Raw genomic sequence first — 144,179 nt, 5'->3', positions numbered from 1 at the left:
TTATTTACTTTTTTAAAGATTTATTTATTCATGCACACAAGAACCGGGGTACAGGCTAGATGTGCGGGAGGGTGAGAGTATTCACCAGAGACAGAGTGGGGAACAGAACAGGCAGACAGACGAAACACTCTGCCCAGGGGAGCAGCAGGCGCTGCAGGAGAGGTCTCCCGAGCCATGTGGGTAGCTCCCTGGCCAGCCAGGATCAAACCCATACTGCAGAGGCTGTGGACAGCTTCACCGTGCTGCGCTCAACCACCTGCACCACCAGGGAGGCCCACATACAGCTTTTAGAGAAAAATATTCATTCAAGAAAATCAACAAAATCTCAGAACAACAATGGGTAGCATTACCCCCAGTTCAGCATGATAGAAGCTTGTGCAGTTAAGAACACAAGTCTCCCACTTTCCCCAGACCTCAGTCTGGGACTAAGCATCTCCTCAGGAGGACCAGGCCATCAATTTTTCTCCTACCCAACACCTCCATGTTGCAGAAGCTCTATTGCAGGCTAGAACCGGTGAGCGGTCCACATAGCACACAATACGGTTAAAGGATTTTCTCTATGAAAGTTGCCCCAGTGTTATAGCTCTGCCTTTCGGAGACCTGATACAGGTGATGAGGAAGCTGACTCCATGGGGGATGTACAACCCTGAGGAGCAGGTGCCTCTCCTTCAGCCCCTTTGGTTTGCCCTGTCCAGGAATAAACATAAAGATTGGACTGTTAATCTCAGTTTGACTCATTGTCTTAAATTGACCTCCCTAAACATCTGTTTGCTCAACAGGTAGAAGGTGAATAATGACACTATGTGTCTCAGTTCATTTGGGCTCTTAGAAAAATTATACCATAGACTGAGTGGCTGATGAACAATAGAAATTTACTTCTCACAGTCCTGGAGACTGGGCAGTCCAAGATCAAGGTGCTGGCAGAAGGTGATGAAAGCAGAGCTGCTATAGACCATCTTTTCTGTAACCTCACAGCCGGGAAGGGAACAAGAAAGTTTTCTGTTTCCTCTTATAGGGCACTCATTTCATACATGCGGACTCTGTCTTCATGACCCGAAGACCTCATCACCTAGTAATACCACTCTGAGGCTTGGATTTCAACTTATAAATGGGGTGAAGGGCTCAAATATTCAGTCTATAGCACTAAGCAACATTGCTGGATGATAATGATGACCCTTGGTAGGTAAACTGCATCTGGACTGGGAAATACTATCAATGTGCTCTAAATATCTGATCAGAACACGTAGCTCTGGGCACCTCAGTGCAGTCATTCTCGTAACTGGAATGCCTCTTGGAGACTCTGGAAGCCGACTGTATTGGTAAAACATATATATTAGAGGGCCTCCCTGGTAGTGCAAGGGGTTAAGTCTCAGAACTATGAAGCTATTTGGAACATTGCAGCTGAGTTCGATCTCTGGCCTTGGAGCTAACCCACATGTCTCCCGCTGCTCCCCTCAGCAGTGTATCTAAGTGGATCCACCTGTTCTGCTCCCCACTCTATCTCTGGTGAATCCTCTCTCTCTCTCTCTCTCTCTCTCTCTCTCTCTCTCTCTCACACACACACACACACACACACACACACACACATCCTGCACCTCTGGCCTACGCCCCAGCTCTTGTATGCCTAAATAAATAAAAATAAATCTTTTAAAAAAATTAGCTACTGTCAGGTCTGAGGCTTACAGACAATGGCAGCTCTTGCCCTGCCTGGTATATTTCTCTAGTCCTTGCCCTAGGGCCATCCCTGAAAATCCCACTGAAAAGAACCCCTGGTGCAGGCCTGCAGATGGGCTGTGGCTACTGTCTGACTTGTCCACAGCATCTGGGCCAAATGTGTTCTCTGATAGTCTTGAGTCTCACTGCTGACTGACTCTAACAAGACCCACACTGGACATTGCTGAAACCCAATGAATCATCATGAATCATTCTATAGACTACTTTGTAACCTGTTTTTATCATTTAAAATACCATCTTTTCTGGTATTAAATATTCTTTGCAATAAATAATATCTATGAATGAACATACCATAATTTATTAGCCCTAGTGTTGGACATAAAGGTTGTTCTAGATTTTTGCTATTCCAAGCCATATTTCAAGGAACACCTGTGATACTAAATGGTTTAATATATTGTAGTCACGATTATTCTGGTGCATATACCTACAAAATGAAAAACTTATATTTATTCTGCCTAAATTCAGACTAGTCTTGAAACTTTTACAAAATCCCTCTAAGATTAGTTCTTTGAGATGAGTCCTTTTTTTTTTAGCTCTTCAATTCACTGAGTAAAAACCTTCTTCACACTTAGTCTTTAATTATCTAGTTTTACATTTGTAATAGTAACTAGGTAGTAAATATTGTTTTCCATAGAATAAATCCACATGACCATGGCAAACACATAGCTTAATAGCTTTATAAATCTTATAGTCATGGATTTTGGGTTAGAGCTAAGGAATAAAATGAGTTTATAACCTATATGTTTCTTTTCTCTTGCCAGTGAAATTGGAACAAGAAGTTTCTTTGGTGCCTAAGCATGTTTATAAACCCCTTCTAAAATTGGAAGTAATTTATGACTGAATGTTCTGTACAATACAGCTGTGTATCCATCTGGCCCTAGTGCTTTATTACCTGCTATGTCTTACAGGGCACTTTAAATATTTTTTTTCTTTTCATCCACAGAGCTTATTTAATTTCCCTTTGCGTCTGACCTCAATAATTCCAAAACTCTATTTCATTCTCATGGCAAACCCACAAAATAAATCCCGTAATCCTACATGCTATCTTCCAAGGGTCATTTTATAAGGTCTATAAATCAAGAAGTTTTGAAAGGGATTTCTTATATTCTATTTAGATTTTTTTTCATTTTATGTATGAGCTAAACTTTAACTGATATTGTAGTTGGCTTTTGTCCCAAGTGGGAATATGCCTTTTTAGAATCACAGATTCATGTACAAAGAAGTTGCTAACATCCTGCAAAAAAAAATTCGCAAACAAGAGAGCATTTTTAAGTGGTTACGTACAATATTTCATGAACAGGTTAATTCAGTAAGCATACATCAGGCTTTCTCTGACCTTAGACCTAATAGTAGTAAGGAAAAATGATTGCTTTTTATTCCAACAAGGCCAGTTTGGAGGGCTAGCTCCCGAAGAGACCAGGAATCCTGAGCCAAGCTTGCTGGATGTATGGGGTCCAGCATGGGAACCCCCATATAGGTACCAAGAGATGGTCTTTGAGAGCCCTCACTCCCACACTCCATTGTATCTGAGACTTGAGGGCACAACCATGAGAAAGGCAAGGGGGGGATTATTTTTAATATTTTGTGTAAGTCCAAATGAAGGGAATCCATATCCACTAGGAATACAAAAAGGCACTATACCTGTAAAATGACTGGACCTGAATGTTGAACTCAGGCAAAACCTAAGAAAATAATGCTAATTTCCTTGGAGAGGTGAAAGGTCCAAGGGAGAGGGGGAGGGAAAGTCTGGGTCTACTTGGGCCACTCCAATATCCACACTCCCAACAGTAAACAAACCTCTTCAGCCTTGATGCCTGCAAAGTGGATGATCTCAAAAGCAGGTACATTGCCTGACTTTAAGGAATATGGTGAAGGCAGTATATGAAGGAGTGTTTCTACAGCTCAGAGTTGCCCATTCTAAATAGAACCTTGACCACAAGAATTGGAAGTCTGAATTTTGTTTTTCGTTTTCTTAAGAGATAAGGGTCTAAATTATCTATATTGTTTTCTACAACTCAAAGTATTTAACTGAACAGCTAATAATGCTTAAAGCTTACCCTGTTCTAGGCACAGAGGTAAGCATGTCATAACCAATACTTCTTTTAGTAAATATCAGAATGAAAAGATTATAAGACTTAAGTAGTATATTACAGCTATAAGATTCATCTCTCAATCTCCTTTGAGACAAGAATTGTGTCTTATTTTTCTACACATGAATTCAAGACAGTAATGGGCACAGGGTGGGAACTCTGTAAGTATTAAACTTAACGATCTAAAGTCAGAGCTAATTCAAGTCATGAAAAGTCCTCCAAAGAGAAGAAAGTTTTATAATTTTGTCAGTGATTCACTGTTGTTTTTTAGTTAAATCACATCTTAGGAAAGTTATATCCCCTATATATTATTATATTTGCTATAAATGCAACATTCCATAATACAAAAATAGAAGTTTGAACCTGTTCTAGAAAAGGCATTCAGATTACTACATTGTTAAGAGTGGATTTCGAGAACTTTCCTGCAGAGAGAATAGTCCCCAAAGTATATGGCCAAGAACACTGGTTCTGCAGGTCCCTGACAGGTGGTGTGAATAATCAGCAATGGCCATACATGCACATACACAAACATATATATATATATATATATATATATACACACACACACACACACACATATATACACACACATATATATACATGTGTTTAAATTAAGTAAGTAATGCTGGGTTAAGAAAGTTAAGCTAGTTTCTTTGCTAGAATACATGTTGGAATCTTCACTTTCTGTGTACATTGCAAATCTCCCCGATGAAGATATTGGCTGTGGAGATTCTAAATTCACTTGTGCATGGAACTACCTTTCCATGCTACACCTTAAAGAGCACACCAGAAGCTTCTCCAGAAGCACTGGCCCTGTTAGCTAGGCCTCTCCAGTCATGAGTCCAATGGAATTCCTCAGGCTCCACTTTCCTGATTTGCCATCCTTAGTTAGTAGTTGGGACTCTCCCGTTGGTGATCTAGGACATTAGAGAAGGCAAGAAATCAGAGTCCAGAGTTACAACTTTTTGAGCATCAGGTGTTATCTATGGACTAAGAAACATCTTCAGAGCCACCAGGGACTAAGAGCAAAGATGAAAGGTTGATTGTGGCCAACAGAGAAAAGGAGTACATAGAAGAACACAGGAAAAAAGAAAGGAAAGAGACAAAAAGAAGACAAGATAAAATGGAATACATGCAGAGAAGGCATGTGAAACCACAACTAACACCCACAATCTACACTGTCAATAATCTCAGAGCTGATCTACATTCAAGCCATCAGAGAAGTGGGTCACTTAACCACTGACCTTCTCTCGGTTCCTCCCAGCCTAAGGCTCCTTAGCCAAGGGAAGCTATCCAAATATACAGCAAACAGCCCTTCCTGTGATGGATTCTTACTGTTTCTCCTTATCAGGAATTCTGCCATTTTGAATGTATAATATACCATTTACTAAAACAATTATATGTGGACAAAAGCAAAGGCATTCAAAGGTTGAGTGGCAGGCAGAGACTACGGCGACTTACAGACATTGATTTATAGATGGTCAGAGTTTAAGAGACCTTATAGACATTGTTCTTTTTATCTAAAGATCATTAAAGGTGAATTACCAACTCACAAGTTCACTGTGGCTCCTATCAGAAGGACAGTCTAGGTGACTTCTTAGAGATTATCAATTGTTACTACAATAGAGGTTTTCCCAACTATCCAAAAGTTGATATTATTCACTTCACTTTTACCAATGGCCTACATTAGTACCTGTTTTCAATAACTAAAAGAATGCCAAAGAAGATTTTCACTTTTACAACAAAAAGCAGAAGTAGCATTCAGAGGCCTCCCTGGTGGTGCAGGGGTTAAAGACAGCGCTATCAAGCTATCGCCAGCCACTAAAGCATGAGTTCGATCCTCAGCCAGCCAGGGAGCAACCCACATGGCGCAGCAGACTTCTCCTGCCTCGCCCGCTGCTCCCCTCAGCAGTGTATTTCAGTAGGTCCACCTGTTCTGCTCCCCACCCTGTCTCTCATAATCCTCTCACTGTTCCCACACCTCTGGCCTACACACCAGTTCTTGTATGCATAAATAATTAAATCTTTAAAAATATATAGCATTCAGTGTTTGTTTTGCAGCAGCTGTTCTAGAGGCAGCAAGCTCCAAAGGCAGCAAGAGTAGTACCACCAAGCTCCCTCCTTGGGAACCACTTCATGCAGGCTGTCTTTATCATATCATTCCTGCCATTACGATATGTTATTTTAGGTTTTATATGCTATTTGGTTTGATTTGGCAGGTTATTTTTGGGTCTGGGAACATTACAATGCTTTCCATATAAATTAATGGTAATTGCTTCTTTGCTTTATGCCACTTTGGCTTACAGACTGTTTCATAGGAACACTATACTTTTAGATAGAAGGGGAAACCTGTGTTTGCACTAACAATATCAGATACAAGCTGGGGGTTTGGAATGCCATCTACAATAGTGCCATCTGGTGGCGTCAAAGTCCTACTGCACTTCTTAATCATTATTAAGCAAGAAGCAAGAAATAAAGTCTGGATTTTAAGCAATAAATAGTTGGCAATATAAAAGTATTCCATGAGTTCTGGAAAAGGATTCCAGAAATGTTAAGTTTTAACAATCTCCACTTGAAGCCCATGCTGCTCATAATATTAAAAATTGTGACAAAAGAGTTAGTGTGATACCGCTGGACTGATAAATCTGTAGGGGGAGTGACTAGAGAAATGTTCAATTATTTTTATTGCAAGGGGTGCAGTGATCAGTGCTTTAAGTGAGATTTCCCTCCCAAGGCCTGCTCTGCAGTACCCCTTACACATCCACCTGGTAAATGGGTGAATAGATGGCAGCCAGGTAACCCTGCCCATAACCCTTGTACCCCAGCTCCAAAAATCAAACAGACAATAAGCATTCTCATCTGAGAATCCTGGAACTGGGAAAATAAAAAGTAATGCTATTGATCTGGAGAGATGATGGTGGAACTATCCCAAGATGAGAAAGTGTAGCCAAAACAGTTCTTGAAAGCAATGAAATTTTCAAGAATCGGCATCTGTGAAGATACAGAAAAAGCTGGCCAGGAGAGAAAAGAAGGGAATCAATGTGCAAAGAGAGGCCACAAAGGAAAGACAGGGAAATCAATGAAAAGACAAGTGGACAGAGGTAGCTGCCTTGGTTTCTGCCCTTCGATTTGAGTGACTTCCTAGGCACCAAAGAGTCTTGCATTCTCTTAATTAAAACATATAGTCTTTCTTACAAATATGAATTTTGTTTCCTACACTGTACTTACTCCTAAGTGCTCTTATTGCATATTTTATTTCTTTCTTTCTACTGTTGAACTGCCTTGATAGAGGTGACTTCTTGCCTTGGAGATACTGAGTGCTTTGCTTCCATACAGTTGCACTGAAGATTCAGATAACAGGAAAAATACAAAACCTAATGATTGCTTTGTCTTTTACTCAAAAAGTCCCAAATGAACTGCACAGCCACCTCTGAACAGGAAACAGGCTCTAATCATACAACGAATTTGCCAGCACCTCGATCTTTGATTTCCCAGACATCAGAACTGTGAGAAATAAATTTCTGTTATAGATAACAGAATATCTATGATATTCCAAACAGACTAGGATAGCCACCAACTTGCTTCATGCAGTTTTCTTGTACATTGCTGCTTTCCTTTGGCTTAAAACAGAAATGCTTCTTAGAGGGTTAACATATTAAACCTAATCAGGTCTACCATTACTGTTGATGATCAAAACCTATGGGTATTTTTCATAGATTGATATAGCTATAACTTAAAATTGTTTTGGTCTAAATCAACACTTATTTATCCAATAAATCATTTGACTAAGTAATATGTGTCAGTTACACTGCTGAGCATGAAGATAAGAAATGTAATTCAAATAACTCATATTCTAGAGAGACATACTTTCAAATTAGCTACAATTTTGTGAGATGCATGCTATAATTAACATCTGAGTGGAAGATAACACAGGGAGAGGCAATGAATCCACCTAAGGAATAGAGATGAGAAGAGGATATGAACTTCTGAAACTAAATAGCCGTCACCAAAATGTTAGGAATGCCATTTGTGTGTGCTGTCATGAAATAAGAAGGAAAATACATACTTTTTTGTTAAAAAAAAAGTAAATGATGTGACTGCATGTAAAAGATAAACATTATTTCCCATCTCTTTGCCACCACCCTGTTTTGCTTAAAACAGTAGCAAGATAGGGAAAAGATTTGACTTTTCCAAGAGGAAGATGGTGAGGCCAACAATTCTCAAAATTCTTCCATCTAGAGAATGAGGGAACAGAGTAGGTAGGCCAGGTAATACAAGGGTTCCTAAATGCTCTACTCCTGTGATCTGTTATAGGACACCTTGGAACTAGACCTTGCTTGCCAAACCACTTGTTATGGAGCCCACAGGCTAATTGCACAAAGCCCTAGTCAGCCAATCATCAATGTCAAACAGACCCTGCACCCTGCCGAGCTTCCTGCTTTCAGGCCATGGCTCAAGAAGCAGCGAAAGCCTGATGGCTTTCAGGCCATGGCTCAAGAAGCAGCGAAAGCCTGATGGCCACTCAGATGCAGATGCCAAGAGATCAGAGCTATCAGTGCTGGAGGACTCACTAGCATGCTAAAACACACCCCCTGAGTGGAGGCAAGATGCTAATGGGGCAGGGGACTTATGAAGAAGCATGTAGCCTATCTGCACATGCCCCAGTATCACTCAGCTTAAAACTGGCTTTGCTGCTGCTCCCCAATATCCCACTCTGGTAACCAACCCCATAATACCAGGAATCCTGCTGCTCTCAGGTCAAGAGTACAGCTCAGGGCAGTTGCTGCTCCTCTCCTACTGTGTGGTCCACAAATGTTTCTCACTTGAAACAGACTGTTGGCTTTTTCAAAAATTGTGGGGGGTTTATCAGTAGAAGCCAGACAAAGATTCTTTGGAATCTACACTGTCCTCAGCCTGTCATGATAATGCTAGGAATCTGGGAACTCTGGGGAAAGAGGCGTACAGGGAAATCATGCTAACTGATCAACACAGAACAGAACAAATCAGTTGAGAAATTTTCCATAGATAGTTGCAGGGAACGACTATAATGTTGTGCCATATTTGCTACGTGGGGAAGGTTGGTGCAAAACTGGACACCAAGGCAAAAGGACACAAAGGATACAGCATCTCACACCTCAAGCATTTCCTGAAGGATTCAGTTAAAAGGACTGACACCATGGCTGAGCCACGACAGCAGGAAAATGTGGGTGTGGGTAACTCTGAGTTTTTCTTTACAGAAGCAAAGCATGACTCCCAACTATGAGTCCCTGGACCTTCATGTGCAGAAGTAATTGAATTTCAACTCCTGCTGACTCAGAACCAATAGGACAGGAAGCGGAACCACTGGACAGCATTCTAGAAGCAAGGGAGGTATCCACCAGGAAGATCTGGTCATTTGAAAAGGACCTCTCCCCAGTGGTTCAATTTGTAACTATCCAATGGACTTGAGCCAAGCTTACAGTTCTTTGCCCTCAACCTACCCCCAGGCCAGTGAAATTCAAGTCTTTTATTCTCCAGAGTTCCACATCTCAAAATATTATATAAACATTTTCCCTTTCCTGGGCCTTTTGGGGAGATAGGTCTGAATCTTGGGGCTCCTACCTTCTGCTGACCTGTCTCCACATTAAAATCCTTTGTAGCGGCAGGAATGGACACAGGGCAGACAGGGTAAATGGACCTGAGCAGACAGGGTAAAGGAGGAGAGTCCTGGAGTCCTCAGTTTGGCTTTTCAGGCTTTTATTGGGATATTACTGGGTACACAGCAGGCAGAGGTGCCAGGGGGCCGGGAGGCTGTCAGGCCTCCCAGCCCCCAGAAAGTCTTCACTCTGTCTGGGCTTTCCAGCCTTCTCTCGTGTTCTCTGCTCCTCTGCTCTTCCGTTCATTCTGCTGGCATCCCCATGATGCTGCCCTTATAAGCCCAATCTCTCAGTCCAGGTGAATACCATCTACGCATGCCCACACCCTATTCCAGGTGCCCGCCATCAGGCATGCATTCAGGACTGTAAGGATCCATCATCAATCCTAATGGCGGGAGGGCGGAAAAGCCTGATACTTTTTATTTACCCTACATCCTTTTACTTTCCAAATCTTGGTTGCATATTTTTTAGCATATGTGTGCACGGGGTAGGTGAGCCCTTAAGTTTTTAATATGAGGATAATATACCGGGCTGCATATTCGCTCCCCAGGCTGAAGGCTGTCCCAGCAGGAAGATGGCACGTGTACAGGATTCATTCTCCCTCTCCCCTATGCCAGTCAGCGTAGGGTCTTTTTACTCTTTTAAAGATCATGGCTCCCAGAACATCAGAAAGAGTTAAGCAACATAAATAGAGAACCCAGGAGATGAGAAAGAGGATAGGCATGGGGTTGGGGTCTCCTTTATTTGGGATGCAAAGGTGCACCTGAGGTGTAAATTAGCAAAGGTATTAAGTGACTTTCAACCTCACCTTGGGAGATGTTATTTCCCCACATGGGGGAGCCACCTTCCTCCTCTGGGTGGGAATGTGACAATTAGCATAGTGATATGGAATCTGAATAGAAAATAAATTGTGCTGAATCTCACATATGGTGTCCTAAAAATGTCTAAAATGATGTCATACAAAGAGGGGGGAGGGGAGCTGCAATTAGAAGGATGAGGAAGAGGCAGTTGAGAAAACAGATTAATGATGCCTTTGACACAGTCAGCCTGAGAGGAATACTGGTTTCCATGACAACCTAACCACTTAACCCAAATTAACAAAGCTGTTAGAAAAGAAAAACTTAAAAGACAGGGAGGGGAAAACCCAGTGCATCCTCTTTGGGGAAATTAAGTAGCCTGTCCCATCCGCGCCTGTGAGAGGTGTGTGTGTTAACTACATATCCGCAGCGTGTGTATTCTCTTACCCTCTCTGGTTCCCAGTAATTAGTTTTCAAAAGCAGTCCAAAGATGTTGAGAAACGGCAACTAATTAGCACAGTTTTCTGATAGAACAGCCTTATTATCCTGATGAGGCCTCTGCTAGACAGCAAGGACCAGGCACAGACAAAAGGCTGCTTCTTGCCTATCCCAAATTTTGTGTTCGTGTCCATACTTGCCATTTTCACAACTTCCCAGAACCACCTACTCAGAATTAGGCAGATAAGGCCACATTCTGGAATTTTGCTTATAACAGAGAATCATTCTTTTACAACGACACAACAGGCCTCTACAGGGAGACGATCAAATCAGAAGAACTCAGATCCAATAATAAAACATGTATGCATAATTTAATGCCCCCTATCTAATGAGCATGAGCTGCTTTTAAGGCATTGTAGAGCTATCCCCAAGTTTTCCTGGGTCTGAGGTGAGCTTGTGTGAGTCACAGAAGGTGACAATGGAGATGAATGTGACTCTGTCAGGGCAGGCGATGAAGCTGATCTTTACACACTCATCACACTACCTTCCTGACCAGTATCGCTCCACTTTCATTGAGTCTGAAGTTGGTGGGGGAGAAGAGAGCTGTTGTACCCTTTTTGTTGCTTCTCTTAAAAACATGTCTAAGTATGGATCGTCTACTATCAATATAAAAATGACAAAGAATAAAATCCTAACAATGCTGAAAACGTTAAGTTTTAGCAGTTCTTAAAGGAGATGTTTTTCTATTTGTTTTATGAAAAACAAAATGTGTTAGAGAAGGCAACAAGTCAAACCCTGGTTAGTATAGATTAAATTTTATGAAAAACTAGTAATACATGTACTAATGATACATTATTTCTTTAAAAAATAAAACTCAAACTTTTATCAAGTTAAATCTGAGTAATTATATCTGAAAGTTAGGAACATAAACACTGGGGTTATTTTTTAAATAAATAGCATGATGCACCCCCACAGTGTTCACAGGGTGTAACTTCTGCTCCACAACTTCCCTGTCTGTTTCACTCACATCTTGTTTCAAATGCTAAGGGTGGAAATAATATCATATTACATGTGCTATAGGGGCACTGCTAGTGTGGGAGGAGAAGAAGATGCCTCAAAGTTAGACTTTTCCTTTCACTTTTCACCTGTTATTGTGACTTTATGTTTCCTTCTTTATGAACTGCCTGGTCCATTTTTTTCCCACCCAGTTCTTAGAATTTTCTTATAACTATTACTGAGATTTAAAAATATTAAGACTATTATCTTATTCTCACATATTTATTACAAAATAGCATTTCTTACAATTACCTTTTTGATTTTTCTTTCATTTTTTTAAAGATTTATTTATACAAGAGCTGGGGTAGAGGCCAGAGGTGCGGGAGGGTGAGAGGATTCACCAGAGACAGAGCAGGGAGCAGAACAGGCAGACTGACTGAAATACACTGCTGAGGGGAGCAGTGGGCGAGACAGGAGAGGTCTGCCACACCATGTGGGTGTCTCCCTGGCTGGCCGGGAATCAAACCTGTGCTGCAAAGGCTGCAGACAGCTTCACAGTGCTGCGCTCAACCTGCTGTGCCACTGGGGAGACACTTTTTTTCATTTTTATATAGTGAAATGTGGTGCTTTGCTTGTAGTAGTAAAAATTTCATAATTCTTAGAGTTGTTCATATATATTTAATGTAATTTCATTCATCTAAGATTTATTTCGTTGTATGGCTCTAACTTGGTATTTTCTCCCTAATTTCCTCAATGCTTGTTTATTGTAATATAATTCACATAATGTAAAATTCACCATTTAAAAGTGTCCAATCTATTGGCTTTTAGTATACTCACTAAGTTGTACTGTTAGAGAAATAGTAAGGAATAAACTCTGAGCCAGTGACGGCCATCCTGAACAAACTACCCCCTACCACTACCACATACACACAGACCCCACTCCCATCTCCATGCTAATAAGATCTCAGGAGCAAGAATTACAAATCCCAGCTACCCAAAGGACACAGAAACATTGATTCAAAAGAACATCTGTACCCCTATGTTTATTGCAGCACTATTTATAATAGGTAAAACCTGGAAACAACCGGAATGCCCAAAAATAAATGACTGGATCAAGAAGATGTGGTACATGTACACAATGGAATACTATTCAGCGATCAAAAAGATAAACTCACGCCATTTGCAGCAACATGGATGGAGCTAAGAAGGAATTATGTTCAGTGAAATAAGTCAGAAGGGAAAAGAAAAATATCGGATGGTTTATAGGAGGAACATAGGGGAACCAAATAAGACATCAGGAGAAAAAAATAATAATAATACAAAACACAGAAAAAAATAAAAACAAACAGACAATTATAAACCAGAGACATCCTGCAGGGGAGGAGGCAGGAGAGGGATCAGAGGGAGGGAGGAGCACAGGGGACTGAGGTGATGGTGCACGGGTGCATTGGGGAAGGAAATTCTATGGGAACTACACCTGGGAGGGGGGAATAGCAAATAGTGTTTAAAGACAAACAATAATGTAATAAATAAATAAATAAATAGAATTACAAATCCTAGACCATGAACCTTTCTTCCTGAGCAGAGGACCACTGGGGACTAGAAGCCAGTTAAGCAGCCATGCTTGTCTTGTAACTGAAGATGTGTGCTGACTCCCTCTTGTTTTTCCGGCTTCAACTTGCACCCTGGTATCTCAGCTCGGACTGTGTGGCGGACATGCTGGCCAATTAATCTTCTCTCTATCTCTCTTCTCCCTCTTCTCATTCCCTTTCTAAATAAGCCTATTTTAAATTTTTTCTCTGTGTGTCTGCCGTTTGGGTCTTATCCACATTCTTAACACATGGGTGAGGACTCACAACTTGGGTCATCCATTTGCCTTTGGGGTTGCCCTATAACAGTACAACCATCCCCACTACCTAATTCGAAGACATCTTCATCACCCCCGAAAGAAACTCTGCACCTATTAGAAATCACTCCCTCTAAACCATGGGAACGACTAAACTGCTTTCTGTCTATTCTGGACAATAATGGAATGATACAATATGTGACTTATAGCAGATTTGTTTCATTTAGCATAATGTTTTCATGCTACATGATTAAGTATCATTTCTTCATTCCTTTTTTGACTGAGTACCACTCCGCTTTTTTGGTATACCACCTTTTATCCATTTATCAGTTGGGGAATTTTGGGTTGCTTCTACTTTTTGGCTATTATAATAATGCTACTATAAACATTCATGTACAAATTCTATGTGGACTTATGTTTTTAATTCTCTTATATTGATAATTATACCTTAGAGCGAAACACAAAAGTTTTGTTTAATAATTTCTTTCCCAGCATGGGATCAGTCTGCTCAAGTGTCAGATTTTCTCAAGAGGCTCAGAGTGGGTCCCTTGTCACCTTGGTATGGGAAGTAGATGTCAATCAAGGCTCTGTGTGCCTTGGGAGGTATATTATCATTACTTAAAAAATCTAGATTATTTGGGTTGGGAGAGCGAGGACCCTGAAGGCTAGGAAAAGCTTCTGTCTCTGCCTAAATCCTTCAGCCTTCCCTAATCTAAGAAGAAATCAGCACATCCTAATGCTTCTGTCCTCCTGAAGAAACAATCAATGCTCCCACTTTTATGACCTAGAAGACTGTAGTTTGGGGGTTTCACCATTTTAGGTTTATCAGTAAACATGTTCTGAGAAACTGGTCTTTACTCTCAGAGTAAGGGCAAGGCCACTCCCTTCTTGTCTGTCATGTGAAGTCTTCCCACCTCCTCCTTGATGCCCCAGGTCCCAAAACACAGGATAAATATCCCTGCCTGCTTCACTATTGTTCAGAATTTATAACTATGTGAATTCTCCATCTATATGTTATTAAACTGATCATTGTTTCCTTTGCTAACCAATCTGATGTTGTTTAGACTACCCATCCAGCCTAAGAAGAACCCATGGGGGTCCAGGATGATTTCTTTTGTACCCTGATCCCACTGATTTGTGTACCTTTATCATATATTAAATTCCTATTTATATGAAGAGTGGTTTCAAGATGCTCAATCTTTTCCACTGTTCTGTCACTTTTTTTTTTTACAAATACAAGATATTTTCAATTTAGTAGAGTTATGTTTTATTAGCTCAAAGGATAAACTACTTTTAACTTTTTCTTAATTTCTCAACTATTATTGCCTATTTAGTCTTCACTATGAGTTTAAAAATCATTTTGTCATACCACTGGTATTTTATCTGGGAGTGGGAACACTGAGGTTCATTTCCCTTGCAATATTTCATCTTTCTACCCACAACCAATGGTGCATCTCTTAATTAAATTTTCAAATTCCTTTCACGAAAATTTTTGCCTTTCCTCAAATAAGAATCATACATTTCTCCTTAAGAGTATCACTCAATACTCTAACCTCGGAGGATTTGAGAATAGGACTCAATTGACGAAAGGAAATTAACCAATCAAAGACCTGATCGAAAGGTACTCCATACACAGCAAATGGTGGGTGAAAGTCTGCAAGGTAAATACACATGAAAGGAACAGGGAAAAGAGGAGCATGGCTGGGACATGGTGAGCAGTAAAAGGGAGGGTAAGGCAGACATAGGGAGCACTCAGATCAAACAGGGCTTTGGAAACTGTGTAGGGAACTTGGACTTTTGCCTCATGCAAATAGGAAACTGCAGGAAATTTTATAGCAGGCTTTGACACGACCTGGCATGAAGACAGCTATCATGGCCCAACTCGGAAGTAACCCTCTCAACATGAACACTAGCCCCCTGCACCATGGCTAGAGCCAAGACTTGACAGACAGAGGAGCCTTTAGCAAGCTAGAGCCAGTCCATGAACACGCACCTTCTTTGAGGGGATTTATCACAACCACTAATCACGCACAGGTGACCCACCACCTCTCATACACTGTGCTGAAGGCCAGTCTGAAGCCCTGAGCACCACCAGAAGGAACCACATTCCCAAGGTTACCCATTCCTCAACTGCCTATTCAAACACTTACCAAACAAGACACATGATGAAGGTAGTTCTAGAGAGAGGATAGTCAGCAAATACCCTCCTCCCAATTGCTTGCCCAGCTTCTCCCTTAAAGCCTCTACCAGAAAGAACATTGCAGGACAGGCTTCTCAATACCAAGAGAGTGCCAGATCACTGACCAACCACAATCCCTAAGGACTTGGTTGTAGCCTCTTACTCACCTGCCACAAACTGCCATAATCTCAGTATCATTGCCTCGACCTCCATCCTCACCGCTGTCCCAAGCATCCAGGTTGCTAAGGAATCTGCCCTGGTAAACCACATCAGGAACACGCGTGTTGCCCAGGCACATCCAGGTGAGCTCAGCTCGGGGAAGATGCAGCAGCTGCCAGGCTGAGGGGACTCCCCCCACAGTTGGATATGTTTTGAATTCTAGAATATTTTTACTCAGATCCAGCCTAACCCCTTCAAGAGGGCCTTCCTGAACAGAAGCTTGAATGTTAAAAATTACCTTTCCCAAACCTAGGTTCCCCCTGTTTTCTGACAGTAGAGCATTCCTATGAATACGTTTGTAAGCTGCTAATGGCAAAGTGAAAAAGCAATTACCATTAATTTATAAGGAAATTATAATCCACCAAAGTGGGAGTGCTATAGTAACACCACCTGAAGGAATGGGTAGGTGGTCCTATGCTTCCAAAATACAAACAACAAGGGAAGAAAATCCTACTTCAACAAAAATTTAAAAATGTAAACAAACAGAAAATAACCAAATGACACATAAAACCTAAACACTCACATTAGTAAAAGCAGGATGGCAGGACAAAGCCAACCTGTATAAAGGCGTTCCTGGAGAAGAGCTTGTAGCTTCCAGGCCTGCTCGCTGCTCCAATCCAACACCGCTTCTAGAACAGCTGCCGTAAACCAAACACTGAACACCATTTTCACTTTTCAACTTTGTCGTAAAAGCAAAAATCCTCTTCAGGTATCTTTCCTTAGCAAAATCAGGCACTGATTTAGGTCTTTTGTGAAAGTGAAGTGGTGGAAGTCCATCCTATTTGCTTGCTGCTGTGGATGTGCAGGTGAATTCATTTAGATCCTGTGATAAGAGGTTTGAAGGCAGGAGTGAGGCAACCCTGTCTCCACCCCCCCCCGACACACACACACTCCCCTTGGGCTGCGCCTACTGGCAAGCAAGGTTGTGGAGATGTAGGATTTTTCTGCAACAGTGTTCTGTGTATCTAGAAAGCAGGTAACTTTTTGACACCAGGATTATGCTACCCAGCATGTATTGTTACTCAAGGTTAATGTGGTGGCCTCTTCATTCTCCACCATCCCAATTATGTCCCCTTGCGGGTTACTTCTACCTTAATCTGGAGTCAATGTCAGAGACCCAGTTAGAACTTAGGGGTCTAACCCTTCTGATGATTTTGTAAACCCCCTAGTTTCCTGTATTAAATCCTTTTCTTCAAATATCTAGAGTGATTTCTGTCAAATCCCAGATGATATTCCAATAGCAGCAAAAAATAAGAATAAAAAATACTTACCATGAAATATCTAGCATGGGTTTATATCCTCAGCAATTCCCATAACATGTCCTGCCCTCTATTCACCTTGCTAGTAAAACCATTTTGTCAGGACACTGTTCTAGAGAGGAACCTGCCTTCACTTGCCACCTCCCATTCTCTATACTCAGGCATGTGTCAAAAGCAACTTTTGGGCATCTTTTTCCCAGCTATTTAATATAGTCCTTCTGGAAGGCAACCCAACCTGAGGTCCACTAAGCAGAGGCAAGTCAAAAATAGGTCTCCTGTCACTATTAATCCATTGATTCACCCAAAACATATTGGGTGTCCACATTTCACTAGAGCTGTTTGCAAGAGACTATAAAAGTTCTCAAAGTTTCCACATCTAAAAATTATCAGCATAAAGCAATCATGTAGGGGAATCAGAGGCATCCACCAAACTGTCTTCATAGATCAAATCTCTGTTGACATTGAAAGAGGAAAATTGTACTGCAATGTTTTTTGCCCTAGCCGGAGGTCAGGGCAAAAGTGGACTTAGACACCTACCTGGGCCTGCTGCCCCTTGAAGCTCTAAAATCAAAGGGAGGGGACTCCCCTGGTGGCGCAGCGGTTGAGCGCTGGGCTGCGAAGCTGCCCGCAGCCTCTGCAGTGCGGGTCCCATGTCGTGTGTCCCACATGGCGCGCAGACCTCTCCTGCAGCACTCGCTGCTCCCCTCAGCAGTGTGTTTCGTCAGTCTACCTGTTCTGTTCCCCACTCTGGCTCTGGTGAATTCTCTTACCCTCCCTCGCTTCTGACTGTACCCAGTGCTTGTGTAAATAAATACTTAAAAAATTTTAAAAAATATATAAAATCAAAGGGAGACTTCAGTAGACATCCCCCTCCAGGAAATTATCTTCATGCAGCTTTAAGACAGGGGGGGAAGGGAAAAGTCATAGGGCAGCCCATTCAGTCTTGGGGTGAATGGAACATGTCTGCACAAGGCAGAGATTCTTGTGTGCAGGTGCACACAAACACATGTATACACTGTACATGAGAAGGAAAAAAGTCTCTTGTGGAGCCTTGTAACTCCAAGCAAATGTTGTCTGGCATGTTTTCCCTTTGGCCAATAGACCATCTTCTGAATTTGTTTAAATCTCCAGACTTTGAAGGTTTACTGAAGTGCAGTGAGTCGAATTTTGTTGAATTATGAGTGAGCAGAATTGGTCAGGTACTTGTGCCCTTGTGGCTGGGCCCGTAAGGGCCTACGGTAAGTACCAGGATAGCTCAGCCAGTCACACCCAAAAGGCAAGTTCCAGTCTTCCCCCGGAGCATCATAAAATAACAAACTCATATTCCAGTCCCTGCTGCTATGTGGCCTGCCCCCCTGGCAGGATCATCACGCTGACCAGGTAGAGCTGCCGATGCACAGCTCTGAGATTTGTAGCCTAAGAGCCACTGCCCTGTCCAGATCCCTACAGTGTGGTGCTTGGCCTTGAAAAGTGATACTGTCACTTAGATCCTTCCTTTCCCATTTTCCCCATCAGATCAAAATATGTATGTGATAGAATTTAACTTCTATTGATGAACTGGATTATCTGAATAAGACCTAAAAAAAAGCTTGGACTGAAAGACCCTGAGGGATCCCAGCTTTTTCCTTCCATTCATCAGTCACAATCTGTGACGACAGGAAACACAGCTCATCTTCATAAAGGTGAGAACCAAGAATCTTCCTTAAGATTTCTCAACAAATTAAAGATAGAAATTCTGTAGGATCGTTACCCCACTCTGGATATTAACCCAAAGGATATGAAACCACTAATTCGAAGAGATAGATGCACTCCCATATTCACTTTAGCGCTGTTCACCATGGTGAAGGGTTGGAAACAACCTAAGTGCCCATCAAAAGACGACAGGATAAACATGGTGATGTGTATGCACACAATGGAATGCTACTGAGCAGTTTATAAAAGATGAGATTCTGGGCCTCCCTTGGTGGCACAGGTGGTTGAGCGCTGCACTGTGAAGCTGTCCACAGCCTCTGCAGCCTCTGCAGCGCTGGTTTGATCCCAGCAGGCCAGCGAGGGCCCCACATGGCTCGCAGACCTCTCCTGTCTCGCCCGCTGCTCCCCTCAGCAGTGTATTTCTTCAGTCTGCCTGTTCTGTTGCTCACTCTGTCTCTGGTGAATCCTCTCACCCTCCCACGCATTTGGCCTGTACCCTGGTTCTTATATAAAATAAATAAATAAATCTTTAAAAAAAAAAAGATGATATCCTGCCAGAGAATTATGCTAAGTGAAAGTCAAGTGGAGAAAAACAAACTATGAGTTCACTTGCATATGGTTAAAAAAGGGGGTGGGGGATGAACTAAATAACAAAATTAAACCTTTTAAGCTTATTTAGGATTACTAGAAGGGAAATTGGGAAGGATAAATTTCCTGGTGAAAGATGGAATTAGACTTTTAGTGGTGAAATTACGTCGTATGTATAGATGTTGAGTGATAGAATAGAATATACGCTTGAAACTTATATAATGTTACAAAACAATGTTACTTTAATTTTTAAAATTGACTCTCCTTTAGTTCTATGAAATCTTCTTCTCAGGATTCTTAGTAACTAAATGTGTGAACTACAACCCAGAGCAAAGAAGCACAACCTCAATGACTATTCCAGTAGACAGCTTGGAAGCCTCACCTGAGTGCCATCGCCAACTCAAACCGTGAACTGTGTTGTTCTGCAGCCACATGTCCAACAACAGGAGAGGAAGCAGTGTTCATCTCCAGGTCCTCCCCAAGGAAGGGCTCCTGCCAGAAAAGCTAAAAGTTGCTGGAGAGTCGGGGATTGCTTGTACTCACGGGAAAACCAACAAAAAACAGCGAAGAGAGGACAGTTGGTAGCTGGCTGACTGCTAGCGGCCATCTGGAGAAAGAAATTTGCTGGTCTTGGAACAGAGGACTTTTTCCTTTGGACTGAGCTTTACAGACCTTTCCTTCGAAAGGCAGAAGATTGCTCAAATAAATCAAGAAATCAACCTTCTGATAAAAACAGGTGAGAAAGGAAAAGGGGAAATCAAAGCTGTCTTGTTGTCTAAGATTCTGGAGGACTTTCAGGGATTACTTTATGGGAAATGAAAACTGAGCATCAAATGTTAGTGGAAAAATTACTCTAGGGGATATAGAACCAGAATTCATCTGGAAGGAAAGATGAAACAGTTGTTGAGTTTGTGTTTCCCTGTGGTTTGAATATTTATTAAGTAAGAGCCATGCAAATGAATTCTAAGTGCAGGGATTCTAGTAACCTGACATTAACTGGTTACTTTTTTTTTTTTTAAAGATTTATTTATTTATACAAGCACCGGGTACAGTCAGAAGCACAGGAGGGTGAGAGAGTTCACCAGAGCCAGAGCGGGGAGCAGAGCAGGCAGAAGGACCGAAGTACACTGCTGAGGGGAGCAGCGGGCGGCAGGAGAGGTCTGCGCGCCATGTGGGACCCTCCTCTGGTGGCCGGGGAGCAGCCAGGGATCGAACCGGCGCTGCAGAGGCAGCAGGCATCTTCGCAACCCAGCACTCAACCGCTGCGCCACCAGGGAGGCCCTTAACTGGTTACTTTTTAACCAATGGCAAAAACAGGGTTTTAACAAGCTATTTGGAATGTGCTTGCTCCCCACATTGTACATAATGATAGTACCTAAGAATGCCTAGTCAGTCATGGATTTTGTAAATCAAAATCTTAGACATTTTCTACTTTTAATGTATTTATATAAACTTAGTCTAGGGAGACAGAAATCATCTAAAAAGATGAGGACTTCCTGGAGGTACGGAGAGGTGCACCAATCTGAAATCCATCCCTCCTCGTCTAACTTTCTGCTTAAGCAATAATAATTGAAGATAGCCTTGCTGCGTCCTTCCCACTTCCCTCACTACCGCCACCACCACCACCCCAAAATTGTAGAATTAGGATGTCGAAAGCCAAGAATCACTCACCAACCTACACGGTGGCTGGTCTTCCATACATAGATGGCCAAATAGCTGAAGGACAGCTTCTGGTCCTGAAAATGAACAAAACTATCAATAGATGGCTGAAAGAGCCTGTCACCAGTAATAGTCTTTGTTCTACAAATAAACTGAAACTTCCCAGATATTTCCAAACATAAGGCTCATTTCTAAGACCCACGGGGAGTATCATACAGCTAATTTTCAGAGAAAAATCCATCTTTCTGGTAGTTAATCAGTAAGTCACTTTTTGGTCAAACTTTGCCTGATTAGGACTTAGGAAGCTCACCTGGTTATGAAAGGGTGGAGGAGAAATGTGTACTATTCTTATGCATAAATCTAAATAAAACAAATCCCCCATGGCATTGAAATGTCAGATTATGCATATTTTCTACTAGATTAATGACCACCATACATATTTCCATTGTCTGTTGATGGATTTAACTTGCAGGGAGAAAATGGAGATGTATGGGGAAAAGCTGGACAAATACTAAGAAAGGAAAATTTCCTAACTAATTATGCTGATATCCTTTTAAAATATCTACTTTTCTAGAATAAAGGATTCCATTTCTTTTCAGAGAAGTAATTTTATGGACAAAAGAGGGTTTTACTCCATTCCTACATGGTTCCATTATCACCATTCTTTTCTCCATGTTCATCCACCATTTGCCCAATAGGTATTTTGCCAAATTGAGATTCATTTTTCTCCATAACAGCAGAGAGATGAGGAAATAGTTGGGGTGTCAGGTCTTGAAACCATCACATACTTTTAATCTGAGTTTTAAGAAGCTTTAGTGTTATAAACAACTTCAGACAGAAATTTTGAGAAAATGAAATTGTTTCTTCATGTAAAAAAGAAAAATAGAGTCTCCAAAGTATTATTAAAATGTCTTTGCTTTTAATCTCAAAGTAGAACTGCTTGGTTTGAAACTATTATTAGTTTACTAACATAAACTGTTAAGTGAAGAAAAGGAGAAAAATGAGACCAGAATTTTTAGGACTAGAATGAGCTCTCCTTATTTTCCATTTAATATCTGGGTAGGAACAATTTTTGGAAACGATCACCAACGCAATAAATACTGGCTAATTCTAAATAGATTTGCAGTCATTTCTTTTCATGTTATTTTTGGCATATTGGCTGTAGCAGTGGCATGCCATAATGTTGATATAACTGGTTTCTCAGAAAACAAGATTTGTGACAATTTGCTCATTCTGCTCCAGAGACATTCTGAGGCTTTCAAAGTGGGGCTAAAAATGCACACAAATCTCCCCCCCTCACAGCTGCTTCTTGTTTAACATTGTCAAATTTCCTTAATTAAAATTTCAGATTTCCTGCTTGGCTTTTCTTTTTCCCCTTTAAAGTTCAAATAACACTCTGCCTCTTTTAGATAGATGGGAGTCTGCAAAAGATAAAACCAGTACTTGTTTCATCAGAACTCATTTTTAAATTTGTCCATAATGTTATTCATCCATGTTTTATTTTATTTCAACCTGAACCACAACAAGCTCAATTCAGTTTTATGGACATACAGAAGATACATTTCACCCCAAATTGTAATGACTGATTTTTGTTGACACTCCCTGAGCTATACTCATGACAATTGTAAGGCTTTCAATGTTATATGTACATTAAGGACTCCCAATTCTTTTAAAATGAAGTACCGTAGTTTCACATCTTTGTCGTTTCTGTTAATGTTTTGGCAGTATAGGATTTCTCTCTTCAGGTGTGATCACCTTAGCTCTCCCACCACCAGAGCAGCTATAAGGATTCTCAATTTTTATCTCAACCTCTCTCCCAAATTTCAGTCATTTATGCAACTGCCCTCTTGATACCAAGATGTCTGCTATTTCAAACTCACGTCCAAAACAGATTTCTGAGCACCCTCCTCCCAACCTCTTCCCTCTGTCATCCTCCCCATCTCAGTGGATGCAATTCCACCCTTCCAACTGTACAGGCCCAAACTCAAAATACCCCACTCTGGCTGTGCTACCGTTCCCTCTTGTCTGGCTCACTGGGGTTACTCCAGTTTCTCTGCATCTGTCCTGGTCCACCTCACTCTGTTTCAGCATGGCAGCTATGATAATCTTTCCATAACCAGTTAAGATCACTCCTGGCAGACTATTTTGCAGTGGTCCCTCATTTCAGTCAGCATGAAAGTCTAAGTTCTTAAAATGGCCCCATTACCTTCTATCTTTAGGAGACAATCTTTTCCTAAAAGTGTGGCTAGCAAGCAGCTTGAGAAAATAGAGTATCTCCTTCCAGAGCAGAGGGCTGGTTTATTTGCTGTCCCATAGGACAAAGATAATGCCTCCCTTCAGAGCAGGGGGTCTATTGCCCATTATGAGAGATTCAGGTTCACTAAGTTTGGGGGTCCCCAGTTGTGACATCATCCTACAACATCAACGAGTGTTAAAACAAAGACTGACAACATCAAGTATTGGTGAAGATGGGGAGAATTGGAAATGTTCATACACTGCTGGTGAGAACATAAAATGGTACAGCCCATTTGAAAGACAGGCAGCTTCCTAAAGAGTAATGGCCAAAAATTCTCCCCTGGGAGTCTACCCAAGAGAAATGAAAATTGGGGCCTCCCTGGTGGTGCAAGGGGTTAGGATGCAGCGCTGTGAAGCTATCCGCGGCCACTGCAGCACGAGTTCGATCCCCAGCCAGGGAGCTGACACACGTGACGCAGCAGACCTCTCCTGACTCACCCTCAGCAGTGTATTTCAGTCAGTCTGCCTGTTCTGTTCCCCACTCTGTCTTTGGTGAATCCTCTCACCCCCCATACCTCTGGCCTGTACCCCAGTTCTTGTGTGCATAAGTAAATAAATCTTTTAAAAAGAGAGAGAGAGAAATGAAAATTTATGACCACACAAAGACTTATGCACGAATGTTCATAGTGACATTATTCATGAAAATCAAAACCCAGAAACCATACACTGTTCCTCAACTGGTGAATGGATAACTGATGTGGTATATTCTAATATTGGAATACAACTCATCAATAGGAATGAATTTTGAATATACCCAACAATATGGAGGATTCTCAAAAACATGCTAAGTGAAAGTAACCAGAAAAAAAGAACAGATGTAATTCCATTTATATAAAATTTTTAAGGCAAAATTGTAAAGAATTCATTGTTTGCATGGCTGGAGGACTAGAAATGGGATTGACAGCAAATAGGCAAAAGGTAACTTTTTTTTAATTTTGTATTTTTTTACATCATTTTTCATTTTTGCACAATGTATGCATTTTCATCTTGGTTATAGTGCCTGTACAATTTCCACCCCCTTTGTTTTGATCCTACTCCCTCTTCTCCCCCCCTGTAGTGTGTCTCTGGTTTATAGCTGCTTGTTGATTTTGATTTTTACTTTATTATGTCTTTTTCCTGGTCCCTTACTTAGGTTTTCTAAATTCCTGCTATGAGTGAGACCATCTAGTATTTTTCTTTTTCTTTCTGGCTTATTTCACTGAGCATGATCCCTTCCAGCTCCATCCATGTTGCTGCAAATTGCATGAGTTTATCTTTTTTGAATGCTGAGTAATATTCCATCATGTATATGTACCACATCGTCTTGATCCAGTCATCTATTTTTAGGCATTTGGGTTGTTTCCATAGCTTAGCTATTATAAACAGTGCTGCTATAAACATAGGGGTGCAGGTGCCCCTTTGAATTAATGTTTCTGTGTCCTTTGGGTAAATACCTAGGAGTGGAATCGCTGGATTCTATGGAAGCTCCATCTTTAGTAGGTTGAGGAATCTCCACATAGCTTTCCATGGTGGTTGGACCAGTTTGCACTCTCACTAGCAGTGCAGGAGAGTTTAAAAGGGAACTTTTTGAGGTAATGTAACCATTTTAAAATTGAATTGTTCACAGCTGCACAAAGGATATATATACACATTTACTAACTGTAGATTTATATAGTTTAAAAAAAGTTATGCAATTTAAATTGTACCTCAGTAAAGATATGTAAAATAACAAAAAAGTCAGGTGTAACTTTGCCACAGCAATGGATAGTGGAGGTTCCAGTTATTTCCACAGTGCAGAACAAGGTTCTCTGCTGACCTAAAATGCATATGAAGAATGAGAAAGAAGTAAACTATAGTTATTTTAAGCTGTTGAGACTTGGGTTTTTTTTTTTTTTTTTGTTACGACAACACATCCTATCCCATTCCAGATAATACAGAAATTGATTCCAGAAAGGGTATTAACTCAAATCAATATTTAGTCAGTCAGGTCAAGGCAGGTTGGAGACAGGAATTAGAACAGTGCATGTAAAAGGCTATGGTGAGGTTACTTGGCATATGATCTGTATCAAATAGATAAAAGGCCAACTAAATACTTTTTTTGAGAGAATTGTACTGCCTAGAACCACCTGCACTGAAAGAAATATGACTTTTTGAAACTGAAAATGTTCCTTTAGTCCCAACATGAAGTAGAAAATTGCCAAGAAAGTTGCTCAGTGCCTAATGAGAATCACTTCAGATGGGGCTAAAGAAATTATGGAAAACAATCTCTCAGCAGGTGAGGCCAGAAACCACAGACAACAGTGGACAGGGGCATTACTCCCAGGAATTGGGATCAAGGCTTAATCCAGGATCATTCTCCACTCTCAAGATGGGGGAGCTCTATGTGAGATTTTAGGATTATGATAGACCGCAGTTGCTCTGTATTTCTTATGCTTCACTTTTCATTTTTTAAAATGGAGTGTTTATTGTGGTTATCCTATCTCTGCTCAAGCAGTATGTAAATTATGTGTAGAAGGCAAATAATATTTTAGTTCGTGGCTTCCAGATCAATTGGTGCCATATTTGGATTTGAAATACACTACAGGGCATGTCACAGAGATGCCACTGCAGAGTGGGGCCTTGGCTTTATCTCCCTTTAGGCAGAAGTGAGTGTGTTTTGTGTGCAGTATGGAGAGTGAACCAAGCATCTCAACAATAGTTGTCATTAGTGCTGTTCACAAACTATTTCCGACACTTCTTTCAAACACACTCTAGGGTTGCACTTTCCTGCTCAGTTGAAATTAGGTAAAGTTCTGTGATTTGCTTAGAATATGAAATATGTGTCTCAGCCAGGTGAAAGCTTTAAGAACTTATTCCTAAGTATCATGCTCTCTCCCCCTGATTCTAAAAGGTAAAATTCAGAGCCCCATAAAAGGATAAGGTGGTGTGATCCCTCACTGGCCTGAAATAGTGATGGAGCAAGAAAGAAAAATAAACCTTTGTGCTGTGGACATTATCCCATCATGTAGCCCATGAACCACTAGCAGAGACTCATATGTTGAAAAGGAAGTGGACATGCAGGAGACGGAGGGAAAAAATGGTCTCTAAAGCTCTTTTATTGCAAATCCAATGTTTTATTGCAGATCCTGAGGATCTCCCACTTTCCTGGATTCCACAAAACACCCTTTATCCATTTAATGCATGTGCCTCAAGGTTTTAAAACTAGCTCAAGTGGATTTTACTTTCAACCCAAAGTGTTACAACTCGTGTGTTCCAGAACCCATCAAACTCTTTATACTGAACAATAGACAAATGTGAAAGCAAGCACTGGACTCTCTGGGAGAACCAAGGTGGATCCAGCCCAAATGGGGATGTGGCAGACAAGCTAACGCTCTCCTCCCAGGACCCACGTTTACACTGCATTTCTCTGCCTCTCTTATCACGTTGTGAAGCAAGGTGACAGTTCCAGTCAGTGGTATGTAAACAGGTAATATGCACTTTCTTCCCCTCAGGAGACCTTCTGTGCCTTTTCGCCAAAGAGCAAGCAGGATGACCTTAGCAGCCATGTGCTGCTAAAGAAGGCAAGGTCCTGATGCTGAGAGAACCTGGGGTACTGAGTCACAGGAAAAGCCACCCATTGGCAGGAATACCAGGCTTAGGGCAAGTGTTAACCTAATTCACAGGGGAGGAGTGAAGAAAGTATAGTGTGTTTGCCTAGCCCTGGATGGTTCTGGCATAACTCCACTTCTGGTCCTCCCTAGAGCTAAATGAAGTAGTGGAACTGCCCCTATTTTACACGGGTTCAGCAATGCTCAGAAAAGTGAGATTGCTGGAGAGGGGAACCACATGCCACTCTCTAGCCAAATTCATCTTCAAATACAGCTCTCCTGATCCCAGACACCATTTTTTTTTCCTATTATGCTACACCGAATGCTTAAGATTCCTTCTTAAACTGGACATGGTAGTGCTGATCTAAATTTAGTACTTCTGAACTAATAGTTCAGAAATCTAAATCTTGGAACTATTACACAGATTATAAAAGGATAAAATAGAAGGTAATCCTCCATTCTTCCCTTCAAGTGTGCCCTTCCATTTGTCTCTTCATACCCAGGCTCAGCCAAGACACGACCCAAAGAAGGGACAGCATGCAGGCTTGTCAAGGCTTGCAAATAAGTCTTACCAAAAAATAAAAAGTCAAGCACACATCACACGACAATTAAAGACCAACACAAGACATTTTGTGTACATCTTTCACATATAGACCAACCAGAATAAGACTGTTAACTCCATCAAGTGTAATTTATTTAAGTAACAATTCAATTGCACATTGTAGGTAAGCCGGCGGTAGCAATATGAAAATATATTATTCTGAGAATATCTGGCAAATTAAACATGTGTTTGATAATGCAGGGTATTCTGTGATATGGACGGAAAAGAAAAGAAACCTGTTGACGTTCAAGTTGTGAAGGTTTATTTGCACTTAAAAATACAATTTCTAAGATGACATCAGTTTTCAAAAATGCCTTCATGGTAAAAACAGGATACAAGAACTGCTGTCTTCATGTTGAAAAATAAGGTCTCCTATCAGCATTAATTACAATTAATAGATGATAACTAACACAAAATCAGCCAGTGAATACTCATTGGGAACAGTCTTTGTATTACAAATATCAGAAGTTCACAGTTTTCTTGTCAACATGTATTGATAAAATGCTTTTATAGTTACAATTGATTTCATTTTCTGGTACCAGATCCAACGCTATTTGATCAGCAGATGGATGCTACAAACACATGTACCTTATTTAGAAGATCTTACATTCATCGCACATCTTCAATCTCTAAAAATATTTTGCTCTATAAAACTGTGATGATTGGGAGTGGGAAAGATAGGTTGAGCTCAAATATAACAAGAGGAGAAAAAGAAAATGCTGACAGTTTTTACTAATAAAACATTGAATTATAAAGTACATACAGGAAGTTTTGATGATTCAACAGGAAATCATTCACTGATTTATGAAATGCCATGGCCTCCAATTTTACTTTTGTTTAATTCAAACAAAGGTGGAAAATGCACACTATTGAAGAAATTCAAAATCCCTCTACATGTCAAGGGAATGTTACAGGTTTTTAGGTGACCAGATGACAAGACAGGTTTAATTTGTTTGTGTGTTTTAAGGCAACAGAAAACTTCACAAGTGAAGAACCTACAAAATAAGCTTGCGTTAGAAATAAATTTCAGTAATAAAATATTCTTGTTTATTAAATATATATTTTGCCTTTACATAGGATTTAGCAATTTGTGTCAAAAAATTCAAGAGTTCTATGAACATTTGCAAATAAAGATTTTAAAACACTAGTATATCAATGAGTCAGCTGGTATTCATTCAGGTGTTTGGATATCAACAGTTAGCATTGGGAAAAAATAATAAACTATTTAGTTATAAAATCTTCCCCTGACACATGAGAACATACATATTGTTGAGATGAAGTAATTTTCCTAGCACATACCAGTGAAACACATGTTCTCTTTCTGAAAATTTCAGTTAAACAAAACCCTACGGTACTGTTTTTCTTAAGCCACTAAATCAATAGCCTAAGATTTATAATGTTTACCATAATCTCTCTTTTCATGTCATTATTAAATAAAAAATAGTCACTGTATAGGAAGAAATTACCTACTATGATCAATAAAATCACTTCAGAAAAAAGTGAATTAATGAAAATTGTTTAAACTTATTTACTATACCCAAAATTGCCACCTGGACACTTGACTCCAGTAAAAATAAGAATGCATTTAAATGTATACATGATTTTCAAAGCAGGCGTGTCATCCTTTCAAATGGAAGACTTTCCAGCATTTCAAAATAATGTAACTCCTTTAAAACTGAAATGATAAGCAACTTTAACATGTTTCATTATATCCGATTTCTCTGACTACCAGTTATGTTACACTGAGACTATCTTCTGCCCTCTCCCGGAGGCCCTAAATAGTCTACCAATAATCAAAACTTATTTACTAGAAAATACTTAAGTAGCAATAAAACAAAAGCTCCCAGTGGGATATGCCAGCATCCCTTACATTCATCATTTAAATAATGTGTTTCTAAGAATTACTAGATTCACATACAACGTGTATTCCATATTAATGTGCAATAAGTTTTACTTAATGAAGTTCAGTATTAAAGTACCTTGAATTTTTCTATTGAATAGCCAACCTGTAGACATCTGTAGGCATTCATGATTAGTTAAATACAAGGGAGGGGGCTGCTTTGATTTTTCCATATACAGGTCTTACAGACGGCTATGTTGCCTCACCTGTAAGCTGGACAGATGGGGGTTAGACTTTCTCCAAAGCTAGAACCACATGTCCCTCTGGTATGATTCAGGCTAAGAACCTGGTCAGCTTTCTCAATCTGCTAAATAGTCCTTGCATCCATCCTTTCTGTAGTTGGAGAGTTATAAAGATGCTGGAATGAATTTCAACACTGTCAAGGTCGGACAGCAACTGCTCAACACAGAAGACGTTTTCCCCTCATGATAAATGTTGATGTGTCCTTTCCATTACACTTCAACTTCAATATTCTGAAGTAAGTAAATCTAGGAGCTAAAAGACAAAACTACCACAATGGGAAGCAAGGATTCAGCAGCAAGCAACCTGACACATGAATGAAAAAAATGTAAGTAATTGATCTGAGGATAGAGTTTTTCTGAACTCATTCTGAAAAACAGTCTAAAAGATTGTCTACTTAATATTTGTAAGTTGTTTTCTGATCAAGAAATGTCTAAAGAGGTTAAAGATATGTCAGTGATATGTATGCACACTATGCAGGTATCATACACATTAAAAATGGTACTAGCAGGCAGCAAAAGGCATAAAATATATAACAAATAAACCATATGCCAACTAATAGAGTCTAACTGGGCAATTACTCTCTAAAAACCTTTACATAGCAATATTGGTCTTGCTGAATCAATGATGAAACAGTGATAATATAAAGGAATTAAAAAGAGCGCTCTATTTTTCAAAATAATGTTAACCTTAGAAAATATTACTTTAATCATAAAATGTACTAACATCTCAAAAGTGCGAGTCACTTTCTCGATAACTCTAACAGTTTGTGCTGTTGCTTCTGAAAAAGCGAGGAATGTCTATAAAATCAGAATAAAATAATAATCTTAAAATAACATCTTTCAGTCTGGTGTATCAGCATCTGGGGATAAGAGGAAATAATGCTCACCCATGCCAGTGACTTCTCATCACCTGCAAAATAAACATGCTGAAATGCAGGTTTTTGGACACTTAAACCAAAAAAGCAACCATCATAAATTTGAAACATAATTGGCAACGCAACTATAGTAATCATAGTGGACGAGTGAAAGTCAGAATTTCAGGAAGCACAACAGAAACAGCCATTTACATAAAACAGAGCTTGTGTGTTTAAGTTCCAACAGGCACATCATTCCAACATGTACCACTCGTCATGTTTCAGGGGCTCGACAGCCACATGTGGAGAGTGGCTAAAATGTCAGACAGAGCAGGACTAAAAGAGAAACAACACTATTTAGAGCTTGGGGAGAGCACTATTAATTTCTCAAGACCTTTTCCAAGACAGATGAAAGACAAAATCTAACGGCTTCAAAATGGTCACTGGAGCTTTTATTAGCTAAATGGGTTTGACTTTATGATTAGTAATTATAAGACTATAACTAAGGAAAATAGGGGGGAAAGCAGTGAAGAATTAGAGTAGTTCTAGAAATCTTTCTAGTTGGTCACAAATACCTTTGTTTAATTAGTTTAATAAAAGAGTCTTAGAGTTACCTGAAAGTTTCAAGCTTCCAGGCCAGATAGGAATGCCATAGTTATTCCCTTGCACGCACGCACACACGCGCGCACACACACACACACAAGTTAGATTGGATGTTTCAATGATTAAGTCTTCACTGAGCCTGATTAATCTGGAATTCACCTCCCTACAGCTTCTACCACTTCTTATTTCTGTCTTTTGAAGAGACAGAGAATCAATAAACTTCTTAAATGAGACCTTCTTGTATCCAGGAGAAGCACAGAAAACATTAAAATACATGTACATATAAGATCTGATATAGTTAATCTTCCATTAATGTCAAAGAGAAATCATCCTTCTTGTCACCAGTCCTACAAAGTATAACCTCTATTTGAGTAATGAATTTATATAACCCCAATCAGAATCCTGATTCTCCATTAAAAAAAAAAAGGCAATTATACCAGGAACTACACAAATTGCACAGACTTCCTGGCAGCCAAATCCCATCACATATGCCCCTGGGAACATTAGATAAAAACATTGTCACTTCAGTACTCATTCTTCACAGATCACCCTGAATCACAAAGTAAATTCAAAAATCTAATACTAGTTGATGTCACAAGGAACTGATACCAGCATGGTGTCTTACACAAGGCGCAGGAAACAAATTTTTTTATGTGATATTACACCATGTAAAAATCTGCTGGATAATCTACCAAAATCTACTAGGTTATCCATATTACCAGGTAACTATAAAATGATTAGGAAGCATTAATAAATACAGAGTAAAGAATAACAAAGAAAAAATTTAAATGGGAGATATGAATTTATTTCATATTTTCTTGGTAATGCAGAGTTAAAATAAAAATTTTAAATGACCATTGTTAGTTTAAATTTTCATTTTATACCAGAAAGAAAATTTTCATTCTGATTTGCAGTTTCAACTGATTTCAACTGTTCACTTTCCATTTCACATGGGTGTTTCTGTTTTTTAAAAAAATAATGCCACCAAAACTTTTCTAAGGTATGTATAAACTTTTTTCTAAATAATATACAAGATAATGTTGACCACATTTTCCACAATTTTAATATATTAATTTAATGTCCTCTTTCGTCTGTAGTTATATTGATTTCATTCATATTAACAGCACATACTGAGATCTACCACTTTACTATCTGATGGGGTGAGGGTATTCTGACTTGAGTTGCATTAACTCCATACTTAGTACTGTTCAAGAATTAGCAACTTAAAAAACACAGGATCAAAAACCTGCTAAGCACAGGCTCAAGTGGGCAGGAATAAAGAGCAGAGAACGAATTCACAGAGAACGAATTCACACTCTGAGCTATGGTCAGTACCAAACACATTCATAAAGTTAAAGTATCTGAATTTACATGCTTTTTAATTTTATATCAAAGATCAGAGGCTCAGCCAAAACCTTTGAGTAGATATGATCAGTGCATAAAACCATAATTATTACAATAACTCACATAGCCTTTCAGTTTACAAAAAACTGTCCTATGCATTATCTAATTTAACCCTCACAAGCACCAAGCACTATATTGGTGTCCCCACTGGGAAAACTGAACCTCAAAACATGTGAATGACTTGCTCCATCTCAGGGAACCATTAACTTACAGATATGAGCACCTGACTCCCAATCTGGAGCTGTTTCTGCTAAACTGTAGAAGCTTCCATGACAACTTATTCTTCCTCACAATAGAAATAGAAATAAGACAAAACCCTGATTCATCAGTTCTCAAATTGTTTCTCCTATCTCTGGATACAATCTTGTCCTTAGCCATAACACATACATAAACACATACATATGGAGGAGAGGGGACAGAGATAGTGATGATTGCAAATTAAAGCATACTCTAAATAGGAATGGTTGGGATTGAACATTTTAACATTAATTGCCAAAAATAAATACTTAATGCATTGACTCACAGCTATAAGACTGAAAGAGAGTTTGAACGTCAACTGTTCAATTTCCATTTCAGAGACAAAGAAAACATGGTGAGGCAGTGAGCAGAGAGCTCCCTAAAGGTCACCCTGTTAACTGCTAACCAGCAGCAGAACCAGGACCAGAGTCAGGCTCTCTTTGCTCAATGTCTCTGATAGTGTTTCCCAATTAAGGGACTAAGCACAGTCCAGATTTTACAAGGAACCGTCACAGTGCTAGAGAGATTAGAAAACTGGATCTTACACTCCAACATCATGAGTATAAAACTTATTGATATTTTGTATATTTTGTATATTTTGTATATCAAGAATGCAGCAGGAACTTTCCTATTTTCAGCTCACATTGCTAACTAAGGTTGAGGATAATTTATAAAATATGACTTTTTCTTCCCTTAAGCTACTCAGAGCTTTTTGAATTATTATAACAGACTTAAATACATTCAAAAACAGGATAAGCTCTCAAAATGTCACCATTTTTAACTTACATAAAGAATAAAAAAATACAATATTTCATTATCTTTTCTAGATACAAAACTCTTCAGCCTACTAAGTATATTATCTTGTTCCTGTCCACAACCATTGCCTTCTTTTTCTGGAATTGTCATCAAGTTATTATGAAGCTATTTTGAATGTAGGTGATTTTAATTTCTCCTCTCAAACTTAAATACCAAGCAACAAAGTATCTCCGGAATTTAACAAATCTAAAAACTGCCTAACTTACAAGTCATTTGCTACTTAAACAATATTAATTTCCACATTAAAAAAATAAATAATCTAATTAGACTTTATTGTACCTGTGAGTCCCTTAAAAGACTTCTTTACTCTCCAACATTTTGGAGAAGCAAAATATAAGAATTTTCTAGACAGTATCATTCCATAGGAGGGAAAAACATTTATGTAGACCAACAGTAAACCACAGAGATGACAGAAAATATTGACAATAAAATTAGGGAATTTTCTTTGTCTCTCATTCACAAGATTCACGTTTCCACTTGTAATACAAGGTCTAATCTATAGTAGATGTTGGTGTGTCCTTCACATTCTGGTCAATCTGAGGAAGGTTTTTTCCAGAGGTGCAGAGCTGCTTGAAGTCTGAAGTGTAGTCTGGACTCCATAGAGTAATCTTTGTAGTTGTTTCTAAACACAATAACAATAAAATTGTGATGTCAAAATTCCTTAGTATACCAGATCACCACTTTCCCATTTCTGTCATCCTCTTCAAATCTGTGATTCTTCCAAGAAATTAGGCTTCTATGCTTGCTTTCCATACCATCGAGTAGTTGCAATGGAGACCTTATACCCTAAAACCAAAAATTCTATCTAACCCTTTACAAAAAAGGTCTGCTGACCTCTAATATAGAAGAGAGTAGGTTAAAGAGCTGTCACATGGATGCTCAAGATGATATTATCTATTAAATAGTCACAGAGACAGGCACTGAGGAGGTTGGGGACAGCACAATTACAGTAAAAGCTATGAGTAGAAACTAAGCATAATTTAGCAAAGGTAACATTTTTTTCTAACATTTTTAGTTGTGTTTTAACTTGCAGGTGTATATTGCTGCCCGTTGTTAAAATGGTCTTGACATCCCTGATTCCACAGCATCCAGGAAAAGCTTCCATCGTCACTTACCTTGCAGTCTCCAGGACCTTTGTGGCCTTGTCGATTTCCCCTTGGCTTTTGTACAAACACGCCAACTCAAACAGGGTAAATGGCACTAGGTAGTGGTCATACTTCAGTAGCTTTTCACTAAAAGAGTGAATGAAAAACAATGAAGTCCATAAGGCAGAAGAAACATAACACCCATCAGAAAACAGATGGATGTAGCACTAAGCCCCTTAAGAGAGAAAATGTCATTATGTAGTCAAAGAATCTAATGAGTTATGGTAATAAATAGTATATTTTAATATAGCAATCCTTTATTTATTCCTTAATCTGAATCTAGCACTGAGGATAGTTTGCTGTCCCCTAGGTAAATGAGAGCATGGAAATCTTCCAAGATGAAACCTGGAGAGGATAGGGCCACTCTATGAATATGAATGTGTTCAGGAAATGACTACTTAGAAAAAAAGAAAAAATTTTTTTTAACTGAGGTTCATATCATTAAGTCTTACAATGCTTTAAAAAAAGATCAAGGGGGCCTCCACGGTGGCGCAGCGGTTGAGCACTGGGTTATGAAGCTGCCCGCAGCCTCTGCAGCACCGGTTTGATCCCGGGCCACCAGGCGAAGGTCTCAAATGGTGCGCAGACCTCTCCTGCCGCCCGCTGCTCCCCTCAGCAGTGTACTTTGTCAGGCTGCCTGCTCTGCTCCCCGCTCTGGTGAATCCTCTCACCCTCCCGTGCTTCTGACTATACCCAGTGCTTGTATAAATAAATAAATAAATCTTTAAAAAAAAAAAAGATCAAGGGCCTCCCTGGTGGCGCAAGGGGTTAAGCACTGCACTATGAAGCAATCCACAGCCTCTGCAACACAAGTTCAATCCCCGGTCAGCCAGGGAGCTACCCACATGGCACAGCAGACCTCTCCTGTCTCGCCCACTGCTCCCCTCAGCAGTAAGTTTCAGTCAGTCTACCTGTTCTGCTCCCCGCTCTGTCTCTGACGGATACTCTCACCCTCTCCCCCCACATCTCTGACTTGTACCCCAGCTCTTGTATGCATAAATAAATAAATCTTTTTTAAAAAATCAAGATAAATAGTGACCATTTCTGTTTTTACCAATATTATGAAAACTCTGGCCACAAAGCAACTAGAAGCACTGAAAAAAATACAATATAGATGATATATTTCAAATGCATAGCTCAGTACACAAGAACATAAGAAATAATGTCAAGTCCAAAATCAGAGCTAGAATGGAAACAAACAAAACCCAAAAACAACCTGCTGTGTGCAGGATGATGCCAAAATAGTGATGGGCTCTTCTTCAATCCAAACTGCCCAGAACTCTGTGTCTCAGTGTCAGTGCAGGAGCTAAGGCCTGGGGCCACACAGCCACGCAAACCAGGGACCTGAAACCTCTCTAGAAAGCTAAGCTCTCTAGAAAGCCCCTTGAAGGGCAAATTAGAAAAACCCACTTACAGGCATAGAAGGAAGACAGGGCAGTCAGGAAAAAAAAAACTCTTTTCTTTGGAAACTCATAAGGAATAATTCTGATTTCACAAGAACTTGCAATTCAAATTTACATCACCCAAATGATCTAGGAGCCTCTAAGCAATGAAACTAATGTGAAAGTGGGCATGGATTAGAAAAGCCTTTGGGTCACCAGGCAGAAATAAAAGCAAAATCACTTGAGAGAAAGACTCTTGGGCAATCCGAGCCTCATATGTGTCTCAAGATAAACCCCACTGAAGGTGAAATGATCATCCAAAATAAAGCACAGAAACAAACGATTCACCGTGAAATACAACAAACCCAACAAATAGCACAAATGGGTCATCCTCTGATCCTCATAAGAACACTGATGAAATAGAATTCAATGGGTATTTCTTTAACATGTTTTCTAAAGACGGTAAATTACTATTTGGGAAATAGACATAATCTCTTTCCTCTTCTTATAAGGACAACAGTCCTCCTACATTCTCATCATTTATCAGAAAGAAGGGGATCAGGGGCCATGAGTAGAAAGGCTCATGATATGGAACAGAGAGTGTCAACTGACAGTCTGTGCCTGCACCCTATTCTGCTTCAATGTTTTCAAACTATTTGACCCAATATTTGAAAATCAGGAGATTTTTTTAATATAAAATCAATATTCCAGTTTTTTCATGCAAAATTGTAAGGATTTTTGTAACTAAGTGACATCCTAGAAAGCAATCATCACTTAGAGCTAAGGAGTGGCTGCTCTTTAGAGAGAACATGCTTCTCCCAAACCTACAGTGTCCACCAATCCCTAGTCCTGCCACCACTCAGTAAGGCTACTTGTCTGGATCCCGCAGATATCTGAATTTGCAATGTCAGAAAAGAGGTCAGAAATCAGAATCTTGACTGTTCTGTTTAGCAAAAGAGAGGACAGCATCATTCCTGCTTTGTAAAAACAATCAAGAACACCACTCATTTACGTTCAGAAGAAATGCCCTTTGCCGAGAGGGAAGCAGTTACAGAGTACATGAAGCGCCTTTCATCTGACAAAGGATCACTACTTTGAATCTCTAAGGCCCAGCACAGTCTCTGGCTCAGAGTAGGAGCTCAAATATCTGTGGAATAAATGAATGGGCAAATGTGTCAGTCAAAACAAAGACATCACCATAAGTCTAGATACACAGTGTTTGTTTCAGCAGAACAACTACCGAGTCTAGATACACACTGTTAATTGAACGATGAAATTAGTATCTGAGTCGCCTTTAAACACCAAGTGGAAATACATAAAACCATGTTCCACTTAGATTATAATTTTCTCCTCAAAGAATAAAGAGAACATCCTGGATTCTCTTTTTGGTAACACCAATTAAAAGGTTTGCAGCGGGAGATAAAAGCATTACTTTCTTAGAGTAACTCCCTAAAAACCATAATGTTGAATTCACTGTTGTTTTCACCTTTGGATAACATGATTGAAACACAATTCTGCTTGCAGAGGCCGTTGTAAGTTCTTCAGACAGCATCCTTTCAGCAGCTTCACCAGGCATTCGTCATCTACAGAGTAGTCATTGAGGTCTTAAAATGAAAGAAACAAAGATCACACACCAAAAGAAAAATACTTGTAAAATTCCTAATTAAGAGAAAAAACTAAAAGTGATTAGGTTTCAGAAGAATCATTTAAAATTAAGGAAAATGTTTTTGGGATTTGTTATGCTTCACTAAATAAAATACAATGAAAATATTTTAAATGAAAAGAATACTGACTTTCGTACATTAATACACCATTTTAGTAAGGAGTTCGCTCTATCCACTTATAAAACTTTTCAGGTGTGCCTGCCTATGCTGAGTCTGTGATGTGAGATATAACAGCAGGGAAACCTGAACTCTAAAGGAAGAGCTTTATTAATTCTATAAAAGGGAAAGCCATCAGGAGCAAGAAGGCTGCCCCCTCCTATGGTTCTGGCTTCTCACTGTGTTGGCTTCATGCAGCAGAGGATAACACTTCCATATGGAGAAGCAGATGGCCCTCTACCCATTAAAAATTCAGGAAGTAGAATGCCCTCTCCAGATCATTATGTTTACAACTAATCAATCCTCCCAGGTTACGTTCTTTTAGGGGGAAAATTATCTCATAAAATTAGACAAAATGGTTCTGAAGTATATGCAAGGTACCTAAATCCCCACAAACTTCTACCTGCTTGGGGCTAATGTAAAGAATTTTCTTTCACCACTTTTTCCTTTTTGAAAATGACTTCTTGCCTTCTACTGCCCAAGGCTGTAGAATATTAAACAGAAGGAACCATAGTATGTGTGATAGCTATCCGACAAAGGTAGCTACTCCACATCTCCTGTTTTTGAATTTGGGGGGTTTGCAAGTTATACACAACTCAGAAGACACTGTGAGATAGACTGATAATTTATACATATCAGGCTGTGACAACACAGGTGGGGAAGAGAAGAAAACCAAATTAATGAGGCCCTGGGAGTCCCTCACATTGAAATCCTCCTGCTTTCAGTACAAACCTCAGAAAACACCATTAACACATGCTGTTGTTTTAGTTGGTAAATTGGTTGCCTATGGAAAGTTAACGATGCTACCTAGCTAACTAGAAGGGGGTTCACTTTGCTTCTATGTGCTGAAAACAGCCAACATTCATCTCTCACTTTAAATCTCTGGTAGATTATTCACCAAGAAACTAACAGATATCAATACCACATTACCTTTCCTATTGCTTAAGGACCACTTTTCTACCAAAAAAAAAAAAAAAAATCTATCCATCGGGATTGTTCACTGAAACACACATTCAGGATGCAGAATCTTTTCAGGCTTAGAACAAAAGGTCTTAGGGTCCAGAATGGATGGGAGATTTTAGTATGGTCTTTATGCATTCTATTGCACTGTGGAGCATTTTATAACCATTATGTTACCACACCATTCTGGTGCTCAGTAAATGATTTTGCTGAGGACAGACAAAAGTCCAAGGAAAGTTAAAGTACCAGTAAAGCTACACTTGACTTTTATTTAGATCATGAGTTAAAGATGTGGAAAATGAATTAAAAATAACCACATTCCTCAAAAACCTTAGAAAGCAAAACCATTCTTTCCTCAGCTGACAGAGCACTTATCTGTCAGATGATTATTTTCCTTGAAAATATGAATGCTGTGTCATAATCCTCGACCTCAGCAGTGAGTTCATGGATGAATATTTCAACACAGCTTCCATTTTACATTCCAAGAGCATTACGCAACAGTGCTGCCAAAGTAGATTTTCATCACAAAAGATCCGCTGAAGTTAATAATGTAATGGAGGGTAGGCGGGGTGGAAGAAAGTTTGAAGCCCAAACTATAAAAATATCTACATAGAACTTTTTAGAAGCTAGTTGAAATGCACCAAAGGAAAAATTGGGAAATAGATTTAGAAAGTGAAAGCCTTATGTAAGTGACACTTCCCTTTTATGTAACTCTGATGTTTGCCATATAATTTCACTGAGCAAATAAAATACAACAAATAGTTCTAATAGAACTGCAGTAGTAACTTCTGGCTACATGTGTAATTTAGCTAGATTTCAAATGCAATCCCAGCTGCTGGGATTAACACCAACAATGACCCCAGGCTTATTACCAAGTGTTTTCATATCTCTAATCAGAATTCTACCCTTTATCAATGACCAGCCTTTCATAAATATGGCATTGTCAGAGAGAACATCAATTATATCTTCTATTTTACCTGAGAGACACTTGGCAAAGTTAAGAGAAGCAAAAACAGATCCAATTCCTAAATTGAGGGGTGGGGAGAAAGGGGCTTAGTCCCCTCAGGTTTACAACTTCATTCCTTTAAACAGTTTTGGAATTTTCCGATTGTGAAGGATAGGAGCTAAATTACTACAGGATTATAACAGCCAGAGGGAGGCGGCCTGGGTAATTTTACTACACAAAACAATGAACCTGGAAGAGATAATCATAAATTTCTTGTACAACATCTGGCAAAGGTGATCTTCAGAAAAGAAGCCTTTTTTTTTTTATCTTGGAGGAAACATACAAAGACAGAACTGTACAAAATATGGTGTGTCTGTCTGTTTCATGTCCTCCTAGCATGTTTAAATATCTCTATACAGTATATCATCTCAATATGTCACTATAAGGAAAGGACTAGCTGGAGAGAGCAGCCTGGTTCTGTAAACTTCTTTTGCATTTTATATACACAGCCTGATGCATACATTACTACTTTAAATTTCCTCACAACCAGTGGAGGGACAAAATAAACTTAGGGGTAGGGAATGGAAAGCGTGCTCAGATAGAAAAACCCAATGGTTCTTGAAAATGTCAAGATGTTCTGATATAGGCTACCACACCCCTCTCTGGTGGTACCTATCGATCTGTACTACAGAGGATGGACATTCAAAATTCTATTAAACCGAAACTCTTATCTTCGATAGAAAACAGAGGGGGAAAATGGCCTATTTTCCTGGAGGAAAAATACCCTATTAAATGTTTTGCTTTAAAAAAGAGAGAGATTTGCCTTTAACTACCAGTTTTTGCAAATCCATTGTTTGAAAACATCTTCATTATTCCATTTAGTTTGTGGATATGTGGGTTGTAATTACAGATAATCAAGAATAGGAACAATGCTTTCTTTACCTGTCAGAATTCTGTACCTAATATGGAAAATATGAGTGTTCAAATAAGCAACTCAATGAAAAATGACCAAATTGAGTTGAAAACAAATGAATACTAGTAAATTCGTTCAAAGCCCAAATGAATTTTATAGAAGTGTTTTGTGAAGTCTCATTTTCATATGAACTTTCAAGTAGTTTTAAGTTTCAAGATGATGTGACTTTGTGCTCTTTATACTTAAAAGGAAATATTTTTCCTTTTTGAAATTATTTTACAATAAGAATAGTAAAGTTTACCTTGTACTCATTACAATGGCTACTATATAAAAAAAAAAAACAACAGAAAACTACAAGTATTGGCAGGAGTGTGGAAAAACTGGAACCCTTGTGCACTATCACTGGGAAAATAAAATGGTGCAGTCACTGTAAAGAAAACAGTATAATTTCTCAAAAAACTAAAAATAGTAATGCCATATAATCCAGTAATTCCACTTTTGGGCATGTAGCTTTAAAAAAAAAAAACTTAAGCAGGATCTCAAACAATATCTGCATATCCATATTCATAGTATTATTCACAATAACCAAAAAGTAGAAACTCCCCAAATACAATATCAATAGTATCAGTAACATTAGATACATCAATAGATACAATATCAACAGATGAATGGCTAAACAAAATGTGGTACATAATACAGTGGAGTGTTATTCGGCCTTTAGTGAAAAAAAGAGGAGGAAATTTTGTACGTGCTACAACATAGATGAACCTTGAGGATATTATGCTAAGTGTAAACTAGTCACAAGCAGACAAATAATGTATAATTTTACTTATATTAGATGCCTAGACTAGAAATAGAATGATGGTCACCAGAGATAGAAGAAATGGGGGTTATTTTTTTATGAGTATGAAAAAGTTCTAAACACAGATTATGTATCCATGTTAATACACTTAATACTTCCTGAACTGCACAGTTAAAAATGGTTAATGTGGCAAGTTTTATATGCAAGCATTTTATCACAATTAAAAATTAAAAAGATAAAGCAAAAACAGCAAAGAAAAAATAAAAGCAAAAAATTTGGGAAAAAAATAAAATATTTAATTTTTATTAAAAAAATTAAAAAGATAATTGTGAAAAAAAAAAAGTAAAGAAGTTTGTCATAACTGTACTAACAGAATCAATGTAAAAATATGTTAGTGATGGAACCTCTACAATAAACACAAAGAAAGTGCTAAAAGTCCACAGAGCAAATTGTCTATATAATCACCTCCATCCACAGATGAGCTTTGTATGTAACTGTTTTGCAATAGTACAGTAGAATATTCCATCATGTGATCTTCCTAAGACCTCTGGTTTTTATCTGCAAGGTGACTAATTAGGGACATGTGAAAGGGTCTGTTCGATTTGATTCTACAGCTATACAGCCAAAAACTTTTAGCTTGTTAGCAGGTAAGAAGTCCACTGATTAGGCTTTCATTCCTTTATATTTTTTCTCCTTATAATGGAAATCTAAAGCTAGAATTATGTTAAATATGGAAAGTAGGGCCTCCCCAGTGGCACAGCGGTTGAGCGCTGGGCTGCTAAGCTGCCTGAAACCTCTGCAGCGCTGGTTCGATCCCCGGCCGCTGGTGAGGGTCCCACATGGCGAGCAGACCTCTCCTGCCCTGCCCGCTGCTCCCCCTTAGCAGTGTACTTCGTCAAGTCTGCCTGTTCTGTTCCTGGCTCTGGTGAATTCTCTCACCCTCCCGCGCTTCTGACAGTACCCAGTGCTTGTATAAATGAAAAAAAAAAATCTTAAAAAAAAAATATGGAAAGTAGCTTAAATGCCCAACGATACTGAAAGGGATGATTAATTATTTGTGGTCTGCTATAAAGCTTTTGAAATTATTATAAAAGTCTAGTTAGCATCAATTTAAAAGTTTATGATTAAAAATAGAGCTACCTCTTGATCCAGCATTTCCTCTTCTATTTATCCAAAGAAAACAAAAACACTAACTTGAAAAGATATTTACATATCTACAATCATTGTATCATTAGTTACAGTAGCCTAGATATGGAAAAAACAAGAATCTATCAATGGATGAACATATAAAAAAAATTTGGCATAGATGCACAATGCAGTATTATTCAGTCATAAAAAAGAATGACATCTTGCCATTTGTAACACCATGAGTGGACCTTGAAGACATTTTAGTAAATGAAGTAAGTCAGAGAAAGACAAAGAACATATGGTCTCACTAATAGGTGGAATCTAAATAAAATAAAAACAATAACAAAGAAAAAATCTCATAGATAAGAAAATAGGTTGGTGGTTACAGAGACAGGCTAGAGGGTGGGCAAAATGGGTACATGATGTCAAAAGGTATAATTTTCTAGCTATAAAATAATTAAATCATGGAGCTGTAATGTACATCATAGTGACTATAGCTAATAACATTGTATTGCATATCTGAAAGTTGCTAATTAAGACTTTGAAAGCTCTATAATAAGAAAAAAATCAGTGTGTGGTAACAGATGCTAATTAACTTTATTATGATCATTTCACAATCTATACAAATATTGAATTATTATGTTGTATACTGAATCTAATATAATAGTATACATCAATTATACCTCAATAAAAAAATTTATGATATAAATGAAAAAACTAGGCCAGTATATGTCCAGGGATGCTGTGATTATACAGATAATGCTAGATACAACACATTAAACTCTAAATTAATGGTGTTATAGTAGCAGAAAAACATGGGTGACTTTTTTATGTCTCTAATTTTTTAAGGTAATTGTAAAGAGAAATCTCATCGAACAGTTCAGTGTCATACTGTAGCTCGAAGCACACAAAGGATTAGGTGAGGTCCTCATGCCTAGAGACATACTCAGGAATTTCATTCCCACGGGAAGCGTATACTAAGGATGGAGCCAACGCTCCTTCAGTGCCCATCTTTTTCCAGTTAAGTAAATGAATTAGCTGCTGTAATTTTCCCTGACTATTCCTGAATTTTTATGCCCTTTACCATGTTAATCACCACAGAAGTTTTCATTTTACACCTGTGGTTAGAACATATTACAGGACTATCTTGGCATAATACCTGTGATTTGGGGGCTGGTATGGAACATGAAAAGGCTATCATTATGGCAGAGTTTATCAAAAGATAAAGCCTCTATTAAGACTGCAGCATTAGAAAATGTCGGAGCAAGAAAACTTTGGACATCATCTGGTCCAACACTGCTCCCATCATAAAGAAACCCAAGGCCAGAATGATGCAGCCCACAGCTGGGACTCGGAGCCCAGATCACGACTATCCTTCAAGTACGCCAGCTGATTCCAGGAAATGGCCCTTCTAGAAAGCTGGAGAGGAGCTGCTAGTACACCAAAAATAATGAGGAAAAGTAATGGATTGTGGTAAGATTTCAACTTAAATTCTCTATGTCTATAAAATCACCAGAGAGTAAAGGAAGTGATGAAAAACTAAAATCAAAAAAAGTGCTCAATTTCCTTAGGCTACTGAACTGTCTTTCTCCTATCATCTTTTATTTTTGCTAACAACTTTAGTAAGATATAATTCACATACCATAAAATTCACCCACTTAGAGTATACAATGCACTGTTCTTGAATATATTATAGAGTTGTGCAACCACTGCCATAATTACATAATTTCATTTTGTAAATCTTATGTCATTTTCATCACTAAAAAAGAAATGCCATATTTTTTAGCAATCACACACACTAAGCTCTCCCATCCCTGGGCAGCCCTGATCTACTTTCTGTATATTTTAAACTTTTAGACCATTCCCAATATCTAATATTAATGGAATCACATAACATGAAGACTTCTGCGGACTTTCTTTCTCTTAGACTGATGTCATGTTACAGCACGTATAGTTCCTCCCTTCATCTCCATTGTGGTCACCCCGCACCCTCAGCTTAAGCTCATTTGTCCTCATGCTGCGCACAGATGAACACAGGCAGATGTGCACACGCAGAGGACAGGAGAGTGGTTATGGTAATGATTTCCGGGCTCTTAGTGTTCATACTTACTGTCATTTTGTAAAGCTGCCTCAGCCTTTTCAACAGTTACCAACAGATTTTCAGAAAGGTCTTTTCTTTTGCTCACTATTGGAAAACCATTCCAGACATACATCATTTCCTAATGAGAAAGAAATTTGCAATTACATGAGGTTATTCAGTGTCCTTCATGATGACAAACTACATATATGTGTTTTCCCTCCGTTGCTAGGGATCTCAAGAAAACATTTAGAGAGCACATTCATTAGCTTTCTTCATTGGGAGTTGAGTGATATAATTTCCCCTTCTCTCATTTTATTGTAATATTTCTTTTGTCTTTTATACTGTGAAATAATTTGACATATAAATATTTTTGCTGAAAATTTACTCATTCATTTACAAATATCTACTAAGTACTATATTCAATCCTTTTGAAGATAACAGAATACAAATAAAGAAATGGATATAAAATATTTTAACTGATACTATGAACAATTCATGTACCATTTTGTTGTCACTTTTCAGTAAAGGGAACGTTTCAAAGTATCAGCCAGTTGTTTACATAAAATGTTTCTAAGAATATCACTGTAAATGAACATAGGAAATATTTTACTGGGCTCAAGTTCCTTTACACCATTAAAAATATGTGACAGTCCACTAATGCAATCCAATATACAAAGAAAAAAATGCATTTATTTAAAGGCCATATGGCTGAATGACAGCCCCTGAAAATGTAAGCTAATGATTTCTCATTGCAAATCACATTTAATGGGCTAACAGATGAGAATTTTTTTTGGACCAAAAGCAAAAGTGCTCTTGCTTGAAAATATTTTTCTAGTCTTCCTGGTAGTGCAGTTCATATTTTGAAAGATATGAAATAAGCAGAATAATTAGTATCTTCTTGGAAATAAATGAATTTTAAAATATGATGAAGATATTCTTTGAAAAGTCTCTTCCAGGGAAGCAGTGTAAATAAAGATACATTTGAGAAGTGGCAAGGTCACCTTTACTTTATGTTACTGAAAACTAAGATCACATCACCATCCCTTTTATTTTACATCTAAGAGCTGCTTGTTGTTAATAGCATCAAAGCTCAATGCAATAATTAATGAAACATCTCTTAACTGATAATGATTTTTTTTAATTTTGCTTTTATTGATGGACTACTTCATCAGAAGTTCATATCTGAGATTTTATGAAAAATAAGATTTTGGTAAAATTCTTAGTTACCTCAAGTCAATTCTGTATCAGGAGAAAGAAGTACAGTGAAATAATCTTCCTCAAGACCCTTAATAATCAAGGCAGGATACAGCTATATATACATTAATATCTCAGTTCCAGAGCAGAGAAAGGGTTATGATGCTCTGGACATTTTTCAGGAAAGTTCTATGACATAAAAAGAAAATCTTTCCTAGCACAAGTCACTTGATAGAAATGAGTCAGCGCTGGAATCAGAGAAGCAGCAGCAGACTCTCACCTTATATGGGAAGAGGGGTGCAGTGCAGGGTTGGCTGGTTTTGTGATTTGCAAGATTTGAATGTTTTTTTAAATCTGTGCTCAGACATGATTACAGAGTGATCACATTTTTGTCTTGTTCCATCACAGATACAGGAGAATCTGGTCTGATGCTGTTTCTCAGGAGCTATTTTTCTCAAATAAGATTATACTTGGGCCTAGGCACAAGGTACAGGCTAGTTCCTACCTGACACCCGTCAGGGCTGTAGTTTCTTTCTCATAGAATGGATAAGAAGCTCTTCTAAGTCAATGATAAAGCAATAAGCAACCCAACAAAAAATTAGGGAGGACATGAACAACAATTTGTATAAGAAATGAAAAACAGGGCCTCCCCAGTGGCGCAGCGGTTGAGCGCTGGGTTGCGAAGCTGCCCGCAGCCTCTACAGTGCCAGTTCGATCCCCGGCTGCTCCCCGGCCACCGGAGGAGGGTCCCACATGGCGCGCAGACCTCTCCTGCCGCCCACTGCTCCCCTCAGCAGTGTACTTTGGTCCTTCTGCCTGCTCTGCTCCCCGCTTTGGCTCTGGTGAATTCTCTCACCCTCCTGTGCTTCTGACTGTACCCAGTGCTTGTATGTATAAATAAATAAATAAATATTTAAAAAAAAAGAAGAAGAAAATGATTGATGACCTGACTCGATGGAAACAACATTTTTGCAGTCACAATCTTGGTGTTCAGACTAAGTAATTTCAATAAAAAATAAAAAATAAAAAACAAATAAACACCTGAAAAGATGTTCAATAATGCCAGTAGAGAAATACAAATTAAACAGTGAAATATTACTGGTGGAAATTTAAATTGGTACAGGCTATGTAGACAGCAACTGAAAATTCTTTCAACCAGGAATTCCATTCCTACAACTGTCTCTCAAAGAATTACATGCCCATCTACAAAAAGAGAATATAAAGGAATATTCCTTGTAGCATGTTTGCAATAATAAAAACTGGGAACAACTGTCAAATGGAAATAATTAAGTAAACTCTGGAATACAAAACAAAACAAATCAGGAAAACCCAAAGGAGGACCACAGATGTGAGCTGCACTAAAAGGTGTTGCTGTGCTGGCTACATACACTAAATGAGAGGCCCCAGGAGTCAAGGTAATTTCATATATTCAGTGCTTCCTAAAGAAGTCTTCATTAAGAAAATTTTATGTTGCAGTCATGCTTTTCATGAAGTCTAAACCAACTGGCATAACCAAGAATGGGAGATCTCTCTAGCAGTGCTAGAATACCACAGCCACTAGCCACTTGGCCAGTCCAAACCAAGAGTGCTCTGAGAATAAAACATAGCAGATTTCAAGGAATCAGTACAATGTAAAGGAATGTGAGATATTTCATTAGTGCATTTGTACCAATTACATGTTCAAATGACAAACTGTACATATACTGGGATAAACAAAATAGAAGGTAAAAATGCTTAAAATACATCTATGCTTCTTTTTACTTTTCAATAGCCCACCTTTTGATTTTTAATGTGGATCCTAGAAAATTTAAAGTTACATCCATGGCTTGCATTATAATTCAACTCAACTTCAATTAAGTCAACTCATCTACCTCTGTCTGAAATCCCTTGTTTAAATGGGGCTACAAAGAAAAAACTACTTTCTCAGAGTTCCTATAAGAAGCAAATGATGTATTTTCAAGAATGACTTTTATTATAATGCCTAGAACATATCAACTAGTCTAAAACATAACTATTATCATTTAATTATTGATAATTTCTTTATAAATGTTCACCTTACAAACACACTTACAATGGCTTTTGAGTGAACTACACTTCACAAGTTAGATGTGCTCCCTGTTGCTATGAATAGTCTTTTTTTTTCTAGAACACAAACAGTAAGGCATACCAGGGCAGGCAAGGTGAGTTTCACAGGTGCAGGTAAGGAGGCAGAGTAACGACGAGACTTCCTCACAGCAAACTTCTCAGTAGGGATCGATTTCCCAGCAATTCTCTGCTTCAAGCCATCTACCTGCCTGCAAAGAGGCCCACGGAAAGATTAGTAGAACACAGACATTCTTTATGCCACACATCAACATCACCTGGAAACCTGTTCTAAATGCAAACTTTCAGACCCTAGCCCAAACCTACTGAATTGGCAACTCTAGGACTAGATGCAGTGATCTGGATTGAATGAGGCTGCCAAGTGATTCTGATGCAAACTCAAGTTTAGGGACCACTGATGGACACATATTTCTAACTAACTCATCGAATATTTTAATCTGTCAAACATGGCCCAGGAAATTTAGATATAAAACTGGTGATTTTCACAAATAAGCAAAAAAAGAGTCCAAAGTATTGACTTACATTGTAGATCCTCAGAGAGAAGGAAGAGGGTATAATAATGGCACATTTTCTGAGACCACATGCAAATGTGACAAAGATCTATAGAATAATACAGCTCAAAAGATAGCTGCCAGTTAATGTATAACTCGAGAAATCATTCCCAAGTATATATAGGTGATTTTAGAAATAGTCAGGTTTACAAACTTCCTCTCAAAAATTCTAAGGAATTTCAGTAGTGAAATCACAAATGCATAAAAATGAAAGCAGGAATGGAGAGACATGGTATTTCTGGAGCACTTTCTTATCTGTGATTTTGCAAATGGATCAAACAGGTTGTCACGAAAGAATTAAGGGAAATATCAGTTATAGCACTGAAAGAAACAAATAAGACGAAACAGGAGAAGTAACCCAGTATAAGTCTGTGATCATTATTTTGGGTACAATTTGGGGATTTTAAACTAGGCATTCTGCTGAGGCAGAGAAATGTGAGGCAGTGAAATGTGAGGCAGGTCTTGAGGGAAGGGGTCAGCAGCCTGTGTTGAACATGAAACCATATCACCTAAAAATCAGTATCCCAGTGTTCTTCTGGGAGACTCTTCATCCTGTCCCAACAGCTTAGATGGTATCATACAGCAAACCTCAACCTTTCTTATCCCTTAAGATTGGTTTCACGTTTCACAGAAATTATATTGATAAGGAGGAAATTTATTCTAAAGTCAAGAAAATCAAGGGCTATCTAAGGGCAAACCTGCAAGCAAGCAGGCAGGCAGGATGGGCAGCAGGAAAGGCTGGGCAGGCCAGACAGGGGCCAGGAGACTGGCAGCAACCAAATGTCACAGCCCCCAGCAAATCTTCCTGCTTTCTCGCCTCTCTCTCTGGCGTTCTCATCTTGTGGTCCCACCTCCGAGTGGTCCTCTTCGCCATGCTGCCACCTCTGCCTTTATCCCTCTCCTCTAGTCACTAGTGCCTGAATTTACACATGTGCAGGCCCATGCTCCCTGCACCCTGGTTTCCACAATCATAGGCAGTGCCCCATGCCCACGCCTCTCAGCCCTGGGCAGGAAGGTGGAAAAAGGCTGACACTTTATTTACCCCACAGGATTTTTAAAACTTCAGTGTATCTTAACATTCCATCAGTTGCTGGTTGTGTGAAATGAGGAAATGCATTTCACCAGTAAGAAGTGGCATTTATTATACCATGGTTTCTACTAATGTTAATCTAACAGGTAGTATACATTTTTCTTTAAGATCTTTTAAAAAGATAAAAATTGGTCCTGGTCCTACCTTCAATTTGTTCCAACAGTCTGAGGGCTTTGCTAAGACATGGGGTCACAGAATATAGTATTTCATTTAAAAGGTTTTGCCATCTATTATGTTTGAAGACTGTGGAAGGGATTCTCCATACCTTAACTTCCTCATTTCCAATGGTCATTGCCTCCTTTCTCTTATGACTATCCACCTCTACAGTTATATCTTAGAGCACTTCATCATCACAACTTTTCTATCTTAGAGCACAAATTCAAGCACACCACCCTTTTAACACCGTCACCTTCATTTTAACTTGGCTATTCTACTAAGATTCTGGTCCACTTGCTTTCCAAGTTTCTCCCAATCCAGCAGTCTCCTTATTCCCCCTCTCTGTAAACACTCCTGTTTAGAATGCCCTTTTCTTTACTTGTGCATGCTATGGCCTGTTTCCTAAACTCCCATTTCTATTGCCTACCTGCTGCACTCATCTGGCAAAAATCAGGCACTGAACGAAGCTCAGTGTCCATCTTCCCTGCACCTGCACTGAGAACAGACTGGTCTCATTATAAATTTGCCAGTACCAACTTCAGGTGGGACCATGTACTGCCTTTTATGCCCCCTACTCTGTTTCTCTCACCACCTCACTGTCCCACTTTCTGGAAATAATGATTTCAAGTACTCTCCACCCTGCCCTGATCTCCAGAGATATTTCTGTGCTCCTTTATACATTCGATATCTTTGGTATAGAAATAGCATTGTACTTACCTGAATAAAGTTATGATATTCTCTTTAGTGGATTCAACATCCTCCTCTGGAAGCATACTCAAAATTGCAGCTTTCAAGAACACATATGTTGCCTTGAGAACAAAAGAATAGCAGCTAGTTATAAAATATCCCTGGATAAATGACACTTCTATCTTGCAAATTAGGAAGGACCCACAAGTCTTCTAGATATAATATTTAAGAGGAATCAAAGAAATAATAACACTTTTCACTTAATTTTAACCATTTTCCTAGTGTACGAGTTTAGGCTACAGCATACATGTGTGAGAAAGTGGACAGGGTGAACAAGAGATCATTATCTCATCTACCAACTTCTCATAGATGATTCAGAAATCATTTTGATTATTATGAAAAAGTTTAGTCATCAGGGCATCAAAAGACTACAAAAAATTATCAGAACAATTGATATCTAATAACTTTTAAAGGTAAGTCAGAGGTAAAGCCTCTTTGTTGAAAAGAACTCTGGATGCCTTTCAAAACACATAATGCTGAGGACAATGCTTATATGTAAACAGTAGACACTTAATGCATATATCTTCTTTTGATGGATCTCAGGTTGGGAAAACTGTGTTAATGTCATACTATGACCAAAAGTCTGAAATCATCCTGGCAAATTAATATTAAACAGATGACATTAATGAAAATACTACACCTTACCTTAGACCATTTACTCTCTTTGCAAAGCAGATCTGAATAGTAATACGCCTCCATCCAGTTTTGTTGGTATACATGAATCCACATCAGCTCCCAGTAACAGAGATGGTGAAACTGTTTCCACTCTTCTTGAGCTGAAATGCATTTTCGAAATGTCTCTTGTGCCTATAAGTCAATTGCATAAAGCTGATCATCCAGATATTAGACAAGGAGATAATAACCTAATGGAAAAATACATAAAACACTTTGTACAAAAAGAACAAAATCATCACTTGTTAAACCATTCAACATGATGATATGTTCCTTTCCTTACATGCCGTGATACAGTTAAGTTCTGCCCCTTCATTTAACTTCACGAGGGGACTATGAAATTTTATAAATGGGAGTAGTGAAGTAACTTCCCAAGTTAAGATATAAAATGCAGAAGTCCCTTAAGTATAAAAACATACCTTAAAGTTAAAGGTGAAGGGCAGACCATGAGGATCTCTTACTACTTACATCATTAAAAAGGATTAAGCCTTATCATATTTTTTAAAAGCCTTAAAAAGACAATGGAAATATTGACAAAGATACAAACTGGCAAATCAGAGAAAAAGTGACAAATATGCATATGAAGAAATTTTTAAACTGGAAAATACTTATTTAAAAATTAGGTTATTTCTCGGCCATAATATTTGCAAAAATAAAACAGAAAAATAATGCCCAGATGTGGCAAAGAGCATGAAAAATAAGTATTCTCTTGCAGAGTTTAAACTGGAATAATCTTAAGTTAGGAGGGCAATTTTTCAGAATTTATCAAAAGTATCTTTGACCCAGAAATCCTAGTTATCAGAATCTATCTTATATATAAATACAACCATTCACAAAATACAGCCATAATGTTTAAAACAGCATTGTTCATAGTAGCTATGTCTTATTAACAGAGAGTACCGTAGTAGTATATATGGTATATCTAACTCATGGATAATCAAAGGAGTACATACATATAAAAATTATGAGGGAGCTCTAGAGATACTTACCTAGAAAGAGATCCAAAATGTAAGTAAAAGAAAAAAATCAGAAAAATACATGTTTGACCCCACTTATATAGAAGAAAGTTATGGGTATATTTATATGAAAGATTCTTCACTCTTCTCCAAGAGTATTAGGGAATGATTTCCTCTGATGAGGAATGCACATGTAGTACAATGGGCTTGTATCTTATGTAGGACTAGATTCTAATGTCATAGGTAATGCAGACATTGTCAATACTCTAAGTTTTTTAAAAAACCCTTATATTGCCCACTTGTATTTTATATATTCTATCTTGAATTGTCTCGTGTAGTTTATGTGTCATGAAGACCATATTGAATAATCTATTATGTAACAGAATGCATACACAAAATTAAACTTCGACATTTTAATTACATTTTTTCTTTCAGCATAGAGCTGAATTTACTTATGTTAAATGGCTGCAACTCCACCATATAGATAACACCCCTCTGCCCCATAATGCCCCCTAAGTTAATTACCTCTTCCACATTCCCTTTTAGCAGCTGTATCCGGGCGTGATAAAACAACATGAGTGAGCCCTGTGGAGAAAGGAAGAAAACAGAGTGGTCAACTGTTAATGCTGACTGACTGACTATGGTTGCAACATACACTTGAAATTGCAAGCATACATTTGGAAACTGCTGGAGGAAGGGCGCAAGGAGATTCTCTGCTTCCACAACATTCACTTCTCCTGTACCTAGAAGTCAAAGGAAAAGCCTCAGTCTTCATGAAACATGGTAGGTATTTGCAGCTACTTCTCTAAATTTCATTAACATATATCAAAGACCCCTTCATGGAAAAGATGAAAATTATTATTTTATCATTTTTACATTTGGGGAATAAAATAAACACAAGTTCCATGACTTTCATTTTAAAAAGCCTAAAACTAAGTCTAAGAACAGGGTTGGTTGGTATAGATCCGTAAGTGGAATCTGTGGTCTTAAAACAGTATTAACTTATTTCAATCAAAATTTTCTTTTTCTATGAGAAAAGAAATTTAATATGAATATGCTAAAGTAGATCACCATAAACAAGCTTTATAAAAATATTTTAGCTTAGAACAGATTTTAAAATATTCAATGAAAGAAACCCTCCACCTCTGCTATCAAATGTTGTTATGACAGGGCCTCCCCGGTGGCGCAGCGGTTGAGCGCTGGGTTGCAAAGCTGCCGGCGACCTCTGCGGCGCCGGTTCGATCCCCGGCTGCTCCCGGCCACCGGAGGAGGGTCCCACATGGCGCGCAGATCCCCTCAGCAGTGTACTTCGGTCCTTCTGCCTGCTCTGCTCCCCGCTCTGGCTCTGGTGAATTCTCTCACCCTCCCGCGCTTCTGACTGTACCCAGTGCATGTATAAACAAAACGAACGAACAAACAAACAAACAAACAAATAAAAACATGCCTCTATAAAAAAAAAAAAAAAAAAAAAAAAAATGTTGTTATGACAAATGTCACTTTTATCTTTATTCAAAAAATAAAAAGTAAACAGATATAGACTATGTGCTCATACTGAGTCTTCTAAACTCTTATTTACTCAGATAAAAGGCAGTCAATTTTAAAAGACATAAAAAGCAATGCAGTCCTTACCAAGTATTAGGGAGATATAAGTATGAAAAGCTAGTATAGTTAAGCAGCACAGTGGAGACCGCATGCTCATTCCTGATGCACCTTCCTGTAACTGCAGGAGGCCCAGTTCCTATGGGAATTAAAAGAATTTTAGAATGAGCAGAGCACTATCAACAAATCATACTCAGACACTTTACAACGCCAGTTCACAGAGCTCCATCCCCCATGGAGAAGGGATATATTTTTCAATAGCTTACTTATAACACCTCATTAGAAACAAACTTTACACTTTAAATTAACATTGATCTCATAAATTCCCTTATCAAGTGATTCTAGGGAGAGAAAAAGGCAATGCTTGTTTCATAAAAATTGTGTATGTCTCTGATAAAAAATGTCAATTTATTAAAACAAGGGACTATGGTGGATATGAAAAAATACAGTTCTATGTTTTCAAAGATATTTCCATTAGAGAAATTATAATCACACAGTTTCTTTAGAATACGTAAGTGTCATAAAAAAGATAAATAAAAGATTCTGAGTGTTGGGAGGACTTGGGTTTCACTGGGAGAGGATAAGTGAAATCTTTGTGGAATAGATGACATTTATCTCAAACCTGGTGGTTGGAGATGTTGTTTGGGAGGATGCTGGCTGGGAAGGACATCCAAAAAAACACCAGCAAAGGCACAAAAACAGAAAAGCACAGGGAAGGCCTGTGTGGGGTAATTCCCCGGTTCAGTGGGGTCTGGGGGTCTGTGAGAGAGGGGAAATATGGGTAATAAGGCTGGAAACACTGGCAAGAATCAAGTTATGGAGCCCTGGAGTTCATGCTATAGTTTGGACTTTTATTCAGGAGGAAATTCAGAACCACTGAAGGAATAAAATGGAAGGTGAAAGGTCGAGGAGACGGGTCACCATGAAATGCAGAATCTGAATCGATAGATTATTAAGATAGCATCATAAATACATTATAGCTTATGAGAAACTCAGAGGGTAGCATAAACAGAGGTAAAATTAAGTACTTCTTGTACTTATTCTCAGACATTTCCCAAAGCCTGCTCTCTTGACTAATAGGGATAGCTTTTACAGTAAGGCGACCCTATAAAAAGCATATTGAGTGTTATCATTAATAAATGTTATATACTACAAAAACCACAACACAGAAATACAATGAATAAAACTCATGGAAAACAAATTTCCAGGCTTTATAGTGTAAAACAAAGGGGTTTAAAAGAAAACCCAAAATACTGCAATAATATTTGATCCATGAAAATCATAAAATGTTGGACATGGAAATCTAACCTAATTTGATGGTTTCACAGAGCATTCTGAGGTAGCAAAAAAATGATAAGGAAGCATATTTTAGTCACACAAGAGTAATAAAGATATAGCAAGAAGCAATATTACAAAACATAGTTTTTAATCCCAGAGTTTAGGTAACAAAATACTTTCAATAGAAAAACCATCTCTAGTTCCTGAAAAATGTGATCAAAGATCAAAAGTTCTTTATTATACTGCAAAGAAGATTGTCAAGAATTGTCATGCTAGCTATTGGAACATTTTCCATTACCAATATATTCAATAATTGTTAATAAATAACTTCCCTGTCAAAATTAAGATAAAATTAAATTTGTACCCTATTTCCAGAAAATCCTATAAATTCTAGTAGCCTGATAATCCGTGCTGGTAAAAGAGACAGCATCTGTAAGAGAAAAAAAAAAACACACAAGAGTACTGATTTATTAATATATCTATCTATAGATAAATGGTCTAAACCAAACAATTTAAAATTTCACTTTCAAACAGTTCATGGGTGTCTTGGTGGCGGTATTTTTTTTAATATTTACTTCTATATATATTTTACAGCATTGTTCATTTCAGTACAATGTATGTTTGTATGCGTTCTCCTCTCAGGTGTATTCCCATAAAATTACTGCCTGAGAGGAGAAATCAAACATTGTAAAAAATATGTAAATAAAAAAAAATTTCACTTTCAGTAACAGAAAAATTAGAACCAACCTTAAACTACTAGATATGTTGCAACCACTTGCTGTACATATTATACTCATTACTTATGAATTAATTTCATATAGCTAAGATAAAGAACCTTAAAAATAAATATTAAAAAAAGGTCTTTTCGGCATACTCTAAAATATTTGTTCCTTTTATGTGGAGTGAGGAAGTGCTGGGAAGGCAACACTTCAGGAGATGCCAGCTCTATGCATGTCTGACAAAATGATGAAAGGAAATCCTGTGTTTTTTAAAATATCTTATGATTTAAGTCATCAGTAGAATACAAAGAGAGCAAGTAAATAAGCTAACAAAATGAAACAAAAACAAACTAAGACACAGAGAAGAGATGGGTAGGTTAACAGTGGAGAAGGGGTTTGGGGTGTGGCTGAAGTGGGTAAATGGGATCAAAACTACACTTTTGGTGGTGATTATTATATAGTGTATACAAATGTCAAAGTATATGGAATAGCAATAATATTTTTGTTGTGGAAATGGAACTGGATCCCAAGCTCCGTGTTATCCAGAACATTACCATCCATGGACAGTGCTACGATACCCGACTGTACTACAAACTAGTCTGAGCATGTGCAGAGAACATCACAGTGTGTGCTGAGGACAGCCCTAGTGGATTACAACACAGGAAAGCTGACCCCACTCTAATTCCTTGTTAGTCAAACCCGGGCAGAGGGTCAAATGCAGTACAGAAGGCACTTAGATTCTTCAAAACTTTAGGTTCTTTTAAAAAAAGATTCTGGTAGCTTTATAATTTTCTACTTACCAAATTAAAGGCCCCTATTCCAAGCTTGACACCCCCTTCAAATTCATAGAAAAACTGTTGTTCAACTTTTTTGTTCTGAATTACATTCAGGATAGAAAGACATTCTCTGGATAGGGGAAAAAAGTTAAAGCACAAATTTACCATGACTGAAAATGAATGCTGCCCAATTTCACAGTTATACCTTATAAAATAAATGTCATTAGCCAAAATACGACAGAATTTTTAAATGGATGTACTGGGGTGAGTTTATTCCTGAGGTCACTGAGCAATAATCATTAATAAAATATGATGTACCTGTTACTACACTGTTTATCAAGACAAGTCTTTCTGGGCTTAAATTAAGAGAGTTCAAACATCACTAAACACAACTCAGGAGCCACAGGATGGCAACCTTGGGGCTTCACTGCAGCAGTTTACAAGAGGCTTCCTGGAAGAGCTCAGCTCCTCAGCTACTGTGTACACTGCAGAGACTCTATTTTCTACATGCTGATAATAGATGAGTATTACAAAATTTTCAAATAATGTGAAGAACACATAAGTATCCCTACAAAACTACCCCCAGAGAGATGGTCACAGTTGATAGCCTGGTGCATAAATTCTTAGGTGATTTTATACTTTTCTAAGATTACAATCCTTGAGCATACACAAATGGGATCATATAGTAAGCATTGTTCTGTAAGTGATGATGACAATTTTCCATGAAAGCTACCTTATTCATTTATGAGTGCATATTACTCCATTCTGTGGAATAATTTATTTACCCACATTTCTTTTGTTAAATATTTGTTTCCAAATCTTCCATATTATAAGCAATTCTGCTAGGGTGTTTTGTACATTTGTGAAGTACGTTTTTCACACCAAATACTACAGTTATACAGAGATGTGTCACTTAACAATAGGGATATGATGCATCATTAGGTGATTTTGTCATTGTGTGAATGTCATAGAGTGCAATTACAAAAACTGAGATGGTATAGCATACTATACACCTAGTCTATTGGGCCCAGTGTCATTTATCATTCACTGAAATGTCTTTAAGCAACACATGACTGTAGTTACACTATCCTAACTGTCCTTAAATTAAATTCTTAAAACAGGACTTCTGAGATTAAAGGTGATACTCGTTCTAAATCTTGATATGCACTGACCGACAACATCCTTCAGATAGAAAAAACTCTTTATCAGTTTAGACTCCCACCAACCTATGAGCTCGCTCTCACAGCCATTTGCCTGGAGTCATTTCTATTACAGTTCTATTTGTATTTTTTATTATGATATATTTTGCCATAATGAAATGTAATGTTTATTTGGTCAGGGCAATCTTTATGTTTCCTAGTTTTATGTCATCCTTTAAAAGGCTTCTGATGTAGACATCAGGTATCAACTGATATGATGAACTGAGAAGGGCACAACATCCATCACCCTTATGTTTTTCTTGTAGTGATGCAAAATCTCAATTTTTATCATGAAGAAACATTAGATAAGTACACATTGAGAGATGTTCTACAAAGTAACTGGCCTGTATTCTTCAAAAATGTCTCAGTCGACTCAGCAACAACAAAGAAAATAATCCAGTCAAAAAATGGGCAGAAGAGCTAAAAAGAAACTTCTCTGAAGAGGAAATGCAAATGGCCAACAGGCATATGAAAAAATGTTCAACATCACTTGCCATCAGGGAAATGCAAATCAAAACTACCATGAGATACCATCTTACACCAGTGAGAATGGCACATATTAAAAAAACTAGCAACAACAAATGCTGGCGAGGGTGTGGAGAAAAAGGAACTCTTCTGCACTGTTGGTGGGAGTGCAAACTGGTCCAACCACTGTGGAGAGCTGTGTGGAGATTTCTGGACCTACTAAACATAGAGCTTCCATATGATCCAGCAATTCCACTCCTAGGTATTTACCCAAAGGACACAGAAACATCAATTCCAAAGAACACCTGCACCCCTATGTTTATAGCAGCACTGTTTACAATAGCTAAGCTTTGGAAACAACCCAATGCCCAAAATAGATGACTGGATCAAGAAGATGTGGTACATATATACCATGGAATATTACTCAGCATTCAAAAAAGATAAACACATGCAATTTGCAGCAACATGGATGGCGCTGGAAGGGATCATGCTCAGCGAAATAAGCCAAAAGAAAAAGAAAAATACCGGATGGTCTCACTCATAGCAGGAATCTAGAAAACTTAAATAAGGGACCAGGAAAATGAATATAAGAAAGTGAAAATCAAAATCAACAAAAAACTATGAACCAGAGACACTTTTAGGGGGGCGGGGCGGGAGGGAGGGATTGGGGTCAGAATGGGGGGGCTGCAATTGTATGGGGAATATAACAATAAAATTTATAAAAAAAAAAAAAATGTCTCAGTCATGAAGGACAAAGACTGAGAGACTCTTACAGATTAATAGGCTAAGGAAACACAGCAATTAAATTCAACATCCAGGATCATAGGTCTGGGTTGGTGAGAACATTGACAAGAAAATTAGAGATGTATAAGTAATGTCAACAGTTACTAATTTCTGTTAATGTTAGTTTTCTTGATTTTAATATCTATATTATAGCTCTATAACATTTATGAATCCTAGTGAAAATATATAGGAAAATTCTTAGTAGAAATTTTGAAATCATTTCAATGTGAAAAATTTTTAAATAAAGAAACATTGAAAGACCTTAAAACTTTAGGGCTATCCTAAGCTTTGGAAACAACCCAAATGCCCAAAAATAGATGACTGGATCAAGAAGATGTGGTACATATACACCATGGGATATTACTCAGCATTCAAAAAAGATAAACACATGCAATTTGCAGCAACATGGATGAAGCTGGAAGGGATCATGCTCAGCAAAATAAGCCAGAAAGAAAAAGAAAAACACAGGATGGTCTCACTCATAGCAGGAATCTAGAAAACTTAAATAAGGAACCAGAAAAAAGAATAACTATAAGAAAGAAGATATCAAAATCAACAAACAACTATGAACCAGAGACACTCTATGGGGGGTGGGGGTGGGGAAAGGAGAGATTGGGGTCAAAATAAGGGGGTTGTAATTGTATGGGGAATATAAAAATAACATTTAAATTAAAAAATAAAATAAAATTAAAATAAAATAAACTTTAGGGCTATAAAAATAATTTCCTTAAAAAATACTTTATGTTTTATTAGTATTCTTTAAACAATATTTTAATTTGAATCTATGTTATTTATTTTTGTATAGTCTATTTTTCCAAAATGAAGAGACAACTTTCCCAAAACAATTTATTAAAGTACCCATCTTTCTCTGCTGATTTGAAAGGGATCTATCTATATATAGGAATTTAGTATATTTTGAATTCCCAGGTAGATACTTGTGTGTGTACTTGTGTGTGTGTGTGTGTGTGTGTGTGTGTGTGTGTGTGTGGTATAAGCACATATGCATATACACAGATGTTTGGGTAAGCTTTCACACACTATTTCAAAACCTAAAGTTCCATTTCAATGATATATAGATATCTGCGCCATCACAAGAATATTTTAACTCAGTTTTGTAAGTTTTGGTAACTACAAAAGCAATCAATGCTTCCAGAATTTTGTATACCTTCCAAAATAACAATCTGAAAGGAAAACTAAATGAAATGTCAAGTTCCCCAAATCCCCACCTCCAGTCTCCTTTGAGATTTTGAATGGAATAAAATTACTATATTAAGCCAAATACATTCAACATGAGGTGCCTAGAGCTTATACAGAAAGCCACACTCTTATTGGTTTAAAAAGTCAGAGTACAGAGTTCAAGACTGCCAGAATGGTGATAAAGGGGTAAATTTCAGATACAGGAGAATCTCAGAGGAAGGAAACACCAAGTCTATGTTAAAACTCCAAATTGTTGGCTGACCTATGAACTATGTCAGTACCAGGAAGTCTTCAGAAAAAAGCATTAATGAGACAGAATAATAAGCCTAGATTTCAGATGTTAACGACTGCTAGAGTAAGAGACTGAAGCTGAAGTCTAGTCAAGTTAAATGCTTCCCAGACCAAAAATCATCTCTCTTCTGAGAAAGATAATAGAATCCTGAGTCTCTACAATGAATCAATATATAGTATACAACTGAAAACTTACTGACATGAGAATAGAAAAAAGTGAATAAAGCAAATATAGCAATAGAAATTGACAAAAGGCCCAGATATTGAAATAATATCCAATCTGAGAAAAATAATCTTTTTTTCCAAATGCACAGCACCTTGCTGACCTACTAAATAAAATCAGACTAACTAACATGTAATGGGACTCTCAGAAGGAGAGGAGAAAGTGAGAATGTGCAGAAAAGGTATTTAAAGAAATAATGCACACAAATTCTTTAAGTTACACTTAAGTGCATCATAGTCAAACTGCTAGGGGCCAAAGATATGAAAAGTCTTCAAAGGAGCCACAAAAAGACACATTACAGACAGGGTAACAATATTGCAAATAACAGCTGACTTCTGTTCTGAAACAATAGAAGCCAATTTTATTGGATTGATAGTTTTAAAAGAATGAAAGGAGAAGGGAAAAAAACCTTGTAACTCAGAATATTATACTAAGCAAAAATAACCTTCAAAAATAAAGATGTCTTCAGATAAATTAATACAAAATTGTTGAATGCAGATATGCACAGTGCAAAAAAAATGCTAAAAGACAATTTTCAGTTTGTAAGTTTATAAGAAATGGAAAATATTAAAAATGATCAAGATATGAGTACACAGAAAAGACTATAACATACAATTGTTTAAAGCAAAAGTTTGACAGTTCATTGTGAGGTTTATAATATATGCCCCTGTGCTATCAATGGAATTACTTAAAATAGTATATAAGGTAATAGGTGGTAAATTAAACTATACTTTTGCCATCTTTTCATTTTATGTGTAATGGAACAACATTAACTGTAAGTTAATTGTTATAAGTTAAGGAGTATACTATAACCAATAGTACAACCATTTAAAAAAAATTAAAGAGACTTACAACTAAGAAAACAACAGAGGGATTACAATGGAATTTATGTGTGTGTACATACATCTATATGTATGTATGCACATAAAAATCTACTAATGTAAATGAAGACAGAAAAAGGCAAGAAAATAAATGAAGCAAAAAGGCAAAATAGTAGTCAAAAGTGGAAACATACCAATTGTCACACTGAAAAAAAAAGCAAGACCCAAGTATGCACATCAACAAGAAATGCAACTTAAATTAAAAAACAAAGATAGGTTTCAAGTAAAAGAATATATACCATGCAGACACTAATTTCAAAAAAACATGAGTAACTGTCATACTGTAAACAAAACAGATTTCAAGACAGAAAAGCTATAAGGAATTAAGTAGGGACACTCAAAATGATAAAAAGAGCAATTCACTAGAAAAATAAAAAAAAGAGCTTTAAGTATACCTAAATTTAATAATAGAGGTTCTAAATATGTCAAACAAACACTGATAGAATTAACAGGACAAATGATGACTCCAGAATCAAAGCTAGAGATTTTTGACACTGCAGTAAATGATAGGATAATTAGAAAAAATTAGTATGGATATAGAAATCATGAACTCCACTCTGGTCCACCTTAATTAAATATTTGAATCACTATAGAAAATTCTATTTTGCATTGCTACTTTAGAGTCTCAACCAAAACATACCTGTCATTTTAAATATACAAATTATTTTTAGGAGAGAGAAATAATAATTATCTAATCTGAAATTATGTAAGCAGCTTTCAGTTATTTTTTCAAAATTGTATTGAAATACAATTTTGTCATAAGGCATTGAATACAGACTCAGTATGGCAAAAATCAAGTGCATTTTTACCAACACCGAGTTTTTTAAAAAGTAGTCTTACTTAATGAGAATTTCAAAGTACAAAGTGGCACGCTGTACCAGAATCATTTAAACACTACATCTTAATTTTTAACTTACTTATATATTTGGTAACTTGTTCTAATTTTGAGTCCACCTTTGATGAAGTTGATCATATTTTCATCCTAAAAACAATACAATTGAATAATTAGATCATTTAGCAGAAGACTCTTAAACTATCCCCACAGCTATGTATTTGTATGGTTAGAACCAAACACTCCCTTTTGATGACATAATTTTTAAATTAAAATAATATTTTTTTTTACATATGAGAGGTTTTTATGTAATTTTTCTTCCAAGTTTAATGTCAACAAAAAAGAAAGTTTTTTAAAGTTTTATAAACTTTAAGGAAGTAATTAAAGGAGTAATCCTCACCAATTATGGGGCCATGTAGGTTAGTCCAAACCTATTTTAATCAATATCATCTTTTAGTGAGCGATTTTCTTCTGGATTCAATAGAATCCAAAATGACTGATTTAAGGATGTGCTCTAAGGTCAAATTTTCCTGTCTAACTCCACTAAATGGGTAATAGTTCTTCTTTTGCAGGTTACTTTATCAGGCAAAGTCTAATGAACATTGTGAATTTCATTTATGTTTATTTCCAGACCAGAAATAATTCAGATTCTAAACTTTTCACTGATATGCAATTTTGGCTTTGGGGGGAAATATTTCACTTCTCTTTGCCTGCTGGTCATGAACCAAAAAATTGAAGCAGTAGGTCTAGATGACTATGATTTTCCGGGTCAATATTCTAGAATTCCAAAAGGATCTCTTAATAAATTACATCAAATAACTGCTTGAAGGAAGTTGCTCTAAAACAAAGTGCTAATGGAGATGGCTGCATGTTTCACAATTCCATAAAAGTTTTTCTGCTCTATTAGTATCAGAAACATGCATCCCTCCAAAGCAAAAGAAAAGCTAATCTTAATTTGAAATTTTCATCAATTATTTAATGAGTTAACATTTGAATTAGTATAGGAATTAATTAATACAAAATAAGCAAAGTAAATGCTTAATCTTCTTATTTTAAGGAAACTTAAGATCACATAAGTTCCAATACTGACCACGAATTTATTAAATTAGATTAAAATCTACCTCAAATAAAAATTTTTCATTTCATAATTCACCAAACATTTACTGAATGCCTATTTTATACCAGGCACCTGAAAGCAAAATCAGACAGAAGCAATACACTGTGCTAAGAGTTGGAAACATGCACACAAATGGAGACATGCACAGGATGTCATGAAAGCACAAAAGGGGTAAAAGGTGGGGCATGGAGAGGTCTACAAAAACCTCCTGGAAGCATCAGTGCTAAAAGCACCAAAAAATGATTAGGAAGTGGTTAGATTAAAGGGGGCAAAGCAGATGTGAAGCTTGCAAGCAAAGGAGAACTCTAATGGAAAGGCAGGGAAGCTCTAAAGATCATGTGTACTTGACCATCTGTGTTTATGTAACTCAGCACCGCTGCAGAATCTGCTGCAAAGAAGGGAATGAATAAGGAGTAAGAAAGCAGTCTCTACCCATGCCACTCAAGTATGCAACATACATGCCAGTAGCATCTGAGGACATTGCTAAGAGGGGAGTAGGCCACTGTGGGAGGGGGAGCAGATACCAGTTTAGTTTGAAAAGACCTCCCCTATTTCAGACATTCTCATACAGAACAAATGTCAATGACAGCTACTAAATGCTGAAGCAGAGAAATGACAGAAGGCGAGATTTTTCATCTTTGAGAGGGTGCTCAATTTTACAATAGAGGATGAGCTTTGAGGTAAGAGAAATGAGAGGGAGGGTCATTAGATTGCTGTGCAGTCTAGGGAAGACTGGATGAGCACTGCCACAGAACAACCATTGTCAGAACAGAGAGGAAGAGCTACGGTGGCTGCTTTAAAAGATTAAATCAAATAAATAAAGGCACGACCATGAAACGGAATATGGAGGCAGGAGGGTATTTAATTGCAAATCCCCAATTATAAAATAAGCCATCAAATCCCAGATTTGACTGTCAAGTGTTCATTTGGAAAACACGTCAGAAAAAGAGTAGGGCCTCCATGATTAGCACGGTGTTTACTGAGGCAACAAGAATATTGTTTCCAGTCAGTGCTGATAACATGCAGAGTTTTAGGAAACATGGTCACAGATTAGATTTTTTCAGTTTTACTAAACCAGAATCCAAACTAAGAAGTCAATCTCTAGAAAAAGAGAAAAGCAACTCTCAACACAATGTAAAACATTGGAATTGAGGGAGATTTTCCACTTTACAGTTGAGTTTCTACCCATTTATAGTCTCATCACTGGGCAACCACGATGACAAAATGCATGTTTTTAGCAGCACCAGCAGATACAATGACAGGCAAAATGCTGTTGTAACAGTTCCTAGAGGCGATATTAAATGCCCATAAAGAAAGGACTGATTGTTTTGTTTACTGACTTTTAAAACTGCTCTTCCAAAGGAAGAAATAAAAGCAAGAAATGGGGAATGAGAATAGAAAGAGGGGGAAAATAAAAACAAGTATACATGAAAAGTTTGGCTTTCTATCCATGCATAACTGAGCTTTGCTATTGCATCTGGTGGGAGATTGGAGTAGCCAGGGATTAAGGAACTTCCTCTGCCAGGTACTCCATTAGCAAATATAAGAGGGATATCAGAACAGCAAATATCTTTCATTGCAACTCTTAAAGTCCAAAGAACTGAGGCACTGACATAGCATGAGCCACATTTTTTCTCTATCTACTGACAAGTTTCCCCAGCAATACCGATTCTAAGCCAGACGTTCATTACCTGAACAAACGTGAGTGCTGCTTTCTGTAGGAGACACTCGGCATAACAGATTTCAGCATGCATTTCCTCTATTAAAAACAAATAAGAATACATTAGGAAAAATCCCATGTCCCAGTAACTGCTCTGAGATGTTCAGAAAAGACTGGTAGATAAATGAGTCCAAGAGGGACAAAAATCTAGATTGCTCTGGTGCTTCCATAAAAGTGACCGAGGATCTCAGCTCTTGGTCCCTCAACAAGACATTCCCAGAATGTGGGAAAATGGTTCAGGGAAGTCAGCTTTGGCCCCATTCTATAACTGCAAAGACTCAGGCATTAGGTGTCACAGACCCAAAATTAGCTCACAAAAGGAAACCAAAATTTAGACGCAATCTTTAAAAAATGAAACCACTTATTTTTTAACTTAATACCAAGCAATCTTAGCAGTCATAAAAATTGACAAAAACAACTTTATGAATCCTGGCTTCTAAAATATGAAGATATGTTAATCATGACAATGATGAGGCACATTATCAACATGGAGAGAGAGGAGCAGCTCTCTTAAGAGTTCTGCATGCCCACAGAGGCCTCACACACAGGAGACTCCATGTAGAAAGAGTCAGCATTAGTACTGATCAGGAGCCAGGCGCTCACAAAAGGGACTTTGCAAAGCTCTGTATATGCCATGGACATGTAGTACGTCCCAAAATACATGGCCTGTCTTTCTACTCAATCCACCATAGTTGCAGAGATTGAGGGGAAGAGAGAGCTCTGCATTTTTGCATAAATAAAATCAATAGCTTCCTGCTTTGTCCATGGGAGGCAAATTGGTATTATATTTAAGCAAATATGCTTGGATTATTTATCAGCCTGGGTTGGAGACAAGGCTACTCATAGGGTCTCAAGCAAACTACCCTGTCCCTCTCTCCTGACTTCATCTGCAAAGACCAGCTAGTAATGTCTCTCCTTCATAGCTGAAGAATGAAGTGAGGGGCTGCATGTGCAGAGTTAGCACTCGATATGTTAGTTCCCATCATTCGATATGTTAGTTCCCAGCACTAAGGTCACTCTCATGTCATACTTTTTGGTAAAAGCTCAGAAAGTACATTTTATGTCAAGTAAGTAACTGATAAATAGGATATTTCTGTGTTGTCAGGAATGCTGTTGAATCAAACTGGATAAGAATTAGTATTTTATTTCTTTCACTTACACAAACAGAACCCCCCCACCCAACACACACACACACACCCCACTAGTTCTCATAAAATGATTCAACTCCCCATCATTCTCATTTTCCAAAGGTTGACTCTACAAAGACACAACTATGCAATTCCCGAGAGCAGCCAAGCCCATAACAGGCCAACCTGAAGAGTTACGGCTCCTGCACATTCTGGCAGGAGCAACAGCCAAGACCTCAGTCCTTGAAAACACCTAACCTCAGAGTGTGTCTCTGGATTTTCTCAGTGTGTTCAAGGGGATCAAAAAGGATAACTTTTATCTTTACAGAGACACCTGAATATCCCCTTCTTTGTTCAATTTGTAAGAAAGTAGGAAATGTTAGCAATTATTCACTTTGAAAGCTTGCTCATTGCTGACTTGGATCTGAGCCGAGGGAAGGACACTGCTGCTGGGAGAGGACCAGCATACGCAAAGGCACGGAGCTAGGAAAGCACAAAGCCCCTGCAGGCAAGCACAAGGTGTATAAGGAGAGGAGTGGGCATTTAGTCCTAAGGCAAGTTGGGGCTAAACTATGGACAGCCTTGAACGTCAGAGTTGGGGCTTAATTCAGCAGGAAACAGCAAATCCTTGAAGATATCTGAGCAGAATAGTGGCTAGGTGGGGCTTCAGTTAAAGATGGACAAATCTATATGCAACAAATGGGCCATAAGGATGTCACAAGAAGGTAGAGATAAAAGGCAAGAAAATTTAAACTCTGTCTTCCATTTGTAAGTATTCTTCATGTTAAATCTCTTTCACTTCCTAAGCACTGTATTTAATTATCTCTTTTTTAAAGGCAATATGCCAACCACAGGAGAAGAAGAACAGGACTGTTTCCTGTTAAACCCATGAAAAGTTTAATTAAATATACTCACTCCTCAGACAACCAGCCACTCAAGGATGTAAATGAAAATTACTAAGAGGAAAAACAAATCACATACCAAAGCTACAATGTTATGACATGCTCCCCTGAACACAAAATCTGTTTGGGTTGCAGTGACAGCCAAACTCATTAGGAATAAAATGCAACTTAATTCATAAAAGTCTTATTTCTTCACTCTGGTTGATTTACATTAGGCAGTTCCTTGGTTCTCAAAATTAGCTATATGGCATTTAAGAGAATGTACCTATCAGAATGTTTCTTAATTATAAATTCCTTAGTCCACTGAAGGAAACAGCTTCATGATTGCAGTGAAATTTATCTATGTCTTTAGATATAAAAGTCAAAATAAGCCGGTATTTCAGAATAGGCTAGGGTCACCAGCTAATTTTCTTTTGATTAAGGCATTACTTTTTAAGAACAATTTTACGTTCACAACAAAACCGAGCAGAAGGTACAGAAATTTCTGTACCTTCTGTACCAATACTATAGGCCCCACACATGTACAGCTTTCCCCATTGCCAACATTCCCCACCAAAGTGGTACATTTGTACAACTGATGATAACATATGAGTCACAATCATCCCGTGTCCTTAGTATACCTTAGGGTTCACTCTTGGTGTTGTATATTCTGCAAGTTTGAACAAATGTAAAACGCTATGTACCTATCATTAATCACACAGAGTATTTTCACTGCCCTAAAAATCAACTGTTCCCTGCCTTTCTCTCCTTATGCCCTCCCCCCACACTCTATCCCTGACAGCCACTATTCTTTTTACACTCTACATAGTTTTGCCTTTTCTAGGAAGTCATACAATTGGAATCACACAGTATGTAGCCTTTTTAGAATGGCTTATTTTGTTTTTTGTTTTTTTTTATAGAGGCATGTTTTATTTATTTATTTGTTTGTTTGTTTGTTTTGTTTATGCATGCACTGGGTACAGTCAGAAGCGCGGGAGGGTGAGAGAATTCACCAGAGCCAGAGCAGGGAGCAGAGCAGGCAGAAGGACCGAAGTACACTGCTGGGGGGAGCAGCGGGCGGCAGGAGAGGTCTGCGCGCCATGTGGGACCCTCCTCCGGTGGCCGGGGAGCAGCTGGAGATTGAACCGGTGCCACAGAGGCCGAGGGCAGCTTCGCAACCCAGCGCTCAACCGCTGCACCACCAGGGGAGGCCCTAGAATGGCTTATTTCGATTGGTAAAGGCTCTTCCCAGCTTTCATGACTTGATAGCTCTTTCTTTTAGTGCAGAATATTTCATAGCTTTGATGTACCACCATTAATTTGTTCATCCACCTGCTGAAGACATTTTGCTTGCTACAAATTTTAGTATTTTGTGTCTCCTATTCCAGAGAACAAATTTGACCATAACAACACAGACACAAATTCTCCTTAGATAGCAAGAACTATAGTCTACCTCTGAAGGATATAATTTTCTCTTCTATAGGAATATCTAGATACTCCTTTCTTATAAGCCTCTGACAGAAGTGTGACACATAAAACAGCTAATCTGCCCTATCTGCAGGTGAGGCATGAAGCATTTGACAGCAAAAGTAGTTATTTTCTCCCACCCATCTGATAGGACACTGTAGCCATACCTGGATTGTTGATTATCCCCAAATGTCCACAAACCAAACATTTCCCATACTGAGAAACAGTAACCATATTTTCAAAGGTACCAGAATTATTTTATCTTGAGGTAAAATTATAGCTTGTGGAAAAACAGAAACTCTCATTCATGAATGATACACCTATAAACTGACCTAACTCTTCAGAGAAAATATTGGCTGTACCTAAATATTTTCAATTTTCTGTTTTTAGGCCTCTGTCATAGTTGCAGAAATGCATGAACACATACTTAACATAAATAGTAAGACAGCATTATTTGTATATGAAAAAATAAAAACAATATAATATTAATAATACAGAATAAACAATACATGGGTTCCCCATAGCAAAAGAACATTATATAGCTATTAAATAGAATGAAATAGGGTTTATAGGTATCCACATAGGGAAAAAAACACATTGTAGAGTAATGGTATCACATGCAAAAAATGAACAACTACAACAATATACGCAATTTGCATATATGTTTACATATGTAAACAGAAAATTCTGCAAGGCTTCAAAACCAAAAATTAACAATGGTTACTTCTGGAAGGTGAGTAGGCTGGGAAGACAAAAAGAAATTCCATTTACTTTATATCAAACACTTAAATACTGGGTTTTATGAGTATGGTCGTGTTTTAATTTTTCAAAGAAAGGAAAAAGTTAATCTTTTAGATGACTCGTACCTTCAGTCAGCTGTTCAAATGATCCTCTAGAAAGAAGACTTGAAAAGGTTTCCACAACTGTGCATTTTTTTCTATATCTGCATAAAATAAGTAGAAGGGGAGATGGGAAATGGAAAAAATAACAATATATCAGACAAAGTTCATTTTTTTTTTTGACATTCATTTCAATCACAATCACACATCTAAGAGTCACTGAGGCCTAAGTCTAAACCCTAAAGTCTGTAGGCGAAAGACAACCCTCTTTAACACTGCAAACCCAGATGTCAGTGCTGACTGGCATTCAGTGCACATTAAATCCATGTTCGCTGACCCCAAGTGAACATTCCTACAAGGAACAGTGAACACTAACCCTGTCAAGCACCTGTATGGCTAAAATCAGTATGAAGTAAGACACGTGAAGAAGGGCTTTAGAGTACAGTGTTTGGAAACTCTTCACTTGTGAAATTTCCAATATAATTACATGAGGCCATACTTTCATCCGTGTTGAAATTCACCAATGCCAGTTAACAGCTTTTGCTCAGGTCTTGCTATATACACAGAGCAAAGATAAAAGTAAAAATAGAGATCGATCTCATTTTCACCAGCAAAGAATATTCAAATGCGTGCTTTCTAAACAAATAAAACCCTTCTTTCTAAATGTGCAGCATTTCCCACATAAGAGAATATTCCTTGCTTGGTCTGGTTTAGCAGGTAGTTGAAAAGCTGAACTCGTCCACCACAGGAAGATATTTAGATGCTTGCTGCTAACCCCATTGATATCTGCTTCTGCCTTTTTCTGTAGCTCAAATTATCAGAAAGAAAGGTGAAAGGCAGCGATGCTGAGTGCTTGGCCAGATAAATATCAGACAATAGTGTTGACTCTATTACATAAAACTACATGAAATGGTCTAGCCCAAGACCTTTTCCGTAACTGTGTCTAACTTCAAACAGAGCTCTCAGTCAAACCACACTCATTTTACCCCAAAGATCTAAAGGCTGGTAATCATATCTCCAGCATGAATTGACTTGGTTCTTACTTTTGGCAGGTTTGTAAGGCGTCCCTCATGGCGGATATGCCATTTTGGATGTCCTGTTGCTCAAAGGTCATGACAGCCTGCAACACGACAATGGTACTGTAGCCCAGGGCATGGTACATGCTGTCTTTAGCCCTGGGGAGGACACAGGGAGTTAGCACATTTCAATTCAACCGCAAAGCATTCCTGTCTTGCCAGATCACAAGAAATCCTAGTAAATGAATTCATGCCTTTCACAGTATTAACTTTGACTTCATCATAATTACTGAAATAATGAGGACCGTGAAAACATGTCCTAAAACCTCAAATGTCAAGGACTCTCCAGTGTAAAGCCCACAACACAGAGCAAAATGTTGAAGCAGAAGCTGACCAGGACGTGCTTTTCCCTTGTTTTAGCACAAGGGGGCAGCCTGCGGATTCATTTCCTAGGAAATGTTTCAAAGCAAAGCCATTTTTCCCAGTTCCACAAGCAGCAGCAATAGGCCTTCTTTAGCTCCGAAATAAGTGCTAAAATAAAGATCTCCAGGGATGTATTCTGTGACAGAGAGATTCTGCTATGTTTTGTGAAAGATAAAGCCTTGTTTAAAATATTCCCCTTTCAATCAGGAAAAAAAAAACAAAACTAGCTGGCAAATTATAAATCAGAGACATTCAGCAGGAGAGAGAAAGGGATCAAAACAAGCATCTATGGTGACAGTTAATGGGTGTCTTGATGGCAGGAATTTTATGGGAATTACACTTGAGAGGAGTAATTGAACATTGTGCAAAAATGAACAACAATGTAAAAAATATATAAATTTAAAAAAATTTGAATAAAATATTCCCGTTTCCTCTCCCAAGGGAGACCAAGAAGTAGCATGATATTTGCATGAATTAGGTTGGCCATAAAGGTCCCCGACAAAAAGTACAGTTTTAGACTTCCTCTCCAATCGAAACCCATTAGCTGATAATTACTGATCATTCCAATTATCGAAGTTATCAGTGAGAGCTACTTCAATTCTTGAAGTCAATTCATCCTAATGTATGGCAGACATCCCAGATTCTCAGGCTGTGAAAACCTCACTATCTTCTCTCAAAACTTCTTAAATTATGCTAATTTTTAATAAGATTTAAAATATCAACAACTCATAGTACTGCTTTTAATTCAAATATAACCCCCTACAGCCTGCTGCTATGCAAAACAAAGGCAAGACACATTACTCTTTTTCCCCATGGACACAGTCTAAACATCCTTTGGTTAATTTGCAGGTTGCTCCTCCCAACAAAAAAACCGAGGGCACTGATTATCAAAAAAAAACTAAAAGGCATAAAGGCATCCTTGAGTTAATCAGTAAGTGTAGTTTGAAACCTCACATTTTAAACTGAAAGCTCCAGACAGGAAAAAAAAATACTTGTTAGAAAAATGTATGTTTAACAATGGAATGTGCATGAAGATTACGGGATAAAAAAATCTCAGTGAAATAATATACTAAATAACATATTCTCATTCCATATTATGACCAGCTGGAGGTCAGTGGCAGAGAAAAAAGGAGACTTGTTTGAGTAAAAACCAAAGGAGACAGGCAGTTTGAGGGAGAAGAGATAAGAAGGAAAGACAGGTAGAGAGAGGAAGACAGATGGAGGTAGACACAGAAGATAGAAAGAGAGAAGTCTGAGGGACAGAGAAGGATTGCAGGGGTGGGGGAAAGGCAGAAGACAGGCAAAGGAGAGGTTGTGATCATGGGTTGGAGACAACACTGGACAATTTACTTAGGCTATATGTGTCACCACCTACTTATCATCTGTTCCGCTGACATAATTCAACATAAGTTGAATTGCTCGCAATTCTTCTAAATCTTGATAGAATTACTAACCATCAGTTCTTCAGTAGGTAAATTAATCTCTAAGATTCAAGGTCAATAATCAGTGTCATATCACCCTGCTGACCACTTGAAGGAATGAGATTCTCACTTTTATGCCCATATAATTGCAATCCCCTTATTTTGTTATATGAAGTCTAAGTTTCACCCAAGTGACTGTGTTGATGACACAGTGTAAGACTATTCCTGTGACCATTCTTCTATGGGAAAGAGACTGTTACAGGATTAAACCCCTTTTTCTCATCAAAACTGAAAGCGGGCATATCTGTGACATACAAGATGTATTCTATAGTTTTACTTGGCAAAGGAGATGATGATCCATTACAAGACAAATGTTGATTTGTTAAACGTCTTGTCCTGGGGTAGAAAAATAAAATTGAGTCTTTGAGTAAAATAAAAAAGAGATTAGAGGGCCTCCCTGGTGTCACAAGGGGTTAAGCTCTGCATTATGAAGCAGTTCGCCGCCTCTGCAGCACAAGTTCAATCCCAGACCGGCCAGAGAGAAACCCACATGGCAAAGCAGACCTCTCCTGACTCGCCCGCTGCTCCCCTCAGCAGTGTATTTCAGTCAGTCTGCCTGTTCTTTTCCCTACTTTGTCACTGGTGGGTCCTCTCACCCCCCGTATCTCTGACCTTTACCCCAGCTCTTGTATGCATAAATAAATAAATCTTTAAAAAAAAAAAAGATAGAGAGAGAGATTACATTGTAGAGGTGGAACTGTAGTAAAAGTGAGTCCAGGATTTGCTGCCACATTTTAAAAATTAACCAAATGTGTAATTGAAATTAGACAGTTTAATGCCACTATCATATAAATAAGGAGCTCCAATAATATTTCTATTACCTTAAATTTCTTTTTATCATTTGAGATTAGCTTATTGTAGTTCTTCCCTTTCCCATTTCACAGGAAACTTTTTTAGTGATATTTAAGCTTAAGAGCAATACCCATAAAAATATTTCTCTGAAGAAAGTAAAATGAAGCTCTTGAAAACTACAGCAGAAATGAAAAGATAAGAATCAAATGTTCTATTGATTACACTGGAAAAGACAACTTTCTTAACTGGATATTAAAATGGGTCAACAGTAAAGGGTCGCAAACCAATTCACTTATATTCAGGTAGAAATGCAGAAAAACTGACAAATGTGACAATGTCTCTCTTGAAGGAGAGTAGAATATGTCACCCCAAAACATGCCACTTTGGCATATTAATTATTTTGCATTAAAATTATATAATAAACAGCCAGTTCAAGAAGGATTCTGAGCCTCCTTTGTCTCCTGAAAGGAAGAAATCAAGCTCCCTGGTACAAAAGGTAAGAGAGACATCTGATCACCAGAGATAGGGAATGCAGGGCCTAGGAGACTGTAAGACAATCCCAGCTAATTCTTCACTAATGTACTATCCCAGTTACAGAGACAACTCCATAAAAGGGGAGGTACATTTTTCCTGCTCCCATTTAATGTCACCTGGATCTGGGCAACTGGAGCTCTCCAACACAGCAGGCAGGTGGGCTCCAAGGGAAAAGAACAGGGAGAACTTTTGCTTCTATAGCCTGACTTACACCCTGGTACTGCTGGAGAAGTAGCAGACACACAGGAAAGACATGTAGAGTCACTTGAAGTGCACATGGGTGACAGACCCTTGGCTGACAATGGCAGCCATTGTTCTGATGAGGTATCTTCTTTTGTCCCAGGTTTTGGGTACCTATTTCAGAACCCCTTTCCTATGGTTCACTGCCAGAAGGTGCCTTAGACTTGTGGGAAATTTTCAAGCCTCAACAGCCCCATTTGGGGTCAACCCTGTTTGGCTGGGCATTTGCTCACAAAAGGATGGGTAACTTTGGGTGTTTTATTGGGAAGCTATCATTTCTTCTCTTCTTTTCCTATGCATGCTAATCCCAATAAAGTTCTTGCACACTTTGTCTTTGTGTGCACAGAAAGCCAGACCCCTTCGGAGTGTGCAAATTTGGGGGATCCCAAGAGATCCCATGGTTGTATGCTAACACCCTCTTTGTCTTATCAAATCTCTTTGTCTTATCAATTCTTTACAAATTTACCTTATCTTTGTCTAAATGGTATAAAAGTTGCCTGTTTTGGTCACTTCTTTGGGCCTCAGAACTTGGGGTTCCTTATGTATGAAATTAAATTCGTATTTCTCCTATTGATCGGTCTCACATCAATTTAATTACTAGATTAGTGAAAGAACCTAGAAAAGGGGCATCTTCCTCCTCTACAACATCAAAGATAGAAACATCTGAAAAAATATATTTTATCTAAAAGAAATAAGAATAAATTACCATGGTCGAAGCAATTCTAAGGCATCTGTAAATTTGTTACTAAGAAATAAATTCAATGCCACTGCACATTCTTCTAGGCCACTCTTGAGATCCACCTTACTTGATGGTGACCTGAAGAAAAAGAAAAAAACACATAGAATTAATATAGCTTTTACTGTTAGCAACTTGTCACAGGGAAGGAGCTAGTGTCTTTTTTTTTTTAAGTCTTTTTTTGTCTTTTTTTTTTTAAGATTTATTTATTTATTTATACAAGCACTGGGTACAGTCAGAAGCGCGGGAGGGTGAGAGAATTCACCAGAGCCAAAGTGGGGAACAGAACAGGCAGACTGATGAAATACACTGCTGAGGGGAGCAGCGGCACAGCAGGAGAGGTCTGCCGTGCACTTACTAGTGTCTTTAACCTCCTGGAGTCTGATTTTCTTACCTGTAAATTGGTCATATCACACCTACATCATGGATAGAATAAACTGACAAATATGTTCCTAGTGGTTACTAAGTAAATGTGTACTCTGATGACCACAGATATAAGAACTGCCTTTAATCAAGGCAGAGGTTATTTTCTTTTACTCAGATTAGGTAAGAGGAGAAATGTACTTCAGTGGAGAACTAAGTGTTATCTAGACTCTAGAAGAGACCTCTCTAGGTTACTTACTTTTGACTCTATGGAAACTATTGCACATATAATATAAACTATGTATCTATAAACAGTAAGTAAATGATAACAATACAAAATAAGTGTTGTCTATAAAACATGTAAATTCTGTCCTGACCAGTAGAGCTCAGTTGGTGCCTTCATGATGGAAGAAGCTGATTTTACCTGATTTTTCTAATTTATTTTAGCCATTCCTTTACTGCATATAAATTTGTGTTGCTTTGACTTTTCCTTTGAATCTATTATAACATCTTCCTCATTGATTAATGAGTGAGCTAACATGTTCATTTTATACCTGTATGGGTCATTTAACTTTTTGAAAATTATCTGTTAATTATTTATGAACAATAGGAATTTTTCTCTTTAAAACTAGATCCACCTCTCAGATGGTTTGTGTAACAATGTTTAGTAGGAAAACATTTTGTGAACAGGGCCTTGCAGGTGGCGCAAGGGGTTAATCACCACACCATGAAGCGATCTGCAGCCTCTGCAGCATAAGTTTGATCCACGGCCAGCCAGGGAGCAACCCACATGGCACAGCAGACCTCTCCTGTCTTGCCCGCTGCTCCCCTCAGCAATGTATTTCAGTCAGTCTGTCTGTTCTGTTCCCCACTCTGTCTCTGGTGAATCCTCTCATCCCCTGCACCTGTGGCCTGTACGTTCTTGATGCATAAATTTTTTTTAAAAAATTGTGAACAATATAATGATTATTTTGAAGAATTTAAGGCTGAATGTCCCTGCCAGCAACCTGTCTGAATTCATTCTTCAAGCATGGGGAATAAAGTCCCATTTCAGTTACTCATCAGCCAGAAATAGGTTCTGAAGTTACTGCATGGAACCACCTTCCGCCCCCACAGCTGGTTCCTTCTGTTTATTCAGATCTCAGCTCAAAAAGCATAAACACAGAGTTGCCTGGATGACCCCGCCCCTTCCTGTCTCACTGATTAATTTGTGCCACAGTTCTTATTACCACCCCAAAGTATCTTGTGCCAGTATCTGCGCACGTTTGTCTCGGTTGGTCTTCTCCCTCTTGGATATAAATGCCAGGAATTATTTAGCCACTGTTGTGCCACCAGGGCCTTCAAGTGGTATCTAGAACATACTCAAGTGGTATCTAGAAAATACTGTTGGATGTGTGGGTGGGTAGAGCTGCTCTGCTTAGAGATAGAACTCCTCAGGTCTAAGGTTTGAAGGCATCTCTCCTCTAGAAATAAGGCAAGTTCGTGGTGGAGGGATGGCTAGAGAATTTGTGATGGTTCATTTGATGCTTCAACGTGACTGAATTAAATGATATCCGCATAGTTGGCAAAACATTATTTCTAGGTTTCCTTAGTTGGTGAAGTGAGAAAAGCAGATAGCTCTCCTCTACCCACTGTGGATGGACATCAGCCAGTCCTCTGAGGGCCTAAACAAACAAAAAGCAGAGGAAGGAGAAGTCATGCTGTCTGTCCAAGATGGGACATCCATTTTCTTGTGTACAAGAGGGACATCCATCCCTCTTGTGCTCTTGCTTCTCATGTCTTCAGACTCAGATGGAATTCACTCCATCTTTTCTGGTTCTCCAACTTGCAGACAGCAGATCATGGGATTTCCTGGCCTCTACAATCACATGAGTCAATTCCTACAATAAATCTCATATGCATATCCTATTAATCCTGTTTCTCTGGAAAACTCCCACATACAGAATTGTTTTGTTCTTAAGTTTCCAGTGAATAAAGAGGTCAAATAAGACTGCAAGACATTCACAAACCTTTCACAGAAATATTTTTCATAAGAAAGTTCCTTGATATCTCTCCTATCAGTTCATCACCAAATATTGTCAATGTCACTTCCTGAACACCTTTTGAATTTACACTGCTTCATCTCTATTACCCAGTCTCAGTTAGCTGTTATTGGCTGCCTGGGGTGTACAGACACATCTCTACCCAACTGCTACACCCCCCCCCATATCAAATCTCTGCTTAGAATCCACTCAATGAATATTTAGGGAGCTTGTATGTCAGGCACCCTTCTAGGTCCCGGGGATACAGCATGAGCAAGACATACAAGATTCCAGATTTTCATTATTGGGGGGAAGGAGGACAAACTTAAATAAGGAGACCAGTAATAAGATCATCTTAGATTGGAACAAGTAGTCTGGGAGGGAAACTGGTTTGGGAGGTTGAAGGTGAGGCCCAACATTAACAAAGATGGTCATGGAAAAGGCTCCAAAGGGTGACACCCAAGTGCTACAAAAGCAGTCAGCCTTGGGAATATCTAGGTTGAGGGAAGAGGTGAAGATTCTAAACTGGGAATGAAGATTCTACACTGGTGAGCAAGGCAGACTGGGAAAAAATTGAGGGCAGAAAGCAGCCAGAAACCAGGAACCTAGTGACAATGGGGGATTTTTATTCTAGGACAAAAGAAAACATTTTGGCTCAGCAATCCCCACTCATGTTCTCATTACCCCTCCCCTTCAGTATAAGGCTTTCCAATTGTACTTCTCACCTGTTCTCTTCATCTTAACTCCCACAAGTTCTCTCAGGTCACAACCCAGTCTTTATTAACAGGAAATGGGCTGTGGACAGATACTGATCCCCTCACCAAACAAACAACCACCTCTGCATCTCAGCTGGCCACACTGTCACCTGGGAGGATGCACAACATGCCCCAGTTTACAGGATACACAAGCACAGGAGCCCAGCACCTCCAAACACAGTAAACTCAACCCTTTTAAGTGGTGAGTCAAGATGTTCATGTGGAATTAAAATCTCTCTAGAATACTGGCTCTGCTACGCATTCTGCAAGGAATGCCCAAGAGGGCAACTTTACTATCAACAAGGATTTCTCAAATGTTTCTGAGTCACTGGCTACCACAGCCATTCACAATAATGAGTCTCTTACCACTGCAAGTCTGAATTCTGAAAATCTCCAAGAATGCCTTCCTATTACTGCTTTCATTCAGGGTTCTCAAACTTCAGAGAATTTTAGACTCACTTGTGGGGCTTGATAAAACACTGCTGATCCCCATGTCCAGAATTTCTGGCTCAGTAGAACTGGGTGGCCCAACATCTTCCCAGAGGGTCCTAATTCTGCCTTAATTCATCCTGGATATCACTCTCAGGCTTCTGTTCCTAAAACAGGTATTTATCACGCTAGTTCTTCAGACTAAGGACCTAAAATGACTGCCCACACTTACAAAAAACTCTTCTGTTTGTCTTAAGGCCCTAGAAAGCTGGCTACATCACACCTGTCCAACTAGACTGGAAGGACAAGCTATTATAAAAACAGCCAAGTATCTTGCAAGAGTCTTATCAACATGGCATCTTCCTCAAGTCTGGAATGATGTAATGAAAAGTCACCTGGACTAGAAATCAGAAGTCGGGATTGCCATTCACCAGTCGCATGACTTACAAAAAGTCACTTAACCACCTGGGGTCCCCTGCCTCATCTTTTAAAAGCTCCCTGTGATGCTGTGATTTATAATAAGTACATATCCAGTCTTTGATCTCATTCCTAGCACAGAGCTCCTAAAACTCTTGAAATTTCTGAAGCAAGGAGAGCCATATCAAGGGATCTTAATGAGGTGACTTTTGCATCTCACCTAAGAATGAAGTCTAGTTGCCAGAGAAACCAATCCAATGACTGTGGGGTGGGAACTTTCAGTCCCACACCCACTCCTGACCTCCAGGAAGGGGAAAGAGTCTTCAGATTAAATCAGTCTCCAACAGCCAATGATTTAATTGGGTATGCCTTTGTTTATGTTTTTTTTAAAGATTTATTTATTTATGCATATAAGAACTGAGGTACAGGTCAGAGATACGGGGGGTGAGAGGATTCACCAGAGACAGAGTGGGGAACAGAACAGGCAGATCTACTGAAATATATCTACCGAAATAGCAGCGGGTGAGTCAGGAGAGGTCTGCTGCGCCATGTGGGTTGCTCCCTGGCCGGCCAGGGATAGAACTCGTGCTGCAGAGGCTGTGGACAGCTTCATAGGTTGAGTCTTAACCCCTTGCGCCCCCAGGGAGGCCCTCGGGGATGCCTTTGTAATGAGGCCTCCATAAAAATACCAAAAGTAAGGCATTAGAGAGCTTCTGGGTCAGTGAACAGTGGAGACGCAGGGATAGTAGCAAGCCAGGGAGGATGGGAACATCTGCAGACCTCCTCAGAGCTTGCCTTATGTAAATCTTCCATCTAGCTGTTCCTTAGTTACAGCCTTTTATAATAAACTGATAATCTAGTAAGTAAAATGTTTTCCTGAGCTCTGTGAACTACTCTAGCAATTAATCAAAACCAAGGAACTTCATGAAGGGGCTCAGAAGGGACCTCCCCTAGATGTACCACTTTCACATGTAGATTATTTTGAGAGAAGGTCAACTGAGGCTCTGTAGATACAGGGAAAACATTTATCACTCCCTTAGCTACCTGGTAGAATAAAAACTGAGAGTATTACCTAGATTTAGGGTTCATTCCAAAAATAGCCTTTCTATCAGAGAAACCTATCTAGATGGCAAGACAAACATGTAATTACAGAATATATGGTTCTTTCATCATGTGAGTTGCCCTCTCTTTCTCCGTGAAGCTCCTGAGATAAGGAATACTTATCCTATTCCTTAACTCAGGATAGTGATATCCTCATTATCTGTGTAGATTACTCATACTAAGTAATTAAATTGATCTTTTTCTCCTGCTGATGCGCCTGATGCTATTTTGATTGCTCAACTAGTCCTAGAAGAACCTGAAGGGGAAAAAGGGAAATTTTCCCTTGGCCTCTATACTCCAATATATATTGATAGCTGTTAGAACAGAAACACAGGTAATAATCTGGACTCCCAACTGGCTTCTGAAGGGGAAAAGGGCAGTTTTGTAGAACTAAGCCCTGAATTTGTGGGAGGTGATGAAATCACCTAGTAGATAATATCAGAGTTGAGTTAATTCCTTGGTGGTATGGAAAAAACACATCAGAATTGATGTTCATCATGCATTTCCATTTCACAATGTATGCAAGAGAAACAAAGGCAATGGTTGCTATGAGTGTACTGTGTGAACTTTCAAGTCCTATGCAAATTAAAACCATGTCATTCCATGGGGCCTCCCCAGTGGTGCAGTAGTTGAGCACTGGGCTGCAAAGCCGCCCGCAGTCTCTGCAATGCCGGTTTGATCCCCGGCCCTCGGCGAGGGTCCCACATGGCGCACAAACCTCTCCTGTCTCGCCCCTGCTCCCCTCAGCAGTGTATTTCGTCAGTCTGTCTGTTCCGCTCCCCGCTCTGGCTCTGGTGAATTCTCTCACCCTCCTGCACTTCTGACTGTACCCAGTGCTTGTATATACAAATAAATAAATAAATAAATAAATCTTTAAAAAAAAAAACCATCATTCTACAAAAGTTGTGAGCATTCAGCCCATCCCACAGGCATTACACACAAATATTCTTGATATGTTGGAACCCTACTCACGTGTCTTTCTTTATATCTCCAATAAAGTGAAAATTCTTTCTCCCTGTTTCTAATTTAGATGATATGTTCACTTAAAGACTGAATGAGTAGCTGAATTACCTTCAATAATCAGACCTGTCAAGCATATAACTAAAGAAATTTATTTTAATAATAGTTTATGGAATTAATTGTATAATACAAAACAAGTTAGTAATCACAGTGAGGAAAGAATAAATGATAACATGTTAGAGAACAAATAAAAGTTCAGAACATCTGAAGCATTTTCTAAGCAGTTTTTCTTATTAAAACTTACAAGCTGTAAAGGGTAGTCAGAAGTGGAAAAGCAGAATATAAAGGACTTAAGACAGTCAACATGTAAGCATTTTATTATTTTTGAAGAATTGAGGACATATGAGTGACGGGAAAGATAAAGGCTAATATGGATTAAGGAAGCAGAAAGCTAAGTGCTTCCAGAGAAAGTTTCTAACTTTTTCAGGAACTGAGGATCCCCTCTGCTCCAATAATTTCCCATATCTTCAAATTTCACTGAAATTGTGGCCCTGGATAACTAGACCTCACATTCCCATGACCATTTTCAGTTATTTACCTGGAGGTGTGGTCTCTGCCCTCTGAGAATTCAAAATTTATATTAACTTACATTGGCTATAGAGATTCTGTGACTACTAGCTCTCCTTTCATTCCTCCCCTGGGAGAGAAGTTATATTAGTAAGAAAAAGTGGCCATGTGTGGTCTAGTCCTTTTCCTAGAGGGAAAGAAGGTACATAATCTCTCTCCTCTATATATCTTCAACTTCTTCTCTGTGACCCCCTCTAAACTCAAACACACACAAATCTCACTTATTTTATTTAACGAGAAAAAAAGATTACTCACCCTCATCCTTGCTTTCTCTCCCCTTATACACAACCTTGGCCATTCCTTGATAGGCAAGAGCTTCCAAGAGTTGACATTCACTTCCCTTACTTCCCTACCACCTATTCATCTTCAACCATCACACCTTGGTTCCTGCCCTAACTTCCTCGAAACCCTCCAAGCTAAAATACCACAAAATGCAAGGCTCTTCAGCCTATATGCAAGCCAATCTCTTTGCAACACCTAGACCCTTTTCCACTGCCCCTTCCCCAGTCTGCAGCCACTTTCTCATTGAGTCTTCCCTCTTACACTTCTCCACAATTCATACTTGAATTCTCGTTCCATCGGCCATTCCTTCACTGCCTTCTGTCCTCCAAAGTCTCCTTCCTCCATTCTCTTCTCATTTGCTTTGCTCTCTTGGAAATAGCATTTATGGTTCACGACTTCAACAACTTCACATAGGCGGAAGATTCCCAGCCCACAGATCTTACCCAGCATCTCTCTGAATGCCATACCCTCTATCTATTACTGCTTTTAGTAATCTCTTTTTTTTTATTCTACCTTTTAAACTCAACATTATAAAAGTTAATGCAGCAGTTAGCTAGGAAAATATCCAATCAGAGGACAACGGTGAGAGAGGGACACTATTTTTTTGCATTTTTTTATATTTTATAAATTGTAAATATTTTATTATTTTTTTGCTTTTTTTATTATTTTAATTTTGTATTTTTTTACATCATTTTTCATTTTTGCACAATGTATGCATTTTCATCTTGGTTATAGTCCCCATACAATTCCCACCCCTCTTTTTTTTGATCCTACTCCCTCCTCCACCCCTTGTAGTGTGTCTCTGGTTTATAGTTGCTTGTTGATTTTGATTTTTTCTTTATTATAATTAGTCTTTTTCCTTGTTCCTTATTTAGGTTTTCTAAATTCCTGCTATGAGTGAGACCATCTAGTATTTTTCTTTTTCTTTCTGGCGTATTTCACTGAGCATAATCCCTTCCAGCTCCATCCATGTTGCTGCAAATTGCATGAGTTTATTTTTTTGATTGCTCAGTAATATTCCATTGTGTATATGTACCACATCTTCTTGATCCAGTCATCTATTTTTGGGCATTTGGGTTGTTCCCATAGCTTAGTTATTGTAAGTAGTGTTGCTGTAAACATAGGGGTGCAGGTGCTCTTTTGAATTACTGTTTCTGTGTCCTTTGGGTAAATACCTAAGAGTGGAATTGCTGGAGAGGGACACTATTTCTGACAAAAGTTCAGATTTCCACAGAGAGATATAGAATAAAAAAGTAATGTGGAAAATAAATCCCTAAACATCCTTAGAGGGTATTTTCGACTTCATCTCTATTCGCCAGTTCCTATAATGCTGCACCACTTCATTATAGCCTGAGGGTTGAGTCATAAGAGAAACTGCCAAGTACATGAGTATTGTGAACAGAGGCATAAATAGCTGAAATTTGAAATGCAGAAATCCAAAATCCTGCAGAACTTTTTAAAGTTTAATAAACCTGTGAAGATAGAAGGAAGCACTGTCTCATGGTACTAAGACATATTTTTAACAGAGGTGCCTTAATAACTGATGAAGAAACAACCTACACATCAAAAAGAGTGAACCAGCTAAAGTAGATTTAGAATGGATGGAAAGGAACAGTACTTAGCAGTTGCATTATAATAAATTATAATATATATAATAGCAACGGCATTATAATAAATTATAATAAAATATTTAATAGAAAAGGAAAGTGATATATTAAACTTAAAAAAAAGGTTACTAAATAGTATACTTAATTTCCCAAATAAGAAAAATAAGCTAGTATCTCTTTATGTGAACAGAAAAAGATGCAAACCAAAAAGTCGGTTACAGTGATGGTAAGACATGTTATTCTCTCCTTTATGCTTCTCTTTACTTCTTGAAATCTGAACAATGAATGTTTCTTAAAATGTACTTCCAAGCCAAGGTTATGAGAAGAACAGAAGTATAAAAATAATCATAATATTCAATGAAGGAACTATAGCTATATCCAGATCCACAGCAAGAAACAAAAGCCTAGGGGAAAAGTTGTAATGAAATACAACAACATCCTAACATTCTGTGTTCAATGGTCATAATTATGGTTGATGTTTCTTCTTTCTAAGATGTTTGGTATATTATTTTATCATAATATCATTTAAATTTTTTAAGATAAAAAAAGACTCCAAAAGGAGGTATGCCAAAATGTTGAACTGAGTTCTATTTCACTTTTATGTAACATTGTCATCTAGTCACTGAGTCCATAAGCTGTTCTGAATCTCCTTCCCTAGCTTGTAAAATGCACATTAAACCATGAGTTAGCAAACCATGGATTGGTAAAACACAAACCCTTATTGTAACATCAGCAATACAATTCACAGGAGAGTTGAATTGTTCTCCCCCGCCACCCAGAAAGGCCCACACCCCCTTCCTGACCTGCTCACATTAGATGTTCCATGCTGTCCAGATGCCTGTTTTGTATCCAGGGATGCCAAGTGATGGCTGCTTGTTGCCATAACTGTTCGTGCCCTGTTAATTAAACAGACAGAGGTAGGGTTTTTTTATTTTTGTTTTTTTAAAGATTTATTTATTTATGCATACAAGAACTGGGGTACAGGCCAGAAGTGTAGGGGATGAGAGGATTCATCAGGGACAGAGTGGGGAACAGAACAGGCAGAGTGACTGAAATGCACTGCTGAGGGGAGCAGTGGGTGAGCCAGGAGAGGTCTGCCATGCCATGTGGGTAGCTCCCTGGCTGAGGATCAAACTTATGCTGTAATGGCTGTGGATGGCTTCATAGATTGGGTCTTAATCCCTTGTGCCACCAGGGAGGCCCTATTTTTGTCTTATAGGAAAAATTTACACAAACATAAATATACAGCACAAATCCTTCAACTAGTACACCTCACCTCCACGTCTGATCATTTTAAAATCAAGTACCAAAAATCTACTCAGTTACATTTCCAAAATATAACCTACATAAAATATTTTTTTTCTTTTTAGTGTAGTACACACCAAAAAATATGAAATCACCCCACAGTTTCCCATCCAAAGTTAAGATTAGTCTCTTCCACATCTTTTGCAAATGAATCTATATTTTTTATATTTTAATAAAAATGGAATATGATTGTAGCCCTCTCTAGCTGGGTCCAAAAATTAAACCAACAAAAGTGGATTATCAGACAAAAGCAAATAGCTGACATATAATGCTAAGCTCTATTAAGTTCTACTAAAATCTTTTGTGTTAGACTTGTATTGTACCAGATATGTGAGTATCGTTCATTTACACTACTGCCTAGTATTTATGTCCGCAAGAACCTATGTTCATGCCTTCTATGAGAGATGTTTCAAATATATATAAAGCCTATATTCTATAAAAATCATATGCTAGCTTGCAGATTTTATCTATTGACAGTAGATACGCAAAAATTTTCCAGGTAAGGTTATGGTTTTATTTTGTTGTCAGAGATGAACCAGTTTTGTATACAACAAATCTCATTCCAGAATTCTCCCCCAGATGCTCTTGGAACCAGTTTTACCATCTTGCTGATTTCTTCCCTGATGCATAAATCTTTGACATGTACTCATTCTCTAATTATTATACTTTGAAAGGCTGAGTAATACTGCAGTCTTTAACCCATAGCAAGTTTCCAAATACAGTCATGCATCAATTAATGACATTCTGTCAAAGGCAGACCACATATGCAACGTTGGTCCTGACAGACTGTACCATAATATCCTAGGTGGGTAGCAGCTATACCATCTAGGTTTGTAGAGTCACACTCTTTGATGTTTGCACCATGATAAAAATCACCTAACCACACATTTCTCAAAATGTGCCCTGTGGTTAAGTGACATCAAGAGGCACAGATGTTTCCAGACATACTCTGCTTCTACTCACATATATGCCCATCTCTGGCACAGTAATATAATTTTCATTATCATGGCTTTCTTATACACTAAATACCAATGCAGCAAGTTCCCTTTCGAGATGGCTGCTATTTTTGCAACTTCATTCTGATTTATGATTTGGAGGATCAGTTACTATAAAGTTACAGGGAAAGTCCTGCTGGGGTTTTCACTGGGACTTCATTACACATTTAGAGAAATCTGCAGAGAATTGCTATCTTTAGAATATTCCAGTGTCACATCTATACACATTTATTCAGGCCTTATTTCCTTCAGTAAAGGTTTTTATATATGGAACACTGCACTGAAGTACATGTATCCTTGCATAAAAGCCCATGCTAAATGCTCCTTACCTTGCTTCAGTCTTAGAATATGACCACAAAGCAAGCACAGTTGACCATTTAGCTGATTAGAATGAATTGCCAATTCTACTCTTTAACATGGACTACATGTCATACTCAGATGTTGGAAGAAATATATTTTTATCTAGAGAAAAATATTGTTATTGGTTTATAGAGCATAAGGAAACAAACACATCATATTTCAATCACAAGTATTAGCATGTCAGAATATGAGTCATTATTTTCCCTGCCTTTACTGGCCTCTAATATTTTAAGTTTTTAATCAATTTTATTGAGATCTAATTCGTAGACCATAAAATTCGTAATATACAATCAATGGATTTTAGTATATTCATAGAAGTGTGCTACTATTACCACAATCTAATTTTCCAGTATTTTGTCACTCAAAAAGATACCCTGTATAGATCTAATATCTACCACACCCAATTTTTCCCACCACACCATTCCTAGATAACCACTACCCTTCTTTCTGTATCTACATACAGATTTGCCTACTCTGGATATTTCATATTAAAAGAATCATATAATATGTGGCTTTTCAGCATTGTTTTTATATATATACTATTTTATATATTTTTTTACTTAATTTTTCATTTTTGTACAATGTATGTTTTTTCATCTTGGTTATAGTCCCCATACAATTCCCACCCCCCCTTATTTTGACCCTAATCCCTCCTAGCCCCCCCTCCTCCTGTAGTGTGTCTCTGGCTTATAGTTGTTTGTTGATTTTGATTTTTACTTTACTATAATTAGTCTTTCTCCTGGTCCCTTATTTAAGTTTTCTAAATTCCTGCTATGAGTGAGACCATCCGGTATTTTTCTTTTTCTTTCTGGCTTATTTCATGACTCAGTATGTTTTTAAGAGTCATTCACATTGCTGCATGTCTCAGTACTTTGTTCCTTTTTATTGCAAAATAATATTCCATGTGTATATATAACATTTTATCAGTTCATTCACTGATGGCTATGTGGGTTATTTCCACATCTTCTTACCACTCTGGTCCTATTCCTATAGAGGAAAGATTTATAAAGCTGAAAATAGCCAAAGAACAAGAACCAACAATGATGTAATTATTCTAATAAGACACTGTTGAATTGATAAATTAGATAATCTGTTCATATATCACTTATGCTTAGACTTATTACAAAACTTCCTCAATCAAAACTATAAACCTTAATATTACCTATATGGTTTAGGTGGTTTTTATATTCTTTCTGCTTTTCTATGTTCTGTTTAAATTTTCAAAAATAACTTTTTCCTGATTATTAAAATAATAGTCAAGTATATATTTTCAGCAATTTAAGTTCAATTTGTGAAGGGAATATTCAAATATTAAAGAAGACACCTTCTAATCACTTCTCTTATATTACACATGGCTTTAAAAAGTTCTAAAAATATGCAAGAACAGTACATTATTTTTACCCCTTTTCAAATAAAGAAGCCAGAACGTATCACCACCCAATGTGTTTATAATGTAATTTTAGAACTCTTCCAAATTTTTACTACTTTGGAAAAAATCAATTCTTAAATGATGTGGGGTTTATTTGTGAACATTTCCCATTCTCTTTCCTACATAGGTAACATGCTTCAGTGCTGGCTTAAGTTTTAAAACTACAACTAATATATTTCCAAATTGCCTTCAAATTTATTACTTTATATAAACACTTATAGTCTTGACCTGATTTTTAATGTATCCTCCTTTGCTGAAAATGAACTATGGCATTTCTATTAGAGGGAACTGGCCCTCCTGGGAAGCTTAGAGGGGGGCAGTCAGTTTGCACTATGCCGCATTCTCTATTACAGTCTCTTTTCCATCTTTGGCAGATCACAGAAAGGCAGAACAGAACCTGCATGCATGTCAACAAACTATCAGGTGTCCCCCTTGTTCCACCTGCAGGATGGGAAGTGACCTGCCCAGTAAAATAGATGGACTTACAATGAAGTGAACAGCTTCAAGCAAAAGGTAGTTTCCTTCATTCTGTCCAATTCCATATTTTTATCAGAAACTGAGATTAAGGCAGAAAAAAACAAGCTAACCAACTCTGCAGAAAAAAAATACAGCCAGGAATGGGGGCCTCCCTGGTGGCGCAGTGGTTGAGCGCTGGGTTGCAAAGCTGCCCACAGCCTCTGCAGCACCGGTTCGATCCCCGATCCCCGGCTGCCGGCGAGGGTCCCACATGATGCACAGACCTCTCCTGCCCCCCGCTGCTCCCCTCAGCAGTGTATTTCGTCAGTCTGCCTGTTCTGCTCTCCACTCTGGCTCTGGTGAATTATCTCATCCTCCAGCACTTCTGACTGTACCCAGTGTTTGTATAAATAAATAAATCTTTAAAAAAAAAAATACAGCCAGGACAGATAGCACGGAATGGACCATAATCTAAATGAACTGATGAAATTTAGCAAAGTTTAAATTTCTACTTGTAAACAACTAGGAGTACCATATTCAGGCATAATCAGGTGTTAAGATACACAAAATCACATAGTTCTTGCTCTCAATGACAACTGAGTAAGAATACATACATAAGTTCCTGAATCAGAATCAAAACTCCAACTGAGTAAATAGTCAATAAAAAAGATGTTACTTTGCAACAGGATAGTAAAAAGTTGTGAATTATTTCAAAGTGAATTTATGAACACAACAAGATACTAACCCAGTACAATTTCAGCTATATTAAAAGCAGCATAGAATCCATAAAGAGGAAAATAAAAATCTGGCCTAAATTTCTTTTAATTAAACACATACACACACACATACACACACACACACACACACACACATGCACACCTCCCCATCACAGTGTAAGCCCTTAAAGGCAGGATTGCATCACAGCTCCCAATTGAGGGCTGAGCCAGTGGACACCCGCAGTAACACTACACTGCTGGACAAACAAAGCAGCTAATGGAGGGAAGTGCCATTCCATCAGTCTACCAACCACACCCGGCCACTCTCGTGTTCTAGACACTTGGTGCTAAGAACATCAACAACTGGAAGTGCAGCTAGAAGCCAACAATCCAGGAGAGGAAGGACTCAAAGCCAATTCAAAGAAAGAAAAACTCAAGGACGGGGAGGAGTTAACTTGGAAGGAAGGAGGGGTAAAAGAAAGAGAAAAAGAAAGAAAGTGAAAGTTATTTCCAAACACTCACTTGTGTGTTCACTTGGAAGCTTTGCACTCATCCCTCTAGACCTTCTCTGAAGCTGCATCCTACTCCCAAATGACTCAAAAAAAAAAAAAAATACATACTAATGCATAGGAGAGAGAATAATAAACCAAAATGACAAAATATTAAAAAGGGACTAAGGGACAATTGAAGCTCTCTGCATTATTCTCCTACTCTTTCACTAAGTTTGGAACTAATGTAAATAAGTTATTTTTAAAATACAGCCTAGAGGACCCTTAGTCAAGGGCAGAGTCAGCAATCAAACATGAATGGCCACTAGACCTCGGGCGCTAGTCAATGCTTGTGGAGAACGCCCAGCCCGTGGGGTCCCAGCACACAACAGAGCCAGGCTTCACACATGCTTCCGGGGCAAGGGCAGAAGTCACTGCAAAGACAAGCAAATGAGACCACCATCCGAGAACCATGCCTGGAGCAGGCATCTTCCTGCACGCCAATGCAGGGGCAGAAGGAAGAAGGAGACAGGAGCTTCAAGGAGGGAGCTGGAGGCCTGAAGAAGAATGTAGACTTTTCTTGACGGGGCAGTGACCTCTCCCACACCCCCAAGAAAGCCTGAGTCCCTCCAAAAGAGACTTTGGATTTTGAACACAGACTGTCATCCTTAATTGTTATGTTTTTCCATCCTCCAAGGGGATGAGAGTTCCAGGGCAAAGTGAGAAGAGCTGGAAAGAAAAATTTCATTTTTGTATAAAATAGAAAGAATGCTTCAGATCCTACTCACTAAGAAAATGGAGGGCAGGACTATCCCTTTGGAAAAAAAGAAACTACCCCAATAGGGCCTCCCTGGTGGCGCAAGGGTTAAGATGAAGCCTATGAAGCTATCTGCAGCCACTGCACCGAGTTCAATCCCTTCCCGGGGAGCTACCCACATGGCACAGCAGACTGCTCCTGACTTGTCCGCTGCTCCCCTCAGCAGTGTATTTCAGTAGATCTGCCTATTCTGCCTATTCAGTAGATCTCCCCAGTCTGATTCTGGTGAATCCCCTCACCCCCCACACCTCTGGCCTATACCCCAGTTCTTGTATGCATAAATAAATCTTTTTTAAAAAGAAAAGAAACTACCCCAATAGATGCTGTTTTCCTTGACCCCAGCCACAGCAAATCTGTGACAGAGTTGGAAATTAAAAACAGATCCTGTATCTTTTCAAATTCTTTCCTTAGGCAAAGCAACTTGTACTCCTTCACATTATCTAGAACAAATCACAATGTAATGTTAGATTGGCAAGAGATACGCATAGTTCCTGTTTCAATATGCTGGTTTCATTGCTTATACATATTTTTGAATTTACAAAAGAAAAACCTCTCTTATTTCTAACAAATTCTTTGTGCTTCTACCTTATCTAATAATTATCCTTTCTCATTGCCCAACTCTAAGTGACTTAGGAGAAAGTGCACTAGGCACAAGGCAGATGCTGGTTTCTGTCTCCAGTGTGCCTGTCACTGGCAAGCAGTATGACTTTGGAACATTCATCTCTGTGGGCCTCAGTGTCCTCATCTGCCCAAACAGAGGAGGCATAAAATCAGGAGACAGAAAGGAGACTGGTAGTAGCCAGGAGCTGGGGGGACAAGGTGGGGAAGTTATGGTTTGATGGATATAGAGTTTCAGTTTTAAATGATGAAGTTACAAAGATAAACAGTGAAGATGGTTGCACAGCATTATGAAAGTATCTAAGAACACTGAGCTAAAAAATGATTAAGATGAAGGCCTCCCCTGGTGGCGCAGCAGTTGAGCGCTGGGCTGCGAAACTGCCCGAAGCCTCTGCAGAGCCAGTTCCATCCCTGGCCGCTGGCGAGGGTCCCACATGGCGCGCAGACATCTCCTGCCTGCCTCCCGCTGCTCCCCTCAGCAGTGTACTTCGTCAGTCTGCCTGTTCTGTTCCCTGCTCTGGCTCTGATGAATTCTCTCACCCTCCCATGCTTCTGACTGTACCCAGTGCTTGTATAAATAAAATAAATCTTAAAAAAAATGATTAAGATGATAAATTTTGTTATGTGTACCACAATAAAAGGGAAGGGAGAGAGTTCAACAGACACACACACACACACACACACACACACACAGAGAAATGTGTTCACATTTTCTCCTATAGCATCCCTATGAGGTAGACAGGGAAGGTACTGTTATCCCTCCTCTGCTCTGTGTGTGTGATCACTTTTTAAACTGAAACATCACACAAACGTAAGGGAATGTCAGTGGTGCTGATGTGTTAAAAAGAGTTGAGTGACTGGAGCCAAGACCTTCCCATCAGGCAGGCCATCCTTCCTGCCACTCAGCAGTTTGAGCCTCCTATGGTCACCGGCACCCTGCCATCTGCATTAAGTCCCTCTAAGTAGGGATGCAGATATTTGCAGGATGTGGGATGCAGGTTTCCAGGTGACACTGAAATGGGGGAGGGAGGAGATGCTGTTTATCACTTCTTTTAAAGTATCACAATCTAAAACAGGGTAGCAGTAAAAGAAATTTTCCAAAAAGCAACAGTGAAAATAAGTTTTGCTTTCATTTGCCTCATGACTCATGAGAGGGGAAGAAAGGTTACCAAAGTCATTTTTTCAGGCTACATAATGTGTCTCTCCTCTGAGTTCTTTGTCAGAAGTTAAAACTCATCATAGTAAGATTACTGGCCTACTTTTTAGTTGTGGTGAGTCAATTATAAGCTTTTAAAGGACAGGAAATCTGTATTAGCCCAGAGATGCTCATGAGTTTTTGATGAATGACCTTTTTATTGAATGTATATTAGCATCTTGTGCCAAATACAGTCTCAAGAATTGGCATTTTATGTAATATGGAGCTTAAAGAAAGTGTCCATGAATATATTGTCACAGGGGACAGTGACAGAGTTGGAAACCAAAACCAGATCCTGTATCTTTTCAAATTCAGCTTTCAGTGAACACAAAGGCTTTCCCCCCCCCACACACACACATATCCCCACATCAAAAAAGGCAAATGAAATAGAAGTGAAAGCATAAAATATACAAGTAATTCAGTCCCCAAATATAATTTTCTTTAGTTTTTCAATATGTGGCTGTTTTCATAGTTGGTGCACTGTATAAATCCTGTGACATCAGCAAGTACACAATATGGTTTTTCCACATGGGGATGTTATTGCTTTAAAAAAAAAAAAAGACCTAAGCTAATATTAAAGAGGAGGGATGGCACAGGAGTCCTATATATTTAGGGCCTGGTTTGCAGCATCCTGGAAAGGCTCAAATTCTGCTCTACCTACCAATTAAGAAGATAATGACTATAGCTCTAAACCACAAGAGAAATTCAAGTCTTGGTCCCATGTTTCCCTGCTTTCCAAACTAAAGCCACCTGTAATGACTTGAAATAAGATATTCTCTTATACACTAATCTAAAATGATCACCAAAGAATACTATTCATACCACTTGAATGGTCACTAAAGGCTCTCCACACCTGTGGACTGATGAAATATCAAAAGGAAAGTAAAGTACCATGCAATTCACATCAAGGCGTGTTTATGTAATCTGGCTACAGACGCTGTCCTGCCCTTTCTAAAATGAGACAGAGACCTAAGTGCAAATGTGGTGTTAAAAGTGGAAAGCAAGTGCAAAATGTTAGGAAGATCTCTGCACACGAGGCCAAAAAAAAAGCATTTTCTGAAACACGTGTATCCAGGAGGTGTACACTGTGGATTTAATCTAAAAAAAGAGTAGAGGGAGTGGAGGAGGTTGGCGATATCCCCCCAATCAACCTACAGCTAAGCTACACAAGAGTTTCGAGGAGCACAAGATCAGCCAACTTTTAGCTAGATAGTCAGTCAGCATCTGAATTAACTTTTGTGCACCTCGTTGTCCTCATCTGTAAAATGGGAGTGATGGTACCAATTAGTAGAGTTTTTAAAGATGCAGAAACACACCTACCATAGGAACTGAGCCTAGCACAAAAGACATTACCTCCAAAGTCTAGCTCATTTCTTCTCCATTAAGATATGAAAATGACAACACAGTGGAAAAAGTGTTAAACTTCTCTCACTGGCTTTTCAGGAAACCACATAGAATCACAAAATATACTATCTCATGAAAGCCTCAGAGCCTCTGGCAATCAAATGAGACATTTGGTGGCAAGAAATGAGAGATTAAAACCTATACAAGCCATAAATGTGCCATTTTCTGTAAGTTTGTTTTAAAATCACTGGGTTGGAAATCAAAACATTTTCTATAAAACCAAAGGTTGATTTATACCTATATCTGTATGTGTATATATATATATATATATATATTTATGTGTAGATATGTGTTGTGTACATACACATGCACATACATATATATACACTTGTACACAGATATGTTAAATTCTCAACCTAATTCATAAAAGTCTATTTAAGTCCTAAATCATTAATAACTGGCCACATTAGAGCTAGATGGTGTCATACTATAGAACTGACTCACACTATCTCCTCTCTCAGTTCCTACACTGTGGCCAGGGAGTGCTGTCTTAATACAAACCCATGTAATTCACCATGAAAATACTTCAGCTGCTTGTCACTGCCCTTGCCACAGCTGCTTGGCAAGGCACACAGGCACCTGTCTTCCTCTGACCAGTCTTCTACACTCACTAGAACAGAAGACCTCCCAAGCTTCTTGGCAAACACTAAAGAGATCGTGTTGAAGGAGATCAGGGTATGTCACCCCAAATATGCCACTTTGACGTAAACATTGTTTTGAGCTGATGGAACTTAGTTCTTTGCCCCTCCTCTTTCTGTCTAAAAGCAGAGCATAAATTTCCCTTTGTGAAGGTGTAAAAGTACATGGCTCTCTACACCAGGAAGACAGCTTACTCCAGAGATACCTCATCATCTCAAGGATTTTATCTACATCACGAAACTTGCTAAACAACCCTTGCTTACCACACTTTTCCAGTAATCCTCCTGTAATTTATCCCTTCTAGAAGCACAAACCTCCTTTCTTTTGTCTAGCCTCTTCTCCATACCTTATCCTTCGTTAAAATAGTATATAACCACCTCCTTGGGACACAGTCCTTTGTAAACGCTTGTTTTTTTAACCTATTGTTAATGTAACTTTTGTCCATTTAATTTGCAGGGTCGCAGACAATGATCTCAAGAGGTTAGAGAAAAATATATCATGGCCTTTGCATATACCTATAAATTCTCATGCTACATTTGATTACTGCAATATTTGCCTCGATCATCTCTGGAAAGCCCTACCACATCAGCATGTCCCCCAACCCTGGCCATCATCCAAAGTTGAGGGCCTCTCATCACTATTTCCACACATGCCAGGTCTCCATACCATGGTTCTTATCCTTTTACATCCCAATGGCAGGGTTTCTCTTGACTCTGTCTCCCAATAAATTGTAAATGCCTGAAGGAATATTAAGAAGTCAAAACTTTGCTTTGTTAAAAAAAAAACTTTAACTAGTTCACTTTCAAGTAATACAACAGGAAGCATGGGGAGACCTCTGAATAGGGTCTGTCAGGGCAGGTATGTGAGGTCTGGTGAGGAGTTCCTCCTCAGAGTCAGAACCAGCTAACCACCATTACCGATTCAGGCTCCTGCTATTATTTTGGTTTAACTTGGATGGGTGGGTGATTGGTAGTTTGGTTGTTTTGGTCTGTTTTTGCTTCTGATTCTGATTGTAGTTCTTAGAATCTTCCAAGATACTGTTAACAGAATGAACAGTGGTTGGCACTATGGGAAGCTGCATGGAGGTTCCTCAAACTACTAAAAATGGAGCTACCATATGACCCAGCAATTCCATTCCTAGGAATCTACCCAAAGGACACAAAAACATTAATTCAAAAGGACACCTGCACCCCTATATTTAGTGCAGCACTATTTATAATAGGTAAAACATGGAAACAATTCACATGCCCAAAAATAGGTGACTGGATCAAAAAGATGTAATACACACACACACACACACACACACACACACACACACACACACACACACGCGCGCAATGGAATACTATTCAGCAATCAAAAAAGATAAACTAATGCCATTCACAGCAACATGGATGGAGCTGGACAGGATTATGCTCAGTGAAATAAGTAAGAAGGAAAAAGAAAAATATTGGATGGTTTCACTTATAGGCGGAATAAAGGGAAATCAAATAAGGGATGGGGGAAATTATAACAATAAAAACAAAACAAAACAAAATAAACAGGCAACTATAAATCAGAGACATCCTGCAGGGGTGGGAAAGGGATCAGGATGAAAACAAGGGCAGGAAGAGCACAAGGGACTATGGTGATCATGCATGGGTGAATTGGTGGTGGGAATTCTATGGGGACTACACCTGAGAAAAGAAAGCAAACATTGTACTAAAATGAACATGATGTAAAATACATATGAATAAATTACATAAAACAATTTAAAAAATGAACAGTGGTTGGGAAATTAGGAAACCTGGTAATTGGCCCCATTTTAACCACTGTGATTCCTACCAACTCACTTCATGCTCCCTCTCTCCATCCGTGAATTGAGGAAATAGTACAAGTTGGTTCCGAAGCCTCGCTGCACACAGTCACCAAAGAAACATGTAATAAACACAATTTCCCCCTTGGAGCTCTGGTATTTTGGACAATCAGCCCAAATATTTTTGGGACCACTGAAAGGGGCAGAGATTTTAAATCAAAAAATACCTGAGATCAAGTTCTAATTCCTCCACTCACTTGCTATGCAACCTTAAGCAAATTACATAACTTTTCTCTCTGTACCTGGGTTTACTTGCTGTTACAACAGAGACAATAACTAGTTTAGAGCAATGAAGGGTGGAAAAATGTAAACAGAGTACCAACTAGTGACTGGTCCACAGCAGAAATGCTCAGTAAACAAGTGAAGTCCCTTTCTGCATATTCTCACGCGCCCTGATATTTCTCTACCATGGCACTTAAGACATTCCACACAGCAGGTCTTATTCTCCAGTCCAAAGCCTGTGCTCAATGTGACTTATGACAGCACCCAGAATTACAGCAGCCACTCAATAAATATTTATTGAAATAATGAGTCAAAACATGCTAAAGTACAGAAACATAACCAGTTTCTCATCCTCTCTGACCAGACCCGACTATGAGCTCCTCCAAAGCAGGGGACATTTATTCATTGATCTAAAGCCAGCACGTAATACAACATCTATTACATGCTTGTTTAATTAAATTATTTCCAAAATCTCTTTCCAACTCAAGCATTCTAAGGCTCTGTGATTTCAGACGATCTGGGACTGAATTACTTCCCAGCATGTCCTGCATATGTTTGGCTTCAAAATACCTATACTTCTACAGTCAAAAATTTACCAAAACTGCAACGAACTAATTTGTAGTTTCTGAATGTTGCCCCAACCTACTAAAAATATGTTCCATGGGGCAGATACAATATTATGTTTAGCATCATAACCCCAGGGCTTGGCAAAAGCTTTGCAATAAATATAAACATTTGTTAAATGAGTAAATAAAATGAATGAATTAATGAATGAATGTAAGTTCTCTGCAAGCTTAGGTAAGGTATAATTTTCTATTTTTATGAATGCTTCCTAATTAAATTCCAAGTTGCTACATTTAAGTTTAACAAAATGTCTAAAAATAAAAACAGCAGATGTTTGATCTCTGGGTGGTGGAGTTTCTGTTTTGTTTTTTTTTTTTAATCCTTCATTTATTTTATGCTGCAGGAAATCAACCAAAATACTGGCACTTACCCACAAAGCTGATAAAATGTATCAACCAAAGTCAAACATATTCAGCATCTACAAAGATGACTGTTACCAGTTGGTGTTTAGAATTATTTTGACTATTGATGTCTGAATATATCCACTTTTAGAAATCACTTCAGCTAATGTGATTTTTAAGATAAAGGAACGATATCAATAACCAAATGATATGAATGAGTTTGCTAAAATAGCAAGACATTCATTTAATAAAGACAAATCAAGAACACATGGGGTTATGGTAAGAACCAAAATCTCCCCTCGATCTTTACAAAATGTTCAAAATTGACACAATTCAGTAAGGATAAAGTTCTAGCCTCCAGTGAATTCCAAAGGGGGAAAGTGGGACACAGTGACTAAGGACAGATGTTTAAACTAAAGGGTCTGCGTCACCAGGAAAAAAAATGGCACCGATTCAAATACACAATTAGAAAAGGGTGGTCATATAAAGGTCACTTTTTGGTGACTCCTATTTACTGTAATCTGTCACAATGAGGCTGAAGCCAATGAAGCCAGCACAGCACAGCAAGAAGTGAAGCCTAGGACTATCGATTGCTATTCTGAGAGGATGCCACCTAATCTTTAAGGTTTTATCACTCTAACAACATAAAATCCTATAATGAAGCCGACAAAGGACATAAGAGAAACACAGTGAATACAAAGTAAGCAGCCACCGGCCTTCCATTGTTCTGCAGCCCCATGCACACCTTGCAGCAGCAGTAAACCAGTCATGGCATCCACGGGAAACCGCATCCTCAGTAGCAGCAAGATTTGCTGTTTTCTCTGATTCATCACTCACCCTTAGGAAGTTGGAAAAGGGGGGAGAGGGACGCAGGAGTGGGAGAACCCCTGGCAGGCTTGACATGAAACCTTTAATGAAGACAATGTCAACTAAAAAAACTGCAGGTCTCCAGTCAAACCCAACTCCGATTTTTAAAACTGGCATAGCTTTCCTTAAATTAAATCCTCACAGATTTAAAGAGAACATTACAATCATGCCCCCAGGAACAGCTAAATAAATGCAACATACTCACAGATTTAGAGCAGCTGTAACTTTGGAGGGATGACTATGGCCCCACTGTGAAGATGCTTCTACCAGAATTTTTTAAAAGCAAACAGAAAAGAAAAGACAGTCCTCAATTTAGAAGTCAACAAAAAATGCTCAATTTCTGTTTTATTTCTTGGTCTCCGGTGAGACTCAATTATCAGGCATGAGAAAAGAAGTTGCTGAGGAGGCGGCTGACAGCATCCCAGAGATTCCCAGGGCAGAATTTAAGACTTGTCAGTTAAAGTGGCAGCTACACTCACTGCCGGAGCTGATGCTTCTGCAGGAAGGGATGCCGGGAGATTTCTTTTCCCCAATCTCTGCTGCAGCTTAATTCTAATCTATCTCTGTATAATTATACTAAGGAAATGGGCAAAAAAAATGTAAATGACCTGGATTTATAAAACCTATAGGGTCTTTTAATGATTTTTCACATAATTCAGGGATTCACCTTCACCTAAAGAGGGCTGGTTAAAGAATGAAATAAATTGCCTCTTTTGTTTTAAGAAAAATATAAAAGCAGGTTGATATTCCCAGGTTAGAGTTGAATTTTATATCCCAGGTACTTTTCAAAATCATTAAATGAGGAAAAGTCCTTTGAAGTTTTCAGTCTAAAAGTTTAAATGCACAAAAATTAAATGAGTGAAGTGAATTAAATATACATATGTCTTAACAGTCACACCAACTTAGTTGGAAAAGGCACTTTGAAATTAGTATTAGATATATAATATTTGAACTGCTTTTGATGAAACAAAAAACACTAGGCTTTGAGATGATCAGGACCTGATAACCTTCTTGTCTCACTTTCTGTTATCTTGCACATACTATCAATAGAACTGAACAGTTTTTATCTGGGGATGCACCATTTTATCTGATTATGAAAGTATCAGGTAATGTATTCTGGTATTTCCTGATTATAAAATAATAAAGTCCTTGAGAGAACTGGAAAGTAAAGAAGAAAATTTAAATCAGCCAGCCTCATAACCCAGAGATAACCACTGCTAGTCTTTTGCAATATTTACTTCTATTCTTCCTCCTATGTTTAATGCTATTGTTTGACACAGCATTATGTTACAATTATTTACCCATAAATAGGACACACTGTTAACCACCTACATTTCTGAAAGTGCTCAAAAGACAGGGCATATGCAATGACAGTAAGTCAACGAATCTTTGCATGCTTCTGACACGCTGTGGCCCGAGGAATACAGTAGTGAGCGGAGCACATGTAGCTCCGTGACCCCACAGTTCTCAGTCCAGCAAAGAAGTCAGACATTCACCAAACAGCAGCATCCATGACAGGCACTGTACTTCAAAAGAGAACTACAGGGCCTCCCCGGTGGTGCAGCGATTGAGCGCTGGGTTGCGAAGCTGCCCGCAGCCTCTGCGGCGCCGGTTCAATCCCCGGCTGCTCCCCGGCCACCGGAGGAGGGTCCCACATGGTGCGCAGACCTCTCCTGCTGCCCACTGCTCCCCTCAGCAGTGTACTTTGGTCCTTCTGCCTGCTCTGCTCCCCGCTCTGGTTCTGGTGAATTCTCTCACCCCGCGCTTCTGACTGTACCCAGTGCTTGTATAAATAAATAAATAAATAATAAAAAAAAAATTTGTTAAAAAAAAAAAAAAAGAGAGAACTATAGAATACCTTAGAAATATATAAAAGGGCCTCTCTGGCGGTGCAAGGAGTTAAGTCTCAGCACTATATAGCTATTGGCAGCCACTGCAGCACAAGTTCCATCCCAGCCAGGGAGCTATCCACATGGTGCAGCAGACCTCTTCTGTCTCACCTGCTACTCCCCTCAGCAGTGTATTTCAGTCAATCCACCTTTTCTGTCCCCCACTCTGTCTCTGGTGAATCCTCTTACCCACCACCCCTGCACCCCAGCTCTTGTATGCATAAATAAAATCTTAAAAAAAAAAAAGAAACATATAAAAGACCTGGTCTCATGAAGGTCAGGTTTTTTCAAGGAATAAAAAGAGAATGATAAGGTCAACTACAAATTATTAACACAGCATTATTTCACATCGACAATTCTCATCAATATAAATACCTTTTATCTGATATTCATTTTTCCTATATCAAAAAAAACTTTGTGAATATGTAAAACAATAATTAATCTAACTTGTATATGAGAAATTATGGCAAGTAGCCCGCCCAGGAAATTACAGACATCCTGAAAATGGTGTCATTATGTTAAAAAAAAAATCTTCAACCTAAAATTAACTCAGAATAATATAAAGAAAAAGACTCCTTTGAGAATGTTGTAAGAAATTTGACAATATGACATAGATTTCTGACATGACCATCTTCAGGCAACCTACCAACCAACAGGCAAATGATTTATGCCTGGGGGAGGAGGAACATAAATCCACCCCCCTAGAATTCCCACAACATGAATAACTTTACAGTGGGGAAACCTGATGAACACAACAATCCCAGGCAAGTGATAAAGGGCAATATTAACGATGATAAATCATGTGAATGATACTACCCTTCATCTAATGTGATAAAATTGTACTTAACCTCTGAGGCCTACCTTCAAAGAACCCATAGGCCCACTTACCATGAGGAAAATACCAGACAAATTCCAACTGAGGGGCATCCTACAAAATAATCAGCTACTACTGCTCAAAACTGCCCAAGGTCATCAAGAGGAAAGAAAACCCTAAAAAAACTGTCATAACCAATTAAGTTAAAACTAAGTATATCTGAAACATATGGATTTTAGTGATAATGTATTAACATCAGTTCATTAATTATAAACAATTGTGATGTTAATGTAAGGTATTAATCATAGGGGAAACTGGGTGTAGTATATATGGAAACTTTCTGTATTATCCTCTCAAATTTTCTGAAATCTAAAACTTCTACAAAATAATGACTTTAAAAATTCTTTCCCAAGTTGAAGTAACTTTATATTTTCTGATCATTAGTAAAACATCCAACAAAAATGATGACAAGGCAAAAAGATATAAAGGAAAATTTCTGAAATTATAAGTACCATGTAATCCCGCCATGTTGATTTAAACAACCCCAAACTAAATGTGTATGTGTTACTCTACCATATGTGCTATTTTTCAAGTTGTGTTAAGCTGTATAATAGCCCCCAAAATATCCAGGTTTTACTCTCTGGAATTTATGATTGTTAGAAAAGAGACTTAACTGGTATAATTGGGTCTTGAGGTGAGATTAACCTGAATTATCCTAGTGGGCCCTAAAATCAATCACAAGTAACCTTATAAGAAGGAATGAATAGATGTCCTAAGATCAATTTCCAGTGTAAGTGGGCCTGGAGGCTTCCCCACATACCAGGAAGCAGTGTTCAGACACTAGTAGGGTGATCAGGAATTCAGCTCAATTCAGACACTATCTACCCAGCAACAGCATCATATTTTATAGGTCAAGGTCCCAGACTCCCGTGACTGGCTTCTATTTCAGACACTAGTTGAAAGCCCAGGCTGTTGCCTGTGCTTCTGATCAACCAGCTATAGAACTCAGAGGTCTGCACAACCACCTTCTTGGGTTCAATTAATTTGCTACAGCACTTCATAGAAAACTCATTAAATGGCCGATTTATTACAAAGAACACTAAAGGATATAAGTCTGTCAAAGTCCTAAAGAAAGGTGCTTCTGGGCCTCCCCGGTGGCACAGCGGTTGAGCGCTTGGCTGCAAAGCTGCCCACAGCCTCTGCAGCGCCAGTTCCATCCCCAGTTCTCTCCCTAGCCACCAGGCGAGGGTCCCACATGGCGCGCAGACCTCTCCTGCCGCGCCTGCTGCTCCCCTCAGCAATGTCCTCCGTCTGTCTACCTGTTCTGCTTCTGCTCCCTGTTCTGGCTCTGGTGAATTCTCTCGCACTCCCGCATTTCTGACTGTACCCAGTGCTTGTATAAATAAATAAAATAAATCTTAAAAAAAAAAAAAAGGTGCTTCTGTCCTCTTGGAACGTGGGGATTAACTAATACAGCAGCCTTGTAGTTGGGTCTGAGCCAAGAATAATGACCTGGCTGCTGCCTTAGAAGCTACTGCATTACACTCCTCAGGGCCATGGTGATGGGTTGCCTAATGCTTAATGAAATATTTCTGTTCCCTCTGAAGATGCTGATAATATCAATGCCTGAGAACATCTTCAGGCCATTTTTTAAATTCATAGTGCCTACATGAGCAACTATTCCAGAAATGCATCAATAGCATTTTGATGGACTTCCCTGAGGCTGCCCAACACCCTCCCAGACCTGAGAATGAAGAAAATCTACCTTCCACCCATACCCTGCACATACCCACATTCTTTTCTTTCCTATATATTCTTCCTTCACTTACCACTCAAAGAGGCAAATACTTTAAAATACAAACTGCCATTCTCCCAGGGTTGTGCCATGTATTAATAAAGGGCTTCCTCTGTGGGGACAATCTAAAAGCTCAGAGTCTGACTTTCTGAGCACTAGTGATATATCCTTGTGAGGTGAGTAACAGCATTACTGATCTATATTTCTTCTTTTCAGTTATCAACATATATATTTCTCCATCAAAGTATTCTCTTTCTTGTTCTGTTTTTTGGTATCAGTGTCTTTCAGATATGCTCAAGTTTTTCCCCTCTTTTGCTTAAGTTTAAGAGAGTTTTTTTATAATGGTCAAAACTATCCATCACACTTTTTGTTATCAGGCTTAAAACATACTTACCAACCCAGATGATGCACAATTACTTGCTTTAATTTGCTTTTAATATTTCAACAACTCTTTCTTTTTTACTAAGAACTATGCAAAGCCATACCCCCATAACATACCCCTACATCCTTCAGCTCCTGCGTTAGAATCAACACCAAGAGTAGGAAGGAGATGTTGACAAGGGAAAGTTTTTGGAGACTTCCTGGAAACCCACACCCACACCCATGCTCCCTTTGTCAAGTCTACCCTCACCTCCATCAAAAAATTAACTCAATAACTGCTATGGAGAATATGCTCAATCAGTATTCCTTAAACCATGAAGACATCACTGGTCTGATGAGGCAAGTCTCAGAAACAGGGATATGGTCAAAGATGTCAGTTGTGCTTACTTCTGAAGTATTTAAATTTCACAAAATCTGTCATATTCTTTTATGTTTTTACTTTTAAAACGCTTTTTTTATCTTGAGGGGACCATTGTAAAACTGCATTAAAAAAGCTCTATCAAAACTTCTTGCACATTGGGCAGGAAAGTGCTCCCAATTTGACATTGTACATTAAGTAATATACATATACATATATTATCACAAATGCATACATTACATCTGCTTTACACTTTGCAATTTTACAAAATGCTTTCAAAGAAATTCTTTTGTAAGTTAAAGATATATATTACAAAATATTTTTTATTTACACTGAATTATCTAAAAAGAAATCCTTATACCATTTTAGCAACTAAGGTCTACAGATAATATAGGTCTACTGATAATATAGGTCTACTGATACAAAGATCTATCTAAACAATAAAGCTGTACTAAAATGACCAAGAATAGTCTTTCAAAATATCTGTACTTTAAATAGTTGATTATGATATTAATTTTCTTATAGTAGCTATGGAGAATTATAGCATACACTGAAAAAAATCTCTTTAATCAATGAGAGATTTGACATACAGAACTTTACACACACACAATTTTCCTAACTGCATGAAAGTCAAGCTACCCTTGCAGAAAACACTCTTAGCTGCTAAAATAAATAAAAACCACAAGCTTATAACGTTATTGCCCACAGGGGATTACAAAACTAGTCCGATACCTCTAAAAATGCTAACTCATCAGCGCTACATGGGGCTTTACATTTTGAGTTTTTGTTACAATTTTCTCCTTCCAAGTAATAAAAATTGTACCATGCTGGATTGAAACTTTCCTTTGGAACAATAAAAATAACTAACATAAGTCATAAATAAATTCCCAAATACCTCATCAGTTTTAAGGAATCTCAGAGTCCCTCAGATTTGTTTCTGGCTATTAGATCTTCACACTATTTATTAGCTAGGTATGATACATGATACTAAGCTACATTTTTTTTTACAAATGAACCTAATCCAAATATCACTTTGCCTTTAAGGAGTTCAACCCATGAATTCTACAAACATGAGACAAAAGGAAGAGAAGGAAGAGAAAGAGAAATTCATTAAGTGTCAAAACATAAGCAAAGGTGAAGTTTGACACATTTCAAAAGGCAAAACTCTCATGTATCTGCTTTTGGGGTATTTTACTAGTCATTTTAGTTTGCTATTTTTATGAAAAATTAGGTGAATGTAGCAGAAAACAAAGCAGTAGAAAACAAAGGGCAGTGAGGTTCACTGTAAACTGATAACTCATTGACACAGGAGGTGAAAAGTGAGTCACTCATTGAGATAGTGCTAACTAGGCCCAAATAATTACCTCATTATTCTGTATTGGGGTTAGCAAAAGCAGCTGTAACAATCATTTAAGAAAATAAGTACATATTCCAAGAGATATCTTAATTCACTGTCCCTTTGAACAATCATAGCAATAACCCTTGTGTACTCCCCACTGTGCCCTCCGCTTGGTGAGTTCTCAATAAGTGATGGCTGGGTATTTTTAACGTGCTGCAAATCTTTGCACTCTACTTTGAGTATTCATCTATAATTTCTAATTTCCTATTCATTCAGCAAATAAGTACTTAGCACTTACTCTGTGCCAGGCATGGTGTTTAGGTGCAGAGTACACCATGACGCGCAGGATAGACCATATCAATGCTCAAGGAACTTCAGAGTCCAAAGGAACAGATGGTCCAAAAACAAGTAACAATTAACTACAAAATGAGAAATGAAATGAGAGAACCAAACAGGATGTCAAGATAGAAAAATGGGGGAGGAGTAACCTATTTAGGTAGAGTCATTAAGAAAGGTGGGAGGATAAACCAGCTGAGGACTGAAGACACACCAGGAAGAAGCTCTTGGGAAAGCAGGAGGAAGACAATTAGTCAGATGATAGAATGCTCAAATCTAGACCAGTAAAGGGCTTTGTTTGGTCAAAAAACTGAAAGAGGTTTGTGTCTGGCAGGCAGTGAATGAGAGTGATAGTTATCCTAGACCAGATGGAAGCATAAAGTGGGGGCCTGACCACCTCAAGAGTTGTAGACCGAGATAGAGGGGAGTCTTTATCCTCAGAGATATGCAAACATGAACTGATTGTAAGCAAGGGAGTGACATCATGGACTTTAATTTTCAAAAGGTTCACTCTGTCCTGATTCAAACATGATGTTAAAAATTAAATTATGAGATAATTGGGGACACATGAACATTGACAGGGCATTTGATGAATATTGGTAGTACTTTTAAGTGTGATAACAGTCTTGTGATTATTTAAAGAGATCTATCTTATATTTGCATACTAAAATACAGATAAAATGATACCATATAAGGCACAGAGGTTAGATAATAGTTCTGTTAATTTCCTGAACTTGATATCTGAACTTGAATTATGCAAGAGGACATCTTTGTTTTCAGGAAGAGCATACTGAAATATTAAGAGGTAGAAATAAATTATAATGTTTAGAATATGATTCCAAATAACCTAGGAGTGGATTACAGGTGAAGTAAGATTGACCTTGAGTTGATAACACTCTAAGGGGAGTGACACTTTACTATCGTCTTTACTTTGTGTAGATTTAAATTTTTTCATATTAAAGGTCTTTTTAAAGTAAGATCACATTGGCTGCCATGTGTAGAGTGAATGGGGTGCAGCTGCGAAGGTGGAAAGAGAGCAAAGGAAGCAGGAAAACACATTAGGCATCTATTAAAGTAACTCACAAAATCTGAGAGTATCTTGAGCTAATGTAATGAAAATGAGAAAAGCGAACAGATGAGGAGGTAAAGGAAGAAATCATCAGATTGGCAATATGGAAGTTAAAGACAAGGGAAGATATCATAACTGTCTCCCAAGTATCTGAGTTGAACAAGCGGGTAGAAACATTGACAGGGATGGGCCTCCCCAGTGGTGCAGCGGTTGAGCGCTGGGCTGAAAAGCTGGCCACAGCTTCTGCAGCGCCAGTTCAATCCCCGGCCACCGGCGAGGGTCCCACATGGCACAACAGACCTCTCCTGCCGCACCCGCTGCTCCCCTCAGCAGTGTATTTCATCAGTCTGCCTGTTTTGTTCCCCACTCTGGTCAATTCTCTCACCCTCCCACACTTCTGACTGTACTCAGTGCTTGCATAAATAAATAAATAAATCTTTAAAAAAAAAGAAGAAAAAAAAGAAACATTGACAGGGATGGAAAAGACTGGGAGAGGGAAAGGTTTCAGAAGGACAAGGGAGGTGGATAGCAAGAGTTCATTTTGGGATTTATAAATTACAGTCTTTGCAGAACATCTAAGTGGGTCATCACATAAGCAGTGATTAGATCTATTTCTCATTAAAACTATCAAAATGGCCCCAGACCAAGCAACATGGAGAGGTAGCTGTATTCAGATAAGAGTAGGCAGTTGGACCAAAGGATCTATGAAGAGCTCTCTTCCAGGTTTCCTGTCATTCCTTCTCATAACAAAAGAGAATGTTTATAGACTACATGCACTTTGACTTAAAATATGCATACACACTCCCTCCTCACATAAAGAACTTCTTTTTTAGAAAATCCCAATACAATAGTAGACCATTAAAGGAGATCTAATAGCAGAAAGGAGAATACAAAACAAGCAATGCAAGTGGTAACAATATAGGGAAAAGATCCTGGGCACAGGTCACTCTAGGCTTTTTAGAGAACTTTATATCCATTTACTATATTTCATCAACTGTGATGGATGATTTTCCATCATGTAATATCCCTAAAAACAGGGATATTGCACCATAAAAAAGCAATTTTGAGTGGCCTAGATTGAAGTTTAGATCTTAGAGAGGGTATCCGCATTTGCTTCTGCCAATTATCTAAGGCACTAACAATTAAATTACCTGACGGAAGTTTTGTTTGGGCCACACTGGTATCTATTAAGAATTTGAATCACAAGCTTATTTGTCATTCTAAACTGTTAAAATAGGCTCACCATAGGCCCCATCAATTCACCCCTAGATACGATACATATATGCCAAAAAACTGCAAACATATGTCCAACAAAAAGATTTGCACACAATTCATAGAAGCGTTATTCATAATAGGCCAAAATTGGAATTAACCCAAATATCCATCAATTTATAAGAGAATAAAAAAAGTATTACATCCATAAAAATGAATATTACTTAGCCATAAAACAAAATGAAGTAATGACATGCCACAACATGGATGAACATCAAAAACCAGAGACAAAAAATTCTATTTATACAAAATGGCTATAGAGACAAATCTGAAGGTATAAATCAGATTAGGTTGCCTGCGGATGGGGGAAGAGGGCAGAGTGACTCCAAAAGGGCACACGGTTTCTTACTCAGGTGATAAAAATGTTTTAAAATTGTAGTGAGATTGTAAAATTCTGAATACCCTAAAATATCAATGTATTGTAAACTTATAATAGGAATTTTATTGCATATAAATTAATATTGAAATAGAGTTGTTTAAAAAATTCTCAGGCCAGAGAATCTCATGAGAGGTTTGTTTTTCCCTCCTTCCCGAGGCTGATTAAAATATGCAAGTTTCTCTACTGTGTCTTCCTGTATGACAGATTATTTTTCCTTTCCTTTATGCAAGATCTTCTATAAAATTCTCCAATTTTTTCCTTCTGTGTGGTGTATAAGTTAACAATATCAATGGCACCTTAGATCTAATAAAAAAATTAAATCTGGTCAAGAAAAATTAGGAAGGGGTGTTTGGGAAGCAGAGGTACCTCTCCAACCTGAGCAACAATTATCTTACGTAAAGTGGGGTGCTGAGCCAAAATAAATAGTCACACACACACACACACAGAGAAATCTAACTCTGTAAATACTATTTATAATTTAACAACTACAAAGAAAAATATTAACTAGATGTTTTCCAACAATCATTTACCAATTTTCACTCTAAATAACTTGAAACAGAACAAACTATTGCATGATAATGAATTGATCTACTCTGATGGGAGGAGGAAATGGTCTTAAATGCTTTATCTCATTTCAACCTATAATTCATAGCTCAAAAGAGAGTGAAGGTGAAAAAAGTCCTGAGAAATTCTTTGCTAAAAAACATTTCTATTTTCATTGTAAGCTAATTATCACCTGGCTAAAAATGTGTACCTGGCTAAAAATGTCAGTTTATAGAGATAAGGACAAATTCACCATAGTTCTTGCACATAAACATAATCAACCCCACTGCAATCCCATATGCAAGCCTTAGGACTTAATTAAATACATACACATGTCTATGTAAGGATAAATTCAAAATTGCAATAAATGCTATGGACTATAAGAGATGACTGCTGAGAACTATTAAATGTGCATCTGTTCTAATAGTTTTTGAACATAAATTTGATGGTTTTTTTTCAGATTTCTCTAAACTACCATAAAAAGAAATCTTGATTAACTAGTACCCGAACAGGTCTTTCAGTAAGATTTTTGTCCTGTTGCCCACTGTGATTTTATGAAAAAATGCTACCAAGTTACAATGATTCCAAGTGGTTGGCCAACTCTTACCCTCAAATGAGGTCAGGGCCCAACTTTGTTTGTGTCCACAGGTTCCCAGGTAAGCGCGGTATCCCAAAAAACCCAAAACCAAAGCCAGCTGCAAACTTCCAAGCAAAAGACAGCCCTCTTTTGGAATCCCTGAAACATTTATTTTTCTTGTATTATTTCATAGTTAATTTATAAACAGACTGTGCTGTCACAGATGGTAGTTGTGCAAAAGTGCTGAGTGAGGAAGAAGTAGACCAAGTTATCAGAGCACCAGGAAGATCAGGCCAGCCTGGAACTATCAAATCATGAAGGAAGATACAAGGCAGGGCTAATCTATAGATTATAAATTTTTATAGATCATAAAATGAGTCTAATTTACTGTCCCTCACTAAGAGGTCACTTCCTTAACACCAAGCAGATGAGAAAATGCACGAATATTTTAAATCTTTGAAAAGGATACGTTCAATGTGCCATTAGCACATAGCTCATTTTCCCTCCAGTTTGAAATATTGGTGATGCTTAATGTTTGCAAACTTAGCAACTTCCCAAAATAGCGAGCCAGATAAATAATACAGTTGTAGGAAAGATTAGGAAATAATTCTTTTGTGAACACAATCAAGGGCTATCTCATCTGTAGCTTGAATTTTTTCATTAGAAATTCAGGAGAAAGGGCCTCCCCTGTGGCTCAGCGGTTGAGCGCTGGGTTGTGAAGCTGCCCGCAGCCTCTGCGGCGCTGGTTCAATACCCGACTGCTCCCCGGCCACCGGAGGAGGATCCTGAAAGGCGGGCAGACCTCTCCTGCCACCCGCTGCTCCCCTTAGCAGTGTACTTCGGTCCTTCTGCCTGCTCTGCTCCCCGCTCTGTTTCTGGTGAATTCTCTCACCCTCCTGCACTTCTGACTGTACCCAGTGCTTGTATAAATAAATAAATAAAATCTTTTAAAAAAGGAAAAAAAAAAGAAATTCAGGAGAAAATATTCACAGGAAAAAATTTATCAGCTTGGCAAGGAGACTGTATCTTGCTAGAGGGTAGAGCACTGCTATCTGCACTCCAAACCATACTGTCTAGTTTTGTTAGCATAAGAATAGTGCTCTGAGCTTGACAGCTCACTGATCACAAAGGTAATGACATGACATCACAAATTTAAGAGGAAGTGAGAAAAAAATATTGACAAACAAAAAATTAGAACAATGTAAAAGTTGTTCACACCAACAACATTCAAATAATCTTTTACAATTAACATGTATTCATAATCAGAAGAAAAACAGTTTTTTACAGAAAATATTGAATAACAGGTTACTTCTGCAAGACTTTTAATTTAAAAAGGGGTCAATAATGCAAAAGTCAAGTACGGAAAAAAAATCACACTTTATGTTGGGGAAATGAAGAGAGTCATCGAAGTGAGATTTTCCCTGTGAGGAAGGCATATCTGACTAGTTTTCAAACTGTTACTTCAAACATTTTCAGTTCTGAAATTTCTTAACATATTAAACATGAGTCTCTACTTACCTAAATGCTAGATATAACTTACTCTTTTTTTCAATGTCTCAGAAACAACATTTTAAATATTTTCTCAGTGGCAAGTGTTAGCAACTAGGGTGGGGAAAGCACTAAAGAATCAATTTAACAAACCAATTTACTGAGCAACTACTATGTGCTTTGCTCCCATTGTCACACTTTAAAATAAAAAGATAAAATTTTATTTTATCTTGTCAATAAATCTATGAGGATGAAAAAACTGAGACTCAGAGAAACTGACCCCAGGGCTCCCTGGTAGTAAGTAGCAGGCTGGAACTGAAGCTCAAGCTTGCATGTCAAGTCCAAGGGCTTGTCTCTCTGGAAAGGTACATCTGTGTGTGTGCATCTCAGCAAACAAAAACCATGTTGCTGTGCTTTGGAGCTCTATGACTATCTGTCATTTTTTTTCTTCTTTCTGCCATTTTTGCCACTGTCAACACACTGTCTTACAAAACTACCCCCTCAAGATACCTTTTAGAATGCTGGAAAAATTATGCCAAAAAGCAAAGTTTATTAGAAACAAATGAAAATCATTATAAATGGACTCTGAATGGGCCCGATTTTTAGATGACGGACTCTGATATTAGACTTTCCTCTCTCACTTTGGACTCTTGCTAGAAATAGGATTTACATAAGTTCAAGGTCTTTTGTTTCTCTCTCTCTCTTTTTTTTTTTTTTTTTAAGTTCACTGTGCCCTTATTGGTTTTTCCATCTGTTGGATCTGTTCATTTCAGAAGTGTGTGGAGTCACCAACTCATTTCAGAATGGTCCCTAGCCCCTTCCCCCCACCCCGGAAGACCAAAAGGAAATTTTTCTCCAGTATTTACTGTGGATACCTGGTCAAGCTCCTGGAAGCGTGTTGTGGGCTCGCCCTATGACTGAAGCCCCCTGGAGTTTTTAGTTCTCAAAGTTGTCTATACTGAGCCTCTGCAATTAGTCAATTACATTTCAGGTTTTTCAACCACATTGGCTCCCCTGTGATTTCAGCATAAGTGTCTTTGCTCTGGTAAACAGAGACTCCCTACTCATTTGTCTCTCCCACCTTAGGGGCAGCAAATATAATCTATATCCTCTTTTTTTATGGATTGAAAAAGAATTACTCATTTTTCATTCTATTTAGCTTTTTACTTAAGACTAGAATTCATAAAAAAGGAAATGCAAACTCCTAAACAAAGATAATGAAGAAAAATTTTTAAAAGTATTATTTAAATAGCAAAACTGTTTCAGACAAAATGCAGTGACAGTGATGCTACATTTTAAACCACTTCACTTATAATGTATTAGAACCACATGAACTGATAAACTCTTTTGAAAGTGCTATGGAATGAATTGTATCTCCCAAACAAAATTCACACAATGAAGCCCTATCCCCCAATGTGATGGTATTTGGAGATGAGGCCTTTGGTAGATAATTAAGTTTAGATGAGGTCCTGAGAATAGGCCCTCATAATGGAATTAGTACCCTTACAAGACATCAAAGAATTTGCTGGCTCTCTCTCCCATGAAAGTGCAACAAGAAAGCAGCTATCCGCAAGCCAGGGAGAGGGCTCGCACCCTGATCTTAGACTTCCAACCTCCAGAATGGGAGGCAATAAATTCCGTTGTTTATGCCACCTAGTCTGTGGCATTTTGTTATGGTAGCTGGAGCTAATACAGAAAGGCAATTTGAAATATATGAAGAACAATAAAAATATTCATCCCTTTTAATCCAGCAACCCAAATTATGAAGTTAACCTTTGGAGACAAGTCAGAAATAAGACAAAGTAATACACATGAAAATAGTCATTATTCAGTTTTAAGTCTTTAAACCAATAACAATCTAAATGTATGACAATGGCAAAATGGATAGGTAAATAATGGTGTTCCACTTGATGTAATATGATGTCATTAAAAATTATTATAAAAACTATGTAGGCTTTTAAGAAATGATTATAATAAAACTAAGCGTAAATACTTTATTTGCAAAGTTAATGTGCAAAGCACAATCTAAAACAATGCTAAACATGTAATAATTATGAATAAGAAGTAAAAGGATTAGCTATGGACATAAAATTTAACTTGTTGGAAAACATGTTTTCTTCTAGTTTTAATTAATGTTATAAGAAATAATCCTCAGAATATATTTAATAACTTTCCTAAACAGTCACATTCTAACTTAAACTATAGAGAAGTGACTTTTTTCTGACAAGTCACTACTTTCTTAAAAAATTAGAATGAAATATTTATGATTTATATTTCTATACATTTTTTCTTTACCCCATACTTTTTATTATGTTAGTACTTACATAGAGATGGTATCCAAGGCATCTTCAAAGATGTCCTGGAAGGAAGAACAAAAAATACAATGAGTTTCTCAATAATCAAAATTCTGAATACAAAGGAAGTGTTTGCAGAGGCAAGGGATAGGGGGCAGAGGGACAGGGGACAGACCATATTGGTGGGATACAGTAGAACCACTCAACTTAACTCTAATGTAATTCCTTTCAGAGAAACCAAACATGAACTTAATTTTTTTTTTTCAAACAACAGGGAAAATATTTGAGTAGCAATACTGGGTTAATCTGAAGAGAGTATGATTTCTTGAGTGGAGTTACTTTTCACTCCTTAATCTCATTCATCCTACAGTAGATATAGGATAAAACAAGCAACAGACTTTCCCAATTTAGTCTTCTTTTTCTCTGTGGTAATCAAGTTAGCAGCCTCAGGGTCTTCATTTCACATCTAACTTCACTCCCCTCGTAGCTAGTCTTCTAATTTAAATTGTACCACTTCATGCCACTGGAGTGTTCAAACGATATAATAAAAGAAAATCCCAAGCACATACACATGAACACACACTCACATGTATGCACAAATTCACAGATGCAATCCACACTCAAACACACTGACTCACATGTTCTCAGTCTTACACATAAAATCATACTGTAACGCAAGGACAGGATGCTGAGCAGGTTATCTATGACCGGAGCAGACTGGTGAAGGAGAGTCCTGGAGCCCTCGGTGGCTTTTTCAGGCTTTTATTGGGATTTACCAGGTAGATGACAGGGGTGCTGGGGGGCCGGGAGGCTGGCAGGCCTCCCTGCCCCCAGCAAGACTTCACTCTTTCTGGGCTCTCTGGCATTCTCTCTGCTTCTCTCGTGGTTCTGCTCTCTGCTGGCGTCCCTGTGTTCCACCCTTATAAGCCCAGTCTCTCAGCACAGGTGAATCCCATCTACATATGCCCACACCCTACTCCAGATGCCCGCCATCAGGCATGCATGCAGGACTGTAAGGATCCATCATCAATCCTAATGGCGGGAGGGCGGTAAAACCTGATACTTTTTATACCCTACACATACACACTCACAAAATCACACATATACAAACAGTTCTCATAACTGCAAAAATCAAATCCAAGCTCCTCATTCAGGTATTTTGGACTGACTAAACCTAGTCTAGTCTTCAGAGCATCACCATCTACCACCATCGCCACATCCATGCTCCAGGATCTAACTAGTCTCCCTACTTCTGCACTCAAAACCTTCCATTCATTCTTCACAAAACAGCTATACTTATGCTTTTCTTTTCTATCTCTTATGTTAATAAGCTCACACCATGCCATTGCTCTAGATGTCTCTGAGAGACTTCCATTGCACTTAAACCCCAAATCCTTCCCATGACCTTCACAATCCTAAATGGCCTGGTAGTCTCTGAATACCTCTCCAAGTACCTGCCCCCTTGCTGACTCCACTCCAACCACAGGTCTGTCTGTCTGTTCCTTCAACAAGTCAAACTCATTCCACACCTCTCTCTTCTCTTTCCCAGTATGTTCTTCACTCAACTCTTCCCATGACTGACTCATTCTTACCCTTCTGTTTTAAGTTCAAAAAGTCACCAATCAAAGAGACAACTCTCCTGCTGATAGCCCTAATTAAAATTACTAAGACTAAAAGCCTTACTTATAGTTTCTTATCATGTGATTTATTTTATTTGTAATACTTATCTCTAATCATCTTGTTTGTTCACTTGGCTATTATCTGTCTCCATCAGGGTAGGTTCTTACTAAAGATGTTTACAGAAAAATAGGCAGGTCTTGCCACTGAGTTGTTGCACAATAAATTCATGCTACCCAGTTAACGAATTAATCAAACTTGAACTATCAAAGCACTGATATGTCACCTCATGTAGACTAAGGTGTAGTTATGATGAAAGAGGATTATAGAAACTTTCCTTTGTATAATCATTAATATTGTACAATGTTTAGACAATACTAGACTCTGCATTCAGGCAGGAAAGGAAAAAGCTGTATAAGTACTATATTCTGTAGTTATTTCCAGTATAAATACTAAAATAAAAAACAAAATTATAAGTGGTGGCAGAACTGATTTTAGAATTTGGTATCCCTGAATCTATTAATCTAAATTAATACCACACTCTGCAGGGAAGGCAGAATCAAGGGCAACTCCATCTCATCCTCACTCTCCAGAGATTATTGACTACAGCAAAGTCAGAAGCTCATTAGCCAGCTACTAGAAGAGAAATGACATATACCTGAAGCACAGGAACCCAAATCAAAAATAAAGAGATGCTCTCTAGCCTCTGTAAAAATTCCTAACTAGAAAAGACTCTTCTCTTCAAGGAAAAGTCTGAAAAGGCTCTTGGTATCACAGATTTTGTCATGTTGAATGATAGTTCCATGTCCCACACACCAGCATCCAGGTTGTCATGTAAGGGGTTGTGCAGGAGAGAAAACCTGTTCTCCAGGTACCCAAATATGGCCACAAGGATCAGCTGGCCTCTGCCAGACAACAGCCCCCATTCCCTCAGGTACCACTAACCTCACCAAAGCCAATCTTTACCAAGTGAGGGGGATGGAGAGAACAGTGTGCTGGAAGGCTTCTGTGTGGGTCCTCACTCATAAGCCTCGGCCAAGAGCAGGGCACACAGCAGAAACCAAAACACATTACTGAGTGGGCCTGCAAAGGATGACTCAAAAACCAGCTCTCCATTTAAAAGGAGACAAGGCTAATTAATATTCAAACTTTAGCAAAAAAATGCTCCAATCGCACCCTCAGAAAAAAAAACAAAGCTAAAGCTTATCCAGTGAGAAATCATCTTCACTGAAGTAACATCTCTGCATTTTGTCATATAAAGCATATTACACAACATGGTCACCATGGCTAAGAGTACTATGTATATTAAAAACTGCTAAGACAGTAATTAGTTCTTTCTTTCTTCTTTTTGAGAAGAACTGGTGTGTAGGCCAGAGATGCGGGGGCTGAGAGGATTTACCAGAGACAGAGTGGGGAGCAGAACAGGTGGATCTACTGAAATACACTGCTGAGGGGAGCAGTGGGTGAGACAGGAGAGGTCTGCTGCACCATATGTGGGTTACCTCCCTGGCAGGGGCTCAAACTCAGGCCATAGTAGTGATAGTGCTGAGACTTAACCCCTAGACCACCAGGGAGTCTCACTTAGTTCTTAACTAAAGTTAAAAAAAAAGTTATAAAAAAAAAGTTACAACTGTGAGGTGATAGATATGTTAATTCACCTTACTATGGTAATCATTTCACAATATAAACATATACCAAAAGATTATGCTGTATACCCTAAACTTACACATTGTTATACATTAATTATATCTCAATAAAACTGGGGAAAATACTTCTTTATTTAAAAAAAGTCAAAAATCTACTTTTTCAAATTAGCTGAATAGTGAGAATTGAAAAGATCCTCCATTAATAATGGAGAATATCCACCAGAATTCCAGAATATTCTAATGCAAGGGTGGAAGGGTAAGGAAAGAAGGAAGGAAAGGAGTCGAGGGAGGGAAGGGGAAAGAGTTTTTTGTCTATGAAGGTCAGATAAAGGTGAAGTGGTGTTTTGCATTTTTTTAAAAAAAAAAGTTAAGGAGAACTGAGATTTATTGCATTCCTATCATGTGCTAGCCACTGTACAAAAGCTATTTCATTTCCTCTTCCCAATTTACAGCATAATAATCCAGTCTGCCCAACATCATACAGCTAGTAAATGAAATTAGAATTCAATCTCAGATTTCTTTAACATCTATGTATTTTTTAAATATTAATAAAAATAATTGTCCAAAACTTGGAACTGTTACAGGGCAACCCAATGTGAAATGGGTTGGCCTCACTGTGGGTCCTCAACTGCACACTTAAAAGGGACTTATAATGAGACTTTCAACGTAGGCATACACAAAAAGGGTTATAAAAGGTTTTTTTTACCAAAAAAAGCGGGAAAATAAAGAAAGGAAAAACTTAGGGAGAAAGAGGGAGAGATAAATTGGTGAATGTGTCCTACCAGTTCCCCTGAGCTGGGACCCCAAAATCATGCTGAAAACAGGCAAAAAACCAAGTCCCCCCAAGGTCCACATGTGTGGTTATATACCAAGCCTGGCTGCTTAACTCCACCCTCAGTTCCCAGCAATCCTCCCTTCGGTGGTGATGGCATTATGGGATTTGTAGTCTTTGGTGTCTTGATCTCTTTGGTCTTGTTTGTGGAGTTTGTTCAGGACCTCCTTGCCCCCCAGCAGAACTATGGACAGAAGTAAGACAGTGGTGGAGAGGGCAGGGTAGATCCTCTCAAGGTCAACTGCAGCACTTTTGACCAAGCCCTCCCCGGGACTAATTCTCTAGGAGAATGCACGTGTGTTTGACTGGGCTATTTACCGATTAAGTCCAGATACTGTGAAGTTACATGTTCATTTACAGACTTCTGAATAGTAGAAAAGGTTACCTCAAAGGTTATACATTTATTGGGTGATAGGACATTGCCCAGCTTTATCTACAGCAGAGCATTATCTTTTTTTAAAACCTATAAATACCCAGTTTCTTGAATGTCCTATGAATGAGTTTACCACCTCACTAGTTTCCTCCTTGATGAGCTAAATAAAATGCTGACATGATCATTTTATGTTTTTATGAAAGTCACACCTCTCATTTTGGGAAATTATAATTCGATATTAATAGTGACAATACATTCTCCCCAGGTGTACCTGCAAATAGTTTCCCAGCTCTTTGGGAAAACTAGTGTGGGCTCCAGCTGGGGGTGAAATGTTAGAAGTTAAAGGAGACTCCTGTGCCATATATCCAAGGACCCAGGGCTTTTCCTTTTCCTTCTGTCTTTTTTTAAATTTTATATATTTTTTACATCATTTTTCATTTTTGCACAACGTATGCCCTTTCATTTTGGTTATAGTTCCCGTACACTTTCGACCCCCCTTTTTTGATCCTACTCCCTCCTCCCCTCCCCCGTAGTGTGTCTCTGGTTTATAGTTGCTTGTTAATTTTGACTTTTACTTTATTATAATTAGTCTTTTTCCTGACACCACTCAAAGTCTATCCCTTTCCTACTGCTGCTCAGAAAGCTTTTCTCTGTGGAATTTCCGTCAGGACCCCTGGATTGGACACTTGATCTAGAACAAAGTGCTGGTTAACAGCCTCCCATCCAGGACCAAGTACCCCTATGTACAGAATAACTAGATTTTCCTACCTATGGTCTCTACTACACCACACTTACCATCAAGCTCCCCAGTGCCTCGCCAGTGTCAGTTTTCATTTCCCCAATGATTACAACAAGTGGATTCCTATAAACCACCTTATAGTGTGTAGGCTCACCATGTGGACTCCAGTTGAAACAAATACAGTCAAAGAAGCATTCGGAGTGCTTCCAGTTTAAGGAAAGTATGGCAGGAAATCTCATGCTGTTGGACAAGTGTAATATGCTCCAGAGGAAAGCATCAGTGTTCATTTCCTTCCTGGAAGGAGCTGCCTTTGCCTCCTGAGTGCCCATGCCAGGCCAACCCGGAAGGACTACTGCACTGGGGGCAATATAAGACATTTAACTGAGCCGCACCTAGCTCTTTCTCATGTATTGCCTCAAAGTGGTACCTGACTTTTTCAAAAGCCTATCTTGACTCATTGGCTGGAGTCAAGGGCCATCACACTCCTTCTGAATGTACTTTATACCTCAGCCTGGTATTCTGCACTTCATAGGCTCTTAGCAAATAATTGTTGGCTGACTGGCCGGCTGAGTACCCTTATCTTGAGATGGAAGGTCTTTATGTTGAGTGGTTTCATTTTGCGGTTCAGCAAATGGGTTAACCCTGTTAGGTGAAAGATTCCCTTGAGGACCGTCCAGATGCAAAGCTAGCAATCCAGAGCCTGCTGGATGGATGGAAGACCCTGGTCACAGAAATGGATACAAAAGTGAAAAAAGGAGCTAGGGGTGCTACATCAACTACTAGGACCTTTCTAAACAATTTTCATCCTATAACTGTGTCATAATCTGAGTAGCAAAAATGCATCTAAGTATATTTAAGCAAAAAAAAAAAAAAGTTATTTTGACAAATGTTTATTTAAAAATCTTAAATGAAGATACTAATGGTTAAAAAGTTTACATTCTTTTTATCCTGGGGGGGTAGGGTGAAGGGTGAGGGGGGACAGGCAAAGAATAAAAATAGCAAATATGCTATTAACAGCAGTAATTTAGATACTCTGTATTAATTTCCAGAGGGACAAATAGGTTTACAAACTTTTCAGGTCTCCCCCTCTTGATTTTAATCACTTTGCAGTGTGAATAGGAGTATGTGGAAAATATTATTCCAAAACGGAAGAAGTAGAAAGGGACACGATAAAAATTAAAACTAGGGACCACAAATGCAAAAAAAAAAAGTGAAATCACTTCACAAGGGGCTCATCCTCACTCCATTTACCTCCTCTTCCGTCCCCTTCCTATTCTCTCCCCCTCCCCCATCCCCCTCCCCTCTCCTGCCCCACCCTCCTCTCCTCCCCCCCCTTCTTTTCTCCTCTGTCACATGGGTCTGTGAGCTGATGCTGCCATGTTCTTTTTTTTTTTTTTTTTTAATAATACTCCATTTTATGTATATACCTCATTTTGTTTGTCCAACAAAATGTTGTTTAACCCAACAACTTGGGTTGTTTCTACCTTTGACTATTGTGTATAACACAGCTATTATATGGGTGTACAAATACCTGTTCAAGCCCCTTCTTTCAGTGCTTTTGGGCATATATCCAGAAGTGAAATTGCTGAATCATATAGTGATTCCATTTTTAATTTTGGGGGAACTAAATTTTTCTTAAATAGCAAAACATTACAAGTAATCTAAAGGCCCAGTTGTGAGGAATGGCCAAGCAATTTGGCACATGTGATTCAATCATTTAGAGTGACATTTATCCAGTTTTTATTAATATGGGGAATATAATTTTTTTTAAGTTTATAAAATCTATAGAAGGAAAATAATTATTTTAAGCAAAAAAGGAACAGCAAAAAGATAGTCTCAGCTATGTTTTAAGAACTGCATGAAAATGATAGGAAATATACCAAAACCTTAACAATAAAGATGGGGTCATGTTCTTATTGAACTGCTGTTCTCTAGGAAGGGATGATAGGCTTGCTGGGGCTCGGCAGACACCTTCCTCTTCAATGAGACCCACTCCCCACTCCACAGTATCCAACCTTCCCCACTGGAGCTTTCACCCAACAGTCCATCCCATTGACCAATGAAGCTGTGTGTCTGGTACCATGAACTCAAAGAGTAGAGCTGCTGAGAACGCTGATAAGTCACAGATTCTACACCTGGCTCTGGGGCACATCTGGATCATTCCCGGGAAGATAAATTCAGCATCTCACATGATTCAGGCAGGGATTAAGAGCCATGGGTGTTGCGGTGCTAAGGACGGCCAACCTTCCTGCCCATGGCATTCACACCTGGGGAATCAAGACGTCCAGGACTGACATTAATTGTCACACTTTATCATTATCACTACGGCATTTCTGGAGAATTCCTTAAACACTGAATGTAAATCATTTCACATGAAAAAGAGGACACATTGCTAAAGGAGTCATGTGAGAAATATGATTGATATAAAAAATATGATTAATGTAAGTGACATCATCCTATAACTTCAATAAAGCATTGATTTTTCTAAGGATTAACTCATTTAAAAGGCATCTTTATTATGTGTGCATAAAGTGTGTGTTAGATGAAATATTGGACAAATCACTTTTTTTTTTCAATAGGGGAGCCCTGAGTTCACCTGCAAGGAATAGTTTTTCATTCTACCCATACTGCCATCCATTTCTCCATAACCTATTTGTCAAGCTCAAGAAGTTGCCCATGCCCTACTGAAGCATTTATATTCTCCAATGGATCACAAGGGCTCCCACCAGTGCCATCATATATGCAGTGCTCTTTTTTCCTTAATTTCTTATTTTTTTAAAGATTTATTTATTTATGCATACAAGAACTGGAGTACAGGCAAGAGGTGTGGGGGGTGAAAGGATTCACCAGAGACAGAGTGGGGAACAGAATAGGCAGATTGAATGAAATACACTGCTAAGGGGAGCAGTGGGCGAGACAGGAGAGGTCTGCTGCGCCATGTAGGTAACTCCCTGGCTGGGGATCAAACTTGTGCTGCAGTGGCTGTGGACAGCTTCATAGGTTGTGTCTTAACCCCTTGCGCCACCAGGGTGGCCCCTTAATTTCTTATTTTATGAGGGACCATCAATGCCCTGAACCCCTCTGAAGTCACATGTAAAACTCAGCTTCAACATCCCCATTACTGGAGTTGAGGGGTGCAAACATCAATCCTCCTCTTAAAGGATTATCATCAATGCAAGCTCTCTGAGAACTTAACTGGCCCACAGAGCTCTTTATCAAAGAGAAAGAAAGCGATTTGGACCCATGTACCAGAGACCACTCACACTTCAAGTCCCCAAACTGACCTGTGCAGTGAACAAAATCTGACCTTGCCAAAGTTTAAAAAAGCCAGACTATAAACACAATTCTCAAACATAGATCAAAACAGTAAAAGAACATGACAGAGTTCATCTTCCAAACCTGCACAGATTTGTAAAATGTGATTTCTTTGGACACATTTAGTAAATAACTGGCACTTTGAGACATTATTTAAAAACAGAATTTTTAAAATGTTTTAATAATACAAACAACAAAATCAGTTGCCAGTAGAACAATGCTTTGCCTTTGAAATTATAATTTTAAATATTCATCACTTGAGAAATAATTTCACACAGTCTCCAAGTAGAGCATTAATGTAGCTCTCTCATTGCTATTTCCCAGCTAGGTTCTCCAATATTACCACAAATAAGTGCTGTCTCTTAGGACTATTATGAGATGCTAGTGAGACAGCACATCGAATAGGTCCAACTCAAAACCAGGCTCCATAAATCCAATTTCATTGGATACTAAATTCCCAAATATGGGGTGAATCAGTGAAACCATGGATACTGAGCTGAGATCCCTCACTGTGCTTCCCCAACAACTCAACAAGACTTTTATAAACCAAAGTGAGAAAAGAAATGAAGTTGGAAAATCTATAGCAGATAGCAGATGTTAACTGCCTTTACCACCCCCAGCTTAAAATGCCTTCTCCTCTTATCCTTTAATACAAGACTACTTCTTACTCCTTCTTACTCAGTGAATTACCCAACACAATAAGAATAACTTACAGGCACAGACCCCAGGCCCTCAGCTCACTGGGGAGCAGTGTGACCTTGGCCAGCAGAGCGTAACCCTGCCAATACACGCGACCTCTCAAGGCTCCAACTTCCTCATCAGCAAAGCAGAGAAACTGCCTACATACTGTCCCTTACTCAAAATCCTAAATTCTCTGAATTAAACAGAAATCCTCCCCAATAAGGCATGCTAAAATAAAATCCCTCAGAAAAGACAGGTGTGCAGAGGGACTGTATCCAAGTGGAACGTTGGGCTTTTCAAAGTTTGAGCCGTATCACGGCCACTAACTTGATCCTGGAGAGCTAGCTAGTGTGTTAAGTATCAAGTAAAGCAGTTCGCACAATGATTCTAGAATTTCCAACAGCTTCGAGCCAAGCAAAGAGAAACTATGAGAACTAAAAAGAAACCAACCACCAGATGTCACTCTCACAAAAAAAAAAAAAAAAAAAAACTGAATTGGATTAATTAGCATGTTTTTAAAAAACGAAACAGTTAACTTTACAAAGGGGAAAAGTCTTTCCCTTTCTGATTTTCATTATAGAGTTTAATGGCAGCTTAAGGCAGAGGTTAAGATCTAAGGTCAATACTTAACTGGAAAACCATGCAGTCAAAATTAACATTGAGCAAATACTTTAAATTGCTATTGTAATAAAGTGCACATGGTTTTGTATATAACATCACAGAGGAAAAGGTATGTACAAGCATAAAATATGTACAGTGATGTATGGTGTGCAATAAACAGGTAAAATATAATATTTTTAATTGTGTATTGTTGAATTTGTTTCATATAAATGAGCAACTTACTTTTCTGTACATATTCCTCAGCTATTTTTATGGCTGTGAAATAAGGCTTGGCAATCACTTACATGTCAAGCACCCTATCCACTAGTGCCCAGCCTCCCTCCCATCAAACCTAGAGTAAACACAGGAATACCTAGGGCACCCCAATTTTGCTTGGGAATAATTTTACACTAACAAGCAAGCAGCAACAAACAGAACCAAAAGACTTGTGTTTTAACATTTTTAATTGTTTAATTCTGAAACTCTCACTAGGCATTTTAAAATTAAAATGAACAAAACATATCATTTCTCCCTATGAATAAATAATCCTAAATCCCACTTAGTAACACCAAGGTACTATATTGGACATTTAGATGCATATACATATAATATTCAAAAGGGCAGGCTTATTATGAAAAGGGAAGGGAAGTAAAGGATGCTTGCACAGACACAAGGAGACAGAAAGAGCTGCCCCTGAAAGGGACAGGTTTGCTAAAAGAAAGGACTGCACGGTCACAGGCCAGCAGTCTTGGCAGGAGCTGCCTCTGCTGCTTTACAAAGAGAGACGGCTGGTGAAGAGACACACCTGATAGTCACAGGCGGGCCGGAGAACAGCTGCTAGATGCTTATTTCTAATTCACAATCACAAAAAGTGAGCTTTTCACTTCCACTATTACTACAAATTATTATGTTTGATGATAATAATAACTAACACCATAAGTGGCAAACACTGCTCTAAATCCTTAGCATGCATTAACACATTTTATCTTCTAAAGGACCATAAAAGAAATTAACTTATCCAACATTCCATAACTGAGCTGCCATGTTTCCACTTGTGCAATAGGAATAATACCACTTAGTTTACAGCACTGCTGTGAGGCATAACTGAAGTAATGTACTCAATGCACCCAGCACAGCATTGACATGACTCTGATAAACAATCTTTTTGGCCATTAAATGGCTTAACAGCCAAAAGTCTTCAATACATCCTAAAGATGAGCAAGAAGAAACTTCTTGCTTCATCTTGCTCAACCCTCAAACTTTCTAGCTATAAAAGAAAAATGGCAGTTAGCATTCCCATTGGCAGTTCTACTCCAAAGTATAGTCTTTTTAAAAGATCACAGAATCACGTTATTTAATATGAGTGCTTAGAAAAGGCAATTCCTGAAGAATAAGGTTTCAAAGGTGACCACAAACCAAAAAGCCCCTGATGCCAGAGATACAGGGCAAAAGGACTTGAGCTCACGTGCTTAGAATCAGCCTGCCTGGGTTCAAATCTAGTTTTTACCTCTCACAGTTTGTGATCTTGGTCATGCTATTTTCCTTGTTTGTGCCTCAGTTTCCTCTCTCACTGAGTTGTCCACAGATTAACTGATATATTCATGAAGCACAAAAAACAAAGCATCCAATACAAAACAAGTCTATGGTCATAGCACCCTGAACACACTCAATCTCGTCCAATACAATACAAGAGTTACTCTGATATTATTGTTAGGACACAAATCTCTAAAAGCACTGGGGAATGGAACTATGTACTAGAGCCTGGAAAAGGTGGGAGAGTGCAGAGGGCAGAGCAGTTGGCACTAAGAATCCTGGCTCAGCCTCCCCCTGGCTAACATGTCCCACTGCCCCCAAATAGATGAGTCCACCTTAACAGAGATCAACAAACCCATACGCCCAGTCTAGTCTATTGACTGGTTTTGCAAATAAAGTTTTGCTGGAACACCGTCACACTCCACCATTTACTTATTCCTATTACAACCACAGAGTTGAGTAGCTGCAACTTGGACATCATATACAAAGTCAAAAATATCACTACCTGACCATTTACAGAAAAAGTTTGCCTAACTGCGCACAAATGGATAAAACATCAAATTTCCTTCTCTACCCTTTGGTTGTTTTAAAGACAGGGTGAGAAACAGGTATGAACAATATATAAAACAGTTGAAATTATTTACCAAAAATTCCAGTCTTTAAGCTTTAAACTCAAGGGGAAATAATGCCAAGAACATGGGTGAGAGTCCCACCATCAGCTGCATGACTACTTTGCCTTGGGAAAGTTATTTAGTTTCCTTAAGACTTATATTCGTCATTGTAAAATGGGAATAATGATACCAAACTTGTAAGACTGGAAGAATTAAATAAGATATAAGTAGGTTTTTGGCATGATATCTGGTCCATAGTAAGTACCCAATCATATTAATTCTCATTAAATTACTACTTTCACTGCTACTGCAGGGGAAAGTTCAATGTCCAGATATTGCACCACTCAGAGAGTATTTTGCCTCCCAAGGTATCTACCCTCATGAGAATTATAGGTGCTTGCAAAGCAGAGAAGCTGAGAACTGAATTCTGTTCTTTTGGGACAAAGTAAGAAAATCTTAAGACTATCATACTCTCATTTCTGTCAAGACTAAATTCTCCTCTACTCCCACCAAAATTTCCTAAGAAAATTTCAGGGAGACGTTAAATGCCTACCTACACATTTATATTACGTTGAGAAATAAACTATACGATAAAACAAATTAACAATAAATTCCATCATAAGTGAAAGGTTGGCATTTTGTTTCTAACAAGAGAACAATCAAATATGGAAACATTCAAAACTAGCAGAAAGTAGCATAAATCCCTGCCAGAGGGATTAGTATAAAAGATCATATAATTATTATCTTGAATTATATATTAGACATCACCTAACCACTTCCAAGTACTCCATATCCTGATGTTGTCTGTTGACCCAACAATTTCTTTGTATAACATTTCCCCCTTATAGTACAGGGTCTAGCCTAGGGTCAATGTTTTCATTTAGCTATAATGACTCCTAAACCTCCTTTGTTCTGAAATATTTTCACAGTATTTGTTTTTTATGACACTGACATTTTTGGAGAGTACGGCTCTCGCCTCCTTTTTTTAAAAATAGAACATTCCTGATTTAAAGTCTCTCTGATGTTTCCTCAGGATTAGATTCAGGTTAGACTGCTCCAGAAGGGACAATGTGTCCTTGTCAGGTCATTTATATCTGGAGGCACAGATGTTCATCTGCTCTCCTTGGTGACATTAATTTTGATCACCTGGCCAAAGTGTTGTCTGATTTCTCCACTGTCTAGTTACTATATTTGTCTTACAACAAATAAGGACTCTGGTGAGACAAAGTAAAAACAGATAAATATGCTTTTCACCCAAATGTGCCTCTAGTCGCACCTATGGTGATGGCTACCCACCCAACTCAACCTTTACTAAGATAGCTAAAAACTAGTTTGATACCTCTAGCATTCCCTCTACTTTTATCAGTCTTGGCATATTCTACTGAAAGCAAAAGTCCTTCAGTTTCCCCCATTTTTCTATCTAGTTATCATCAACATGGTCTCAAGGATTCCTATTATTCAAAAAAGTCTATATAATACATTACTGTTCTAAATTTTTTTCCAAGTTTGTACCATCCCAATTTTTGTCTAGGTAACTTTTAAGTTTCTATTTACCCCTCTGAGTAAATTATAATGCCTTGGACTTGCTTATATTAAACTCCAGTTTTGCCAAGATTATACACGGTTGAAGCAGATCTAAATTTCAGCAATGACGCAACCATTTGTCCAACTCTTAATGAAAACTGAGGTATGTAGCCACTGGCTGAAATACTTAATGCACCATTGTATATCACAAAATGGGCTTTATTAAAATGAGAATAAGGGTCTACCTGATTTGCTGCCATCTAAAGGTCAGTTTCATTATTAATTCTAAGCTGTGCTGTTTACTGATTGCTCTAAATACTTGGAGAGGAAATTAAAGGACTGTTGACATTTACATGAGAATAATAGTGCACACATCTTAAACTCAGTTTTTTATATCGTTTCTTTTTAATTAAGAGAAAGAGCCAGCTATAGTGAAAACAGGCAAAAATATGCTGCCAATCTGAAAATAAAGAAGTGCCAAAATTAAAAAGCTTAGAAGCAGCAAAAGAAAAGAGTCACTCAAATAGAGTTGAAGTCAGTCAAAACAGAAACTTGAGGAACTTTAGTACAATTCAGACTCAGGAGCTCCTGAGAGCATTGTATATTTGTGGCTGTAAAGGAAGTGAATTAATTGCAAGAAAATTATTTATATCCATTAAGATATACATAAGCAAGATCCGGAAGACAGAAATCATTTTTCCCTTTCTGATTTTTTCCCGCTGTCAAGCAAGCAAGAGAAAACTGCAGCTGTCTTAACAGCAGTGTTCCAACACCCATTCCCCAACTTCCGGAGTATAAAAGGCAGTGGCAGCAGAAGTTTCTCAATTACAGCTTCCAGATCCCTGAATCACTGCTGCAAAAATGCTGAAAACTCTTAGCTCCAGAATTATTGGCCACAGAATATGAACACCTCCCCTGGAACTGAGGGTCATTTCTGGAGTCCAGCCTAGAACCACTTCTTCAGTTTCCCTTCCCACCCCTGTGCCTTTTGTAAACACCTAATTCCCTTTTTCAACTCTTATTACTTAAACTACCTACCACAGTTTCTGTTTCCTGTACTGAAACCTGTCAGAATGAGACAGATGACAGAGAAGAAAATAAACAAGATAATACAGATGGTGATCATATCTAAGAGGAAATAAACAGGATATGTAATAAAGAGAAAGGCTGCTTTGAAGACGGAACCCAAGGAAAGCCACATTTGGAATCTGATCTTTAATTCGAGGACAGAAAGCTGATAGGGAGCTAGTCATGTGAAGGACGGTTAAAGTCGGCCAGCCTGGGGAAAAGCCCAGGCAAGAGCACTATGGTGGAAAAGAACTCAGTATGTTCAAGAAATCTAAAGGAAACTAGGCTGACGAGCAAGGGGAGAAATATCAGGAAGTGAACTAGAGGATGAAGGCAAAAGCAGACGACAAAGACCACAGGAAGGATGTGGATTTTATTCTAAATGTTATGGAAAACCACTAGAAGGTTTTGAGCAAGGGAGTAACATGTGATCAATGTTTGTAAATGAGCCCTTGGACTGCAGAGTGGAAAGTGAATTACAGAAGGCAGAGAGGAAGCAGTTAGGATGCTATCTCCCAGAGGTTACTGTTATCTCCCAGAGAAGACTGGTGTGGACGGAGCGATGGTGATAATGGAGAAAGGGAAGAGGTTGGTATGCAGTATGGCACCGTTTTTTGCCAGAAGACTGGGCAGGACCAGCCAATGACAGATATGTAGAAAAAAGGTAGGTCAAGTTGAAGGGAAAAGAGAAGAAAATCAAGGACGAGGGATGGGGACAGCTTTTCTGGCTGAGCAATGCTCTTTTGGATTGTTTACTAAAGCCTGAGTTTGTGCCTGCAACTATTAGAGAAAGGGCAATTTTCTTCAAATTGCCACAGTTGAAATGGAATGCACGGTGGTCTTTACAAAAGAGATAAAAGTTCATTTAAGCATGTCACATGTGCTAATCTGTGAAGCCTAATCTGTTGCCATGAGAAACCTGCACCTCTAGGCACGCAGCCCCAAAGTTCTGACCTAGACAGAACTGTAAACTTATCTAAGTTAAAATGTAATGGCCTCCTGTACAAACCACAAATGGAGGTAGAAGCAGCTGAATCTTTAGAAGGAAAAAATATGCTAATTTAACAGCTTTACTTTTTAAATTTTAAATATAAGTACTGATGTGACTCATTTGTGGAGTCTCACACCTTAGTAAAGTCATTTCAACTATTTTTGAAATCAGACTGAGATTGCTTTATGTCATGGGAAAGAATTCCATGGATCTCAATGTTTTCTCTTCTGAAAGGCTGTGAGAAATACCACCATATGCATGTCATTACTACTAAATAAGCAAATTGTGAGAAATGTGAACTCAGGCTTCCAAAAGCATTAAGCGTATGAATAAATTATGATCATCCTCACTTTGCGAACATTCCTTATTTTCCAACTAGATTGCATGTGTTATTTCATCTAGCCCCACAGTAGGCATGGCTCCAGGTGCCTTACCCTTGTGAATATTGAATATGAAGATATTCAATATGGCTACTTGCAATATTAGAAACAATCTTACAATTATTCTTCCCTGCACTATAAAAAACAAAGTCTATACAGAGTTGCTATTCCAATTAATGGCTGCAACTAAGCATTTACAGTATAGGAGAAACAGGGTGAAGCACCAGGCCTAGCCACTAGCAACTTTCTGAGGTGGGCATTAAGATTCCCATGGACTGATGAGGAGTTGGATGAATGTTCAAGAAATCTAATGGAGGCCAGGTGGCGAGTTTGCCCTAGATCACATTGTGAACAAACTGCAGAACCCAACCCACAGCTGCTAAAGTGCAAGTCCACCCATGTTCTTTCTTCTCAACACATGCCTTCCTAGGAAGAGACACAACAAATCTGAAATTCAGGGGTGCCTGAAAGGAGACTATTTGACCTTTGTCTTACTTGGTACTTAAGCTAAGAAGACAATCTTTTCATTCCAGTGGTGGTAGTTAGAAATGTAATTTGCTTGTTCATCTTCCCATCCAGAAGCCAAAAATGTTGGACAAATAACATCTGTGTTTGGAATGAACTAGAAAATCAGGAAAAATAATCATCCATATAAACTGTATATTTTCCACTTTCTTGCAAATGGACAAATTATTCATTCCTCCTGGGGTCATTCACACAGTCCTCCACCTGCTCTCCGACCCGGTCACAGCGGACGGGTGAAGAAGTCAACATCAAGCACTGACCCAATGCACTCTGCTCTCCAGTCTTACTTTCTGATGCTTAACACTGTTACTCTCTCCCCATCATATATAATGGCTGCTGATTTTTATTTCTATCTTGACATTTTTATTTTTTCCTGGTGATTTTTAATTACTCAATTATTTGAAGTATAAAAAGTATATTGAAATAAGAGCAAATGGGCACAAGAAATCTTTACAGGATGATGGAAATGTCTTTAATTGGATGTAATGATGGTTGCACAACTATGTAAATTTATTAAGTCACTGAAATATACACTTAAAAGGAGTGAATTCTGTGCTATGCAAATTGTATCTCAATAAGCCTATTTTTTTTAAGTATATTGAGATAATGCTAATAGAGTACACAGGTAATGTCTTCTTCCTGACTGAGAGGTTAAAAATATCACATTGCTGGAAAGCACTCAAGGGTGTTCCTTTATTGCTTTCTACGAAGGAGAAGGGCCAAGGGCCACCTTTTCCTTTTGGAACCACAGGCACCAATGCCCCATCCTGCTGGGGGTTCTAGCATGTGCTAGGGGAAATATTTCTCTTTCGAGGGAGCAATGAATGCTAAATAGTTACTGAGCTCCTGGAAGAGATGAAAGAAGGAAGTAACTAGAAAGGCCAAAGGAGAAGAGGTACCACCAGGAGATCTTAAATGATGAAGAGGAATTCACCAGGTAAGGGAATGGCATGTGAAAAAGCTGAAAAGTGGGAGAGGCCAATCTTTTGAGAAAGAGGGCAGGGAAGGGGAACTACACTAGCATGGCTGATGTTAAAGGCTGTGCGAGGAATGCAAACTTCTGGAAACTACCTCAGACCTACTGAGTAAGACTCCCTCTTGGTGGAATCTAGGAATGTGTATTTTATAAGCCACCCACTGCCCAACCCAACTAATTTGATGCATACCAAAGTGAAAGCTGTACTAAGTAAGATCCTAAGTAAGGCCTTATATGCCAGGCAGTGTTTGCATAACAGAAGCTGTGAACAGATTTTTAATGCACTTGAACTTTAGAAAAAGTGCTCTAGCATGGTTCATTGCTTTGGAGAAGAGAAAGAAACCTAAAGTTCCGTCCAGCTGTGCCCAGAACTGCACATACACTGTCACCTCTCCTTTACCTTTAAACCTCTTATATGAAGTTGGCCACTCAAACATACTTTCTCCAAGTCACAGCCTCCTATTAAATCTAGGTGCTATATGAAAACCCTGTAAGAAAATCATGACAAGCACCAATGTTAAAGCGGCAAGGAATGTCAGCACAGCAAAACATTTGGAGAACATAGATGTTACCAGTTATACCATTTATGTGTCAGTGGGCAAACGTCATTTTCAAAACATTGACATTGCCACTTTCCTTATTAACAAATATTAACACTGTTCTGCTTAAAGAGAAACCCATGTTTACCAGTCTTTTTTGTGGGAAGTGGCTTCCCTCTCCCCTCAGGGAAGAGAGGACTATAAATCTGCAGAACTGACCAAGCTGGAATCCTGGGATTAGCCAGAGTAGTAACTGCATCTTATCCTAAAGGACCTCATCCGTGAAGAGACCTCTAGACAACACCAGCTCCTTATTAGGTTGGGAAAGCAATGTCAAGCACCCACATCATAATGCCTTAATAATACAGTGCTAAAAACAGTGGGCTATGGTAGTGGGTGGACTATGGTGCTCTGGTGGTGGGAGTGCTGTGGTAGCAATGAAAAGGGGGATCCTATACTTTCAAAATAAAAACAATATGAACCAATGTTATGTCAATTAAAAATTTTAAAGATATTTAGTGCTAAGAATCAATGCTTGAGCCCCATATGCCAGGCATTTATAGGCTTTAGTCCTCAAACAGCCCTCTGAAGTAGGTTCTACTGTCTTCATTTTACAGAAGAAACAAAACTTTACTTACATAAATTTACTTATATAATTTTATTATTTATGTAATAAATAATATTATTTTTAAAAGATTTATTTTTATACAAGAACTGGGGTATAGGCCAGAGGCGTGGGAGGGTGAGAAAATTCACCAGAGACAGAACGGGGAGCAGAACAGGCAGACGGACTGAAATACACTGCTGAGTGGAGCAGCAGGCGAGAGACAGGAGAGGTCTGCCGCGCTATGTGGGGCTCTCCCTGGTTGACCGGGAATTGAACCTGCGCTGCAGAGGCTGCGGACAGCTTCTTAGCGCTGCACTCAACCTGCTGCACCACTGGGGAGGCCCAATTACATTATTTTGAATGAGTAAAACCACAGTTTAGTGAACACACTAAAACTTTTGCTGCAGAGTCTTCATCAAATCCATAAATAATAGTATTATTTATTATTATTTACTTACATAGGTTTAACATAAAAGAGCAAGGATTCCAACCCATGTCTGCCTGACTCCAGAATTTCTACGTTAGCACTTCAAGGGATGTATCAAGCAGATTTCTATTTTTTCTCAGTCTTTTTGTATTGATGAGTATTAAAGAAACAAGTAATTTAATTCATAACATTTTCAACACATTAAAAAAATTTACACATATCCCTAGAAACCACCTAGTACAGGGATCGGCAAACATTTTCCCTAAAGGACCTACAAATATTTAGGCAATTTGCTCTGTATCCCAACGAACTCTACCGCTGTTGTGTGAAAGCAGCCGCAGGTGATAAGCATGAACTTGGCTGTGTTCCAATAATACTTTATTTACAAAAGTGGGGAGTGGAGGGCAGGCTTCCAGTGCAGGTTGCACCCTCTGACCTAGTGGAAAGGGCACTAATGTGCAGTTAGAGTTCCTGACTTCTAACCATGATTCTGTGGCTAAGCAAGCTGAGTGACCTTGGGCAGGTCACTTCCTTCCTATTTTGAAGATGTATACTTCTGCAAAATGTTCTTCTCAAATGACTACTAGTGTACTCACTAAAACATTTACAGCAGATTCTTCATCAAATCCATAAATAATGATCAGTGGTAGCACTATCTTAGGGTAAAAACATAAAGTAAAAGAGATTTAGCATTTTTAAGAGAATTTCCATGTGCTTTGTAGATTCTCATTTCATCCTTATCACCAAAGTTATGGGGTAGGTATTATTATTATTTTCATTTTATAAGTGAAGAACATCAGCAAGTTAAATAATCTGTCCAGGGTCACACAGGACGTGGGGAGCCCAGATCAGAAGCTATGCTGGTCACACCTCAGAAGCTCCACACTGCTTTGCCTGGACAGGAGGGGAAGTGTTCTTATTCTTGGCCAGTGAGCACTCAGTCGATGCTTTTGCACAGATGATGATATATGAATGCCTCTGGGAGAGGGTTTGGAGTCAGGCCTCACTCCCCTCTCTCCAGGACTCTCCCACCCAGTCATCGGCCTTGTCTGCCTCCTCTTCAAAAGATCATACCCCCATTTGACCTGAAAAAGAATGTGGATTCTGAGGTTTGTTCACTTTGGTCCTGAGTAGAAAGACCATAGTTTATGTATTGGGAAAAAAAAAAAAAAAAGCCAGGAACCTCAGAACTCTGATACAAAGTGGTCTAAGAACCCAGAGAGGGGAAAAAAGAGGGATTGAGGCCACAGAGAAATAATGACAGTGCAACAGGGTGGTCCCCAGGAAAGGGGGAGTTTCCCTGCCCCACCCAAGGGAGGGTGGAGCTGAGCAGGAAGAGGAGAAGCTGGAGAAGAGACTGAGGAAGGAAGGAAGCAGGATGGAGCAAGGAGACCTGGAGGAGGCGCATGGAGCCTAGAGACACGTAAAGAAACTGCGCTTGTCTTTTGGTCATGGACTGGGTGACACAAATGTGGGTGAGACCTGTGGGGAGGTGACAATGGCAGCTTTTATCTTGATGTTGATTTTGCTCTTTTCCTTCCGGGCTTGTCCGGTTGTTTGTGACCCTTTGCTGTGGGTCCCCACTGGAAGATGCTTTAGACTTGTAGCAGACTTTGGGGCCTTGTTCTGGGCCGATCCCATATGGATGGACTTTTACCCACGAGGGGACGGGTAACTTTGGGTGCTTCATTTAGAAACTAGACTCTTTGCCTTACCTGTATTGTTTCCTAGTTTTATTAAAGTTCCTTCCCATTAAAGTCTCCTATGTTTTGTGTTGATGCGGCGGATGGCAGAACCCATTTAGAATAGGCAGGTTTGCGGGGTTTGGGCTGCCCCTCTCCCTGTCCTATAACAGATTTGGCGACCACGAAGATTTAGGACAGAGCCATCCGTGGTTAGTCAGCCCCATGGGGAAATTGGGCTTCCCTATGGCACTGGCTACCATAAGCGCAAATGTGATTTTCGGTTTCTCCGGTGTGTTTGTTTCATATGTCCATTTGCTGTTGAAAAACTGGCTTGGGCTTTGTGAAGATTCTGTGTGTTTGTGTGTAATTTGTTTGTAGTGACTTGTTTTGTGTTGATGCGGCGGATGGCAGAACCCATTTAGAATAGGCAGGTTTGCGGGGTTTGGGCTGCCCCTCTCCCTGTCCTATAACAACAGGTCCTGCTGCCCACACGGTGATCAGCAAGGATGTCAGGCTGGTTCCATATGTATCACAGAACTTAGTGAGGCTAAGAGTCTATGTGATGAAACATAAGCCTATGGCATTGCTCAAACATGTCTGACTTGTCTGTCTCCTTAACCACCGCATTGCAGCGTGCAGTCAGCAGTCTAAAGCTGTACTTCGGGAACATAATTGGGAAAGCAGAAAAAAAATGAAACCAGGTAATGGGATCATCATTTCTTCCTTTATCAAAATAAAAAGAAAGTTAGAAGAGAAAAAGAAACATATTCCCAAAATACAGGAGGATACTTCTGTCTCCCTACACTGCAGAAAATAAAACAGACAAAAAACAAAGCCAGATTCCTTATTGCAGTACTCAAGACCTAACAGAAGCTGCCGGAACACACAACCAGCTCTCTTGCCTCAACCAGGTAACTCTCACACACCCTCCCCTCCAGCACTATGACCTCCACCAGGCTCATCGAGGCCTGAGCATGTTGCCTCCAATACGCCCTCTGCCTGGAGGCAGAACAGCTGATCTGTTCCAAGGGCTGCATGCTGAAATTCCACCCCACAAAGTACAGATTTCAATGTCACCTCCTATATCACAGATGTCCAAGCTAAAAAGAGCTTCACAAACAGATCATCAAGTTCAATTTTTTCTTGGCACCAATGAGGAAACCAAGGCCCAAAGGGTAAAAGAGACTTGCTCTAAGTCACACAGTTGGTCAGAAACCAGGTCAGCAGATTTACAGGTAAAACCCACCCCCTAAGAGCATCAAGTCTGCTTATACCCTCTCTGGACTCTTCCCCACAGACAGCTGTCCAGAGTTGGTCAGAGTTATCTGTATCTGCATTCCTGATCATCTGCTCCAGGGGGTCAAAACCATTTTTTTTTTAAGATTTTATTTATTTTTGCGTAGAAGAACTGGGGCGTAGGACAGAGGTGCAGGGGTGAGTGGATTCACCAGAGACAGAGTAGGGAGCAGAACAGGCACATCTACTGAAATGCACTGCTGAGGGGAGCAGCAGGTAAAAGCAGGAGCGGTCTGGTGCTCCATATGAGGGTTAGCTTCCTGGCCGGGGATGGAACTCAGGCCACCTCAGTGGACCTTCACAATAGTAGCACTGAGACTTAACCCCTAGACCACCAGGGAGGCCCCAAAACCATTTCTTATCCATCATGTTATTCTAATATTTAGCTACCTTTGCATAATTGGGCCTTCAGTTGGGCCTTCAGTTTCAACAAGTGAAAACACTAGAAAACTACCTGTCTCCCCACCTTCTGCCTTGTCCCCTCCAATAAGTCTCCATGCACCTACAGTGCTGGTCCCTCCATACCCCTCCTCAGCTTAGACCCTTAAATATACACCATGATAGCCACAATTGGCATGGGTTCGCAATGGCCCATTGTACTCTTGCAACTTCATTCTCTTCTCCTTGACCTCTGCGCATTATGCGTGCTGTTCCCTCCCCCAGGACACACAATAAGAGTTCCCTCATCCCTAACTCTCTTCTACATTGCAAACTCCTATTTATCCTGCAAAACCAGAATTCCTAAGTCTCCAGGAAACCATCTCTGACTACCCATCCCCCTGGGGTAAGTTACCCTCCTTTCTGCTCCCAAACCATGCCGGCATCCCTCCTCTATGCACAGACATTGCATATATTTATCTACATCCCTGTCCCCATCCCCCACTTGATCATAACTCAGGGTGAGAACTGTGACTTCCTCTCCAACCCCAAGCACAATATCCTGCACATTAAATTAGACTAATTCCTTTAACTTACTATTTTATAATAAAATTCAACAAATATATATATATACACATATAGATAGATAGATAGATAGATAGATAGATAGATAGATAGATAGATAGATAGATAAATGGGATTTTAAGATTTAGGATTGAACACTTCAGGAAAATTGTCTGTGTTAACTGGAGCCAGAGCTGAAGCTGATGGTTAAGGCTATTTTCTTCCTCTCAATAACCTGCACAATCAATTTACAAACACTTTTTTTTTAACCTTGCCCACATTGATGTACTTATAAACAAATGGCCCATGCTCCCTCAAGAAAATTCAGTGAGTCACAGAGGAGTTTATTCTGTGTGATGTCCTTCCCAATTCTTTACAACCACCTGAAAAAGGACTGGGTTGAATCCTACTCCACCACTGCCCAGCCATGCATATATCACTTCACTCCCTCCCCATACCACTGATCTTCAAACTGGGGATCAGGCCCGTAAGCAATTTCTCCTCCATTGTCTCAATGAGAAGGCCCACAAATACGACCTCTACACTACTTCAGCCCTCTTCACCTCTCACATTAACTGCTGCCAAGGTCACCTTGCCCTTCCTGCTGCCACCTCCACAATCTGACTGCATCAACTGCACCAGATTTATCTTCCTAAAATTAATAATCTTATCACATTTGCCTAGCTAAAAAAAACAAAACTTCCAGACTCCCAGCTTTTAGATCACAGAACCCAAACTCCTGAGCATGATTCACTAGACACTAGCCCACAGGAGGAAGCTGGCCTTGACAGTTCCAGCCTCTCACTTCTCTCCTTCCCATGTGCTGAGTGCCCTGCTAAACCCACAATATGTCCATCTCAGGTTCCACGTAGGTCTGAACCTTATCGCACTTGTTCCACCCACAAAAACCCTGCACACCCTTCAAGACCCAGTTCAAATACCATGACTTCTTTAAAATCTTTGCCAGAGCCTCCCCGGTGGAGCAGCGGTTGAGCTCTGGGTTGCGAAGCTGCCCGCAGCCTCTGCAGCACCGGGTTCGATCCCTGACCGCCAGCGAGGGTCCCACATGGTGTGCAGACCTCTCCTGCCACGTCCGCTGCTCCCCTCAGCAGTGTACTTCATCAGTCTGCCTGTTCTGTTCCCCGCTCTGGCTCTGGTGAATTCTCTCACCCTCCCGCAATTCTGACTGTACGCAGTGCTTGTATAAATAAATAAATAAATCTTTAAAAAATAAAAAATAAAATAATAAAATAAAATCTTTGCCATTCTCCAACTAGGGTGGCCAACCATCCCTCTTTGCACCTGTCATCCTGGGTTCATCACTCAAAGCGCCCATTTTCTCTAGAATTCCCTGCTATAGATGATTAATTGCATGGTCTCCTACCTAAAATCTACCCTGACCCAAAATCAGCAGAAGCTGCTTGTGTAAATGTGTCTTTTGCTAAAGGGTGTGTTCCACAGGGCAATATACTGTCTTCTCTAAGTACGTATTTCCAGCACCTAAAGACGTACCACCTGAGAGGTACTCAACCAACACTGGTGGAGTGAAGGAATGAATCTGATTCAAGACAATTCTAGCAGTCAATTTTATCAAAACTCCATCTAAAATTCCAATGGGGAAAAGTTCTAAATCAGAATTAGATCCAAAAACCCTGGGCCAAGAAAGCAAACTGCGTTAGCAAGTGTTATGTAAGTCATTTCTTTCCCTTACACAGTGTTTCTCGACTTTTTTCATTCATTTCTTCTTCAAGAAAACTTTTTAGAACTTTTTTTGTCATTATTGAAATGTTTTTATTAATCATAACATGAAATTGACACAACATCCTGTTAGAATTGAACCAGGATAAATAATGCTGTTATATAATATACGTTTCTCACATCCACTGTAGCCACTTTTCTTTAATCACATTTTCACAAAATTTTACTAGCACAGAGATATATTGTGTTTCTACATTATAAAGCAAGTAGAAAGCTCTCTCTTTATTCGATACATTCAGAATGGCCAAACAAAAACTTTAAGTTAAAATTTAAAATATTTAAGCTATTAACATTTAATTTTATAACTATATTTTCTGAGTAACTTTTAATATAATTTTAGGGTAAAACATAAATATCAAATTACATATGCAAGTTACCAATTTCTACATAATAGCAAAATCACCAAAATTTTAAGAGACATTCAGAACTGTTTTCTCTCCAGTAAAAACAATTAAAAATATCTTCTTAAGCCTTCCATGAACTAATGTCAATGTTGTTGTATTACATAAATTCAATGAAAAAACTTAAATGTTAAGAAATGAAATCTTGAAGGTCACAAACCATTGTAGTATCTAAGATGCTTTGCCCTACTGCAAAACCTATTTTTGCCCCATTGAGGATGTAAGCCCTAACCTGTGCTCCCACGTTTACCCGCCTTTCACCTAAAGCAAACAAAAAAGAATACTCGTTCACCCAAGAAAATACCCCATCACACAGCTCTGTGAGATCTCCTCTCGTTGAAGAAAAGGGATTTCCATATTATTAGCCCTTCTCCCCAAAAGGTGTCCTCCCCACCAAAGCACAGACTTTTAGAGTTGGAAACACACTTAGAACTCATCCAGCCCCTCCTCCTTCAGATGAGGAAACTGACAGAGCTCTAACAGATTGAGAGGTTGCTCAATCAAGGTCACTAGTTTTGGCTTTAAAGTTAGGGACTTGGGCCTCCACGGTGGCACAGCGGTTGAGCGCTGGGTTGCGAAGTTGCCCGCAGCCACTGCAGCACCGGTTCAATCCCCGGCAGCTGGCTAGGGTCCCACATGGCGCGCAGACCTCTCCTGCCGCCCACTGCTCCCCTCAGCAGTGTATTTCGTCAGTCTGCCTGTTCTGCTCCTACTCTGGCTCTGGTGAATTCTCTCACCCTCCCGTGCTTCTGACTGTACCCAGTGCTTGTATAAATAAATAAATAAATAAATAAATAAATAAATAAATAAATAAATAAATAAATCTTTAAAAAAATAATAAAGTTAGGGGCTTTATTGATACAGATTTGCTCTATCGATACAAATAAGTGTACCCATGTACAATGCACTATTTCTTACTTGTGTGCCTTTCCTTAAGCTCTTTTCAAAAGTTCTAGTATACATGTCATAGCTCCCTACCCAGATCAAGAATCCTAGGGAGCTAAAACTATGTCTTCTCTTTCTAAGGCACTTACCAAGCTTGAGTACAATTATTCAATAAATATTTGCTAAGTTAGTACCAATGGAAATGGTATACTATGAAGGGAAAAAGTGGATCTGGCATAAACAAAAACTTCTATTTGTACTTTGCTCATCTCCTAGTACAAGTACAGTACCTAACATTAATAGGAATCTAATCGTTATTAAATTTATGAAATGAAAGAAAGATATGGCAAAAAAAAAACCCTGAGAAATGTTAAGCAACATTTTTTTGGTAGTCATTCATTCATTCAACAAATAAAGTATTTACCAAGTAGCTGTGTGTCAGGATCTCTAATGTTCAAATCGTAACTTCCCCTAGAGCCCTCCTCCCCCCTAGCTAATGCAGCTCCATACTTAAGTTTATCCTGTAGGCACTGGGCACAGCTAGGATGGCCATAAGTTTCAATATGCCCAGGGCAGGGCCTGCCTGGTGGCGCAAGGGGTTAAGACTCAACCTATGAAGCTATCCGCAGCCTCTGCAGCACAAGTTCCATCCCCAGCCTGCGCACAGCAGACCTCTCCAGTCTCGCCCACCACTTCCCTCAGCAGTGTACTTCGGTCAATCAGCCTGTTCTGCCCCCCACTCTGTCTCTGGTGAATCCTCTCACCCCCACACCTCTGACCTGTACCCCAGTTCTTGTATGCATAAATAAATAAATCTTTAAAAAAATATGCCCAGGGCAGTCCCAGTTTACATCTATTGTCCAAGTGTTAATTATAAACAGCATCACCTTCCTTTCTCAACAATCCCTTGCTCTGGACAATTATATTACCTTAGGTGTAGCAAATCTTTTATAAGTCAACTCAGAATTCAAAATTTGCACTCTGAATTTACTAGCTACTCTCAGTCTTGTTTCCTCTTTTACAATACAGGCATAACACTGACAAAATGGTTTAATAGGGTAAGTAGTTGGAGACAAGGGTGACACTTGATTGAAACCATACTATAGAGAGCTTCCTGGGCATAAGCATATTTAATAAGCAACAGGGAGCCATAAAAAGTTTTGAGAAAGGGGATGACTGTATAGTCTAAGCACCATATAAGTGTTACTACCTTGACTATATAGTCAAAGCACCATGTAAGGGTTACTACAAAAAACTAAGGCATGAGGAACAAAAAAAAAAAACAGCTGGCTGCAGGTCAGACCAAAAAGACAGCCAAAAAATAAAATAAAATAAAAAGACAGCCTAAAGCTAAATAAAGTCTGTCACAGAAGACAAATGTGCTATTTCATTATCTGCCTTTATATGTAGTTTAAAAGTTTCACCAACAAATGGAGGCAGTTCAGCAAGCTGTAAGTCACAGGTTTGTGGTCTTGGGGCCCTGACTGCAAAGGGCAGACTGGAAGAAATATTCTAGACTGCCCGGCTTGCCCTCTTGTCTCCCAGGGATGTAGAGGAGCTTTAGCTCATGTTTTGTTCTGTTTTGTTTTTCCTTTTAGGGCCAGATTTAAAATACAGTACTCATTGTCAGTAGTTTCCCCACCTTGAAGCGACGGACTGGAATCTTAAACCACCTCCCCCAGATATTCCACTATTACATCAATTGAAACCATGCCTCAGGCAGCGACTTGTAAAATTCAAGCCAGGTAAAATGGCAGCAGCAGCAGCAGCTGTGGATGCCGCCACCACCACCGGCGGCCTCAACTTTAGGCAGGAGAGAGCGTCTCCAGTAGCTGCCGAGTGCAGAAAGACACAGTTCGTCAATCAACAGGTTCGCCGCGCCCGCCCAAGGGTGCTCAGACGCGGTCGCGCCGGCCACAGGAGGAAGTGGGTAATTATTTAAACACAGTGGTGACGACAGGAGGTCAGGATCGGTCTGGAGGCGCCTTCCTCCGTCTCCCACGATCTCTGGGGACCTGCGTGGAGACCGGGCCCGGCGACCGCCGGCAAAGGACCGGCTCCAGGGGTGCCGCGCCCGGCCCCAGCCGGCGCCCCCTGGGCAGCCGCGGCCCGGCGCGCACGGGCAGACACCCCCGGGACTGCTTCCTCCCACGGGCCGCCTCTCCCCCGGGCGGCCAGCCTTTCGGTTCTGACTCCAGAAAACTTCCAAAGAAGGTGGGTTCCCAGGTCGAGAGGAGATTCCACAAGCCCCAGAGGGCCAGCCAGGGGCGGGCCCTGGAGGTGGAACCTCAGGAAAGTCCAAGCGTCCCTGGAGAGGCTGAGGGCAGCTCAGGGCTGGCTCCTGCGCTCCCGCGCGCTCCCTCCGTTCAGCAGCCGGCGGGACGCAGGATTCTCCATCCTCCCGACCCCACTGTGCCGGCGCCCCAAACTCGGAGCTCCTCCGCTCCCTGCGCCGCAGAGACCCTTCTCGCTCACCCAGGGCCCATCTACCAAGACCCGGTACCCCCACTTCGGACCCTGACCTGTCCTCGGGTCCCAGACTAGGGAGCAAGGGGGCGGGACCCTGCCCTCGCCACGGGGCTCGCGCGCCCGTCCCGCGCGCCGGGGCCAGTGCCGCGCGCCCGCCCGCCTGTACCTCGTCCGCCTCCAGCTCTGCCCGGTTGCCCACGAGCGCCATGTTCCTCCTCCGACTGCCGCGGCCCAAACACCAAGCGGGGAGCTCAGAGATGACTCCGTTTCTCAGATCCAGGCTCAGCCCTGCACCAGGGAGGGAGGAAGAGGACGGCTTCACCCGCGCTTTCCCCGCCCCCCTGGACCGAGACAGACACAGGATCCATTTCCCTAGAGGGCAGGAGGCCGCCTCCGAGCTCCGAGCTCCGCCCGCTGCGGGCCTCGCCCCTCCCTCCCACCCCGCTTCTCTCGCAGCAGCCAACCAGGTGCCTGCAACGCGCCTCGGCCCTCAGCGGGCTCCGCCTCGCACCCCTCCAGGTGGGCGGGGCCCCGAGGTGGGCGGAGTCACCTCACCTCCTGTCACCGGGAGTCCGGCCCGGCCCGACCCACTGCAAGGTATCTTGAGGGTCGCAGATGCATGCTCTCTGTCGAGCACCTGCGCTCCAGCCTGGAGCTCATCAGGTCAAGGTCAAAGCCACGCTACCCCTGAGGCCGGTGGAAACATCCACCTGGTCCTTGGGCTGCTGCCAGGCCACTGCCCTCACCAGGTGGGCACTGCGTTTTTTGCAGATGGTTGGGCAAGAGGGCAGCCTTAGGTCAATGTCTGCAGTCACCCAGAGGCCTCTGTCATGCCATCCACCTGGACAGTAGGTGGGAAGCATCATCTTCAGGTGCAGGGACTCTGTTTGCGTCTGTGTATGTTTGAAAATTAAAGAAAAACCACAGAACAGACATTTATATATACAACTTGGAGCCCTCTACCCTCCCCTCACAACCTGTCACATTTATATTCCCCATAGCATCCTGCACTGATCCCTTTTATATGTATGTAATTCATGCTTGAAGGATAAGCAACCTGAGGATAAGAGGGATGCTGTCTTCTTCAAGATTGTATCCCTGCACCTAGTACAGTGTCCTGCACATAGTTGGTGCTCAAGAAATATTTGTTGACTGAGTTTAGAAACTGATACTTGCTTCTAATATGTAAAATCCAACTATAATTAAAAATTAAAAGCTGGAAAATTAAAAGCTACATTTTAGAGGTTTTCTTGGTCATCTTTATTTTACATACCACTAAATTCACCAAGTTTAAGTGTGTTATTTGGTGGTAAATCAAAACTCTCTAGGCCTTAATATAGAACACCTCAACAAGTTCCTTGTGCCCCTTTGCTGTTAATTTGCTACCTTCAGTTCCTGGCTCTGGCAACCAGTGATCTGCTTTCTATCACCATTGTTTTGCCTTGTCTAGATTTCATATAAATTGAATCACAGAGTATGTGGTGTTTTATGATTCACTTGTGAAACACTATTTAATGGTCATCCAGTGATAATTATAAAAACATCTAACATTTATTGAATATTTACTATATAATATTTATTGAGTACTTAGTATGTACTTAGTATAGGCTGAGCCCCTTGTAAGTATGATCTCATTTATCCTTCATGACCCCATGAAGTAGGTTTACTGGCTCATGTTACAGATGAACAAATCGAGTCTCAGAGAGCTTAAGCAACTCATTTGAGGTCAGACAACTATCAAGCAAGCAGAGATGTTAGAATCTGAACTTCAGTAGTCTCTTGAGTCTGGGATGGTACTGGTAACCATTGTTCAGCACGACCTCCAATCACCCTCCCTCTCTTTTTTCCCTATTGTTTCAGTAGAGCAGCTGCCTGCACATGTCTATTCCACACATTTTCAATGAGTCATCTTGTATCCTTGAAATATGCTCTACAGTTTCAATGACTCACTATGTACCTTTATACTAGAAAAATAAATTGGTTTCTACCCCATGAACTTGAAAAATGGGTTAGGTTGTGATGATGGTTGCACAACTCTGAATTTCCTACAAATTATTGCATTATAGACTTAAAATGATGACTTATGATTAGTGAACCACATAGCAATAAAACTGTTTTTTAAAAGTAATTAACATATTCTTTGGGTTTTCATAGAACCAGGTATATAGGATTAAAAGGGACCTTGAGGTCATTTAATTCTAATATCCATGAAAGTTTCCATTCCTTCCCCTCCTCACTTCCTATTTATGCTTCTTCAATTTCTGAGGCTAGATTTTCTGTCTTGATCCAGATTCTATTCTGTGTTATTTATGAATGATTCCATTTTTTGTTGTTGTTTATTGGTTCCCAAATTAATATCACATTTTTTTCATGTAAAACCATCTTGTTGATGGCTTTTTCCTCTCCCATATGCCTTGTTATTCTGTCTTACAAATTTCAACTCCTCAAATTTTGAAGATACAAAAGAACTTGGTTCTAATTAGTAACATGATTATGTTATAATGAGCATCCAGTCTAACTTTTCAAAAGTCTTTTATGGTAGATGGAATTCGTAGGTTTGTTTTTTAATATCAATGATCAAATCTGAAGTGCTGTATGTTTGAAATTCGTATCACTAAATAACAACATTCATATTTTTGAGGAAGACAATTATAAACACTGAATGAATAAATGTGTTCTAGCCACTGGAACATGTAATCAAATTTGCCTTGCTCTTGGCAGTTGCCAACTTTCTTCCTGCACATGTGATGCTACAAAATTGTGAATCACAAATTTAAGACAGCTCTTCTCAAAAAAGAATTAGAATGGATTCATTTTTTGTAACAGAGTTCTCCTCGCCAGCTTGCTGATAATGTTGTACTCCAGCAGTCAAGTGAGATTACTCAGATATTCCATTTCCCAAAAGTAACGAGCATAGTGATTAAGCAAGGGCTGTGTCTGATTTTTTTTTTTTTTTGAAGGCACAGCTTCTGGGAGCTGTTTAGGTTTCAGAATAAATTTAATAATGTAGGCAATCTGATCTTAACTCTTCCTGAGCCTGCTATCCTCAGCAAATGTAAGTTTTTTTCACTGGAGTTTGGTTTTAGCTAAAAATTGCATCTTCATCATTTGTGCTGTAGGAGAATGGCTTTGCATTTCCATATGAAAAATTTTAGCAGCTCATATTCATGAATTAACCAACCATTGTAAATGATGCATTGTCAATGACTTTGTTTCATGTTCATGTCTTAGCTCCTCAAGGACAAGTTCCCCTTCTAAACAAGCCTCTCCCTCTCAATCACATGCTGCCACGTCCTTCCTCTGCATTCCTAGCACTTATCACTACCTGAAACACCACTGTTTATTCGTGGTTTACTTCTTTACGGTCTATCTCTCTCAATAACAACCTCTACACACTAAAATGTAAACTCTGAGGGAAAG

General features: G+C 38.9%; 1 protein-coding gene across 2 annotated transcripts; it reads right to left on the bottom strand.

Annotated features, from left to right (window-relative positions):
• Window positions 1-27,669: 27,669 nt before the first annotated feature.
• Window positions 27,670-141,158, bottom strand: TTC39B (tetratricopeptide repeat domain 39B). 2 transcript variants are annotated; one of them, XM_037491894.2, is made up of 20 exons: window positions 140,926-141,158; window positions 112,370-112,404; window positions 84,278-84,370; window positions 74,883-74,993; window positions 70,734-70,865; window positions 69,718-69,794; window positions 65,348-65,415; window positions 62,625-62,689; window positions 56,693-56,798; window positions 55,538-55,603; window positions 53,926-54,034; window positions 52,972-53,039; window positions 52,822-52,881; window positions 51,314-51,475; window positions 50,639-50,730; window positions 48,189-48,315; window positions 44,858-44,966; window positions 37,665-37,782; window positions 34,767-34,883; window positions 27,670-34,273 (listed from the first exon to the last, which is right to left on the bottom strand). In XM_037491894.2, exons 1-20 carry the CDS (start codon window positions 140,965-140,967, stop codon window positions 34,183-34,185), a joined length of 1,848 nt encoding a protein of 615 aa, XP_037347791.1. In that variant the 5' UTR covers window positions 140,968-141,158; the 3' UTR covers window positions 27,670-34,182. The 2 variants fall into 2 exon arrangements, with proteins under 2 accessions (XP_037347791.1, XP_037347790.1); XM_037491893.2 differs by lacking the exon at window positions 140,926-141,158 and adding an exon at window positions 116,385-116,410.
• Between the last annotated feature and the right edge of the window lie 3,021 nt (window positions 141,159-144,179).

The sequence above is a fragment of the Talpa occidentalis genome, unplaced genomic scaffold (genome assembly GCF_014898055.3).
Source record: "Talpa occidentalis isolate TD23 unplaced genomic scaffold, MPIMG_talOcc4v2.1 talOcc4.7, whole genome shotgun sequence".
Classification (NCBI taxonomy): Eukaryota; Metazoa; Chordata; class Mammalia; order Eulipotyphla; family Talpidae; genus Talpa; species Talpa occidentalis.
The sequence above is the reverse complement of the archived record's forward strand: the minus strand, read 5'-3'. Positions and strand labels throughout refer to the sequence as shown.

Coding starts and splice junctions, on each gene's coding strand:
- TTC39B (XM_037491894.2), bottom strand. CDS start 140,967: ATGGCGCTCGTGGGCAACCGGGCAGAGCTGGAGGCGGACGAG. Junction 56,799..62,624: donor ACAAGTTACCAAATATATAA/GTAAGTTAAAAA, acceptor TCCCCTATCCAG/AGAATGTCTTTCTATCCTGA. Junction 44,967..48,188: donor AACTCACCTTGCCTGCCCTG/GTATGCCTTACT, acceptor CTTTCTCATTAG/GAAATGATGTATGTCTGGAA.